Source organism: Sceloporus occidentalis, unplaced genomic scaffold (assembly GCF_023333645.1).
Source record: "Sceloporus occidentalis isolate IW3139 unplaced genomic scaffold, rSceOcc1.0.p SCAF_100, whole genome shotgun sequence".
NCBI classification, from domain to species: domain Eukaryota; kingdom Metazoa; phylum Chordata; class Lepidosauria; order Squamata; family Phrynosomatidae; genus Sceloporus; species Sceloporus occidentalis.
In genome coordinates, this window is record NW_028317080.1 from 2,872,655 (window position 1) to 3,016,833 (window position 144,179).

General features: G+C 40.7%; 3 protein-coding genes across 4 annotated transcripts in view; 1 reads left to right on the forward strand and 2 right to left on the reverse strand.

The window, feature by feature from the left end:
* Nucleotides 1–259: 259 nt before the first annotated feature.
* Nucleotides 260–39,220, reverse strand: LOC149284067 (sec1 family domain-containing protein 1-like). Its single transcript, XM_089497182.1, has 25 exons — nucleotides 39,190–39,220; nucleotides 38,157–38,227; nucleotides 37,470–37,558; nucleotides 36,500–36,590; nucleotides 36,036–36,158; nucleotides 35,624–35,711; nucleotides 34,839–34,928; nucleotides 34,328–34,383; nucleotides 33,838–33,923; nucleotides 33,563–33,662; nucleotides 31,582–31,721; nucleotides 31,151–31,241; nucleotides 30,663–30,736; nucleotides 30,133–30,214; nucleotides 18,419–18,515; nucleotides 10,600–10,670; nucleotides 8,766–8,845; nucleotides 8,596–8,658; nucleotides 7,960–8,035; nucleotides 6,913–6,966; nucleotides 4,310–4,362; nucleotides 4,165–4,198; nucleotides 3,933–3,998; nucleotides 2,916–2,984; nucleotides 260–283 (listed from the first exon to the last, which is right to left on the reverse strand). The coding sequence occupies exons 1-25, from the start codon at nucleotides 39,218–39,220 to the stop codon at nucleotides 260–262; spliced, it is 1,899 nt and encodes a 632-aa protein (XP_089353308.1).
* Nucleotides 39,221–42,752: 3,532 nt separating this feature from the next.
* LOC149284068 (G2/M phase-specific E3 ubiquitin-protein ligase-like) lies at nucleotides 42,753–69,487 on the reverse strand. The gene is made up of 14 exons (XM_089497237.1): nucleotides 69,340–69,487; nucleotides 49,785–49,882; nucleotides 48,300–48,401; nucleotides 47,832–47,956; nucleotides 47,308–47,473; nucleotides 46,970–47,076; nucleotides 46,267–46,383; nucleotides 45,991–46,115; nucleotides 45,497–45,608; nucleotides 44,991–45,304; nucleotides 44,425–44,606; nucleotides 43,807–43,979; nucleotides 43,184–43,392; nucleotides 42,753–42,979 (listed from the first exon to the last, which is right to left on the reverse strand). Exons 1-14 carry the CDS (start codon nucleotides 69,485–69,487, stop codon nucleotides 42,753–42,755), a joined length of 2,205 nt encoding a protein of 734 aa, XP_089353363.1.
* A 30,519-nt stretch (nucleotides 69,488–100,006) lies between these two features.
* Nucleotides 100,007–144,179, forward strand: part of LOC149284069 (serine/threonine-protein kinase D1-like) — a 49,849-nt gene continuing 5,676 nt past the window's right edge. Inside the window, exons 1-8 of one of the 2 annotated variants that reach the window (XM_089497179.1) lie at nucleotides 100,007–100,168; nucleotides 130,839–130,977; nucleotides 136,106–136,237; nucleotides 136,386–136,546; nucleotides 136,913–136,936; nucleotides 141,239–141,527; nucleotides 142,945–143,149; nucleotides 143,230–143,353. In XM_089497179.1, the coding sequence (XP_089353305.1) occupies nucleotides 100,007–100,168; nucleotides 130,839–130,977; nucleotides 136,106–136,237; nucleotides 136,386–136,546; nucleotides 136,913–136,936; nucleotides 141,239–141,527; nucleotides 142,945–143,149; nucleotides 143,230–143,353 (1,236 nt within the window). The remainder of the gene's footprint in view (nucleotides 100,169–130,838; nucleotides 130,978–136,105; nucleotides 136,238–136,385; nucleotides 136,547–136,912; nucleotides 136,937–141,238; nucleotides 141,528–142,944; nucleotides 143,150–143,229; nucleotides 143,354–144,179) is intronic. The other variant, XM_089497180.1, reaches the window with a different exon arrangement.

The window sequence follows — 144,179 nt, forward strand, 5'->3', positions numbered from 1 at the left end:
GTGGCACCTCCATCAAGGAAGAAGTTAGTTACGGGAGTCCTAAAAATGATGCTTCTAGAGAGGTCTGCAACCCATTGATTTGCCATTAAGGCCTCTCTGATAGTCGGTGGAGAGATGTGGAATAGCCCTCTGTGTTCACAATTGAAGGCTATTAGTACAATGCTCTGCCAGCAGACGGCCAGGCCCACTGCTCATTATACACCTCTGCCAGATCATAGCCTTTGGGCTGAAGTGGAACATGGGTAGAGGGCACTTCACCTCACTTTTGTCCAAGTTGAGACAGCTAAAAGAAGGAAAGAAACAAAAATCCATTATAACTGGGCATTAATATACAAAACCGGCTGAGGCAGTTCCAACATACATGAGATCTGTTACGGATAAAGATGCGCATTGCATGAGTGCCCTTTCCACCTGTGGTCCCATGCCCCCCAGAGCATTTTCCCATGAAGTACTGAATATTTTAAGACACATTCCTAAAAAAAGAAACTGCAGCTCCCACCTCCTCCATGGTCTGATGATTCAAGCCACCGACTGGCTGGTTGAAACAGCCAATCATTGTCAGGAAAGTGACCCCTCCTGCATAGAAAATAGGTGGGGCGAGGGGAGCGCAAATGCTAATAGGGGGGATTCTGTTGAATCCACCGTGCATTTTGTAAAAGGGACAGAATATAAATTTCGTTATTTCTTACCTACCATATGCAGGTATATAGACAGGCAGCTGTATCCCCCTGCCTGTGGTTCGATTATATACCCCCTAGTCCATATGGACAAACATGCAGATACACTGAACAGAAAGGATAGGTGCTTGAGCCTCACTTGTATTTGTATATATTAACAATGACTGCCCCTACAATGAAATATGAAATCTGATATTGTTGTATTGAGTAGCCCAAAGAAGTTTGGCCCAATAAGTGTATCTGTGACGGGAGTCGGAATCAGTCTACAGTAACGGGAGGACAGGAGCGAGTATGCTTAGCTGGGCAAGTGTGTCGCCTGGATGTCCATTAAGGGGCCACATATAATAAGTTAAACTGGGCACCCTGTGCAGGTGCCCAATGAATTATTTTGAAAGAGCAGACATCTTTCTGATTAATCGCTCTTTCCTATAAGATAAAATGGAGATGGCTGGTGCCCTTCTCGTCGGTCACTTTTACAGGCATGTTGCTTGTTGGCCCACTGCCATTCATTAATCCCTAATATATTGATCATTTTGTGTAATACCAGATTTTAACTTAACTTCCCGCCCTAGTTATCACATAGGTCTTTTAGAACATGAAATACGGAAACATGAGGCATTAGAGATTAATCACACCATTGATTCTTGTTATCCTCAGTAATGTGTCATGTCCTTGAAGTGTTCCCTGGTGTCCTCATCACAGCGGCACTTTATTTGGCTCTTCAAGTCCTGAGTACAGCTTTTACGTGGACCATAACCGTGCCTATAGGTTTCAGGATTTATTTTTTTTACACTGTACTTTTGGTTAGGGACCTAATTGTCAATGAAGGACATTTAAACCACTAGCGCCGTGAAAGGGACAGTTTATGGGAGTATGTCATGTCACTGATTGACAGTTTATACAGCCAATCAGTGTCAGGAAAGCGCTCCCATTGAAATTAATTGAAAGGCTTTGCATATGTGCACTGGGGTCTAAACAGATCCCTGCATGTAGCAGCGTTCAGCAGTCAGCGCTGGACGTGACCGAGGCGAGTACACCGTTTGCAGAGGGATGTATTCGGCCGAATGTCTCTCCTGCAGGGCATCAAGCTGGGGAGGAGGAAAAGGGCCAAATGCGTGTGGGGGGATTCATGCATTTGAATAACAGACCATATAGATTTTAAGGAGCCACGCAGCACCTATTAATATTTAGCGCTTTCCTAGTCTTCATGCTGTCTCCCTAGCTTGTCGTAAACCGGTAACATGGAGTTGGTTTGAATGTTTTTGTGTGGAGTTATCAATCTGCATGTTGACAGCTGAAGTATTTTGTAGAGAGGGAATGAACTGGGTGTCTCCTGCTCAGATAGCATCATGACCAGAGGTCTTGATGGACCAGTGATGGATGCACTATGTGCTTGATGCAAAAATACCAAACCTCAGTAGTAGCCTAGGAAACAAACTAAACAAACTAAAACCAAACCAATGCATTACATATATATATATTTCAAACCAATGATATCAGCATATCGGTCTACCAAACATTCTCATGTACAATACCAACAAGTATAACATACAAAAGCATTGTACAAGGCAAGATTCCCCAACATCTCAGTATCAGTGTTACCCTTTTCAAGGGGCCACCCAATGTTTCCTACCATCTTTTATATAATTGTTGATCCGTTTGATGTTGATATAATTAGATGAAACACACAGATAATGCATTATGTGTGGTTTGGTATTTGATTTGGTTTCATACTTTATTGGATTAAGGCTACAGTGGAAGATAACCCATTAAGCACCCCACATACTTGTTAATAACTAGCTGAGGTACCTGTCATTAAAGTAACAGTAGGTGTCCCACTGACTTTCATATCAGTGGGTTCAAAGTATACGGACAGCAAAGCCGAGTGAGATCCAGGTCTGCAAACTAACGCTGCACACCAATTGATACTGTTGATATTATATAAAAAATGTCTATGGAAACTTAAATTTTGAAAGAATAATCTGACTTCACCTCCTAACAATGCTTAATCATTATAATGAAGATTATATGATAATGGCATTGACTTATGTTTACTTAGTTGTCAACAGATTGGTAGAACTAGAAAAGCATTATGGGTTCCTGCCACCAGGGGGGGTCACTGAATTCACTGAAGAGGGTAAGAGAAAGGACATGCGAGAAGAGGGGGAACAGAATTATACAAGAGGTCTCAAACAGGATAACGGGACAAAGACCCCATTTTCAGTGCTTAAGAGTTACCTGTTTAACAAACTGTGAGGCATTAAAGAGCTCTGTGCAGCCATAGAGAATGTGTTTTCCTTGTTTGGTCTGTAAAAGGTAAAACAAAGCATATTCAGTAATATATATTTATACACACACCGAGATAATATGGAAATCTACTAAGCAAATCCGTCTGCTGTACACCCTGGGTGGATGGAAGAAAAGCACAAGGTGCAACAACCTCTCGAAAAAGTATTGGCGGGTACTTGGAACATTTGTTCTGGGACTTCATTCTTCCAGAGTCTTGTAAATTTTTTTATTTTTATTTTTTTATTAGCGTCAATAAATTGTTTCCTTTGGAAATACTTTTGTATGGGTCTTTTACCTCCCAATTTATTTGTATGTTGACGAGTCCCTTGACACAAAATAATCCACAATGACATGTAAAGGGCCTGTTGGTATTTAAACGGTTAAAGGGTGAATACGCAATAACAGCTGAGGCTGGGAAGACTTGAGGGACTGATGTGCAGAGCTGTCTGGAGTTATAAAAACAGACTCAGTGCGGTGTCGGCAGAGAAAGGACAGAGTTTGGCAACCAAGGCCAGTTGAATGCCGCAAAACTTTACTTTTATGGGAATAGTGTTTGCATTTCAATCAGCCAAGAGTTATGGAAGTGGTGTGTGGGAGACAGAGAGGAGAGCAAGCAAGAGAGGGGCAGAGGAGAGCACCTCGGCTAGACAGGGCAGAGGATAACAAAAGAGGAAGTCAACATTGGTGGACAGGAACAGAAGACAGTAAGTGAGGTAGACAGAAGCAAGGCGGACAGTGAATATGGGAGAGGAAAGACAGCGCTGTAGAAGGACACAGGAAAGAGAATTAATATGGGAAGAACAGAGGAAATCAAGAAACCTAAAGGGTCCAGGAATCTGTGAAAGCAGGCCAGGATAAAAGTAGGTTAGCAAAGATTGGAGACGAAAGTATTAGTGAGAACAATAATTATGAGAATTGAGATGTAGAGTGTTTGGATGCATGCTGATACAACGTAAATAATTATACCTTTATGTAGTCGACAAGATTTTGGTATTCAATGTAGTTCCCGCCTCCAACAACAAACACAATAGCCTGTGGCACGAAAATCAGGACGTTAAAGCGCAGGAATTGTTTGACTTCTTAACACACAGTCTAGCCTAACACATCGTTTGCATAGCATTCCTCTCTTACTGGTGCTCCCTTCAACACACAAGCCATCGCAGATAACTACACACAACATGTTCCATTGTAGTCTCACCTCTTGGAAGGGATTCTTGCTCCTTGGTACTGAGCTATATAATTTGTAAACAACAAATGGTCCACAGGTTAGACAGGGCAAGACAATTTGGATATACACAATAAAATTAAAGTGAAAAAATACAGGAAATAAACCCAAAACACACCTGTCACTTCCACGCAGCATCTTTGGGTCAAAGTATCGGTACTCGTCAGTTTCCTGTAAGGAAAAGAATATTACACAGAATTCTGGGAGAAATGTCCAAAAGCTATTTTTTCTGTTCCTGAAAACATTTGTTTTATTGCAGGGAATTAAAGCACCAAGTGTTGGTTAAGAATGTAACAAAAAAATTGTATTCTTAAATGCAGGTGGCTAGAACACAGGATTAAATAATTTATCATGCTAGCCATGAGGCTTTACATTGAAAATACTCCTAAGTGTCAAACAATAGACTATAGTACGCTTGAGCCTATGAATGATCTCATTCACAATAAAAAGTCAAAGGGAAGCAGTTTATACGATAAAGACAAGCGGCACAGGAAAAGGAGCTCTCCAAGAGTACCCCAAGAGTGTTTCAGTCACACAGAAGACTACTGCATGCAGTCTGTCATTTATAACATTAACCCCCTGGGTATGTAAAAAGTAACATTTCCAAACACCCACTACTTTTATATCCTTTTTTATTGTCGTATGGTTGTAAGGAATATGTACGGAATAGTGTAGTCACCTAACCATGGTCCTCTGCTATTTAAGAAGCTAGTTCTTGGGGGCCTCTTGGAGACCGGAACACAGCACTGATTGCGTCACATGTGACACAGGGTGCAAAGCAATCACAAAAGTCTTAAAACACCCCCTGCATTGACGCAAAAACAGCAAAAGGCTCCATTTGGGTCAGTACAGCGCCTTAGTGTACGAAGTCTGGCTAGGATACGCAACTGTAGTGAAGAATTGACATACCCCCTGCAAATTACACTCTGAAAAACAGGGACTAAAGAATACCCACACAAAAGTAAGCTTCAAGTAACCTACGTAGCACAAATCGCTGGGTGTCCTACTGACAAAATATGCAACACCAAGAACAAAAAAATGGTGCGAGTTTCTCCTTTAAGACAGCAAGAAGAGTTAACACGTGCAATTTATATGCTTTTAACTCCAGCACTCTGCAGTTTAAAGCTCCCTTCGGATACCGCCTGTACACTTAGATCACGCATGGTACACAAACACATGGCAACTGTAGCCTTCGGTTTACGAGCTTCTGGCACATGGTGAATCTTTAGGGAGGGGTCGACTTTCTTCCAAAACGCATACACAATGGTTTTGTTTTTATTTTTGGCGGCTGGCAACGAATAAAATAAAATAAATAAAAAAACATCCCCAATAACAAACAGAAACACGCAAGAGAAACAACTTGTACGAACAAACCTGAAAGGCCATCTATTCATAGAACTAGTGGAAAAGGTTCCACAACTGAAAGGCTCAGGATTGTTAAAGGAGAATCTCAGAAATATATTGAATACTAGTGCAACAGCTACAAGAGGGAAGGGACAACTATCCCCTACAAGAAGGAAAGGGCAACTATCGGCTACAAGAGGAAAGGGAAGCTACAAGAGGAAAGGGGCAACTATCAGCTACAAGAGGGAAAGGGTAACTATCCGCTACAAGAGGGAAAGCGCAACTATCCGCTACAAGAGGGAAGGGGCAACTATCGGCTACAAGAAGGAAAGGGCAACTATCGGCTACAAGAGGAAAGGGAAGCTACAAGAGGAAAAAGGTAACTATCCGCTACAAGAGGGAAAGGGCAACTAACCGCTACAAGAGGGAAGGGGCAACTATCCGCTACAAGAGGGAAGGGAAGCTACGGAAGGAAAAGGGTAACTATCCGCTACAAGAGGAAAAGGGCAACTATCCACTACAAGAGGAAAAGGGCAACTATCCGCTACAAGAGGAAAAGGGTAACTATCAGCTACAAGAGGGAAAGGGCAACTATCGGCTACAAGAGGGAAAGGGCAACTATCGGCTACAAGAGGGAAAGGGCAACTATCGGCTACAAGAGGAAAGGGCAGCTACGGAAGGAAAAGGGTAACTATCCGCTACAAGAGGAAAAGGGCAACTATCCGCTACAAGAGGAAAAGGGCAACTATCCGCTACAAGAGGAAAAGGGCAACTATTCGCTACAAGAGGAAAAGGGCAACTATCCGCTACAAGAGGAAAGGGGCAACTATCCGCTACAAGAGGAAAAGGGCAACTATCCGCTACAAGAGGAAAAGGACAACTATCCGCTACAAGAGGAAAAGGACAACTATCCGCTACAAGAGGGAAAGGGCGAGCATCATGATGCATCCCACTTATATTTGAAGCATTGCTGTCACCATTTCTACCCAGCAGTCCTGATGATGTTTAGTTTATAGACTAAGCATTTTATGGCCAAAATTACAGATAAGCTATTTCCGATCATCAATGCTGATATCATCAATCAATGGCTAATAAGTGTTCCGCTAAAATGTAGCTTTTAAAAAAAGTTGACACCTATTCTGGTTATAAGTTACTTCTCATAGAGCTGCCTAATCATGTAACACGTGTTTAAGTCCTCTTTGGCATAAAGGGTTTCTTTCTGTCACTAGTAACAAAACACCGTTGGAAAATGATAGTGATGTGTAAGGTTTCATTCATTTTGTTGCAATGTGATACAAAATATCTCAATTTCAAAGCAAAAACACCACTTAAATTGGATTCTATGGATAAAGACACGGGCATAATGAAAATTCTTACCGGATTGGATTTAACTTCCATTAGGCTGTCAACAACCCGAGTGACTGGCAGGTTCTAAAAAGAAACACACATGGATAAGAACCCATTCAGAAAAATAACGGTTGGGAGATGGTGAGGCAGGAAATCTAGCCCCCCCTTTACAAAATTGGAGTACAATAAACAGAATTTAAAGGTGGGATGGAAAAACAGCATTCCAGGGAAATACGAGTGTATTATTTCTACTTTTAAACCGGGCGTCAGCATCTGATCTTTACATTTACATGAAGCATATCAATCAGACCAAGAAAAACTGCTTTTACTGTATTTGTATTGACAATTTCTGCAGTTAAGAAAATCTACATGAATAGTTATGTATGTCACTGGTTGTGGGTGTCACCCGTGTAAGCGTGTATGCATAAGACACACATACACACGCAATTTGCAAGCGGGACCCTCTTTACCGAATATATAAATTTCTCTTAATCTGCCAGTTCTTGTTTTTTCCACACCCTTTAAATGTGTCCGTTGTAAGAAGCTCTGCGTAAATTGTTAGCGCTATATAAATTAAAGATAATAATAACCGACAGCTGAAATATTCATATGAATACTCAAATGAATGTAAAATTATTATGGGCTAACTCAGCAGGAGATGTGACCGTGAGCTCTGCGCTTTGTATCGAGTGTCTAAACACATTCACAAAGCTTCTTGTTTGGAACAGCCAAAGCAAACAGGATGGGGGACTAGGTGGAAGGGGGCAGATAAATCGGATTAACCCATTATCTGTCAGTAGCTACTGTAACATACTACAGCGAAAGGACAAAGCAGGTAAAGTGCAATGTAATATATAACTGCTCACTGCTGTGTGAGGAGAAGAAATGGGAACTACATATAAAAGAAGAAACTATTTATGAGGCTCCTCTCTATCAGGACACTGCACATATGGTATATAGGCAAAAGGAATACTTGTGGAACCTGGCATCGCTCCATGTGCTTATTGGTGTTTGCAGTTGGGAACCTTCAGGCTAAATTTACTGGACCAACAATTTATCATTCTAGGGACTGTTTACCTGCTGCTTTAGAACCAGATTTTTCACACCCTCCATGACGAACTGCGAGCCCGTATTCATGACCCTGGAGAGCAGTCTGTGGAGAGTGCACAAGAAGAGTAAAAAAGATGGGTAAAATAGATGCAAAGTAACTGCCAAAAACCCTGCTGTTACAGAGGAGGGTCGCCGTATCAGGTTCATGGTTTAAAAGGGTCCAGTTACAAAATGCCTCGTGGTGGTATACCCGAGCCCGCTATGTAGAAGGGTATAAGAAGCACTGTGGGTGAGTAGTATTGATCTGTACCACCCCTGGCAGAATATATACTTTCCTATTTAAGGGCACAGAAGCACTTTGTCCTTGCTACCAACATAATGCAAATGGTATACTATGAATGGGAAAGAAACTTAAAAATCCATCATAAACCGGTGAGGAGCTCAAAAGGCCAGATTCATGCACAGACCAAATGTTTCTTCATGAGACATCTGTGTTGCCCTTCTACTATGACACAAGACAACCCATTAGCTTCATAATGTTATGCTCACAATGTGCAGTTGACAACTTAAGAGGGCATGTCCAAGAACGGTTTTCATAACTACGGAGAAGGGACACAGTACATACTAAAAGGGATAGTGAAGGTTTAACAAACAAGTTCTTACCCTTTGGATTTAGCTGCGCCAATTCCAGAGCTGGCTGGAGTAGAGGCCATCTTGGCAAAAGCCCTTGATAAAACAAAATAAGAGAACGGCGCTACATTAGCACAGAATATATAGTTGGAATGACGGAACAGAGGTCAGCTGTTGGCATTCAGTAAATATGATTTTCTTACTTCCATTGCTTGATGTAGTTTAATGGAGCCAGATTGCAGCCTGCATCCTCCAGAGCCTTCTTGTACTGCTCAAGATCAGCCTATAACAACATGTAAATTATGCTAAAAGTGCAGAAACTACCCATAGAATTAACTTTCAATTTCCTGAATTTCCATGTTAATTTTATTCAAAGCTAAGTTTACTAAAGTATAAAGAAAATAAGACAAAACTAGCTTCATGATTCTAAACGCCTTCTAGTTTTGAGAACAAAAAGCTGCATGGAGTGTCAGGAATAAGTCCCCTTTAAGGGTAAATTGTTCCTGGAAACAATGCCTTGTGACTGATTTCACATAGTAATATATTATACACACGAAGAATGACGCCAAAGAGTGCTAAAGAGAATGTTAGACGGTAGAAAGCGGCTCATATGGCTCCCCTGAATTCCAGGCACACTTTCTGCCACCGTGCCAAACAGGAAGCCACCAACCGTTTGGGACACAACAGAGCTCGTGTCTAAGACAATAATATCTCTGCTGGGAAGAGACTGTAGAGCTTCCTCTAAAGGAGAAAAGACTGGGAAGACATTTATATTCATTCCCTTGAAATGTCGTAGCTCACAAAGGGCACTTGTTTAGTTCAAACAAACACGTTAAAGTAGTCAGCCACCTTGATATGGATACTGAACCACATTTCTTTTCTATTGACATAAAATATGGGCCAACCTGCCCAAAATTCATGATATGCATCGTGTATAACAAAACTGTACATTTTCAAAGAACATAAAAAATGAAATCACTTGTAAGTGACAGGTTTAGGCTACTGACAAAGATCGTTGAGACTAATTATTAGTGTGACACCTTATTATTGATCAATCAGGTTGCAATAAATATGTATAAAATGTTTTTGTTTTGTGTGTGTGGTTTTCTCTTTACCTTGAATGAGATCCCTCTCTCTGGGACAGCTGTCAGTTGTTGGATGGGGACGTAACAAGCAGATCACTCTTATTGGTCAGGAGTGAACTGATCATCATCAGACCACTCCTGACTAACTGACAACAATTGACCAGGAAGCAACTTTGAGCTCCAGGTCATTGCTACTGAAGACATTTTTTTACCCCTCATAGGAGCACAACACGGACTGTGATTTGGCACAGAGCTTAACCCCTAAAATGCAGTTATCGGCATGGTCGTCAGGCAGGCTGCACCTCTATTGCCCGAGGGCCTCATGTTGGATGTCCCTGCATTAAAGGGACCCAAATATGTCAAGCAAGCCCTCAGTAAATGCCACATACCAATATCTGTATTACATTTTTTGAATTAAAAAGTTTTAAAAATATTGTATTGTTTTCGATTTTAGAACAATTCCAGGTTTAACGGAATGTAATGGTTTTGGACCACTGCATAGCTGCATATTGCTGTGTATCATACTGCTTAATGTATGATTATGTATCATCATACCTAAAATGTCAGACCCACCAACTCATGAAATTCCATCTTTGGATAAACAGAACTTTTCTGCAGATGGAAAGTTAATTCATCAAACAAATAAAGCCAACTTCTCTTTAATGCAAAATTATACACTGTTAATTGTAGCCTATTAGCACTGAAGGTCCTGGGTTCGTTAGCAATGCACGTATGTTTTAATTCTCCACTGGACATATTACAAAAACCGCCTCCTTTCATATCTGTTAGTTTTTGAGAAGCGACGGTATGATTAAACTACCAAGGCTTCATAATACAGATAAAGTGAGAATTGGCCGTATGGGAAAATATAGTGGTCCCAGTAAGCCATGAAGGTCCAGAGAAGATTTGGGCCGTATTTTTTTTTTACTGCTCACTATACACAGTACAGTACCTCAGAGGGGGCCTGAGCAGACGTGATGTAATAGATCAGGAACAGCCGCATCTTGTCTTCAGGAGTCCCAGCTACAAACAAACAGCGAGAGACATGCAAACATATAAAACGGGCCATAAAAGACATTTCACGCATGACCACAAAAATAGCAAATGACGCCAGAACCGGACACACAGCTCCAATAGGTCTATGTAGAAACCCAGTCTAATTGCTGAAGTGATGTTTTTGGAGAATAATCTGACTTTTATAGTAAATAGTGTCTTTGAGATTACTCACAGCAGGTTGGCCTAACCATAGCTTTAGTTGATTGCGTTATAAGCCTCATACGACGTTTAGCCTTCTGCTTCTGTTTTATAAAATACAAGAGAACTCACTGATTTGCATTAAAAACAACCACCTGTATGAAAGTTAAAGACTCTGATGGGGTTGCCAACCCAGCAAACAGACCCCTGCCAGCAGCTTTGGCGCTAGAGCTGATCGGTGGTAAGGTCACGACGGGAAGATGGGTTTGGCCAAAATAGCCAGGGGGGGGGGGAAGCAAATACATATGAGGAGATCTTGCAGAATCCCCCCCCCCCCAATACATTTGCACATGCATTAAAGTGCATAGGATGGCTGGAAAGTCCCTCTAATGCCTAACATGTGCAGACTTATGGAGGGTGCTACTATTTAAAAAGTGTGCAGCTTGCAAGGAATGTACAGTCAATCAATATTTAACATATAAAAGTAAGGTATGATCAAACTCAAAACAGGGTACATGTGAGCCTTAAGGATTTCATTAAACTATGCAACATTGTTGACGGTAAGGGAACCATAAGATTCCTTAAAACAAAGGTTTTAAGGAGAATTAGTGGTTTCAGAGGGCTTGGCATGGTAAGAGATGATGTCTCTTAGACCAGTGGTGCCAGACCCATGTGCTTGAGGGCTGCTCATTTTAATTACTAAGCTTGAGTTACAGGCAACTCAATTAATTTGTTAAACTGCTTGTTTTCAAGCAAGGATGCAAAGAATTCCTGGCTTGTTTGCAGCCCTGGACTGGAGTTGTAGGGTCCTATTGCAGACACCAATCCACACAAAATCACACTTTTTTGTTACTTTAGGATTTTCATTCATTGAGATCCCTTCCTGTTTATTTACACTTTTTGTACAAAGGAGTCCTCACTGTGTTTGTTGTGAGTAGATGGAGCCGGTAGTCCATGTAACAGCTGGCAACATACAGTGTTGGAAAAAGTATTTGCCCCTTCCTGGTTTCTTCTATTTTTACATATGTGTCATACATAGATTTTTCAGATCAAAATAATTTAAATATCAGACAAATATAACCCAAGTAAAGACAAAATGTGACTTTTTAATAATGATTTCATGTAAAAAAAAAAAAAAAAATCTACCTAGCCCTACAAAATCGCTCCCTTAGTTACTAAATCAACCCAGGCATGATTACTGCAAGCTCTGCTGAATCTAAACATCAATTAAATAGAACCTGCAAAGTGAAGTGGGCAAAAAGGTCTCAAAAAGCAGCAGGACGGTGTGATCTAAAGGAATTCAAGAGAAGCAAAGTCATTGACATTTATCAGCGGTGAGTGACATCTACAAATGAACAAGACTTGGAAAAGAGGTGAACCTTCCCAGAAGGTCACAAAAGAACCCAGACTGACATGAAAAGAACTGCAGGCCTCGCTTGCCCCAGTTAAGGTCAGTGTTCAGGATTCCACAATAAGGACGACTGAAAAAATGGCATATAAGAGAGTTGCAAGACGAAAACCAATGCTGACCAAAAATGCACAAAGGCTCATCTCACATTTGCCAAACAACATCTTGATGAACCCAAAGACATTTGGATTAATATTATGTGACCCGTGAGCCACAATTGGAATTTTTGGACATGGGTCCTGTTACACCAGGTGTAAAGCTTACACAGCATTCCACAATAAGAACATCATACCAACCACCAAACATAGTGGTGGTAGTGTGATGGTCAGGAGCTGCTTGGTTGCTTCAGGAGCTGCTTGGTTGCTTCAGGACCTGGCCAACTTACTATAATTGATGGAACCACAAATTCTGCTCCCTACTAGAAAATCCTGAAAGAGACGGTCAGAGGCCAACAGTTTGTGACCTAAAGCTTATGCTTATGCAGCAGGATGATGATCCAAAGCACACAAGAAAGTCCACCTTGGAATGGCTCAAACCGAAGGTGGCTTAGTCAAAGTCCTGGCTTGAATATGACTGAAAAGAGGGGTAATTAACTTGACCAGAATTTTCCAAAAATTTACATATTTAACAAAGCCTCAAATAATTTAATATAAAACCTGATTCAGAGACCAATGTGACTGGCAACATCTGATTCAGAAATAAAGAAAATGCATGGAACAGAGGAACAAAAGTACAGAAAATCCAAGAGGCTTCGTGTGTGCCAAGGAGAATACGATTTATTGCTTTGGTTAAACTATAATATTAAAGTTCTAAAATTCTGTAATTTTAATTCAGAAGTGATTGTGGGAATTTGCTTTCGTCTCCCAATTCTGTCTATTGCACTTGAAGCTCTAACCACGGGCAGTGAGTCACAACCAAAGTGATAATCCCTCTCACCTAATAAAGCTTAACTTGCTCCACTGATACACTGCCAGGGAGTGATTTACAAGTAATTATCAAACATCAACCGACACTGGTTATAACTCAAATGAAGAAGAAGAAGAGGAAAAAACAGATTACGAAAAAGAGCTGAAAAGCTGAAATATAGGGGCTTGGTATAAAAGCAAATTCTGGTGCATCGGTTGAAATGTGGGCTTTATCGCCATAGCAACAAATGGAATACTCCATCATTTTTTTATTTCAGTCATCTGTTGAATTCCATGAAATAATTTCTATTGAACTCTAATACAATACATGTTTGGTTTTCAGCCCAGTAGAAAAATACACATACAGAAATGTACTTCCTACATAATAAGACACTAGAAATACAACCTGCTCTATACTGGATGTTGTACCACTGCATTCTTGGCATCAAGCATGATTCAGTGATGTCATATCTACTGACAGCACCTATGCTCCACATGTAAACTCCACTACAAATATATATATTTTTTTTTTTAACTTGGTATACACAGTAAGCATTGAATTAAACAAGGTTACGTTGACTAAGATAAGAATGTTTACATGTACTATAGTGAATGGAAACCTCCAGATCACTAGGATAAGCAGAACATAAAACTTTTTTTCTTTTAGGAAACATCTATTGTTATTGACTTTTTCTACCCTATTTTAGTGTTTGACTTTTTTAATTCACCTAAATATCTATCCTTATTTTACCAGTATTATTACATTTTGGTCTTTTTTGTTTAAATTCCTTAAAGGGACTTTCTAATACCCCTAACACCCACCAGTATAGAAGAACACTAGTACTGTGAGCACTCACCCGACACAGAATAGACAGCCCTGCTGCAGCAGCTGCCCTACTCCTCCAAGGTCCAACTAGTCTTGGACAAACTAATCCGTGGCAGGAAAGTGCTTCCACTAAACTTAATAGAATCACTTTCCACACATGGGTCTGAACATAACCCAGATCGCAGCGTTCCCCAAGCTAGCACCTGAGGGGAGTGTATCATATGCAAAGATAGAACCTTACAGGGGGGGCATAAAAAGCCAGGACCACCCGCCCCTACTTGCCCAAAGAAGAATTGAGCATGCTCATTTAATATGAAATACTGGACGAGTAGATATGTACGCTTGCACTGTTTTGTATGTATGGGGCAAATAATGTGTGATTGGACACTAAAAGCGGCACTGACCACGTGCTAATTCAACAAAGTGTCTGTGATCCTTGTAGTATAGTTGACATAGATAACTGATCTTGGTGAAAACCCAACACATCTCATCTGATGAAGACCCGTTTAATGTGACCCAATTACTTGTATAGCAAAGCAAAGTTAGAGGGTGGATTAACTGAAGCGCCTGAGATCATCTTATTTTTTGATGTTTCTCACAGTTAATGTTCTAAAATAACATTATTAAATACCCATAAAAATGCAGCTGGCAGGACAACATATTACCAATGCCGTCCCTGGTAGCCAAATGTGTGGTTACATTCTCTGCAATGGGTTAATATTTTAAAACCTAAGGGAGATGGTAGAGCCAAGATAGTGTTCATCCCCATTGGAACGGTGGTGTGGTAATGATCACCTAAACAGATACACATTCCTGGTAAATTTAGTCATCCTAACATAGCATCCTGTCTCATTACCTCCACCGCGCTCTAACAGGAAAATAACACACTACATCCCCTTTCATGTTTGTATAGAAACCAAGCCTCAAGTCAGGATATCTTTACCAAACAAATGGATTTAATTAGATTATTTTTTTTAAAACTTTGGGTGATAATGATTACATGTCCTGAGAAGGACGTAGTAGTTTCAACCTCTGTGCGAATGGAAAAAAACAGTTCCCAATGAGTTTATTTCATGGAATGGATGTCAAAGTCTACATGGATCTATAAGGGTTTGACCAAACCCAGATTGTGAGATCACACATGATTTAGGGACACTATCCTTGATGAAGTGAGTCACTATGGGAGAAAATAAGTGCCCATCGGTAAATGAATGGTCCCATAAGTACAATTCTGCCAAAGGAGGCACCAACTATTAACATGTTTTTTTCTAACCAAGAATGCCATCAGAGGAATTACATTAATATTCTGTATGTTAATATTCCTTTGGGAAAGCATTGAAGGGAATATAGACAGAAAGTTTTAAGTTTAGTAATAATAGGCACCACATGCCTCCTCCTCGCCTACCATAACTAGATTTTAGGGGGAGATCTAAGATTTTAAGACATTTGCAGAATAATATGGGCAGAATCCTTTCAAATAAAATCCTCTCTCTACTAGGGCCTTACAAGCATAATAATGAGTTTATACTAAATGCAAAATGGAAAACTGCTTTCTGATACAAAATAACCAGTGTGATAGAAAATTACTTTATTTCATGTGAAAATGCACTCCAATTAAGTCACATCTACCATCATAGGTGGAACTACAGTAACGGGTTAACTGATCTGGCCAAATGAGAGTTGATAGACATCCTTCTTCTTGTATCTATACTATCATGAATGCATATCTCTCTGAATAGGTCATTCCACATGTGTGATATATGTGCAGTTAAATTATGGAGCTTATAAAAACCAGTTGCCAATTTGTCACATGAATCGCAATATTAAAAGCACACGCATGGTAGTAAATAATCACAATATTCATTACGCAGCATATATATCATCAGTGACGGCATCAAAGGATTGTGTGCACCAAAAAGTATTTGGGGCCCCCCTAGGACCTGCCCCCACCTCTATTCACTGCATGCACTATGACTCGGAACACAAAAAACTCTGTGTTTAGCCCACAAATTATTATTTTTTTTGACTGACGGAGAGCTAAAGACATCACCCTACAGCTGGTAACTGAGCCAACAAGCTTTCCGTCGGGTGTATAGCAATATCTTGCTATGAGAGAAATCTGTTCTGAAGGAAAGTGACTTCCAAAAAGATGGGCATGACACAGCAAAATGATTAAAAAGGGTGTCAGTGAAATACACTAAAAACTACATATTGAGCAAAACAGAGGAAACCAGAGTCTCTTGTAGAGTTTCTTCTGAGCCCCATCATAAAGAAAACTTTTGTAGGAGACCCCTAAGCAACCTCCATGCTCCATAAACGGTACGGGGAACATCTTCTGCTCAACACTTTATGCTCTTCAGCGCTACAAGGAACCATTGATAGGCTGTTATGAAGCATGACGATCACACCGTTCAGAGAAAGACCTCAGAAAATATTTGTACAACCGTGGGTAACTCGAGAAGAGGACAGGAGCAAGCTGCTTTGCCGACACCAGCATGATACTTTTAGGAGTGTTGATGATCCCTTGGAACGACGATGTGTGGATTTTATGAAGCGTTGACATATGTTTTTGGACTACTCTAAGACTATACTCGAGTAAACAGAGACCACAGGGTGAAGCTCAGGTTTAGCAGCCTAATTAAACGGTGCTCAGGAACACAACATAGAATATGTCAAAAGAAGCTAACTAGCAAGATGTCCTGAAAAATAAATGAAATGAATGGAATTTTCTTATTTACTAGTGTGAAAGTCATGGATACCGGGAGTTATTAATTCTGCATTAAGTTATGGTTCATGTCAATATTTATTTATTTGAACCTTCTGCTGCCAAAATAGATGCCAAATGCATTTGTTTTGGGGGAAAACATATGTAAAGTTAAAGAAAACATGCACAGCTATCACATCATTTTCGCTCATTTTATTATAAGCATAATTTTCTCTCTTCAAGCTTTTGCTTCTCGTTGTAATCCCAAAATAATTCCTCATTTCTCGTAATGTGATTCAGTACAATAAAATGTAGATTACAGAAATAAACCATAGAGCAGAGAAAGTTTTCTTTAAGGCCAAGCATACTCAATTGGCCTTCTACTTTAACAATTCAAAGTCACGACCAAGAATAGGAGGGTACTACTGTGCTTCATTATATAGTTAGTCAGGTTAAAAGAAAAGAACAAAGTCCATAAAGTTCCACCCTTCCAGGTACCTCTAACTGTAGATCCAGCAGAAAGCAAAAAAACCCAACGAGACATTTCTCCAATTTCTAAACTAAAAAGGTTAACCATATTCTTGATGCCAGAGGCTAGAGGTTTCACCCTGTATCAATAACCCTTAATGCCCGTGTTTGCTAGATAAACACACAAACCTTTATTTATTTTACTTTATAATGGATTCTATCACAGCCACTTTAATTGGCACTGCATTCTCCATCTTGACTGTCCAGACTAACAAAGGAAAAGATTCCCAGGCAAATATTTGTATTCTCCTTGAATATAATGATATATACTAATCGCGTTTCAATGTAAGGGTCTTTTATTCAAACCAAGCAAGGTCAGTTTGGAAAGACAGTCTTCTGTAGCTGAGAATGTCAAGTTCTTTACCTACCTTAATAGGATTGTTGTTGAGTTCTATAATGTCTTTTTTTATGAAAATGTCCCAAAAGCCCCCTGGAATCTGAACCCATCAATTCATGCATGACCATGACAAGTCTAATTTGTTTTAGGGACTTCAGGTGGGGCCAATTTATATGGCAAGCTCTAACAAGCTGGGCCCTTCACACCTTTTACCTACCTTCATCATTGAATATATAGTCTCACTGAACAGTGCTTCAGAATCTGTTGGTGTTATACAGACAAAACACGCTCAGTTTGTAATGCTTCTGTCATAAATAATAAAGTTCTCACATACAAGTTACACAACAATGCTTGCATTAAGTCACTTCTACAGTCCTATCAGTGTGTGGAATATGTATATAACTACAACTATGTTAAGGATATTACTCATAGAATAACCCTTGGGATTCACAGCCATCACTTGGCCAGAGTGGCCATGTATCATAAGCATTGTAGTTCATTAACAGGAGACCAACCTGTCAGTTGCCACTTGTTTAGGGGATATAGCAAAAGGCTCACTGTGAAATATAAATTGCTCGTGTAATGATGTGTTGTCGCACAAACACACAACAGAGAATGTGCAGTCAGATTTGTGGGATTGTGCCATGTACAGAAATGTGTGGTGCCAACGGCTTCTTTAATGCATGCTGTGAGGCAGGAGACATTTGAAAATCAATGAGGTGTCGAGTGTGCTGGCTTCAAAGCCAAAACCTAAAGGGCAGAGTGAGGATTAGAAACAAAAACAGACCAGCCACGTACAACACCCACGAGCGTTCTTTGGTTAGTTAACTAGTAAGTAACCTGTAGGGTTATAAAAGGGCAAGACTTACCGTCTGGGTCAGAGATGATGTCCAGGAGAGACTTGTCCAGAGTTGACTTGCTCATCAGTTTCTCTTCGTATTCAAAGTAAACATCCAATTTCCGAGCCTAGAACGATGGGGTACAAGAGTGACTTTACTGTTAACTTAAATGTAACAGAAAAACTAAGAAACTATAAAAAAAATTTAGGAATTAAATAGAACATAGAAAAACTCTGTATTGAGGAAGTATTCTCTGGGAATTTGATTGTATGTAGGAGGGATTCTGTATTCTTTGATTGTCCCTCTGTGGATAAGTAGACAATACAGATAGGTATGAAATTGTATATCAGAGAAAACGCTCCTTAAAGTGTGAAGTGGCAAAGTCTATGTTACTCTTAATACTCTCACCTATGCTAAATAAAATTTTCAGCTTTTTACCTACTTTTTATACACTGCTCAAAGGGAACACAAACACAATGTAACTCGAAGTCAATCACACTTCTGTGAAATCACACTGTCCACTCAGGAAGCAACACTGATGGACAATCAATTTCACATGCTGTTGTGCAAATGGAACAGACAACAGGTGGTGATTATAGGCAATTACAAGACACCCCCAATAAAGGAGTGGTTCTGCAGGTGGTGACCACAGACCACTTCTCAGTTCCTATGCTTCCTGGCTGCTGTTTTGGTCACTTCTGAATGCTGGCTTTCACTCTAGTGGTAGCATGAGACGGAGTCTACAACCCACACAAGTGGCTCAGGTAGTGCAGCTCATCCAGGATGGCACATCAATGCGAGCTGTGGCAAGAAGGTTTGCTGTGTCTGTCAGCGTAGTGTCCAGAGCATGGAGGCGCTACCAGGAGACAGGCCGGTACATCAGGAGACGTGGAGGAGGCCGTAGGAGGGCAACAACCCAGCAGCAGGACCGCTACCTCCGCCTTTGTGCAAGGAGGAGCACTGCCAGAGCCCTGCAAAATGACCTCCAGCAGGCCACAAATGTGCATGTGTCCACTCAAACGGTCAGAAACAGACTCCATGAGGGTGGTATGAGGGCCGACGTCCACAGGTGGGGGTTGTGCTTACAGCCCAACACCGTGCTGGACGTTTGGCATCTGCCAGAGAACACCAGGATTGGCATGTTCGCCACTGGCGCCCTGTGCTCTTCACAGAGGAAAGCAGGTTCACACTGAGCACATGTGACAGACGTGACAGAGTCTGGAGACACCGTGGACAACGTTTTGCCGCCTGCAACATCCTCCAGCATGACCAGTTTGGCGGTGGGTCAGTAATGGTGTGGGGTGGCATTTCTTTGGGGGGCCGCACAGCCCTCCATGTGCTTGCCAGAGGTAGCCTGACTGCCATTAGGTACCGAGATGAGATGCTCAGACCCCTCGTGAGACCATATGCTGGTGCGGTTGGCCCTGGGTTCCTCCTAATGCAAGACAATGCTAGACCTCATCTGGCTGGAGTGTGTTAGCAGTTCCTACAAGAGGAAGGCATTGATGCTATGGACTGGCCCGCCCGTTCCCCAGACCTGAATCCGATTGAGCACATCTGGGACATCATGTTTAGCTCCCTCCACCAACGCCACGTTGCACCACAGACTGTCTAGGAGTTGGCGGATGCTTTAGTCCAGGTCTGGGAGGACATCCCTCAGGAGACCATCTGCAACCTCATCAGGAGCATGCCCAGCCGTTGTAGGGAGGTCATACAGGCACGTGGAGGCCACACACACACTACTGAGCCTCATTATGACTTGTTTTAAGGACAGTACATCAAGGTTGAATCAGCCTGTAGTGTGGTTTTCCATTTTGATTTTGAGTGTGACTCCATATCCAGACCTCCATGGGTTGATAAATTGGATTTCCATTGAGAATTTTTGTGTGATTTTGTTGTCAGCACATTCAACTATGAAAAGACGAAAGTATGTCATACGATTAGTTCATTCATTCAGATCTAGGATGTGTAATCTTAGTGTTCCATTTATTATTTTGAGCAGTGTACAATTTGGCTGAAGAGTGACTCATTTGAGAAAATAATTAGTGTAGATCCATCCCTCTAGATACTTCTTTGGTTCAATTAATACAGGTCTTTGAATCTAGAACTTCATGCATCAGAATTCAAGTTATTTTCATTTCAGTCCCTAACACTTAAAGCTGTAGCGAGACATTGTTGCAGATCTTCCCTCTGGGACCCCAGCTATGTGCAGCCTTTATAGACTGGTTCCGGGAGCGCCAAGGCGACAACATTTGTTCTTTAAGGCAATACTGTGCACCTCTAGGCTGTTTCCAGGAAAGAGGTCTACTATTTTTAAGCTCAGTGTTCTAATAAATATATAAAATATATACAGGTTCAACTTCTGGTCTGAGACACTCAACAACGTCAGTAGCGTAATAGGGCACGGATGATCGATTGGGGTAGCCTAACAACGCAGATCCTGAGAAGAGAAAGTTATTATAACTTCTCCCTCCGGTATACGTTATGATTTTTTTCATACATATTTAATACTTAAAGCTAACATGTACACATTATACAGATATATTTAATGCACTGAACTGTATTAAGTATTTGAAAAATATGGCAGAACACATGGCGCTAGGATGCACTACGGAAAGAAGGCAAGCTAATGGAGGCAGTTTGATGCTTTGGGCAATGTTCTGCTGGAAAACCGTGGATCTTGCCATTCGTGTGGTTGTTACTTTGACACGTACCACCTACCTAAATGGTCTCATTGTTACAGACCATGTACACCCTTTCATGTACACGGTATTTCCTGATGGCATTGGCCTCTTCCAGCAGGATAATGCACCCTGCTGCAACAGCAAAAATGGCTCAGGATTGGTTTGAGGAACATAACCACCAGTTCAAGGTGTTGGTCTCTAAATTCCAAGTTGGATCCATGGAGGCCCTACCTTGCAACTCACAGAACTTAAAGGATTTGCTGCTAATGACTTGGTGCCAGATACCACAGCACACACCCAGAGGTCAAGTGGGGTCCATGCCTTGACAGGTCAGGGCTGTTTAGGTTGAAGAAGAAAAAAAAAAAGGGGACCTACACAATACTAGGCAGGTGGTCATAATGTTGATTGGTGTAAATATACATAAATATATATATATTATATATACACATACACACTCCCACCAGGAAGCTAGCAACACTCGATATTAAAATTACTGATCAAGAATACTAATAACTGGTGCTACAGATATAAATTGGACCAACCCACTCTCCAGTGAAATGCATTAGATTCCCTGATTCCATATTTTACAGAAGAATTGTTCTTGGACAGCTCTCAATAAGCACCTACTAGCTGCTCTCAAATCCATTCTCTTCCTCCTGTTTGTTGCATGCAGAAAACAGCCTGACTGGGAACACTTTACTGAACATTTAATGGGAGCAGAAATAATAATCCCAGTAATAAAGGAAAAACAAAGCAAATGGCTTAACTGAATACAGGGATACACAAAGCTTAATAACAAACACATGAGCTCTGGCCTTTCATAGCCCATAAATACTTTAGTTGCATGTATTAACCCCCCCCCCCCAAAAAAACAACAGAAGCCTGAATATATAAATAGGCACCTTTAACCATTTTGTTACGCAGGACGTTTCCAATCGCAGACACATGTTCTAGGTGCCGTATATGCAGCAGAAATTACAAGCAATTTTTTGCTTTGTTTTGTTGATAGGAGAATAGCTTGCCACTGTCTGGAATGGTCAACGACTATTATGCAAAGGATTTAACACAAAAAAAAATGATCTTATCACTTGGTGTGCTTTATTATTTTCAAAACATCTGCTCTAAAACGTTCTCAGGAAAGGTGGGCAAGCAAATCTGATGAGGCGGGAAGAGCAGAGTCAAAGCCTTCTTGTGCCAGACATAGCCCCCTCTCACACCACTGCACAAGTCTCTACAGACACATGGGGATCACAACACTATTGTGGGGTAGGAGTCAACACAACATTGACTTGCACTCCCTCACTCTTCAAGGTCGACTTGAACCACTCTCAAGCCTACTCAACTCCTTACACACTGGAACGGAAAGGTTTTTTTCCTTCCTGAGCTACCACCAGACATACTATGACTACACCAACAACAGGAGACAGAAGACACCTGGCGTTTTGCATAAAGCTCCTTCTTTCCTTTGTAACCTGGTACTAGCCAATTTAAAATGTAGGAATCCTAAGGCGAGTCTGTGTGATAGACACAAACACTAAAAGCCTTTTATTTATAGAAGGAAGATTAATTAGCACCAGATCTGTGTTTTGAAGCATTCATTTTCTGGCCCATATGCGGACATCTTAGCCTACTTATAAAAGCACAATCTTTCCTGAAGAAGGACCGGCCAAGTTCTGTGTTTTTCTGGTGGAAAAGATTCTTGCGGACAAACAGTGGTACAAGCCAAGGAAAAAAAAAGACAGGGGACTGTTTGTTGAAATCTTTCAACCTGCTGGGGTGTTATGAGACACAAATCTGGTATCCAGGCCCTGACTTAATCGTCATATGTGCCAGGGAGCTGCCATCAGACCCAGGAGAAGCTGATTGATGGTTAGCTTCCTTGGGTCGATGCTAAATTCAGATGGAATCTGAGCATCAGATCACAAACCATAAGCTGCAAAAGCGTTCAACCCTACATACATGTGAAATGTGACAGTATATAGAAACTATTTTTGTCCCATATATTAGAAATATATGGCCATAAAGTGTAACAGAATCCCCAATAATTATGCCTTAGATAGGTGGTTTTAAAAAATACTTGCGCTGATTTCTTGCTTTGTTGTATGTACATGTTGGTAATTTCAGCAGCACCCCTGAAAGTGTATATGCTTTTTAAGGGTGTGCATCTCTTGTGCCTATAAGTTGAGTCTATATATAATAAACCCCATAGATAACAGCATCATATCCTTTAAAGATTGGAACACTGCCCAAGACTAATCATTGTATCCAAGATGTTGACAAAAAAAAAAAAAACTGTACATCAGGAACCAGATGTATCAATTGACACCCATTCTGCAAGGCATCAAACTGAAATGCAAATAACGCTATATAACGCTATCTACATATCTCACATTCCTTTGCGTTGACCGCATTTTTCATTTTATTCAATAAGGTGGCCTGCAGGCCCCTACGTTATGTTTTCCAACTTGAATCAAGCCCATTTGCTAATAATCTTCATATTATCGGATAAGGGGACACTGCCACATCCAAGGCTTTCTCTTCCTTAATATAGTTTCTGACATTATTAATGACCCCCAAAGCAAACACTCTTGGAGGTTACTTCCCAGATGTAACTTTTTTTGAGACTTCTGAGCCACAGCTCTTAGTTACCTTATTTAGAATGGATGTATTAAAATACTTAACAAAATAACAAGAAAATCGGATTTCTGTTAAAACAAGGAAACATGTCTTAGGTCATACAGCTTTAGGTATTTGAATTATACTGGAGAATCACCAAAAATAATAATCAAGAATCACCAATGGCTACTTTATTGTATTTGATTACAAAACCTGGAATGGCGCCCAACATTTCAATGGCTTTCTAAAACACCTGGACTTAATTAAACAGAGTTGACTTATCTGGAGGCACTGTTCCACTTATCCACAACACTAATTGCTCTCTGTAGCATCTTGTCTAAATAAACCTTCCATAGTGTCATTGCATTCTTTCCTCTGAAGGTTTACTGAAACACAAACAACCCTTAAAAATCAATCACAATTTCTATGACATTTGGTGACAATCCATTGACAATTAAGTGTCCCTATTAAAAATTAAGAATGAGGCAAAATTATTCACAATGAAATATTTAATAGTACTAGGAATTACGTATTGGAGGACATATTTAGTTATAAAAAGGTAGAATACCATCTCTAGGAATCTCCTGGTTTCTCTTGCCACTATACATATTGAAAGATTTAACAGTACTAGGAATTACATACTGAATAATGTATTGAATAATGTATTGAGCTATAAAAGTGTTATAAGGCAGAACACCAACTCTGGTTTGTCTTGCTAGTTTAACTGTTTATCGAGAATATTAAGCACAAAGATACGTTCACCTCAGATAGACCATATAACGAAATCACAGTAATACAATTCCCTTAACATAAAAGAAAAATGGATAACATAACAGAGAACAACTGTCACCATCTGGAGAAAATAACATTGAAGAATGCAACCTCCACTTTTCCATCTGTAAAACAATAATATTAACCCCCCTCGGTATCTCTTAGGTCATGAGGTATGTCATCACTAACTTCTAAATATAGCTATAGGTCCAGACATTGCCCATGTCTCCGATATCACAAACTTCCATGTAAAGTCATTGGTGGTTTGCCCACCACTATTTGTCTACAGTACCAAGTCTTCAATTCAAATGTGTTTTTAATTTTACTTTGTATGTCAGTGTCCAGAGTTGCAATAAAAGTTTTCCACACCTCAAATAATTTCTGAGATTTTTATTCTCTTTGTCAAGGGAGGTATCCAACCAGTCCATACGAAAGAGGTATAGTAGTGTAACTTTGAACAGTGCTAGAGACGGTCTTGTCTTGCAAGTTTAATATCTCGCCAATCATTTAGCTTCCTCATACTTTCTCAATGCTAAAAAATATATAAGATATAGAATTTTCTGTAGAAACAGTAAATTCTTATTTTCCTTGCCGCTTCCCAGTGCAGAAGCTCTGCCTATTCAGGTAGGGGAGGAAATTCTAAAATCTCTAGAACATCCCCCTTACCCTCAGTGAATACAATAGACTAGTTAAGCAAAAAAGGGGAGACAAAAATTGCTACTGGGATGTGACAAGGAGAAGAGATTGTTAGGTAAGAATTTACTGTTTCCAAATCATTCCCGGTAGCATAGGATATTAAAAAAAAGCCAAAGAGAGGACTAAGAAATAACAGCCTCCAACACGCTTCTGCATCTTCTGTTGATAATGTTTCACAAAGGTGTGCACAGTCTTCCAGACTGCCACTCTGACAATCTGGTGCATGGAGACTCCAGCTGCCCCTGCCCAAGATGCTGAGACAGCACAAGTGGAATGAGCTCAAAGTGACTGGAAGTTCTTTGCTGGCGGCCTTGTAAGTCTCTCAAATCACCAGTAAAAGTCACTCTGCTTTTGAATTCCTAGAAAGTCCTTTCCAAGCTTAAATTAACAGGTTAGATGATCTTCAAGAAACCGTTCTCTACAGATAGATCTTCGGACACCTGAGTAGGCCCAGACAGCGAAGCTGGCACTCCTTGTCATTCTCGGGTCTGGGGCAAAAAAACAAAACAAAAAAAACCAAAACAGGCTAAACAATGTCCTGCTGATGGTGGAAAAGGAGATAATACCTTGGGTATAAACTCTGCAGGAATAGGCAGAACTCTGTCTATAAATAATTATAGATAAGGCTTTAATGTAGAGAATCTCTGTCATTCTTCTGGCTGATGTCAGAGCCACTAGCAGAATAGCCTTCAAAGTAAGCATCTTGAGAAAGACTTCATCCAAAGGCACCAAAGGCGATTGAATTAGACAGGAGCAACAAGAGTTCTCTTGAAAAGGTGGAATCCTGCTTACGGCCTGCATGAAAACACCTGATCAAAGGGTGAAGAGACTTATGAAGGTGCTTAGAGCTACAATATGGATCTTCAAGGTAACTGGAGAGAGTATATGATCTGTCCTATAGAGATGTAAAATAGTGCAGATTGGTCACCTATTTCCTGCTTCATAGTGTCTGCAACCTCTTCAGATAGGATTAATCTTTTCCTTTCAAAAACCATGGCATCAACTTCAACTATGTTGGATTCGGATGGAAGACAGGCCCATACAGTAATAAGCCTAGAGGATGGCCCTCTGCTGACTAGAATATATTGACTGTTTGCTGAAACCATTCTTACCCCATTCTTCTTTAATCTTCAGAAATCTAGCCAAGGCTGGTGTTACAGACACACCGCTGGAGTGATGTTTTCCTTCCCTGTGATGTAAACAGCTGAAAGATCTCAATAGGTTCTCCCAGCTGGAAACTACTTGTGCCACTACTTGTACAATGTACGATTATCTGAGTATCTATATAGCTTTTCCATGGAGCTTTTTCTCCCAGGACTGTAGGTCTTTCCGAACAGCTATAAATTCCAGCAGATTGACATGGAGACAACTCTCTTTGGGCTGACTAGAGGCCTTGCAGAAAACACACAACTCCTCTCCAGAGAGGGGATAGACCGATCCCACACACTCGTGATAAAATGCTGGAGAGGCCGCATATACAGTAGTGCCCAAGTCATCACCTGCCTTGTCGAAGTCATAAGTTCCAGAAGCAGTCTCAGGTCGCACTTGCGCATCCGTATAAGTGAACGGATGACCATGGTCAGATTCTGGATCTTATCCTCTGGTAAAAAAAAAAATCCTCTAGGGTCTATTATAACCCTAGGAAGAACGCTACTCTGGCAGGCTGGAGACAGGATTTATGAAAATGCATTATGCAGCCTAGAATGTGAAGAGCCAGGAGGATCTGAGTCAATCTAAATAAGATATAACATTGTTTCCCCTCCTTTCCCAAAAAGACTGGGAGCTTGGTAAAGATCCTTGGAGCAGAGGCAAGTCTGAAAGGAAAGGCCTTGAACTTGAGATGTAACGTCCCTTCTGAAGTAGGCACTGCCACATGCAGATATGAATCCTGGAGATCCACAAGTAGCTAGAAAAACAGAGATAATCTCTATGGTGGACTTGATGGATTTAGTAGGAAATTACACGGCTCAGGAATCTGAAATCTTTAACTGGACACCAACTGAAGTCTGGTCTGGGGTACTGGATTCAAAACTTGTTTCACTTCTTGTGAGTGGATGCAAAGAAATAGTTATGGGGAGTCGTGTTGAGCTCCAGACCACACCCTCTGGAAATGATCCTAGGAGTCCAACTGTCTGAAGTGACTTGGGGCCCACTCATGCCTCAGCCTGTCTCCTACCGGAGTGCTTCTATTGTCATGCTTTCGTGTAGAGTCTCCCTGCTTCTGAGTAAGCTTACCTCTTCCTCTGGTGGGGCGAATCCTAGAGGAAAAAAAAGGTACGCCTAGAAAACGGGAAGATGGGGTAAGACCAAAACAAAGCAAATGTTTTCTCCTTGGTTAGAAGCGCTGGTCTCCAGTAGTACTTTCCCTAGTTTTTCCCAAACAATTCTTTACACAAGAAAAGAATATTGCATAATTGATGTTTAGAGGCATTGTCTGCTGATCGAGACTTTAGCTCATAAGGCTCTTCTAGCCACAAAAAGCGTGCATAACAAAGATGATCTGTGGCCCCCTTGAGTTGCCTCTTCTCCAGCACCTCCTATGATATATTCTTCCAGTTGCTGCAGCCACAATACATGGTTTAAAGACAGTGGAGGACGCTTCAAATGCTCTCTTGGCTGCACCTTCCATTCTTCTGTCCATAGGATCACAGAAATTAGGTCTTCCAGAGGGATAGCTGATCTCCTAGTGGCTCTAGCGTAGAGAGAGTCTAGAGACCCTCCTGGACATTATCAACCTTTTTCTCTGGTGCATTCCAGTGATCTGTAATAATAGCTTGTAGAGCTTCATACACCAGGAAGGTCTTTGGATTGTTTAAAGGCCACTGGAAAAATGATCAGCCTTGTTCTGAGCCTTATCTTCCTCCAGCTCCCACAGGGAAGATAAAGGTTACTTCAGAAATGTCTCCTTCCAAAGACTCAGGATCTTCTAACTGCCACTGTTTCTCAGAACCTGAGGCACTGTTGGAGCCTCAATTGATTCACTGTGATGCCAACTCCAACATTTCTAAGCTTTTGTTGCTTTAATGCCATTTTTCAGCACTTTTTTGTAATCCTTAACGTTGACTAATTTCTATTATATACACATGCACGCACGCATGCACACACAGGTAGTACAGACCTACAGTATTTGGACTGTCAGAAAAAAATAAATTAAAAAAAGTGTGTTCGTTTGAGGCTTAGTGAGGTATTTGGAGAAATTAATCAAAATGTAAAACATCTGGAAAGAAGTTTATAAACAGATTAAGCTTTTTTTATTCGCTCTGTCTTTTAAAAGACTGTTTATATAAACACACCCAATTAAATATGTTTTGTAATTTACTCCACTACAGATAGTTCCATGATGCTGAAATTCTACGTTTGATATGGTTATAAACAGAATAATTTGGTTAACAAACTAAACACTAATTTCCAGAATTGCCATATAAATGTAGAAGTTTAAATCTGGAATAAGAGTCCTAAGGCCCTCAATCACTTTGAAAAGGTAGCACGTGGCACCTACTAGATTGCATAATACAGAAAACAGACTAAGGTAAAACAACCCCTTAATGTTAAATCAAATCATAACCTGTTAGAGTTACTAATACAGACACATGGACGGTATATCAACCCAGAGACCAACTGGTACGTGGGAAAAGCCAATGTCTAGGATTGACCTACAACAGTCAGTGATACTCGCTCTCAGTTCTGGCCATTATATGGCTTGCACTCTTCTCAATGAACACTTGAAAATGGACGCCACTGGTGTGCAAGGTGTATAAGGCTTTGTTTGACAAGTTCAAAGCCCGTGGCTTAGACTTCAATTTGTCTGATGAACACTAATATCTTAACCTTAATCCTACCGTCTTTAAGACTCCCAAACTCATAACACCTATTTTAGGCATAATAACCATATGGTCTTAGGACAGTTGGATATTTTAGGCTGGAAATGAGTATATAATAGTTTGTTTATTACTCTCACACAAATACAAAATGGAGTCAGATCCAATATCCACATAAATATTTTTTTTTCCTGTTTCTCCCTATATTGAGAACAAAAGTCTTCATGAAGCTTCCTCAGTAAGAATGCCCTTATTAAATGTATTGCCCAGCTACAAAAGTATGGGAAATAATATGGAGAAGAACTCCTTATCTGAATAAATGCAGTAGGTACCACAGGTGTGCTACACTGCTAGACATCTGGAACATTATATTTTAAAGCAAGTTATAATCTTTGCTTTTCCTATTATATAAAGTTTAGTAAGACAAATTTTACATTTTTTTTTATATAAGATTACATTATTATGATTTTATTTATTTTTACTGTACCTTATCATATATATATATATACACACACACTTTATTACCTTGAATGCAATATGGGACAGATTTCAGATAACACTAAGTTTAAGGATCTTAAACTCATTTAATGCCCAATAAACATATATATAAAAATTTAATTGAAACAAATTTGGCAAGATGGTTTATTAAAATTATTCTTTAGATCAGAGCGCCTGTTAGTGGTAAATCATGGGAACAATGCTGGCTTCTCTCGACAGGAGAGAGTCTACGCTGTTGCCGCCGTCGTAACAAAGTCTGGACGTACCAGTACGTCTTAACGGCTTCTCGGCACAGGTTTTAAAGGATGTACTGGTATGCCCTAAGGGGACTGAGCAGGTTAAGGTGACTGCTACCACCGCATACACATATTGGGGTTCTAATACATAGCTGCATAGAGCATGTTGCTTGTTTTTTACCTGTAAACTCTATACTTTAGAAAAGAGATGTGCATTGAAATCTTTTTGCTAGGAGGTCCAAATGTAATCCAAAACACAGATATGTACACAGTTCAGGTAGGGTATAAAACATGAAAATACTAGCCTGGAACATATTGCAATAGTTTCATAAATGATTTAACTTTATAAATAGCAACCTCTTCATACAACAGACAGATTATTCATATTCAGGACGGTGAAGGGCTGCAAGTTTTCTTCTACTCACTTTGATGTGTTCCAGCACTGCAGTTGCCACATTGGTGTGAAGATCTATAAGCCTCTTCTTCTCCAGGAGTTCGGGAAGGGAGCTGGAAAGAGAAAAACCGGCTTAGAATTACACCCTCGGGGGAATGTAGTTGTCTTGTTAACATGTATTGGTATAATCTGTAGCATTAAACTAGATGTTCTCCCTACTACGTTTTGCATTTCAAGAGGGTATATGTAAACCAATGGAAAGCCCCATGGGAGCCCCATGACTAAAACCTCCTCTTCTCAGGATCTGTATCTTCATTCCTCCCAATTAAAGGTGCCGTAATGATCCCCTGTAGGGGTGCCCAAAGGTTAGGTTTGTTCTTCACAATAAATTAAAGTGTGATTTTTTTTTCTAAATGGGAATAAGTGCCCAGCTGTCTTTTTAATAGTTAAAGACTTGCCTCCTCCTTATTTTGTTATAGAACAGTGGGAAAAAATAAATGAATAAAAGGAAGAAAAAAGGAAAGGAAAGGATGTGTCCTATTCCATAAAGTCAGAACTCACCTAACCGCGGAGGTTAGCTTGGCAGTGTTGTCCGAGAGCATGCTTATGGCGCCTTCATCCTCTCCTTCCAGGCCCTTAGAAAAACATAAGAGATCAGAAATGATGGTTGCGGAATCATGGTTCTGCATACTTCTTAAATTTCTCTTTATCAAACTACGTTATTTTCCTGCGAATGCCAAATAATGGTTAAAAATACTGTGATAAACAGTAAGGGGGAAACTAGAAAAAATAAATAAAAATCAAATGCTAAGAATAGTAAACTCAAATAGTGGTTCTTCAGATCCTCTAGGACTGAATCTATGCATTGAGAAAATAATGTATAATTATGACTTATCTTCCTTAACATAGTTTAGCCTTTTTTGGCTGCAAGAATCACTGGTATGTCACAAGGTTGTCCGCTTAGGAAAGACTAACTTGTCTTCTCTCAAGCCAGGAATTAATTCCCAATGGTGTGGCTGTCTTAGGTAGAGTTTGGAAAAGCACTTTACCATTATGGTTTTAAGGCGTTTGACTTCATCCTCCTGAGCGCGGTAAGATTCAAGCTCTTGCTGCACGGACTCAGCTACCTCTGGGAAAGGGCTGAAGAGGGAGAAGGAGAAGTTAATCATATACTACCAGCTTAAATAATGCCAGGAGGAGCCGAAGATCTCTGGGACATACAGGCAAATACTTGCAGTCTCTTCGCTGAGAGAATGGTGGATAAAGTAGAACAGTCACCCAGAAGAAATAGTAGAAGTTTATATAGTGAGAAAGTCTATAGCAGGAAAGCGGACAGATTACATGATAGATGTAATAGATTTTAATTAGTTTGATTAATATAAAAAATGATCTGTTTAGTCCTAGAGCTTAGTTCTGATCTAACACTGCTGTTATCTGCCAAACCCTCATCCAGAAAGAAAGGGGTTATACGTCCACCAACCTGCCCTTGTACTTCTGCCAGAACTTATCTGCCACTGTCAGGTCATAGGATTTCTTATTCTTCTTCTTGGGTCGGGTCCCAGATGGGCTGCCTTCCAACGGTGCTGACTCTTCTAAATTCACGCGATTCAGGTGAAAATCCTGCAATAGTGAAGAATTTCAAGCTATTTGTGCTCCTGTATATACAGGCTCTCCAACTTAAGCTCTTCTTGCATCAAGATGAACTTTGGTGTGCAACTAACACAAAGTAGAAACTAAAGAACAGAACTCAGTGGTTGGAAGTGCCTTGAACGAAAGTAGCAGAGCCTGCGATCCATAAGAGTCAATTGCAGCGGAGCGTAGGACATGTCTAGAAAGGGGTTTAGCTGGCCTTCTTGTAATAACACGTGTGTATATATATATATATATATATATATATATATATATATACATACACACACATACTGTACAGACTCCCAGGGAGGGTGTTTGTTTTGTTTTTAGATCTAGCGCAAGTTATATGTATGGGTCCCTGGGGTGAAGCATTTGGAGAGCAGGGTGTGCCAAAGCTCCAAAGCCCAGTATTGCAGCAGCCTGGACAGTCCGGACTGTGGATAGAAGAGGTTACGAAGTTACCCTGTGCTCCCAGGGCAAGGAGATGCCCTGAAGATAACCCCTGAGCCAAGTGTGGCATCACCTGCCTGGGGTAGGGTTTCCAGAGCCTGGCTTAGCTGGGTCTGGCAGGGAGGTATAGTTAGTGGATCAATCTGGGCCAGCAAAGTAGAACGAGAGATTGCTCCAATGGGAGCTAGGCTTTATTTTTATGCTTTTTTTTTTTTTTTGAGGATATGTTGTGATTTGGTTGCTGGTACACAAAATCCCCAAAACAAAATTGTGTATATATGCAACTGCAGAGCCCATTAAGAGAATTGTTTGCATTACAATTAGCATACTGCAAAGCTCTTATAAAAACTTTAACACACGGTTCTTTCAAACGATGGCCTAAATTTGCAGCTGACTTAGCCCCATCTAATTATTTAGACATAAGTTGTCTTGGAAGTTTATTTGGTTACTGTATACACGTTTAGTAACATTTGTAGCCCCCTATCTATTAAATGCTCAATTCGAATATATTCCATACGGTTCTGCTTATACTGGGATACTGAGCGCGGAGCAAATACATTCAAGGTGCTGCTGCCCACTGGAAGTTGGAAGCATATCACTGTCCAAAATGAGCATCTTGGACAAAGCTGCAAGGTGGTGGACCAACTACATATTCATACTTAGATCACAGGGAAAGCAATACACAAACATGCACATCGGTGAATGAGCACTGGAGGACAGGTACTACACAATTCAGTGCCTTATTAATCCAGATACGGCGGTTTTACGGCATAACGCTAAACTTTCCCTTTAAAAAAAATACTCTAACAATCCCTACTTCCTTCTTAGGAGACATAAAAACATTAGGCTCTCCTGAACCATCAAGCATGAGATCCGACACTCAAGGTTACTTATACTATTAGCATTTGAGGCACTTGAGTTTATTAGATCTTATTTATAATTATTTTTCATTGATCCCCAAAAACTGTAGGAAAAATTGCAGGGGACGTTGTTTAAATATTCAAGTATAGTTTATGGGCAGGTGCAACAAACATTACGTATCTACTAGATTGGTTAGTATTAGCTGTGTTAGACTGGACAACTAAACTGGTTCCCACTTAAAGACACAAAATTGGACACACACACACACACACACACACACACACACACACGTAAAATGGAGATATTGATTAAAAAAAATCTGATTAAGGCTCGAAACGTTGATTTGCTTCATATCCTAAGTATTTGTTTTATACTTAAGTGAAGTCCCGTGAGTACTATCTACATTGGACCAGGACAACTGACCCGACAAATGGAGTGCACACATATAATATATAATATACAGGTGTAATAACTGCCTATCATTTGGGACACTTATGAAAACAAAGTTTAAATCTCACCAGAACATCATGCACTAGGGCTTGGTAGGTCCATGTATGGTGGAGAGGAGTTGCCAAATCTATGTTTCTGTCCACAAGGACCAACAACGGCCTTTGGAAGCTGCATACAAAATTAAGGAAGATTATTACATTTTGGTAGAACAAAACCACAATCAAAGCAGGTAAAGATACAGTATGCCACTTGTTTACATGCATTTTGGCTTCCTCTTATTATACGGAAATTTTGAAAAGGCCATTAGCAGCGTATCCAATTTTCCCACCATTATAGAACGTACCTAAACTGCCCGGTCCCGAGGGTGTCCCCTGTAAACAAGCTGTTCCGGGCATCTCGCAGGTTTTCACGCAATTTTTTGTCTAGTTTCTGGAGGGTAAAGGAATGAAAAGTGATACAAGGGAAGAAAGAACATTTTTGCCAGTGTAAACAGACACAAATGAAAGACTACACGGCTGAATTAAAATAGCACTGAACTGGTCACACAATGGCCTCAGACTTTCATGCAGAGATGGTGACATCATAAGTAGCCCAATATGTGGAATACAAGGCCACCATCTATACAGAAGGCAACATCTAAAGCAGTAGCCATAACTTTCTATTACATTAATGTCCAAAAAGCCCTCAGCGCGTTTCTGCAGTTGGTTTCTATAAAAAATACAGATGGGAAATGCAAAATACTGTTGGGGCAGCTAAAATAACATTTTACTTTAGGGGTTCCTAGGGAGAAAAAAAAACAGTGGCATGTCTATATGCAGAGGAAGCATTCTCACCACAGCCACCATCTCTGCAGCATTCCCTCTGGGGCATCGTATGATGGGAACAGCACCTATAGATGAAAAAGTAAAAGCTGATGATGTACCTTAGGCATTTTGGAGATATAGATATAGATATATTATAAGCACACCAAGGATTTTTACGCAAAGCAATTGCTTGTTGTATTCCGATACAGTACTATAAACAGAAAAAGCCTATCTGGCACACTGGGCAAATGCCGGTGGGCTGCTGGCCGATCGCTCCATGCCCGATCTGCTGCTCAAGTGCTACTGCGTTCAGCCACTTGGAGCATAAAAATGTAGCGTGCGGCCACCCATTTCCAGCCGCGCTGATGTCATTAGACAACCGCGGGTCAGTCTGTCCCTGGTCCCACAGAGGGGCTGAAATGTTGAGCTAGAATAAAACAGAATCCTTTCTGCATCACTAAGGTTCATACAGCAATAGCAAGGCTAACAGGTAACATTTAGCCAAAACTAGATCGGCACAGGAATAAAAGAATGCACTTACCCAGTGTGACAAAGAAGCAGAACAGACTTTCTACAATGGTATCCATCACCGTTTCCATCTCAGTGTCCGTGATATCAGGTCTGTTTAGCGCTGTAAAATTAAACTGTTTTAATTTCCGATTACAAGTAGACGTGAACGTGTACGAGAACAGAACGTACAGAAAAGCATTCATCTAAAAGACCTCATTATTTCCGAGCGCAGAACTATTTTCTTAGCCCACAACTTTTGTGATTTTTGAAAAAAAATATTTTTAACTTTAACCAGTTATCTGCGATATTGTTAGGTATTCCTTTTTCTATCCTCTCAAACGTTTGGGATAAGGATTAACTAGCTCTGGGTGACGAATCTGGGAGTGGAAATCTAAATCAAATATATTTATACAAAACCTGACCAACTACACCAGACTAACAAACTAAGTTTGTGCTAAATTCTTGGGTTTTAGTGTTTTCTCATAACATGCGTAGCTTGTGTTCTCTGTATTGAGCACATACATTATATTACAGGGCAGGATAACAGGTACAAGACCACCTAACCCAGCTTCTGATAATGAATTATTTCTGCAGCCCAGCGATATTTACATATGGCCCTTGTATGCTTTTAGGACAGGCTATGTAACTTGATTTACAACACTACCAAGGTACAGCACTTGTCTAAATCATCAGTGCCTGTCCCAAACACCACGGTAAAACATTTTTATAGCCACCCTTTCTAGCAGTGTATATAAACATTCCTACCTTCCACAACCAGTGACTAATAGCCAAACTATACATCTCAGAGCCACCTACTTCTGTAAGACACCAGTTCCTTGTTTTGATTGCACAACACAATCATATCATCTTCTAATGTGATGAAATTGAGATACTGGTCAAAAACCTGGAGAAAATGAGAGAAGGAGGGATCTATGATTACCAGTTTGTTCCTATCACACATTTGGGGAGTAAATACTAGAAAATTGTGCTAAAAAAATACAACATGAGCACAAACTATACAATATGAGCAAGAGAATAGCTAAATCATTCTGTGATTTCCTTTTGGTAACTCTAGCAGGGAGACAATTTGCAAAAAAGACTTATCTGATTCTCATGCTTATCTCCAGATATGCTGTGCATTTACAAATCCCTTCTGGGTTACCAATTCCAGGGAAGGTCCAATTCCCCCCCCCCCCCCCCCGTATTAAAATGCAGGATCTTCCTTCACCTTGGAGACATGAGACACAGTGTTGGCTGTGAGGGCTGCACTAGCGATGTCCTCTAGTTTGCTGCGGGAAATGGCGGAGATGAAGTTTAAATAATAAGATTCATAAAGCTGTGTCCTCAGGTCCTGCAAAACAACAACAAAAGTTCAAGTGAAAGTCTAATAGTGTACAGGAAATATAGTGCTATGCCGTATTAATTTATACGATATTGGTGTAATTCAGTTTGTACCCCAGGAACTGTGTGACCCTTCCCTGATGTGGATGAATGAGTTGCACATTTTTACACCTTTGCACATATTTATGAGACTACGTGGTATGAGGATAATAATAATAGGTAAAAAACAAACAAACAACTTAAACAATAAAGCAAAGCAATAAATAGCCGGTGGACGTGGGAAGCTGGTTAACACAGGGTCGCTGCCGTACTTCGGACCACCTGCTCTGTAATAGTGAATGACCGGCTCACCTGGCAAATCCTGTCCACATTTTCTTCTGTGGGCATCACAAAATACACAGCAGGAACGTCTGGAATGGCATCGCGGTCTGAGTGCAAAAGCCTAGTGAGGACATACAGTTAAACATTATAAGAGCGCTGATGAGATATACAGTAATAACAATAGCAATCAACAAGCTTAACGGGTTTTGCTGAAACGTTTGGTCCTTTACATTTAACAGGGATTTATTTTTTTACGCTTATGATGAAATAATTGAATCCAGTACTAGAAACTATCTTTATTTATAATAACTTACCTAAACTCATTATCCAGCCCTGATCATCCAATGATACCTGCGCAGAGATCTTGCGGCTATCCAAGTTGTTATACATTCCCTTAATTCTACCTGCATTTTTAGGGTCAACTTTGATGTGGATGTAGAAGGAGTACTGAAGCGCCCTGCAGAGCGCTTTTATAGGACACCAAAGGCATGTCAATTCGAAAGCACTTTTAATTATATATATATATATATATAATGTAAAAGGGTGAAGCCGTATTTGTCCAGTAGACACGATGTCAAAAAATAGAGTATTGCGGAGTATGCGGTGATACCTTTTTATACCTTTTATAAAAAGGTATCACCGCATACTCTGCAATACTCTATTTTTTGACATCGTATATATATATTATATATAGTTATATTTAATGTTAATTTTAAGCTGTAAACAAAGTTCTGTAGGTTTATTTATTCTATGGGGCATATTGCGTTCATGTGAAGGATCTGTCCCATCTAATCTGTTGAATCTAACGAAATACAGAATTTCCAGAATGTGTCATTTATACAATGACAGTACTGGGGTCCCCTGCCCCACTATATAAGCCATTGCTGAACGAAGGACGTGGTGCTACCGTCCTCTTTGATGTCAGGTGGCAAGAAATTCAAGGTCATTTTGATGCCATTGCGGCCAAAGAGAAGCATATGGGTTTTTGTGGTGAACTCACAAGTGTAAAGTGACTCCCATGTCTCTGAGTTCTTTCACGGAAAGTAGGGGAGAGATGATATCCTGGCCGAATCGATCGTATATAAGGACCTGAAATTGAGATAAAATAGGCTGAATATTTTGGGGGAAAAACATTTGTAAATCACGTTTTTTGGGTTTTTTTTAGAAAATGTTATCTTCTATATTGTTGCAGCTTAGATTTCGGTAAAGAACAAATGCCACAAAAAAAGAAAAATACATCTTAAAAAGCCACTTATTCCACGCACAATTAAGAGCAAGTAAAATAAATGAAAAACCAGTAAATTAAGTACATTTGGTAAAGATGGCAGCTTTATTGGCGTATAATGGATTGCAAGCTTTGAAGACTATCTAGGTCTCTTCCTTAGGCATTTTGAAGAAGAGACTTAGATGGTCTCAAAAGCTTGCAATTTATTATAAGCCAGTTACCCAATAAAGGTACCATCTTTACCGAATTTGCTTTCTTTCTATGGCTTACACAAACACCGTACAACTCACAACCTTAACCAACAGGTTAAAATAAACACAAGCAAACGCCATCCTCAGGAGTAGATTTTTCCGTTTAGCATCATAACAAATGCTGCATTGTAGGGTTAAATCATCCTAAAGTTTAAGTTTTACTCGAAAGCCTTGTTCTATTATCACACAAGAAATAACCGGCGGCTTTTACCTTCCATACTGGCTCTCCTGCGTTGCTCTTTATAACGGGGACATTGAAATTCAACATACGCTTCAAAGCAACTGCAAAGACATCCATAATACAGGTTATTTAACAACAAACCTGCTTGTTTATCAGCAACCAGGATAGATCTCTTAAACACAAGGTATTGTGAGCACTCCTGTAATCGGTCTGTATTCCATAATGAACCCGCGCTGTGTTATTCTGCTAATTGAGTCACACGCCATGGGGGTTTATAGATAAAAAGTTATTCTGATGTGTGTCCTTCTTCCAGTCCCCAATACCCCCATCCTGTCTGTCTGTCTGTCACTCTCCATCTCCAGTCCCCATATCACCATCCTGTCTGTCACTCTCCATCTCCAGTCCCCAATACCCCCATCCTGTCTGTCTGTCACTCTCCATCTCCAGTCCCCAATACCCCCATCCTGTCTGTCTGTCTGTCACTCTCCATCTCCAGTCCCCAATACCCCCATCCTGTCTGTCTGTCTGTCACTCTCCATCTCCAGTCCCCAATACCCCCATCCTGTCTGTCTGTCTGTCACTCTCCATCTCCAGTCCCCAATACCCCCATCCTGTCTGTCTGTCTGTCACTCTCCATCTCCAGTCCCCAATACCCCCATCCTGTCTGTCTGTCTGTCACTCTCCATCTCCAGTCCCCATATCACCATCCTGTCTGTCTGTCTGTCACTCTCCATCTCCAGTCCCCAGTACCATTCCTTATGTTAATTATCCTGTCACGGAATCTTCTGTTATTTAATATTATCTCTCCAATGTTTATCTTCACCTGTCATTCTCTCCCCCTGCGTTACTTTACGTTGCACATGCTGTTATTCTTGTTAATCTTCTTTGCATCTATCCCAGATGATTCAGATTTAGATGTTTCCACCATCTGTCTGTCTTGGCTTTGAAACACTTTTACTCGATACTCCGAACGCTCTCTCCCACCTCTACCTACATGTAACCCTTTAACTGCCTTCCCATTTCCCTGACCTACGTCACATTTTATCCGTTGCCCGGTACTCACCGGCCTGCTTCTCCCGGATAGAGGCCGCCATGTTTCTCGTACAGTCTCCACCTCTCGCCGTGACGCCGACAGCGGTGACGTGGCAACCGCTAGAAAATCAGCTGACAATTCTCAGTGCGATCAGTTGACTTAGGTTGCTAAGAGGCGTGTCTTGGGAGAACCCCTCCTCCAGCATTAAAGTACCAAACCTCGAGGTGAAGAAGTGCCTGCGTTCCACGGATCACTTCCGCATTCATAACAATGAATAATCCAAGTCTCTGTCCCTCCCTCTCTCCTCTTTACTAGGAGCTTAGAATGGTTGCTGGGTATGAGTGCATCGCAGTGTTCTACAGCCATAAAAGTAACAAGAATGTTCACAAATTGTGAATTGTTTTTACTATATATTATATATACCGAAACCCACTTTTGCTACCGAAGGTCCTATTTACTTTATGTGTAAAAGGTGAGCACTTCAGACTCTACTAGCTATTAGTTTTTATAATTATAAAAACAGTAAATTATATATATAATGCTTTAGAACTAAAGTTCAGATGTGTTTGGCTGAACCCATCTTCTGCTTGGCAAACTAGTAGTGTGAAAACGAGCCTATGGAGGGGGGAGCTAAATATTACACACTAAAGTCCTTATAAAGTATTGATGTGCATTGTTCGGGGGGGGGGGGGCTGCATGACAAACTGGAGTGTCCCTTTAAGTAGAAAACTAGCAATTTTGATCACCAGCCCAAGTCATGCACTACATAATTGTCTTTTCACGGCCAACATACACAGTAATGAAGCATACAAATGATCCAGTAATGTTATGAAGTGCTGGAGCTAGCAGAGATCTCCTGCCAGGGGCTAATGCATATTGGAGGGTGCTGCAGACACCCCCCCCCCCATTTACACGGGAGACACTACAAAATTTAAAGGGATGACTCAGGTATCGTATGAGGGCCGTAGAGTCCCTTTAAATAACATGTGTCAAAGACATGCCTATGCTGTCCCCTTCAGAGCCTGATGAAATAAAAGGGTTTGTCACTTATATTAAAGTCCTTTACAATGCTCCAAATTACAGATCGCTGATAGCATAGCAAATTAAAGGATATTTACGTAAATGTAACAATATTCCTTGAGCTGCCAAGTGTGATTTATGTATTCCCTGTTCTAAAGTCACCTACAAGATAACTTATCAACTTTGTCTTTATTATTAAAATTATAATTAGCTTTTTATCGCAGGCCTGTAAATGTTTAGTGTCACATATCTATAAACTAACACATGGAATGATGTCTATGAATAAGATTTTTAAAACCCTTAAACCCATCAAGCTCCTCTGTCTCCCTCCCTCGTAAATAAACCCCAAGTATCAAAGGTTTCAGGAAATAGTTTAGATATTTTTTTTTTTTTAATATAGTTAGAAAAAAAATGTGACACAGAAAGAAATGCAAAAAAGCATTTGAAAGCAAGAAAAGAAAAAATTCCAAACATTTACAAAATAATACAAATTACAACATGACACAATCAAGTACTGCTTTTCATTTCAAAGTGAATATGCCCCCCACTGAATAAAGTGCCAGAGCACAGAAATGACACAATAACGATACAGTAACATTAATACTGTATTATTACACAAACACAACGTTCAGAAACCAAAATAAACATAGAAATATATTACAAAGCCCATCTGTTAGATCGGCATCTTCAACCTACAGCGTCCGTCTCTAGTAATTAATGTGGAAAAGCAGGAGTCGGAGCGTAAGTTATTTAAATGGTACACTTTTTAACCTCTAATATTACAATGTAAGCTTATGATGCAGCGAAAAAGACTATACATTTTTCTTAAGAAGTTTGAGAAAGGCTTGAATTAAAAACTAAGACAATAAACTTTTTTTTTTGTTATGTGTCCACATAACTGTACATATTAAACAGAGGATCTGCCCATCTCCATCAAATGATTATTTAAGTTCCAAACACCGTCTGATACTAATGTTACTCGGTATACAACACTGCATCTTGTGAGAGGTTAAGGTACCCATTTACCTATACATTGCACCCGCGCACACACACATCTAGTGCTACAAGTTTAAAGACCTGCTCTAAGCACTGTGTGCAATTCATTTTTAAATGCACACGTAAATCAAACTTACGATTATCCCCCCCCCCCACCTAATTGTTAATTACAATAATTCTACCCCATATGCGATAGATGACAAAAAAAGTTCACTTTCGAGCAGCGGGAGGTATGACTCAAGATAGAATCTACCTTCTGAAATTAGCTGCCGGCTGATTTAGAAGCACAGTACTGTTCTCCTATGTGTGGCTAATATACAATATACACACCTGTATTGCTTGTGAAAGCCTCATAACATTTCATCTGTTATTAAAAATATATTCTTTTTAAAAAAAAAAAAAAGCAATTTCCAGTCGGTCACAAAACTATGAATTAATATTAATCCCGCTTTGAGTCAATCACAAGGGTTTCCAGGAAAACTACACTGCAGCCCTTGTCTTTGGCGTTGCCAAACTAATCAAATATGCATGATTTGGAAGGGAAAAAAAATGTAAGGATTTGCCAATTTGTGTTAATTAATCATAACGCGATAAACGCATGTGTAGCATACTGATAACTATTATTTATCTGCATAATACATTTTGGGGGGATTTTTCTTTTCGGGGTGTGGGGACAGCTTTTGGACAACAAGAATTAAAATACTGTGTTAAAAGGGAATCCATATCCTATTAATCAGAACAAGGTCAGTTACCATGGGATCTCTTTGCAATTATTCATACGTTTTTATATTTCCGGCTACAGAATAAAACCTAGTATATAAATAATTAAAAAGGGTACCATTTGTGAATCTTGTTAATGAAACTGCGTGTCTGTTTTATATACACACACACACACACACACACACACACACACAAGGCCTTCCACGTGGTCAATATGACTAGGAGGTAGCATTTCATTATTAAGACAAGGCGCTCTTTTTTTTTTTTTTTTTTTCCTTGTACGTGAGAAAGATAAAAAAATCTGGAGATCTGTAGATTTTCTGTTTTAAATTGATTTTTGTAACGGGAGTTGATTTGGTTGCGTTGATCTCAATCGAAACCCACCCCGCTCCATGAATGAATTATAAAAAAAATATCTAAAATACATTATTCTTTTTAAAAAAAATTTAAATACAAAAATGGCAATACTAATTACCATTTACAAATGTCAAAAACATGTCATTCCTACTAAACAGGACTGAAGGCCACAATATATTGCAGGAAGAACCCCAATTAGTTATCTGGTTAATAAATGCATGTAGACGGAAAGCAGCCACCTTGGACAACCAGAATGAAGTAGTTACATGACAGAATGAGTCTCCTTTACAAGTGCTTGCACCAGCCACCTTTCTACAGCGAGAGGATACAACTGCAAACAAATTGCACATTTTTTTATTTTAGTAGTCCTCCATTAACCTCCAATGGTCTGGCAGAAGCTGGAAAGCAAAACAGCAGCATTTGTGGTGGTGGTGGGGGGGGTTGTAACGTTGCCTCTGAGTTTGAGAAACCCAATGAGAATCGCAGAGAAGGCGGTCAAGCTACGCGCTTTTTGAGGAGTCGTATATCGCCGTGTCCAACAATTGTCTAAATTCCCTGTAGCTGGAAGTCATCGGAAGTTTCATACTATTACGGTTTCTGTTTGCCATGGGAATAACATTGTGATGGAACTGAATAGAAGGCGGAGGATCGAAACCAGCTGGTGGGATGGAGTCTACACCGGTTGCAAATCGAAGAATGTTCTCCAGGGAAACGGCAGTTGATCCTTCTACAAGCAAACCATATAAAAACAGCATCATTGTAGAGGCTATAGTGTAAGACAATCTGACCCATGTACGTTGGCTGCTACACAATGCATGTCAAAATACACTTTTCACAGGACAAATAAGATAGCAAGGCTTTTCTATAAATGTCATAAAGGAAGAAAACAGGAAAATAGAGCTAAACAATGCAGAAAGGGAGTCTTACTGACCTTCCGTGTCTTCCAGGTATTCAGCCCAGAAGCTAGCGGTGTCACATTGCTGACCGGCCTGGGAGTTTGCACGATACGTAACCGTGAATAGTTCAGCCATCGCTTTGGCCGTCAGCTTCTCTGGCTTTAAACACAGAATGCTCCAAAATGTGGCAGGATGGGCCTGTATTTTCTCCAGAACCCCTAGGGTCTTTAGGCCTTCTTTGAAGCTACAAAAAAAAGAATGTTATAAACAGTGTGTCAGATAGCAGGAACATCATGGTAGGAACACCGTGTTAAACCTACTCCTTATCTCTTAAGTGTATGCAACACCATCACCTAACAGAGCTGACATTCAGAGGTTGTGTTGTATGAAATAACTTTGCATACAGGAGGATATTTTATTCATGCCATGCAATAACATTCATCTAAAAACATCATGCAGTCCAGGACAAAACACTTTTCTTCGCTTTTATAGCCACGAGAGAACAAGTTGAAGAGCAGCGATTGCGGAAGATAATGGCTTATGCATTTCTCAAATTCAAACATTTTTATGCATGTACAATTTCACCGATACAAATCCCCATGGTGGAGATCACGGGCAATAGGAATTAAGAATACAGCCAAGAACGTCAGCCACTCACCTTTGCAGGGGTTTCAGCACTCTACGTATTACATGATAAGACAACATGTCCTTGACCAGCAAGAGCTTGTCGCTCAGAGTCTGCACAAGGCACAGGCTTCCGGTTTTTTCAAGGTAATCTAAGTAATGGTTGACTGTAGATTTCAGCGTTTGGATCTTATGACAAGACTGGATCTGTAAGGGAGAACAGATTTCATTATTCAAATAGGATCAGATCAGTTCTCCACAAAAGTGGGTCTATTACCCCTCCTAATAGAGTTTAAATGTTTTAATCAGACATACAGAAACACTGGCAGTAGAATGGGTCATAGTGAAGAGCTTGGTGACCGTCCTAGAATGCCACCTTTGTCGTACGTCAGTTTGAGACATTTCTCAGTGCTACTATTGTGACGTGGAAGCATCTCGGAGTACCACATCCAGCTTAGCCCTGAAGCGGTAGACCACGTACCCTCACAGAGCAGGCCCCCAAAAAGTTGTTACCCACAAAGTCACTTTGCGGACAGGTACAACAAACGCAGATATTCTTTCAGAAAGCCTCTTATTAGAGCTGCTGGTGTAAATGACTGATCCATTAACAGACAAAGCTTGTAAGATGTTACCCTGGATTCCCTTTACATACCATTCGTATTGCCTGCAACACATTGGAGTCTGCCACGTCTTCTAACACCGGCTGCACGTGCAGAGGATCATAAACGAGGCAGTAGAAGAGTGTCGGGGAGAAAAACCCAGGGGCTGGTCCACCGTGAACCAGCGCAACCGCCACCATTCGACCAGCCTCGTAGTAGAAGTTTTCATTTAGGGCTGTTAAGGAAAGAAGAGATCCGCCAGCGGGATAGAATACAACATTACTCCATGGCACAAGTGTGTGTATGCATGAGAGGTGAGAGATAGCTATGAAAGTCATGCGCTTTATATATATATATAAGTTAGCTAATCCATTAGAGCAGTGGCACTTAACACTTCTGTAACAAGAAGTGCCTCTATCAATTGGCTAGTACAATGTATTGATCAAAACAGTCAAGTGGCAAACAGACATCTTTACTCTGATCTTGTATAAAACATATTTTAATGTTGTAAAAGACAGTGTTTCTAAATAGAACTCAAGTCTGAACTGTAACCAAACTAAATACTGGGGATAATGTAGAGCGGATGCAGTTAGTAATCTGAGATGTGTGCGTGACTAACCATCCAGATCCATGGAAATGGTTTTTCGGTCAGATCCCTCAAAGAGCGGAGAGTTCTGCATTGCATCAAGTAACAGCCCGAAATACTCCGATAGGGAGATGTTGGCCTGGTTGCTCGCTTTTCTCAGACTGTACTCTGTGAATTTTACACGCAGGGTACTGGAAGGGGAGAAGTTGTTCTTGACAAAGCACTTGAGAGAACTGTTCCACAGGGACTTCCTTTGCACGAGCAGCGAACAGACAGAATTCTTGTTAACCTGGAGTCTTAACTCCTGCAGGATGTCAGAGATGGGTCTGTCGCGCTGAAGGATTTGCCTGGGATATAAAAAATAAATAAATATATATATATATATATATATCAAATTAGATGGCTCCTTTGGGTACTCCATTGACACCCGAGTCTTTGTGAAGTGCTTAACAGACTAAGTAGTAACTCATCGTGATCACACATTATTTGTAGTATAGCAGCTACTATACACTTTACAATCCATGTGTTTCGGTACATACTTTGGTATCCGTTTGCTCCTGGGGGTCGTGGACAGCCTGGGGCATTTTGGAGACTGTTCCATTGCAATACCAAGACAGTCTGAAGCGGTCAGAGACGGACGTGATCGTTTCCCTGTTTGTTAAAAAAAAGTTCATTCATCAGTATTACATCCACCAAAAGATACAACACCCTCCGCATCGCAGGCATCCTCTATCTCTACATATTACATAAGCAACAGCAGACCTGCGAAGAAAATGGCTGTTGTATTCGGCCTCCAATGCCAAGATTCAGCCAGATTTTGCCAAATGATTTTTTGGAGCTGTGGTAGGCTTACCATAAAGCACTGTTGGTATTAACCCCCCCCCCCCCCCCGGGATACGGAAAAGTCTCAATCTTTTGGAAGTGGATTCTCGTTGTCCTCTACACCAGTGTCCGTGGGTTTAATGGAAGTACAAGCAGACACATTGGGGATGTCGTTCCCAGAAGGGAACCAGGCAGGGCGGTGAATGCTTACCAGGAGTGCAGACGATGTTCTGGCATTCGGAGCATTCCCAGGTTTGGTTGAGCTGCTGCAGAGAGGAGCAGGCCTTGTGCGTACCACTGGACCCACACGACTGGCACCGCACAATTTCCCACTTGCTGCAGGGAGACAAATTCAGCTGAGACGAGAAATTGCAATTGTACAGCTAATGGTCACGAGAACAGGCAGAAGACCCACCAGAATGCATCACTTCACCACGGATATTCTTACCACTAGATACCGTATAGACAGGACACAAATGGAGCTCACCTGTCTGGTTTGTTATAATCCCGTCCACTCTGACAAATACACCTTTTCACGTCACAACGCTGATATCGCTCCAAGAGCTCCTGGAACGCATTTTCCTCCAACTCCCACGATGCATCTCTGCAGAGACACAATGACTAATGATACAACAGAGCATTCACAAAGTTTCCCGAGCGGAGTTTGAGCTCTGGAAACATGGTACATTAGGTGGTAGCAGCTAAATGCGGATTCCAGCAACATACCGTATAAGAAACGTTTCTGCTTAGTTAGCTCCATTTTGTTCTACTATGAAGCCATCATCCAGTTTACACACACTAATATATATATACACACACACACACACACACACACCAACCAATTTATTTCCTAGTGAACCATGTATTGTCACCTCACAGCCTGTCATATTGTGCTCTGGTACAAATAGGATATGACTGCGGAAGAGAACGGACCATGACTTATTGTAATTATGTTGATTTTTAACAGTGAAAGTGATCCATATAGGTAAAGTGATAACATTCTGTATATTCTACATTAACAGTAACAGGCATTTGAAGGCAATATATTTTTAAAATACATTTTTGCACCATCCCTGTGCCAGGTATACAGGAATCACAAGACACAGAGTAGGAAACACCCAGTTCGAACAAGAAAGCCTAAAATGGGAAAACAGCGATGATGCCAATCTTGCCAAGTGCGATAAGAATACCTTTCAGGAATATGGATACCCATCCGCAGCATTTCACTCTGAAACTTCTCTCTATTGTTACACACAGTGCAGCGAAAGAAATACAATCCAGCGCTCAGCGCCTGGTACTACAGAAAGAGAAGAAGGAATCCGGGTTAAAGTTAATGTCTACAGACACAACAAAACAGATTATGAAGGCGAGAAATATTCTTCCAATAAATATTAGGGAAACATGGGCAGAGGGAGGTATGTATAAAAGGAGCCCAAAGCAATCAAATGGAATGGCTATAGCGAAGAGACCGCTTTAAAATCTTTGCAAGCACTGTACGGATGCGTCAGCCTCCCATCCGGAATCATACCTGCAGGCAATCTCTGTGAAACCATGAGGTTTTGCAGCATGGTCCACGCAAGACATAATATGAAGGAACGTGGTCAACATTTTCCAGGCATATGGTGCAAGTTGAGGACCCAACCATTTCAGAAGGAAGGGTTTTTTGAACAGGCCGATGGTCCCAACAGTATGACCTGTTCAGGGTAAAGAAATATGAGAGAAAAAAAAAAAATACATTGTCAGTATAGGTATACAAATCAATTCAACAACCTAGCCTCTTAACGCCAACTAATAAATAATCAGGCTAGGGTGTGGGTGAAAAAGGCATAAAAAAACCCCAAAATAACAAGAAGACTGTTTCTTGTTCTGCCACAGAATCCATAAAGTAGATCAACCCCCTACTGTTAATGTCAATATCTCCAGAATGATAGAATTAACTGAGAATAACACTGACTACAGCTTGTGTTTAGGCCACCCCTTTTTTTAATATTATTTAATAAAACAAAAACTCTCGACGCCACTCTGTTCCCGTTATGAATTAGGACTTTTTACCTGAAGCTATCAGTGAACTGGAAGATGCACTCTTTCTCCATCCCGCAAGGGTAGTGATAGCTGCGTTTACATCGGGGAATCACGCAGCCAATGGAAGCTCCCCGGTACTTACATATGGCGCATCTCTAAAGGGGGGGGGAAAAAAACATATACTACTTTGGCGCTAGTAGTATTCTGATGACGTGCTTGCTGACGAATCATCAGACATGAATCCAAAGTTGCCGGAATGCGGCAATTTTTTTGTATGTGTGTATGTGTATTAATAGGTAGATGATTTGTCACATCACGTGTGAAAGCTTGCATTGAAGCAAGACTGGTTAAATGAAACTTATCCTGGCAAACTGTAATGTCGACTGCCTATGTTGTAAAAGAAAGAATGATTTAGCGGACTGGGGCACATTATAAGCGCTCACATTTTAAAGGTGTGAAAATGCCTTGGTATAAATCTTAAAGCCTGATAATCCTTACCAACTTCCTGGATCTCTGTACTTCTTTGTTAATGTCGTCAACCAGAAATCCATTTATCCCTTCATTCTCTTCTCCTCTTTGCCATATACCACTGGATAGCAGCTGGGGAGGAAAAAAAGGGTCTTGTTACAAACAAACCACTCCACTAACAGCAAAACTATATAAAACTTCATAAAAATATAACAGTGAAAATTTGCCCTTCGTGATATGTTTTATTGTTTAAAACATCTACATAAATGAATTAGTCTAAATAGGTTGGTATTTATGCATATGCAACACTATAATGAGCATCTGTTAAAGATGACACAACGGAGCTGCAGGTTAAAGGGAACCTACCAATATACCGTATTGGCTCGGATATAGGCCGCCCCCTAAAAGTTTGGTGCTTTTTTAAAGAAAACGTTTTTCTTCTTTAAAAAAAAAAGCACCAAAAAAAACATGCTGCCACTCTGTCTCCCCCCCCCCGAGATATGCTGCCACTGTCCCCCCCCACGAGATATGCTAACACTGTCCCCCCCCCCCCCCAAGATATGCTGCCACTGCCCCCCCCGAGATATGCTGCCACTGCCGCCCCCCCCCCCTGAGATATGCTGCCACTGTGTGTCCCCCCCCGACTTACCAGAGCAGACTCCCGGGTGTCTTGCAGGGCCGGTGGGGGACATCTACGCAATACGCGTATACAAGTTCCAGTGCCGGCACTCAGCGGATGCGCCGGCACTGGAAGTTGTATACGCGTATTGCGTAGATGTCCCCCGCCGGCCCCGCAAGACACCCGGGAGTCTGCTCTGGTAAGTCTTGGGGGCAGAGGTAAAACGCATCGTGTGGACGGTCCCCGGCTGCGGCGATCCGCCTAACCAACCTCCGCTGCCGGCACGTCTGCACGATGTGCTTTAACAAACATCAGATTGGTAAAGCACATCGTGCAGACATGCCAGCAGCAGAGGCTGTTTACCCGCATCGCAGCAGCCGGTGACCGTCCGCACGATGCGCTTAGACAACCTCCCGTGCTGGCACCCCCCCCCCTGTGGAAAGTGCCGGCAGGGGAGGCTGTCTGAGCGCATCAGAGAGTAGGATACAGGTCCCCTGCACCGCTGCGGGGGATCTGTATCCTAACCCCGCTGCCTGCCCCCGAATATAGGCCGCACCCCCACTTTAAAGACTTAAAGTGGGGGGAAAAAGTGCGGCCTATACTCGAGCAATTACGGTAGTTTTGTTTTCAATAGTATCACATTTGAAGAATGTTTTTTTTTTTTAATGAAAAAAGAAAAAAATGTTCTGACTCCTTTTATACTGCCAGTTCTAAATATTAGTATGTCTCCGTCTTAATCGCCCAGCGAGACAATCTGACTAAAGCAGGCACGTACTTAATTAGCATTAGCATAGAGAATCAGCTCAATGTGGTGTCACCCTACATTACCGTAAACAGCCTCGGGTTTTATGCGCAAGGAGAAGAATATGATTTTGTCCCCATTAAAGTATACTTACTAGACAGTTGTAATGCAAAGTCAGGCCGTGTTCAGGGTAAGTCTTTTTGTCACCATACTTTTCGGGACAGTCATCCTTCCGGCCGCATAGCATGCAGGCTAAGAGAAAGCATACACCACAAAGTGTGACACAATACAAAGACTAACAACTACACGGTGTGATGACAAACAATTATAAGCAAGGATGCACTATTTGTGGTCCAACCAAAGTTTATGGATCACGGCCAGTTGGGTGCAGAGAGGAGATTCTATTAAGTTGATGGACAACATCTCATGGAACTCCAGCTGGTGCCTAAATGGCTGGTTATTGCCCTCAAGGATTTATTAGCAGGACACAAAAATGGTAGATAAAAGAAACAGCCTCCCAGTAGAAGCCGTAGAGGTTAATACAGAAAGGGAATTTAAACAAGCATGGGATGTTCATAAAGCTATTCCAAATTTAAGACAAGGCTTTACAGCAGAAAAAAAAAAACGGCTAGACTGTGTTGGTTGAATGGTTCTCATCTTCCATCGAATTCTCTTTCCATTTATTTTAGCAATATATGTACAGGGATATAAATTAACTGGAGAAGAATCTCGCCATTAAAGGGCAGCTAAGACACTCACGCAAGCTCTCAAAGGGCAACTGGCCGGCGTGACTCATTCTGAAAGCTCAAATCATGCAAACCTGAAAAAAAGTAATAAAAAAAAAAAAGGGTTAAAACCTACATTATTTGAGGGGCCATCAATTAAATGCTATGTATCACAAACCAAGAGTGTGAAACGTCCCCCCCCCCCCCATGTATTGCTTTGTTTCTGCGTAACCAATGCCTGCACTGGCGTTAGGAAAGGAAAAAACTTGAAATAAAAAATGTACAGTTGTCATGCAGCTTCCAGTTGCTGTGTTGCACCTTATTGACAGTTCACAGCACTCATATATCTCATTTATACAGAACATACATTTCTCAATAGTACAGCGCAGCAGAATATGACGGCGCTATATAAAACAATAAATAATAATAATTCTTAATAAGAAGAGAGAGAGAGAGTGAGAGTGAATATGAGGAGACTATTCTCCTTGTCATATAAAGACTATCCCCGCAGACACACACACATATGTTGCAACCAAAACATACCAAGACACAATGCACACATGCATGATTATTTAGGAGAAAATAAATATTTATACATAGTTACCAGTATGGATATATATATATATATATATATATATATATATATATATATATATTTCTTGTACTAGATCAGTAATCCAGCATTTAGAGGGAATTATTACATATGGATGCACAGATGCCACTCAAGGCAGAGACAAGGTTTGGATTTTTTTTCACCCAAAAATTGTAAATATTGTGATAAGACAGCATTTAGGGGAATCACATACAGAGCTGCAAAGCAAGGTCTAAATACTCTGAAACAATTTAAGCCTGACCGACTTCCACATTGTACCCGGACGAGGCTTTTTTTAATGAAATAAAAAGCAGTTTTCTGTTTTGTTTTTTTTTAATATACGATGTACCTGACTTCCGGTTCTATAGACGGGGTAGAAATATCCCTGAGCGTTCACTGCCCACTCTTATGGATCGCTCCCGTTTCCGTACTTCCAAAGACCCCTTTCTCCGTCGAATTCTCTATTCAAACTGCCTTAAAAATTCAAACCCTAACATCCGACTCCATTCCGGAAACCGTGAAAACTAGGAGTGATGATTGGACGTGCGTCGCCACACGTCATCATTGCGATTCAAGCCTCCCTTTGGGAATTACGTTCGTCTTTTTGTTTCTCCCTATGATTCTAACTTCCGGCTGTTCCGTGTAGTAAATTGTTCCGTGTGGTAAAGCGGTCCGTGTAGTAAAGCGTTCCATATCCTAATGGTACGTTGTTTGAATGGTTGGTTATGCTTTTAGGGCCCAATACTGTCTTTTTTTCTGCCATGAAACCTATTCAAAGTCAGGCACTCAGAATTAATTTTAGTTGATACGCTAAAAAAATATAAATGTGATAAAATGAATATAATAATAGTAATATAATATATCGTCATGGTATCGTGACACGCTGTACAATGGACAAGCAGGGCATAACTAATAATACAATCAATAATAGAATATACAACAATTTGGTTTTCATAAACAAAATGATGAAAGAGAGACCTAGCCTCCCTTTTTTCCCTCCCCTGGTGTCTCACTTGTCAAAATGTCTGCTGGGTTTCACAGTGTTATTTCACCCCAAAAACAAATAATAATAACAACGACTATTATTATTATTATTATTATATACAAACTAATACATTGTATTGTGGAGCCAGCATCACTCGGTTTCAGCTGAAGACTCCATATTCTCCTGGGAGATAGATAATTGCTTCCAGGAATATATGTATATGCAGAAAAAAGGAAACAATATATTCACATAGCTCAACCTGTTTATATTGAATATAGGTCCAGTACAACTAAGCACATTAAAGTGCAAATTACATCCAAATTAGAGCCTTCCAAGGCACTCAGATATCAGATCCAACACTCTTTTTTAGGGATAGATCTTATATTACTAAATATAAAAATGAGTGAGTCTGTCTCCAGTCAGTAACAAATAGGGGTTTGTATATCCCGCATCAAGATCTCACATCAGCCTAGGATTGATTAGAGTCCTAGTATGGTGAAGTTTCAAGGAATATCCAGTGTTTTTTCGCTTCCAAGTGGCCTTGCAGCAAATGACTACTCAGGCAAGAAAAAAATAAACACATTATTAATAAAATAAAAATAAATAAATATAAAATTTACATGCAATTTAAAGCCTTTTCTGCACACCACAAATCAGGCACCGTTGTGGCAGGAGGGGCTGCTCAACCCTAAGATTTGGTCAGAAGCACTTTGTACAGCGCTATGGAATATGATGGTGCTCTATAAAACAATAAATAATAACAGTAACCTGCGAATATGCACAGCACAAAAATATACAGAAAGGGGAGCGTACAACCTAAAAATCATGAAAAGCAGACACGTTCAGATTCCCAGGTTGCTGCTAGAATAATAATAGCCAATACAGCAAATACTATTAAAAAAATAGGCATAAATCTAAAAGTGTGAGGGATCTTAAAAGAATTTGCTGGAGCTGGCTGGTGTTAAGTATCCAGGCATGCAGGAACTGTGCCTGGTCAATCTTTTTTTTTGCTTTGTTTCCTTGCTCCCAGTTATAGATCAAAACTATCTTGTGATCAACAATGTGCCGGCTCACATAATTATTCCTGGTGGTCTTAAAAGCCCACCGTTGCACAAGTACAATTGGCACTCGTGTTGATTTCAATGGGAGCAATTTCCTGCCAGTGATTGGCGGTTTCCAAAATGGTGGGGGATCACGGAGATCGGAGGGGGTAATGCACTGAGATTCCGGGGTAAGTACTTTGAAATGCATGCTCACTAGCCAGGGTGATTATATTGTATTGAGCAAAGAAAGAGTTAGACTGAAGCCCCACCTGCCACGACTATTGTACTGAGGCTGACTTTAGTAAATCAGGGAATGTAAATATCAGCTGAAAGTTATTTTTTGCTGACGTGATGTGTTCGGCTCGCTAAAAGCGGGTATGATACGTTCATTAATTCCTTTCACTGCATTTATAGTCCAGCCTTGTCCTGCCAACAATTATTCCACAAACCTGGAATGAATTATCTGTTAATCAGCTCATGTCGTGGGCCAGGGGCTAAAATGTGTAAGTGGTAATTGGTGCTATGAGAGGGGGGGCTTGTCTGCTTGAGCAATACCCCCCCCCCCCACGTACCAGAACAGATGGCTGCTCTGTAATATTGCTCTTCTCTCCTGCTAGGTGAAAAAAAGCAAATGAAACAAAACTAAATTATTTTGTTATCACGAATAGAAGATTAACAAAGGAAGCCCTTGTGTATAATCCTTTCTTCAAGGAGACAAGGCGGCATTAAACTTACAAAGTACTTTAATATCTATTCTTGGTGGGTGAGGCTGCATGGCGCATTATACGACTTGATTTAATCATATTTATCAGGCACACAAATATGTAAAAGCAGCCTAATAAGGAACAAATAGAATAAAAGCGAAAGAGTCCGTATAAAGAATTGAGACATTTTCAAGTGCTTTTAAAAGATGAATGTCTTAGCTGTTTGTCAAAAGGGCTAATGAGGATAGGAACGCACCTCACCCCGAGTCAATAAACTGATGAATTTAAAATTCATGGCAAATGGCGAGCTATCCTTCCTGTCTGTATAATAATAAACAGGTTGTATCGGTTGTATGGAAGGAAAATGGCAGATGCTAAAATGCTAATTCTTTTTTTGGTATAAATATTACGTGGATATTCCTTATAAATAAAGTACAGTGTGAGTTCCTCTTTATAATTCCATTTCTAGGCAGATATCAGGAAAAGGTGAGGCAATTCATGTCGTACATAGATTTGCCACTAAGTGTCAGCCCACCCTAGTTGAAGAAACTGGCAAGGCTTGAAAAGAATGAGACTGTGCATTGAAGAATCTTATCAATGAGTTGTAACAGAGACTAAAGAATACTTTTAAATAATGCATCGTTCAGCACATTTAAGATCTTATTAAATAATTGTAACCGTTGTACAGATAATCCTATCTGTCCCCTCTTGTAGCTTTCCTGAAACACCCCAAGCCCTCTGCAAACCACCATCTAAAGAGAGGTCTTCGCAAGAATCAAAAAAATATTCTACATCATTTGGACTTTGCCAGATAAAGCAAATATTTTGTTATGCATGTTTTTCCCGTATATGTATCAAATATGTATTTTGGGGATATTGTTTATTTTTTGACCGAATGTTGTGTACCTTGGGAAAGTACATTCCTTTGTCTTGACCTTCCTGGCTTTCTAAAGCCATAACTTCATCTCTAAATGAAATATATGTAGATATGTATATCTACAAACATGGAGGTGTTTTGGCCACTAAGTTGTCCCGTAAGTCTATGATGGTGAATTTCTAATAACATTTTCAGTCATGTCACCCACCATTTTTGAAAGCAACTATACCTGAGGGTCATTTTAAGAGACTTGTGAATGTATGCACAGATCCTGGTGTCTGCGAATTACAACTAAGGGAACTAACTACTCATTTTCAACAGCGTTACCCCACAGATCTACTAGTAAGAACACTGTCTTAGAAATAATACGATCAGAAAACAGAGAGGCAAGAAAGATAGATTTTCTCGTTAGCCAAACAGATAGAGCGCATATTTTAGAAACAATTGCAAACGTATATACCTGATAGACCTAGTTTAACCTAGAGGTTACCTAACCTAACAAATGTTAGTTCCTAGTGACATAATTCAGGACATAGAAATACTACCCTTAATGGTCAACTGTAAATGTGGGGTATATACAGTATCTATTTTAGTTTATAATATATGGAATTATGTAATTGCATATTGTTATCTATATAATCAGTGATTTAATATTTAAGGGCCGGAGTGTGTCCATTGTTGGTAATTATAAAAGGTCATGTGACCAGGAGTTTCACCATAATGCCTTAAGAATGGCGGAGACCATACCTTTTAAGATCAAGTCCTGGTTGAAGATCCTGAACGGTGTTCACCTGGTTTGACACGGATTTATTAATTGGATCGTTTGATGTGGCTGTGATATATGGTGCATGATTATGAAGAGGAATGGATAAACTATGCTAAATGTGAGACTTGGGTAACATCGGACTACACGTGCGGATAGTGGTATCTCTTTTATCCATCTGTTACGTTGGAAGGCCCTTGTTACGATTCATCATTTGGATACTAATTGCGTTTGGTGTTGCAAATATAAGAATCCAGCTACAGTGTGAGTAAAGTGTTTATATGTCTCCTATTGAGACATTCTATGAAAAGATTCCTGCCATATATTATCTACCTCATAGAAACAAGTGTTTATTAAAGAGAGTTATCATTCTCCCAGTATTCTCCTTGTAAGGAAATTGATTCATTCTTTCCTAATCACACAAGTTATGAGATGGTTTACCAAGTGCAGAAACTATTCTTCCCCCGAATAGGTAGCGACTAAAATTCAAAAACACCTATCTAAGGCATAAATAGTGTGGATTCCGTCACGCTATATGAGCATATATTGCTTAGGCCCCCACTATGTCAAAGTACCCCAAGCTTGGCGAGTCCTGACACACAGGTCCCTTATTAATGGTGTCCAGAGAAAGCTTTGAAGTGCTTGAGAGTCTCTTTTTGGGTTAAAATGGAGAGCAATCCCACTGATTCAGCTCCTTGGTAAGCAATATAGTAATAAAATATCCATCCCCTATTTTTTTTGCTTTACCATGATTTTTATTGACTTACACTTCTCATGTATTGGCTAATGCTGCCTGATGGGTGCTCCAGTGCCTGCGGCACACTCCCTCCTGTGCCGCGCCATGCTGGAGCATGGAGCTAGGCACCGGGTCTAGCCTTCCAGATCATCCTGACGAAGGACACTGTCAGGCCTTGGCTTCACTGCATCATGCTGTCTCAACGCGTCCATTTGTTTTTGCTGTATGTCATTGATTTCATGGGCCCCCTATAATTTTTTTTTCTCATTGAGTTTATTTATATTTCATGAAAAGATCAATTTTTTTATTATTATTTTTTGTAAGAAGGAAAAACTTTGTTTGTCCCTCTTCTCCCTCTGATCCTCCCTGTACTGATCACACTGTGATCAGCAAGCATGGCACTATAGCCCTCAGGGGAACAATCAGAGATGCCAGCATGAACACACTCTCCCTGGTCTCTTCCCTCCTTCCTGAGGTAGTGTAATTGGGAATTTAAATAGTAATGGTCTACTGCTGGATCTGTTAGCAGGAAGCCTTCAGATGACAGAGGAGGCTCCGGGCTTTCTATAGGATTCTAAAATAAATCTAATGTTTTACCAACAATGCTCAAATGAATGAAGGTACAATTTATTTACCCTTTATCGCAATATACAAAAACATCTTTTGCTTTCTTCTCATGGGCAGGTTTCATTAGCTGCTCTTTCTCCAGAGAGCTATTCGTTAGTGAAGCCACCAGTTACCGTGTAACGATTCTGATTTTGAGCTCAGACACCGTCTCCCTTGCGAATCATCTACCTGGTTATACGAGAGGCAGCAAATATCTGTTTTATTTCCACCTCACTCCACCACCGCCAGAATGATGTCTACAAAGGTTTCTCGTAAGCAGGCAGGGGAGATCTGCTTCGTTAGCACTCCTTTTTTCCCAGGTGTCACTCCTCATTTGGAAATAAAAATAAGAATATCAGAAAGTGATTATCGAGCCCAGAGGGAGCTGTGAACAAGTGTGAGGACCTGGAGAATGTCTCCTCCTTTGCTCTATAGGCAAATTAAAGCAGGTCTCTTAGTTAAGGAGAATTTTCAATATCCATTGTTCCCCAGGAGAGGAACCGCCAGCCCAGCGTTCGGCTGCTTTTCATATTCTGCAGCTGGGATTTTATCGGCTCATGCAGCTTAGGGAAATTGCTGCCAGCATACTGCAAATCTTTTCCTACCCCCTCTGGGCTGCAGGAAGACCTCAGGATGGGATGGGATTCATTATCATTTTGTCTTTTCTTCTGCACCTTGGTATCTTTTCTCCGACGAGGTTCCAATCTACATTTGCCATCACATTTTCATGCTTGCCCTAAAATAACCCCTTGCTGTACCTGATGAACCTTTACCGTTTCACGTATCAGAATTTTTGATCTATACATGAGAGGTTGAACACGAATACGTTGGTATTTTGGAATATCAATTTTTTGTGTATAATGTTGGGTGGGCTACTTAATGTTACAAGAGCATTTTAAGTCACCAGATTTTTTTTCTGGTGTTTCAATCAGAAAGGTTTTTTTTAAAAAATACTGCAATTTTGAAAAAACAATTATCATTTTCACATAGTACAGTATTTTCGGCACCTGTATATTAGCTATGTTTTAGCTCTGACATTACAAAAAAAATTACAAAATCCTTTTCAGACTGCTTTTTTTGTAAACAATAGAATGTCTCAGTCTTAGTCACCCAGGGGGACCCAAATGTATGGGTAAAAAGACACAAACAAAACCTTATTAGCTCCGTAGTTTAAAAAAGCATAATGTAGAGTTTTGGTGTTAAGTCACTGCCTATAAAGGCTACCTCCAGGTCTGAAGGTAAAGATATCTTATCTGATCACAATGAAAAATACTCTACTATCATACTACATTACTGTAGCACTATGTATGTATGAATTTATATCTATATATATATATATATATATATATATATATATATATATACACACATCTACTACGATTTAAAAGTTTGGGGTCACTTACAAATGTCCTTATTTGTGAAAGAAAAACAAATTCTGTCCATTAAAATATCATGAAATGGATCAGAAATACAGCGCAGACGGTGTTAATGTTGTAAATGACTATTCCTGATATTTAATGGAATCTCTTCATAGGCGTACAGAGACCCTTTATCACTCCCATCACTCCTGTGTTCCAATTACATATTTTGTTCCCTAATACAAGTTTATGTTTAAAAGGCTTATTGATCATTAGAAAACCTTATGCAATTACGTTAGCACAATTTTCTTGTTTTCCATGAAAACAGCTAAGTAAGCCTTAGTGACCCTAACTTTTGAATGGTAGTGTATGTGTGTATATATATATATATATGTGTGTATATATATATATACCGTATTTGCTCGATTATAAGACGACCCTGATTATAAGACGACCCCCCAAATCTTAATATTAATTTAGGAAAAAAAGAAAAAGCCTGAATATAAGACGACCCTATAGGAAAAAAGTTTTACCAGTAAATGTTAATTCATTTAAACACTTTTTTTAATAAAAGCTATGCTTGAGAAAAATATTTTGGTTTTATTTCCTTCTATTTTCCAACCTGTCCCCCAGTTATGCACATCTGCCCCAGAAGTGCCTTATACCCCCTATATGCCACTGTGCCCCAAGATATGCCTTTTAACCCTCTAAATGCCACAGTGCCCCATAATATGCCTTTTAACCCTATATGCCACTGTGCCCCATGATATGCCTTTTAACCCTATATGCCACTCTGGCACTTAGAGGGTTAAAAGGCATATTATGGGGAAGAGTGGCATATAGGGAGGTTTAAGGCATTTCAGGAGGCAGAGTGGCATTAAAGGGGTTAAAAGGCATTTCACAGAGCACTCTGCCTCCAGAAATGCCTCAAACCCACATTTAACACTCCCCCTCCCTCCTCCAAACTTACCGGTGCTTCTGAGTTGGGGGGGGCGCATAACACAGGAGGGTCCAGGTCCCCTGCATCTGAGCCCCAGGTGCTTAGTCCGGGCAGCATGTAGAGCTCCACGCGAATCGCGTAGAGCTCTACGCACCGGGGACTCAGAAGCACCGGTACGTTGGAGGGGGCATAACACAGGAGGATGCAGGTCCCCTGCATCCTCCTGTGTTATGCCCCCCCCCTCCAACTTACCGGTGCTTCTGAGTCCCCGGTGCTTAGTCCGGGCAGCGTTTAGAGCTCTACGCGATTGTATCGTGTAGAGCGTAGAGCTCTACACGATACAATCGCGTAGAGCTCTACACGCAGCCCGGACTAAGCACCGGGGACTCAGATGCACCGGTAAGTTGGGTCGGGGGTTAACACAGGAGGATCCAGGTCCCCTGCATCTGGGTCCCCAGTGCTTAGTCCGGGAAGCGTGTAGAGCTCTACGCGATTGTATCGCGTAGAGCTCTACACGCAGCCCGGACTAAGCACCGGGGACTCAGAAGCACCGGTAAATTGGGGGGGGGGGGGGGGGGATTAACACAGGAGGATCCAGGTCCTCTGCATCGCTGCGGGGGATCTGGATCTTAGTCTCATAATCAGACCTATTTGAGGTCTGATTATAAGACGACCCTGATTATAAGACGAGGGGTATTTTTCAGAGCATTTGCTCTGGAAAAAACCTCGTCTTATAATCGAGCAAATACGGTATATATATATATTTACAGTATGAGTACACCCCTCACATTTTTGTAAATATTTTATTATATTTTTTCATGTGACAACACTGAAGAAATGACACTCTGCTACAATGTAAAGTAGTGAGTGTACAGCCTGTATAACAGTGTAAATTTGCCCTCACAATAACTCAACACACTGCCATTAATGTCTAAACCTTGGCAACAAAAGTGAGTACACCCCTAAGTGGAAATGTCCAAATTGGACCCAATTAGCCATTTCCCTTCCCCGGTGTCATGTGACCCATTGGTGTTACAAGGTCTGTAAATGGGAATGGGGAGCAGGTGTGTTACATTTGGTGTTATCGCTCTCACGCTCTCTCATACTGGTCACTGGAAGTCCTACATGGCAAAGAACTCTCTGAGGATCTGAAAAAAAGAATTGTTGCTCTACATAAAGATGGCCTAGGCCATAAGAAGATTGCCAAGACCCTGAAACTGAGCTGCAGCACGGTGGGCAAGACCATACAGCGGTTGCACAGGACAGGTTCCACTCAGGACAGGCCTCGCCACAGTCAACCAAAGAAGTTGAGTGCACGTGCTCAGCATCATATCCAGACGTACTGAAGGAGTGGAGAGCCCTGCACTTGAGATCTTAAAATTATATTAGGACTCAACTGAAGACAAAGGTACAAATCTTGAAGTCCTGAGGAACATCAGGAACGCTAGCTGCTATAGTCTCATGCTTGAAAGACGCTTAAGACAAAACAGAGCTACTAAGATATGAATGTGAAAATGTCGAGTTCTGTCCTAGTGCAGAAAACATGCTCAGACGAACTTTACACAAACGGCCCACATGTTTTTGACGAATCTTAATCTATAATCTTCAAAAAAAAGTCATTAATTTGGAATCCTCAAAAAGTTTTAGCTATTCTAGGAAAATGCCTCCTACACACAGTGGTTAATTCTGACACCTCAAAATCATGCATAGTCTTTTTTATGTGCACAAGTTAATACCTTGATTATTACTTTCCATCCATTACAAAGCTCCAATTTATGTCTCTGCGCAGCATGGAACAATAAATCCATAGGATGGAAAGATTATAGATCTGTATTAACCATGCAGAAGTATACAATATCCTCAAATCAACAGTAAAAAGGTGACTGAAAAGTGAACCTGTGGCATCTATGAATGACACGTTCAGAGAGAAAATTGATATAAAGATATATGGGTCCAGGATAGGATGGAGATTAAGATGATACCTTTTATTGTGCCAAAATAAAAATATGCTTTTGGAACCTCAGAATATTCTTCAGCTGGAATGAAGAATAGCTGTTCTTAAAAGTTTATGTGACACATTTCTTATCGATACTAGATAAGATAAAAAGTATCAACTGTGCTGCGCAAGCAGGCTTTTGCTCAAGCCCAGGTTTAAGCCTGACTTATGAAGAGTGGAGAAGTGTGAGCCACAGCCGAACCACTTCAAACTCCTACTGTTGCTAAGTATTTTGGTCCTCATGGGCAACCGTACGCGGTGGAGCAAGATTTGGCTATCGCTTAGCTTGAGGAACCAATCTAAGGCCATGCCCGGTTGGCTACGCTTGTGCCATGGAACTGGCTGGCTTACTCACCTCTAACAATCAATAAACACAGCTACTGATAAAGTATCCATAAATAAAATGTAATGCAGATTGACAACAACTACATAATGGAGAAAATGTAATTGTGGTACAGTACACAGACAGATCAAGAGCCCATTTTGACCTTCAAAGTAGGTCTGTAACATAGCCTTCTGGGGTTTGAACACATACTAGATTAACTCCTAATATATTGTACATGATTGTAATCATCAGCCATTGTAAACATTGTTTGTCTTTCTGGTGTATGCTCTAGTTCTAAATTAAGTCATTCAGAACTTAAAACTATAGGGAACCCCAATGATTATCATTATCACCACTGGGTATTTTCTTAAAGTGTATGTCTTTAATTGTTAAAATTATTATTACTTTTATTTTATTGCTTTTTTTAAAATGATGATTACTATTTAAGAGAGATCGATGCCATTGAGTACTAAGCATCTTCTGTCACCTTTGGCCACAGATCTCCACGGCTGTCTCCACAGGGAGGATGTAAAGAATCAGGACAGGAACATTTTATGTTAATTCTACCCTGTTTAGCCATATTTTACTTTTCAAGCAAACAGAGGGAAAAACAAAACCCCCCAATCCATAGATAGTTTCAGTGAATTAATATTATGTTAAAAGTGGTTACGGTCAGGGCCGACCCTATCATAGAAGGAGACATATGTCACCTATGGGGCTACAGACCCTACGTCTGGCCCTGTCATTCAGTTCACTGTTTGCTTGCTGGTGTGAAACAATCTAGAAAGCAAATCTCTGATGACTGCCTTAATCAGCATGTGTTATGTTCTAATATCAAATTAACATTGCAATCTCCTCTGTGGTAGTTCATCCTCTGTATTTAAACTCATCTAGGGAGGTCTCACTTAATTAATTGATTAATGACATCCCATTATCCACTCTATAAAGTGTTCTTCTTGGAAGGTTTCTTGAGTTGGTGAAGAGAGCGGGGGAAATGAAGGATAGGAAGTTAAGAATAATGCACGCAGAGCTGGCATTTACCTATATCCCAAGCAACAACCTCTGTGATTAATGAAGGTTATGAGCTGTTGGGGTCTACGAAGCAAAGTGTGATTAAGAATTAAGATGCTACAATACCACGCGGTGGCAGGTAGTAAATGTGTCCATCATAGAGGACATGATAGAAAGATACAAACTTTAATATAAATTAGGAAATATATCTCAGGGTATAAAAATTAAAAACTGTCCCATAATCAAAATTTTGGAGGACACACTAAAGAGACGCAAAGGCATGCTCAAAAGATTAACAGCAGAAAACATGAAGGGGCTGAATGGGTTTCAAGGTGTCATAAAAGTGGACGACATATTGGTTTGTACATGATTCTAGTGCTTAAACAATAATTTAGGTCTGTTTATCTCGTTTAATAAATACCGTAGAATCCAAAATGAATATTGGGGTCCAGGGAATCCCATCGCCAGTCTAAAAACTGAAACAAAAAAGTATAGTTTCTTAATGATTTTGAGCCAATTGTAAAAAAAGTCACCATAGGAAGGTGTATATTGATTATAGCTTATGAGATGCTACCATCTACCACGGCCTGGTACCATATAGCTGCAGCCATGACCCCTTTTTCTGGCGCATCTCTCTCAAATTTGTTTTCCTCCTATGCATAGTTGGATTTCTTAAGGAATTTGTCCTTTTTGAGAAATAGCTGTAGAAACGCTGTTTACATATCTTTTGTAACTTAATTGTCATCTCATATTTTCCAAATTATTGGTGCCGCTCTAGCTCTGTAGACTTGAGAGCCAAGTTCTACTTGGGTAATATGAATTTAAAGCTCAATCTCATATCCCAACTCAATCGTTAAATGTTATGTTTTGTCCAGAGGTAAGATTATGTTACAAACTAAAATAGAAAACAATAATTATTAATAAAAAAGAGCCCGAATGAGATATATCAAATATCTGGCTAATTAGATCCAACCTGTCACATATCCATTTTCTTTTGAGCTTGCAAGGCTTTGATTGCCTTTCCATAATGGTCATTTAAGACCAGGGGACTTGGAGCTCTCCATTTTATTCTGTAAGACTGAAACATAGAATTTGACAACAAGTAATAACCAGCCTGACAATGTTTCCTTATGTAAAGAAGCAGATTTCAGTTAGTCCTTGATCTTGCCTTCAGGAAAGCTCTTTGTTTAGGTTCTCTCTACTACTTCTGATGGTGGACTTATCTACCATACTCTAACTTCTATTACGGTGTCTGGTAAAGCTCTCTGATTTTTTACTCCAAGAACTGTAGTTTTATATACAGAGGGCTACATAGCCTTGATATAAATATATTTGTGTAATACCGTACATATTATGTATTATATAAATATATTTATGATGTCTAAAGGTGCTCCCATTTCTAAGTGACAATAGTGCGTAATTCACTAACATAGCAGCAAGTGACCATTTTGCATCCCAAGAGGTTCTGCAACACTTAAGGTTGCACAGGTAATCTGTGATATAATTTTCCTGTATGGAAATACAATCACGCACACAAGTCCTTCTTGTGTACACAGTGAAAGTGAGCATCCAGCTGCTTGCGGTCCAGTAAAAATCATTTGCCCTAGCCAAAAAGCTTTCAGCTAGCCACTGTACAGTACTGATCAGTGCTCAAAACTCCCCCTCTTCAATATTCTTTTGTGGTGGAAGTTCCGAGGTGCACGGAATAAGAGGCTTATATAAAAAGCCCCAGCATCTAATCAGCAGTATTTAGGTTGTAATAGGCAGCTCGCCGCGAGCTGCTTTCAGTGGAGAAGGGGAAAATTGAGAGAGAACAGAGACATCTGTGAATAGGTGAAACAGCTCTGAATTGGAGATTTGGGGGTTGGAAAGGGAACCTGCGGGTTGGAAATTGAACTTGCTATTTTTGTAGAGATGGATGCATTGTCCCAGATGCTTTAAAACTTACAAGAGATAGAACATTAAAAAATGTATATATATATATCAGAGAAAGAGAAAGGCCAGCATGCAGAGAGAAAGTGGTAATGGAAAAGAGGAGAAGTGAAAACAGCAGGAAAAGCTTTACTTTTACTGCTTTTTCAGAAAATAAAATGAGTTTTTATGTTTTGATCTGTTTTTGCGATGAGGCACTTCTAGTGTATACGGCACTGTATAGGGATTTGCCACACAGACAACTTTAAGAAGCCGGGGGGTGGCAGCTCCAGTTTAAGCTGCCCTAGGTGTTGGTGGAAATATAACATTATACAGCTTGAGGAATAGGTGATAGACACGTGGGGTTACGTCTGTAAGGGAGCAGCCAACTAGAGGTCAATGCAGTAAGAGGTTTCAAGGCTTTTGTCTAGGCCGGTGTGTAGAACGATATTTTTGGAAATGATGGGGCTAATCAGATTCTTGAAATACCCCACACTTGTATTATGGCCGGTTAAGTGCCAAGGCCAGTTTCAAGGTTTCTCTCACTTCCCCCCTGAATAAGTCATCATGTGAAGGAGACAGTAATTTGGATTCTTTCTCCCAACTTGGTGCTTCATACACCTGGGTTTGTCACAACCGAAGAAGCGGTCTTGATAGCTTATGTGTCTCTATATCTTTCTCTGGGAACATTGGTTCATTAAAATGTATTTTCTCTGGGATCAATGCTGCAAAATATTAATTGTTATTAATATAAGCTAGAAAAGGGGATTTACAAGAATATTATTGAAGGAAAGTGTAATAATTATTTGTGTATTATGAAATGAACTTGGTTTCCGGAGGTTATCTTCGCAGAGTTTCCATACAGCTTATGTCCTGTTCAATATGGCATCTACATGTTCAGCAGAACGTGCTATGAACTTATCGCTAGTAAAAAGCCATTTCAGTGAAAGTTTACCTGAAATCCAATGTCCCCCTAAGTGAACTAAGCTAAACAGAATTTCAGATCTTACTGAAAAAAGTTGTGGGAAAGAAGGATGGCTGTCGCCCCCAACCATATACTGATCCTCGACCTGACCAGCAACATCCCAATGTAATATATGATGACAGTCATCCTCAGACACAGGTTTGGGTCCTGCCACAATAGCATGCTCCAAACCAATATGTGTGCACAAACTCGACAATTGATGTCGGCCTCTACGTCCATCAGGTGGATCCAATAAGGCAATAAGTACGTGCTGATGACAATAGCTTGCATCATGATACCTGGACTTCCCAAAACTTCCTCCAAGTAGGACCAAACTTTGCCCAGCTGTTCTAGTGCCCTGAGACATCCAACTCTGCGGTTTCTTGTGATACTGTTTTGTACCTACCCCACCATCTCTTCTATCCCTTGTTTGCTTCTTTGAGATTATTGACCTTTGTATTCTTCAACATCTTTTGAATCTTTGTTGTCGGCCTCAACCTCTAGACCATGTTTGACTTTGCTCATGGCACCTTGTTTTGTGTCTGTGATGGTGTCTGCTACCTGAGAGGTTGTCATTTATTGACCTCTCTTGCAGTGGAATATTGTAAAGGTGTACACAATGTACCTGTGTGTTTCACACAAATACAGGTCATTGAAAGTAGCGTAGGTAGCACACATGTGAAAGACACATAGTACCTCATACGATGTGGCAACAACATGATAAGCCTCTCTTGTAGCTTTTAAACAAACGCATGTAAAATGATTTAGGCAGCACGAGATTGCACCCATGTATCAAGTATGCAGGTGTCAAAAGTGTCTGCTGAGTCTTATGGACATGTTAATGAGGTAAAGTGATGTGCATATTATTTGCAGGTAGACCTCTTGAATGCAGGAAAAACTTAGGCATGTCACAATGTGGCAAAATGTATCCCCCCGCATTTTTGATTAGGGGGAAACTTGTTTTTTTTTTTAAACCACTGACGTTGTCGTAAACTAATCATGGAATTGTCAAGATAACTGCACAATGTTAACTACCAGTAAGATTCAGCATACCTTCAGCATTTATCCTTCTTATATATATATATATATATACATTGAGGCTAGAAATCAAATTGGAGAAGTTCTATAACATTTAGTTAACAGGACAAGATGGACAAAAACAAAAAAAAGTTGATTTGATGGAAAATAAAGGAGATGTTAGATATAGATAGTAAAAGAAATGTAAGTATGTTTCATAAATATACTGTTTTGAACAAGTGCAAACATTATTAATATTAATAACAATGTGTAGTTTAAATTAATATTATCTCTGTAGCCTGTACACACTTCTTTAGCAATGAGACCAGGGAAGGGCAGGAATTAATTTTTACTTCACTGACATATTTCTAAATTGGCCTCATTTTTTTGGACTGGAATTTTAATGGTCATATTGCTTGCATAGCTGTCTGCATTTGAGTCCTATAGGTTACTATACTGAGACTTCTCCAGCACAACCTTATTAATCCTTCTTAACCCCTTCGCGACCTTTGCCGGTTCAGGACCGTCATAACAAGAAGGTCACTAAATGACCTTTGACGGTCCTGAACCGTCAAAAAATTAAATAAGCTTAGAAAGTGATCAAGGATCACTTTCTTCGCTTAAACGGCCTTGCTGCAATGCCTCGATGTCGAGGCATTCAGCAAGGCCGAGATCGGCATCGGGGGCCATGTCTGGCCCCTCCCCGGGGCGTCAACAGCCGCCATACATTGTATGGCGGCGGACGCCCGTTTTAAAAGCGTTTAGGAGGCGATCAACGATCGCCTCCTAAACTTAAATGGTGTCGCTGGAATGCCTCGATCAGGAGGCATCCAGCGACACCAAACACTTACCTCTAGGTGGGCTGTGACCGCTCCGGAGAGCGGTCACAGCCGCCGCTGCCGGTGATCTTCGCCATCAAGCAAGATGGCGGCGGCCCGGGAAATAAAACAATAGAGACGAAAAAGTTCGCTAGAGGGTCTCCAGACCCTCTAGAGAACTGGCTCCACTTGCTGGTTGAATACAGGTACTGCATTCAACCATGCAAGTCAATGGAGCCCAGCTTTCTAATCACTATGTGATTAGTAAAATATTCAAAAAAAAAAAAAATATGGAAAAAAAAAATAAAAAAAAATGTGCTAACATTTAAAAATAATTATGCAGTGATGTCACTAGATGAACCATCCAGTACCAGCAAAATGTGTAAAAAAAAAATATAAAAAAAGTAATAAAAAAATAAAATAAAATTAAAAAATAAAGTTTATTATTTTGAGCAAGTGCTAAAATTTCTCAAAAATCTCAACAAAGAGTTAAAATAAAAGCACTTCAAATACCCAAGGGGTGTCTAATATATAAAAAAATGGCTGATGGGGTAAATTGGAGTGGCCTAGCTCAAAGATAGGGCATAGGTACAGACTGACCAAAATGGAGAAAAAAAGCGCACTTCCCAAATGTGGCATTTTAAATCTGAAACAACCCGACAAACTCATGCATGTCGGGTATCACTGCACTCAGGAGATGTTCCTGAACACACATTGGGGGGGTGTTTGACAGTGGCATATACCAGAACCTGTATATCTATACCTAAAGTACAATTTGTGTGAAAAAAAAAATAAAAAAATTACTATTACAAAGTTTGACAAAGTGTAGTTCTATAATTGGTGCATGGAAAGGGTTAAAATAACAGCATTTGGAATACCCTGGGGTGTCTAGTTTTCAAAAATATATGGTTTGAATGGGTTAAATTGAGTTAACCGGCTTCAAAGATATTCCAAAGAGGAGAGGGAGGCACAATGACCAAATGACCACCTGAATTACGCATGCCCCAAAAGTAGCCTTTTACCAGCCAAACAATCTGACAAACCCATGCATGTGGGGTATCGCTGTACTCAGGAGATGTTCCTGAACACACATTGGGGTGTTGTTTGACAGTGACATATACCAGAACCTGTATATCTATAACTAAAATACAATTTGTGTGGAAAAAAAAATAAAAAAATTTACTATTACAAAGTTTGACAAAGTGTAGTTGTATAATTGGTGCATGGAAAGGGTTAAAATAACAGCATTTGGAATACCCTGGGGTGTCTAGTTTTCAAAAATATATGGTTTGAGGGGGTTAAATTGAGTTAACCGGCTTCAAAGATGTTCCAAAGAGGAGATGGAGGCAGACTGAGCAGATTTGTTAAAAAAGATTTGGAAATCATAAAACGCTGCTTGTACTTATTGCCCTATAACTTACAAAAAACAGCAAAAAAACATAAAAACATTGGGTATTTCTAAACTCAGGACAAGTAGTAGAATCTATTTAGCTAGTTTTTTTACTTGCTTTTTTAGGTGAGTAAAAGATTTTTCAAATAAAAGTCATAAAATGTGTTTTTTTTCAATTTTTCACCATGTTTTTTTAATTTTTTTTATAGTAAATAAGATGATACGATCAAAATAATGGTATCTGAAGAAAGCCCATCTTGTCCTGAAAAAAACAATATATAACTTATGTGGGTACACTAAATGGGTGAGGAGAAAATTACAGCTGAACACAAGCACCACAAAAGTGTCAAAACAGCCTCGGTCCCACAGGGTACAAAACGAAAAATGAGCCCGGTCCTTAAGGGGTTAAAGTGGCTTTGACATGGGATCAATAATTTATGTAAGCCCACAGATTGCTTCTTAACATAGAACGGTGCCATAGTTCAACCTTACTATGCTAGTTGGCCTGACTGTTTAAAGAAGCTCAAGACTCTATGGCTGAGAAAACCTGTCCATTCTCACCCCTTACGGTAAATTTCGGACTATTTCCACATAGGACATATCTAAAATACTGAATTCATGGGTGACTGCCCAAGGCATCAAGAGGTCGTTATACAGCGTGACAGCTGTGTCGCTCACCCAAGTATGAAGCTGTTCTCAGGCTTCATTGGCTTCCTTTCTATTGGATTAAATATGTTTGATATTATTATTGTTTATTTATATCTGCTTCATTGGATAGGCGACCACAAAAGCCGCACAAGCTTTCATTGATTACAGAGCTACTGGGAACTTTATCGATCATAAAATGTGGGCATCCCTTTACCTCCGTGTTCACTAACTGTGACTATCACCAATTTGCATGGATCACCCCAGGGTTCTGGTAATATCCCCATTCTACTATTTCCATACAACTCATCATTGGGTGTTCTACGTAAAGAAGTTCTTCAAAGTCCCCACATTCTTCTGATACAAGGACTTCTTTGGTTACACGTGCATAATTGTCAATCCTCATGTCTCCTGAGCTGTAAGTCTGCCAATAACATCCTCGAACTTCCATCGGAAGATCCCCATGTCACTGTTCCTTCACTTTATTGGGATTTCTTAGGTGTCAAAATGTAAATAGCCGCGATGTCACTCCGCTTCAGCCTTACGTTCACTGCTATCTTGATTGTGGCTGCGTGTGAGGCCACAGTCAGCCACTTTAGTGAGCAGATGTCGGAGAGAAGTCCTTGGAGGAAGCAAGATCTTGCTGATCCTTCGCCCAGCATGGGGCAAAGTAGCGTGGACGTCCCTGTTGGTGGATTGAGAGAATGAAGCTTGAAAGTCTGCTGGGAGGCCTCCTCGACGGACCTTGTGGCAACAGCGGGAAGCCTCCTTCGCCGGCGGATGGATGGGTGAGTAGCAGTATTGGCTTTATACAGTTATACAGTAGGTAAAAAGTGGGGGTTAGTGAACAAACCTCAGTCTAGATCCGCAAGTAAGAATAGAAAACATAGAATTTGACTGCAGACCATCTGGTCTTCCCATTTTTCCTGATGTAAAGACTCCATCCTTGAAAGAAAGCTCCAGTCTTCATATGCACTTTTATTTTGTAGTGACCCCCCCTTGCAAATGCATGAGGCGATTTTGCTTAATGCTTCCATACGCAGTTACCCCATTCTCTACCCCCAGTTAAATGTCTTGCAAGATATGTGTTCAGCCAAACACGTGATATACTCACCTCCAGTGCCGGTTTGGGCCAGACCTCTGGGCTATGTGTAGAACGCATTCCCATTGGTTTTAATGGCAGCATTTACCTGCCCCTGATTGGCTGTTTTAAGCAATAAATATCAGACCATGGAGGAGGAGGCTGGTTGCTGCAGCAGGACTGCAGCCTTTGTGTCACATAAGAGATTTTTTTTTGAAGAATGCATATTTAAGTACTTAGAATGGGCTAGAGTTACTCACAGATCACTTTAATATGCATTTTTCTATAGTGGGATACCAGGGACACTAAAATGTCCCTTTTATTAGTCATTGGGTTAAATTTACATCTGGGATATTCTTAGACAATTAAATAGCGTACAGACGACCCAAGCTTACTTGGCTCCTACACACATAGATCCGGACTTACCTAAAACTTTTTTGACATGTGCAAACAATGTACAGAATTTACAGAACAAACGGTAACCTAAGGCACAGTATGTAATAAAACATCTTTCCGAGTTACATAAAACTCAACATATGCATAGTTGCGGAACAATCCACTTACATGAATTGGGGCTTTCTATATTTCCTTTTCTATTTCTTATACGTTTGACAGAAGTATCCACTGTTTTTTTCACATTTATACAGCAATTTTGCATTAACCTTTGCTAGCCAAATGACTACGTATAATTTACTAATGGTTAATGCACAACCTTCAAGGCGCTCATATAACAGCGTGCTTAGATATATATTCAAATTATTATTATATTTAATCATGTTATAATATGTACATATTCATACATGCCAAGTGTCCCTTTTTGGGACCCAGATCCTTCTGTCTCTCTTTCTTGCTCTGATACTCTCTTTTCTAGGAACATCGTTTGGTTGCTAGGTATGAGTGTATTGCACTGTTCCCAATAATGGTCCCAATAATGTATCAAAACCACAAAAAATGAGGTTATAAATTAAATTGTGCTAATAAAAATACATGAATCTTTTTTTATGTACCCTACCCAGTTAAACTGGTTAATAGAGTTCATGAAAATGAAAATTCTCAGTAGTTCCCTGCCCCACTAGTCATACCTCTAACCACACTCCCTAAAATAAAAGTGTCCTTCGGCCAGTTGAGATGTTGGGAGGGATGCATATCTCAGCATCATCACTAGTGCAGACGATAATTATTATTTGAATACAGGTTCTAACCCAATTGTAATCCCACCTATGGTTCTGCCGTGTTACATCAATGATTTCATATGATCCCACCCCAGTACAAACCGAATGCAAGTTGTACAGGAAAGGGCGAGTGAAAGGTGAAATTATATATCTACGCTCACCCCGCCGCCAACGCTGATTCCTAATAGCATCATATTGCGTCCTCAAACGGTTAACTTGTGTTGGTGAAGTGACAACGCACCATGCACAGGGTAGACAAGAAAAGAATCCACGGTTGTTCTCCTGCAATACTCACTGGGGCTTAATTCACTTCATAAACTCATCTGTCTGTTTACATAGCAGCCAATGATACATCTCTTAGATACACTTAGGCTTTCAAATTCAGCAGACGCGCACACACACACATACTGACACACATACTAACACACAGCCCCCAAAGAAGATAGCTGCAGGTGGGGAGAGCGGGTTGGGCGCCTTAGGCTGTCTGAGCACTAACCACCCTCCCCACACACTGCACACAGCCCCTCATAAATAAAGCATGCCCAGGGTTCGAAGCCAGAAGGGAGAGGACCGCATTGCGTGCAAATCCATCTGACTGCCCTCGCCTCTCACTGCAGCTCCTAATCCGAGATGACATGTTACAGTAAAAGTACTTTAGGAAATCAATATTAAATTCACAGCCTCTGACATCCCGGGACATGAAAGATAAAAGGGGAAATAAGGCATGAGGTAAACAGAGGAAAGGGAGCTGCTGGGGGGTAGAGTAAGACAGAGAGAAAGGGAAACAGACAGAGCCGTGTAAAGGAGGGAGTGGAGGGGACCATGGGGGAAACGAGTACAACAGATAGGCATGTTTTTATACCAAGGTCTCGACATCAATGAAAACATTAAGGGAACGGCACGCAAAGTCTTACACACAACAAACAGAAAGAATAAATAAATCAATAGGCAGGGAAGGGAGGGGGTTCTGTGTGGGTGAGTCTATTGTAACCTAATTTTCTGCAACAACTGACCGGAAAGGGTGAAGGAGGATCACAGATTCCACGGTGGATTTTTAGTAAAAAGAGAAATATTGACATTGTTCTGTACACACATACAGCCGCGATATATTTATATTTATGTACAAAGCCTTGTAGCCTGGGATACATTATTAACACGCCCGGAGTTTGCAATTCCTCGTGTGTGTGTGCGGACAGAGCTTTAAATGCTTCTAGGTGTATTTATCTACAATAAGCTAGATCAGATTCTTCAAATGTAAATCCAGGGAGGTCTTTTAATGCTTTATTTATGATTCCAACAAGGAAGTATACATTGCGTTTGGTAGAATGAAAAAGAAATGTAGCAATAATAAACCATCGTGAGAAGTAAACTTTTTTGTTTGAGATATAAACGGAACGTGAATCTTTTTTTTAAATCCTATTCAATATAACTGATATTATTTTTAATAAATTAAAATAAAATTGGTTGGGATTTAATGCCATTGATTATGGCAAAAAATATCTTTTAGCGTCAATTGAAGCAGGAAACCAACAACTTACCCTTAGATTTTTGAGGGATTTAGGGGATAAAAGTCAAAGGTCATTGTCCCATCAAAACATGAACAGCTGGTCCCTTGGAACACCTGATCATTACACCAACAGGGACTTTTATGACATTGCATTCTTAATACATAGACATTGATATGAAGGTGATGCCACCTTTGCAGCTTGCACAAGATTTTGGGGCGTTCCTGTGGGAGTTTTTGCCCATTCATCCAGTAGAGCGTTTGTGAGGTCAGACTCTGATGTTGGATGAGAAGGTCTGGCTCACAATCTCCGTTCCAGTTCATCCCAAAAGTGTTCTATGGGGTTGAGGTCAGGGCTCTGCACGGCCGACAAGTTCTTCCACACCAAATCCATCCAACCATGTCTTTATGGACCTTGCTTTCTTCACTGGGGCCCAGTCATGCTGGAATACAAAAGCGTCTTCCCCAAAAGTTTGAAGCAAGCATTGTCCAAAATGTCTTGATATGCTGAAGGGGACCCTACTGGATGAATGGGCAAAAAATGCCCACAGATACTCTCCAAAATCTTGTGGAAAGCCTTCCTAGAAGAATGGAAGCTGTTATAGCTGCAAAGGGGGGACCAACTACATATTAATGTCTATTTAGAATGCGATGTCATCAAAGACATAAATGCAAACATGGAAATTGACAGGCATGGAGTTGACTGACAGATGTTATAAATATAAATATACATGAATAGCGCTACATGTATTAACACATATAGTGTATGTGCATGCTTTCATTTAAATATTTATGTTTTGAAGTGTCTATTTTTAGTGAATTTGCTTATATAGCTCTTGCATAGGTTTGGGATTTTGTTTGGCTCTGCGGATTATTGAAAACATTCTATGTAATTAAACTTTCCATACCTTGTGCATTTTTGAACTTCGAGAGAAATATTGTTTACCGACTGGAAATGTGCAAATAGGAAAATTTGAGAAAAACATCAGAAAACACAGAAAGATGTATCAAGGATAAGTATGTGTTTCTATGCAATAGTAATTCTCCAGTCATGCATTATTCTGTCTTAAGCACATACTCTTTTTAACTTTCTGAATGAAATGCAAGCTTTTAAGCTGTGCTCTACAAGTGGTTAATATGATAAAAAGGAACAGATACTCTGTAGTCATAGAGTAAGGTAAGACAGCTGATTATGAGATATATATGTATGTATGTATATATATATATATATATATATATATATATATATATATATATATAGTGTTTGAATGGCTCGTATTCAGCCTTGTGAATTTACAAAAGAAAACAGAAACAAAAAAGAACCCCTGTAAATTAAAGTACACAAAAATACAATACTTCCCTATGAATAGTTTATCAACTGTTAAGGCATTCTCTTAATATCCCCCTTATTCATACTTCAACCATAGACAAGCCAGCAGAATCGATAAAGATTTCTGTGGGCTCCGTGCATGTAAAAGAAAAGGATTGGTATAATGTACAACACTGTTTCCAAAGTTTAAAAAGAACTTTTGGTGATTCCACGTGGCTAAAATAAATAAATACATAAATAATAATACTAAAAAAAATATTTTGACTTTATGTTTCTTAACCCTCCCCATTAATATTATTGCTTCAATTCTCAGACAAAACATAAACCCATAGTTTATGCTGGGTGAATTAATGAAAATGTAAAAAAATTATAAAAATTGAGAAATTATTTTTGCACTTTTGGAAAAATGCTTAAATTCATTTTGGTATTTAAGACACAAGTGTTGTATACACTCATACGGTTATATGTATAACTGCAGAAAGGATGCATTTAAGGACCAAACTTATAGAGGGTAATAGATGTTTCAACTGCCTCCCATTTAGATGAGCCAGGCAGAGTAGGGGGGTTCAGTTTGAACCTAACTATAGTGTTTTACACACATTATATATATATATATATATATATATATATACCGGTATATAGAAAAAAAATGTAAAATAATGTATATAATGTATACAGAAATTGTATGTGTATGTGTATTATATATATATTATTATTATTTATTGTTTTAAATAGCGCCATCAAATTCTGTAGTGCTGTACAATGGGTGGACAGGACATAACAAGTAGTATGTAACATAACGAATTGACTTACAGAAACAACAGGTGAGGAGGGCCCTGCTCAAACGATATATATATATATATATATATATATATATATATATATATATATATATATATATATTGTATACATAAATTCTATGTATATATATATATATATATATATACACCTTTTTTATATATATTGTTAAATCACTTTCAGACTTCTGTTTAGGAAAACTAGGCAGGCAGTTTTTAACAGACGGTATGGACAATAAATATTGCATATGTATTATATAAACAAGCACAGTTTTAATACCTCTACCCCCCAGACCACACCACGCACAGAAACGTATTCCACATCAACACTCACAGTTAAAGAGTGTGTTAAATAGGCCAGAGGGTATAGCAAGAGCATTCTAATCACCCCCTTTAAAAAATTTGCTCAATTAACACATTTGCTCACACGAAAATGAGCTATCAGAATGAGTTACAAATACCCGAATGGATGACTGCAGACAGGTTAAAAATGCACGTGTCAAAGCAATAATTGGAATAATTGGAACACTGGAGACCAATTGTTGGTGGCAGAATTAGTGCTGATTACACATATCCCAGAAGGAGAGGCAACAGCTTTCAGAGGTGGCGAAACTCCTAAAATTTATTAGGACACAGATGCAATTTGCACTGAACGCTATGAATGGGAAGTGAGAGCAAGAAATCAAGGAGTGATTTTTTTAAAGTAATAAGGGACATAGCCATGAGGTTGTGTTTAATGAGTCTCTTTGCACTAAGAAAACCAAAATTGGGAGTTTGCTTTTAAACAGAAATATATAGTATGGCACACTGAAAAATGTGTTTTAATGGAATCTTTTCCCTTAATACATTTTATAATAGTCGTTCTTGTTCAAGTGCATATAGTTTTACCAGTCTATATTAATTTTACTCCATCCAACAATTCCTGCTAGCTGGTTTAGAGCAGTGGTTCAGTTTCGATTCCCCAGGCCACCTGGGGCTGGGTAAAGACGTTTGCCCATATCCAAAAAAAAACCCCAAAATGGTGGAAAGTAGAACAGTCCCATACAAAACGATCTGAGAACAATTTGACAGCCACTCAGTAGACTGCCCTACAGTGTGTCCCTGCTCAGCTTCAGTCTCATTCGTGCTGAACCAAAATGCAAGGCAAGTTTCCTCTACATGAGGGAACCAACAACCCCAGGCCTTGTCAACGGTAGTTGGCCTCGCTCGAGTCATCAGGATGTCCACATCTGGACTCATCTTTACACTTGGGGTCAACCCAAAGACAAAATGGTTTGAGAGAAAGAAACCTTTTTGTATGTAAGTGGAACAGTCTTCGCCATGAAAATTCTCAATTTTTGCATCACATACGTTGTGTTACTGATTCCACCAGTTTTTGTTCCTGAGAGTTTTGTGTTGTGTGTTCCCAAGAAAAATGTGTGTTAAGAAAATGGTTTCTTAAATAGAATTTTAAGATTTGTATTAGCTTTCGTACCATACCTGTAGGTCTGTCAGCTGTGGAAGTTGGCTTGTTAAAGATTCTTTATCTGTAAAAAGGATTGGGCATAGACTGGCACTTTAAGGTCGCTACAGGTTTAGCCTCTTCTCCTTCACAAGTAAAGATCAATATACTATTTAAGAGACAATGACCTAGTATGTAATGCAGATTATGGGCTTCCCTCAAGTCTACCTTGAAGATGTGGGATGCTCTGTGGTTTACTTTATTAATTTTACTTTTAATTTTAAATAGTTATTTATTAAAAATGAACAATAACATTAATACACTTTAAGGTTTACTAGAACAGAATGAGAAGAAGGCCCTGCCCTTGTGAGATTACAATCTATTGTTGTACCACTTGGCTATGTATTCTTCATTCCGTGAAATGATTAATCTTTGTGCCAATGATGTCCTATACGTCCAATGTATTTGTTATCATGGTATGCTGGTGACACTTAGATATTAATCAAATTATGACAACCAGTAATAAAAGGAAAGCAAGTCCAAGAGTACTCACTTGTCTTCCTGGATTCATGGAATAATACAATGTACATTAATTCTATATATATATGTACCATAAGCATCACATGTGGTTATCTTCACACTATATCACGCACCCAAATTTTCGTACACAGCATTCACATTTTCTCCTTTGATTCCCTGTCTTTTACACTTTTTTTTGTTGTTCATACACACTGTATTGAGTGCTAAACCTTACATTTGTACACAAATGTTCTTGGTAGGTCTTGTTAAAATAGTTGCTTGATGGGAGAACGCTGGGGCTCTGAATTACTTGAAAGGGATTAGTGTTGTTTCCTTACTTTCCTCAAGACTCATTTAATCTATAGAGTCAATATATTGTAGACAGCTACAGCTTATTATTTTCTCTGCAGTTTTGAGTGTTAATCATTAATAGCTAATTATTAATAGCATGCACAGAAGAGCTGATTTCCAGCAGGGTCCTGTCGGGTGGACAACCCAAGTTCTTTTTAGTGAGAACAGGCGAGGGGTGCAGTTGAAGGACCTCAGTGTCTTTACGTGGAACTAAGTTCATATTTTGTATTTTCCTCAGCTTGTATTATGCTTCATTATGCTTGGGGCATCGGCAAGTAAGCAGAGTGCTAAACCAACACAATCAGGTGATCACGTACTTTATGTTTTGTGTAATGAATTCTGGTGAATAGCTAATAATGCTAATAATGCTTTTACTTATGCATACCTATGTTATTTTTTTTAAAGAGGAGTGATCATGATAAAAGGGGATAATGAATAAGGGGGGAGATAGTAAGATAGAGGAGAAATTATGAGAAAGGGAAATGGAAGGGGAGAAAGGGTAATTTAGAGATAATTAGAAAGGGTGGGTGTATGTATTTGTATGTTAGAGCAAGTATGTCTTAGGGCAATTAAGTTCATGGACGCAAGGGCAAGTGTGAGCTAGGATGTTTATGTGTAGAGGCAAGCAGGAATGTGCATGTGTGTATGTGTGTGTATGGGCAGGCATTTGAAAGGGCAGTGTATATGTGTGTATTTTTACAGTCTATACCTTAATGTTACTGTTTGGGGTCTAAAGGGTATATAATGTTTCACTCTAATGCATTTTAACCCGAGGAACTATTTAGTATGGTTTTCAATTAAAAAAATATAGTGTACTTTGCTGAGTTCAGCAACTGTCCCAATGTCTACCAATGTCTGCTCTTATGCTATTGCACAAAATAAAAAAGGCACAAACCCCAAGCCATGTCCTCCCCTCTTGCCCCCCCCATTCCATTCCTGGTGGGATAGGAGGGTTAAAGTTGACAAAATCAACTGCCCCCACTCGCTATCCACTGGTATAAGGGGATTAAATAACAATAAACAGCACAGATCCCCATCCTTTCCTATGGGATGGAGGGGGTTAGGTTAACAAATATAAAACAAAAATACAAAAATCCTACCTAGGTAGGGAGAAGGATGAGATCCAGCTAAGCACCCTTTGGATGTCATGGCATTGTAGGAAAAAATTAACACTTTTTTAGGGCCCATCCAACAATGATTCAGCGTTACAAAAATGTCGAAAGAGAAACCCTGTCCCAAAAATGAATACATCAAATAAAATCAATCAATCTTTGCCAGATGATTAAAAAATGTATGTATTCTGTTTATATACTATTATGCACCAGTTCCCTGCAGTGTTACCCTCGATATAAGAAGTCTGTTTTGCATCCTCCGTTGGTTTTACTGGGCTTAATAGACTCGTGTGGGGCCCATTGAAGTCAATGGAGGATGCTATACAATTTTATGTGACCCAAGACCTGTGTGCTTAGAAGTAATATGCCGCTCTCCGGTTTATTCTTGGGCTCATTTCCTCAGTGTATTACACATGACCAGATCAGGAGAAACTTAATGAGATGGCCCTTCATAGATCATTGCTCTGTGGGGATCATATCATCATCACCTCCAGGACTCCTTGTTCTTCTTTACGACGAAGATAGTTCTTATTGCCTTTTGGCTGTATGTTTGGGGTCGTTGTCATGCTGCAGAATACACTTGGGGCCAGTCAGATGCCTCTATGATGGTATTGCATTATGGATAGGTATCTGTCTGTACATATCGGTATGGAAGAGACCAAATCCCCGACTTTATTTGCAGAAATGCATCCCCAAACTTGGAAGTAAAGATGATATGAACATTGGCTGTTTATTTGCACTTGTTCAAAACTCTTTGGAAAGAACATCTGGAAACCCCTGCCTGTCTGGACGTGACCTTGCTGATGCAGTCTAACTACCCTGTGTCTTGTTACTGTGCTGAGTCTTGCCGTGCTGCATGACTCTTCACATTAAACTGTCATCAGCAACCTCAATCTCAAGCTGTTTCTGTTTCAGTGTTTCAACCTACATATTAAACTGATGATCATTAGCACATGTTTGTTGGAATTGTCTAATCATACACTTAACTATATGCCCACAAAATTCCTGACTTTATACAAATGCTGTTTTTAAGGCAAAGGGTGGTCCCACCAAATATAGAATATAGATTGTTCTGTTCACTCACTTTGCATTTACTTAAATGGTAAAAATAAACTATTAACATATATATATATATATATAGTACAGAAATATACATTTAACTCTGTATTGTTGATGCAGTATTACCCTGACACGGGCTGCGGCAGAGGAAATGAAGGGGGGGCTGAGCAAGGTTGGAGGTGGGTGCAGCTGTGAGGTTTGCGTGCCAAGGACTAGATGAGCTGGCAGCTGGGGTGGTCATGGAGGGAGATGAGGCACTTGCCCACAAGGTGGGGAGGAGCAGATCTACTGGGTGAGTGACAGGGGTGTCTCCGCAGAGATGCTGGGAAGACACGTTCCATCGTCCCGGTCACAGCGCTTTACTGTCAATGGAGCAGATAAAGTCAGAGCCTCTCGTCTCTGCTTCGTTGAACATCAGTGAGACTATAGGAGGCAGAACTGCAAGAGAAAAAGGTAGCGAGGGGGCAAACACAGAGACCGAAGCAACAAAGCAAGAGTTTCTATAAGAAAGACAGAGACAGAGGAAAAGCAAGCTTAAGATAAAAGGGAAATAATTGCAGGTGTTCCAGAAGTGTAAGAAAAGGAATGAGGGAGGATAATTCAAAAGTTATAGCAGAAGTGTTCAAAACGTGTTTGGATGAGTGGCAGATGGGGTAAAAACAGCAAAATGAAAAAGAGCTGAAGCGGGTAGAGAGAAAAAGAAGGATAGATGAATCATTTGGGAGGGGTGATAAGGACAGACAGACTTTCATTGAGGGGCTTTCAGGGAGAAGAGTTTGGAAAAATGTTGGTGTTATACAGAGAGTTTCAGAGAGGGGAAAAATAGAGAATTCAGATGCTGTAATATGGTGGGGAGGACAAAAATATGTGAGAGAAAGGAGTAGGCTGAGTTTAGTGGGGCACAATCCAAAAAAATAATAATAAAATGGGAATCTAAAAATTCATTGCTGATACAGACCTCAAATTCAAAGCAAGATGCGAACGGGAAGCCTATGGATGGATATAGGAGATCAGCGTTACAAAGGCACCACCCGGAGATTTCCAGCACATTTTGCTCAATTTGATCATCACTGTTAATTTTCTAATTGCTCAGCGGAAAGGTTAATGATAACTGCCTTGCACTACGTGATAGCGGGCAAGGACCACGTTCTTTTTTTTTTTTTCCTGGAAGGCGGATACAATTTCAACAAGAAGAAAAACTTTTAATTCAACATATGGATGTGAAAGAAATGGAAATCATTTGGGAAGGAAAAAAATGATGACCTACAGTAGCTAAAAGTCTCAAATCAAGGAGAATAAATCTCTTATCTATAGGTAACTTGTTCATGTTCAAAAGGAAATGAAGGCGTCTTACGGAGTTTCATGGGACCCTCTGACCTCTCTTTTACACGCTAAATGATTTGGCCTCACAGGCATCCAAAGAACACTGTTTTGATCTAAATTACGTCTGCCTAGAGCTACATGCAATTACAGACTAATGAGCACATGCGCTACAGGAGTCCTGTAATGTACATTCTGCAAGGAAAAGGCAATGCCACCATGTGCCCACAAGGAGGCAGTATAACCTAAGGATTAGCATCCATACAAAATCATTGCGCGCCCTCAGGGCAAGTTTTGACACTGTTGAAATGTTACCTGCGGTTTTGTGTGTAAACCTTACTGTAACTGTTTGTACATATAGAAAAAAAAATGTAACAATAAATTCAAAAAGGGAGGAAATGCTAATCCAAACCGTGGCATTGTGACAGAGCTGAGCTTTTAGCAGTTAGGCAGAGTAATGACGGGCGATAAGATGGGAAATGGCCATACGATATACGTTTTATTAAGGGACACATAGGCATTTGACGATCAGAGATCATGTTAACCCTCTGAGTGCCGTCGGCTCCAATGTAATCATGATCAATTATGTTCTGCTTTAAGCTACAGGGCACTGTTGGGGAGAGAGTTACTTTCTTAAAGGGGAACTCCCACAATTGTTTAGTTACTAGTATCAGTAAAAAAAAACAGTTGTAGTTTTGCATAGTTTAATGTTTAAGGGAAGCTAGATATGAGCTATTTGTATGTTCTAGCTCTTGGCCCAATCGACTAGGCAAACTCTTTATCATACTAACTTTTGGTAAGGAAAAGAATTGCTCAGTCTTAATAACCAGCCGGGCACTTTGACAAATGAACGTCCATGTTTTAATGGACTTTATTAGTATTCCCATAAGGATTGAGAAAGTCACGTAAAATACTGCAGCGTCCATGTCTGAACATAAAGGAGGTCAATAAAATAAGATAAAACCAGGTTTAACCTACATTACCGTATACAGCACTATATATAAAGGATATGCGCAAGGATACAAATAATTCCACGGGACTTCCCCTTGGTGGTGGTTTAGCAGCATGTCTTCTTTGAAGAAGGCTTTACAGGGGAACATTCTTAATTATCTACTGTAAACATGGAGTAACCTTTAGAATACACAGTTACTGATTATCACGAACTTGCAATGTTTTCTTCTAGGACTAACAGGTTTAAAGGAGAGTTGTCCCCATTCATGGATTTTTATTATTTTTTTTAAACTAGGTATGGCTTTTACTTTTTGACATTTATTCTAAAGTTTGCTTCTAGGAATTATTGCTTTCAGCCACGATTTTGTTTGTTTTTTTATAAGATACCATGAACATATGACTTTTGATTTGTCCTTAAACCTGGCATATAATTGAAAAAAGACATATCACAAAAATGGACATTGCTGTATTGGTCCAAGACATCAGAGGTCCTTTCTTCTGATGTAATAACCTTAAGAAGATATTTTTAATTAGTAGAATAGACTTGTTAGGTATTGACTGCTTATGTGGCTCTTCATCTTATTCTACAAGCATTAGCCCACTAAATGTAAAAACCTATCTTCCTATTCCTCCCCATTCTTTCACCTCTAAAAATCACTGGTAGTATTAGAAGCTTTACAACGATTTCTACTTTAAAATGGGTCTTATGTTTAATATGTGTCACAAAATTCATAATTGTACAACAGATTTATGTTACCTAATCATAATGTCATTGTATACAGTATATATCTCGCTTTACATTACCTCTGGTCCTTTAAAGAAATTAATTTTAACTTAGAATTAACAACATAGAGCATTTAGAAAGAAGACAAAAAAAAAAAAAGAAGAAGAAGCTATTGAACCACATTTTATTTGAATATCAGCATTATATTCTGATGTCACACCTTGCTTTCAGATCCTAATCTTTTCATCCATTCCTGTTCATTAGCCCTTGTTCTGTCTGAAGAAAGAAGAAAATACTTTATTTTTTCAGATATGCAGAGAAAAGTTTGTTAGATTTATGTAGCAGACTATGAGAAGACTACAGCTCAATACACAAATATAGCAGGAAGACCCTTAAATCCAGAAGATCCCAGGATAGCTGAGGTACCCTGCCACGTGTCGGGTCATATACTGATAAGACCTACCATGTGAAATTTGTGTAGCCAACAGTATAAAAGTTGTGACATATTGGTGTAAGAGGAGACATTTATTTGAGCAAAGCGTCTCTCTTAACATAGGCTAGACATAACTGGTAGGAGAGGTTCATCCGTGATAGAAGCTCATGAGCAAAGATCCATAGGACACTGTGTGAGGATTGTGGGAGAACGAAGCTGAATACTGACTCGTCACACATTGGAATCCTTCACTAAATAATCGTGGCAGCATGTCCCACTTTATAGTATGATAGCACATGGGAAATCGTTTAATAATAGGTTCTTGGACTGAAGTGGAGATGTTTTCATGGTGTGTGGCTTCTTATGCCAAATAAAGTCTAAGCTACCCAACTGGAACATCTCTCGTTCCACTTTTCTTTCATCTGCCTTTGAAATGATGACAATACAAATATCTCTGCCCCCTTGCGACACACATATGCCACAATTATCCCTGACTAAAATGGAAATTATAGCCTATAATTATAGCCGATAGAGGATATAAGAATGGCAAAAAATACATCACCTTTTGCGATATGACCGACACCTTTTGCGATATGACCTTTTTAAATAAGCTTGGTGCTGGGTCATTCACCCTTTAGAGCTGTAAATCCCTCATCACCTAATGAGAAGCCCTACTTAGTGCCTCTGATACAATATCTACAGCTATACGAGGCTGATACGTTGAAGATCATATACAGTAAGCCACCATAATCTTCACCTTCGAGATCTCAATCAGAAGTACAGGAAATATATTTTTATATATATATATATATTTATATATATATATATATATTTTTTTTTTAAATAAGTCAAACAGTAAAAACAAATGCAGGAGCTAACAACCGCCTCCTCCTGCTGTTGCTAAACCTATTTCAAGCTTTAATAGTTCTCCAATTAACTGCCTCAATATGTTTATGAAACTCCTAACCTGATAATACCGGCAATGGAGGCATCCAAGTAGCTGGGAGCCGAGCTGGTGGTGGTAATACAGCCATAATTGTCAGCTCATTTACAGGATATTTAGCTGAGCAGTGAGCCAGATGAGAGGAGTTAATGAGCACAGCTTCTGCTGTAATTAGGTGAGCACAAGCATGGCTCAGGAGAAGAAGCCGATATGCTGCTTTCTTGCCTTCCTAACCCTGCCTTTACGCCAGAGATAGATGGAAACCATCAATTCGGAATCTACATCCAAGGTATGCTGGCAGTGCTGTTACTTGGGCCCTTGCAGTGGCATTGTTATGTCAATAGGACTCCTTATGTTGTTGGAACCAATCTAATCAATTCTTAGATTTAATTCCACGTGAACGTTCAAGAAGATTTCCCATTTTATTGGGTGTATCCAAAGTGTCTAAGTTTTATATATGCAACATTTTATATCTGACTCACAAATAGGCCTCTTTAGGAGAGACGATTTCAGTTTGCATGACTTACGTTGCACCCTAAGAACTTATCATTGCACCCCAAGAACAAGCAATTTCGTTAAATAAAATAACACAGTTATGCGGCAGCAACATCAACTTACAGACACGGATAAACTACAGATTCTACTACAGGGTATTGAAGGCACCATCTAATCTGCCTGACATGTCAAGCTTGTGATCACAAGACATTAGGTGATGGCATTGCGGACAGGGGCTGATCCAAAACCTGACCTTGTGAGGGGCAATCACTTAAACACTCACACTACCACACACACCCATATCCAATCATTAACACACACAAACACACTTACGCCAAAACACATTAACATACCCAGTCACACAAACACTAACAAACCTAGTCACACATGTACACACATAATCATATGCCCAGATAAACACTAAGATACCCAGAAAACCACATGTCCACAATAACATACAGAGACACAATAACATACAGAGACACATACGCTATCATACCCAGGTACACAGTCAAACACGCTCATGCCACTCACTTACCCTGCCTCAGCCTATTCTTCATTAAAGCTGTTTCAACTCGGTTTTAGTGGCCTTAGTTTTAGTGGCGCCCAGGGCCCGTCCTAGACCAAGTGGCATATAAGGCAAGAATATTCTCTTGCACCTCGCATTCCTTTACATAGATAGGAATATTTTTAAAGCCTAGCAGGATCGCGCTGTGAATACGTTATACAGAGTATGGCAGCTGAGCCAGGTACACGTGATGCATGACACCCAGGCACAGGAAATAATTGTGTACAGCTGATTCACTGCTCAGTGCTCCGCTCTCCACACCACCTCCCTGACATATACACCCTAAACTCTATATGCAAACACACACTCTAACACCATACACTGGCATAGTTTTCGTGGACACTCCACCAAGTCTAATACTGTGTACCCACACATACTTCCTTACACACACAGTACCATACTTACACATACCAACACACACATGACACTAAAATATTTACACACACAGTAACATACTGGCATACTTTCACACACATACAGTAACATACCTATGTACACAGTAACATACTTACATACCCATAGTAACACACCCACAGTAATGTACTTACATGCACATACTAACATACACATATACTTACACAGACTAACATCCTTACTTATACACACAGATGGACATACACACATAACAACATACTTACACAAAATAACGTACTTTAAAACATACAACCTACTTTTGTTGGCTCAGGGGGGGGGGTAGGCTGGTGCTAGCTATGTTGGGCTTAAGGAAGGTCGGCCTAGCGGTACACCCGGGGGGAGAGGGTTGGGGACTTGAGAGGGCTAACTTTACGTCAGTGTCTCTACTAGCGAAGGGTCACGTGACCTCGCAGCCGTGGCTGCTCAGGTGGGAGCAGGGAGGACAGGTCCCCCTGCCCGGCCGGGCTCAGTACACCAGTACCCGATGTAACCCCCCTGATAGCGGCCCTGTGTCTGCGTATGTTGAAGAACTAATTTCACGCAGTCCGCACGATTAGCCATTTTTCTTTGTTTCGCTTTGCCTCATTAACCATGAAGCGTCAAGTTTACCTTTCACACAAGGGAAACTAACTAGGGCCTGAGTGTCATTGAAGGTCACTTAAGATGTCTGGTCAGGGAATGTGCAGTGGTGCTTACGTAAAATATTTACTGCAGGCCACCATTAAAGCAGACCAGCGACTTTTGTTAAAATCCTACATTTCACACTTTAGTACACTAACTAAACCCATGTAATGGTGCTTACATGTTATAATAGGCCATATTTATTTCTCTAGTACGTTATATCTCCCCTGTTGCTAAGTTGCTGATTGCTGTTGATTGGTTCAGGTAGTCTTTGTAGAAGGGAGAGAACATCAGGACACAAAATTGATTAGATTTACTAGTTGACAAGTTGTAGCACGATTCAGTCTCGGTTTTCTTAAGTCGGCCTTTCAACCAAATATCTCCAAAGCAAAGAGAGTGATCCATCTTGTTTATAGTACTAGTTCAATTATAAAGAGTCTAAATATATGTGAAAAATAAAATATCTGTGTGGTATAAACGACCCACTCATGCTGGGGGTGCAGAGACGATACCTTGCTTTGTTAATGTGTTTTAATTGCAGTCGAAGAACATCATAGTGCATCAGTCACTGTTTATAAGTATTCCATTTTGCCGTTCACTAAATAAATGTATGCAATGATATTTATTGATTAAAATGTGAGTAAGAAACACACCAGCGTTTAGCACTTTTGAAGCTGAATGCAGCATTTAGAAGCCTTGTTGTTGCTAAAAACCCAAACCCTTCCCAGAAATAATTTCAAATTCAAGTAAAATTTAATAATAACAAAATCGGCACTGATAGGTTGTTTCCATAGAACATTATTTATTTTTGTGTTATTTTCATATGATTAAACCTCCAGAGAAAAGGAATGAAGTAATAGATCTACCAAAGTTCATTTAATTATTAATGTTCTACAGAATGCAGTTAACGTTTTGCCAAAGTGGAATGGCACCTTTCAGTACCCACGTCACCCACAAAAATAACCTACTATATGCATATATAATAAATAAATAATAAAACTTTTATATGAATTTAATAAGAGTTCATTATATATGATGCATTTAATATAATTATTGAAAGTAAATGAAGTACAGAATATTAAGATTGATGCACTTACATTTGTCTTTTGACATAAATGAAGCAAATTACACAATTTTATTCTGAATTGAAGATCTCTGTGCCTCGTTCCCTTGTGATACAGACGGTACAGATAAAAAAAGAGATGTTGTAAAGCTGTAGGTACAGCCACGAGCCCAGCAAAAACCCATTAAAAAGTGTTAATAAAAGCTTAACACTGCAGTTTTCCTCTCCACGGCTGCTTATTTTTAATTTCACGTATTACGCTGTAATTGTTAAATTCCATTATCTTCTAACGCTGGTAATTAATCTTTGTACATTTCTCAGAGGGAAGCTCTCTCCAGTGCCAATTAGACTGTGGGAAAAAAATTGCAATTGTTCTTCAAATCCCGTGTTTTATGAGGGACCTGAGGACTTATACTGCTGTTCAGTGTCATACTTTCAGGCTTAGGAGCAAAGCAATTACAACTATTTCCTTATTACCTGATTGGATTTGGAAATGAAGCTTAGGAAATGTTACGCGCCTCTCTTTTCTGGCTGATTGTACGTGGATAATGGATTACAAATATAACCTGTATTGGCAGTAAAATGGTTTTGGACGTCTTGTCAATCTTTTTCAATGCCTAAATATAACAACCGTCCCTCTTTATGGATCCAAATCCCTCTGTCTCTCTTTATAGATCCAAATCCCTCTGTCCCTCTTTATAGATCCAAATCCCTCTGTCTCTCTTTATAGATCCAAATCCCTCTGTCCCTCTTAATAGATCCAAATCCCTCTGTCCCTCTTTCCTCTACTGATGTTTCCTCTTTTCTAGGAGCTCAGAACTTTTACTTGTTATGATTATATCAAAGTGCTTATTAAAAGTAACAATAATATGTATGTGTACAAACATAATTTTATAAATTTGTGACCTTTTTATTTTAGATTTGTGCAGTTTGTCTAAAATACATTTGTAATTTGACTAAAAGCAAGCACAACTAGAATTAGTTAAATTTAAATTACATGTAGAAGATTCACCCTCTACAAAAAAAAATGGCAGTCTTTGTCTTTCACAGGTATTTGCTGTAAGTTGTCCAATCATAAGCCTTCTTTGAAGACCTACTTGTGCCAGCGGTTAAGTTAGGTGTATAGTGATTACCCTACCTGCTCCCAGTTTTACCCTGCTATGTCTGTGCTGCTCCTCAAAAAAACCAGTTTTTGTATTTTAAGGTGTGGTTTTGATTAAATGCTAAGAATATAAAACATTTAAGAAGCTCTACCTATCCATGTCTGCTTTTCTGTCGCATGACAATTATCACCTGGAGACTCGCCTGCATTTGTTACCTGCTATTCTCCCCTTTAACCTCAGTGGAGGTAACTTTGTTTTGTAGTAGGGAGCAAAGAAGGTGCAAATGAGTTTCTGTAGAGGAGACTTAGCCAGTATCTACATGATCTCCAGCCACCTAGGCACACTGTCGTTTCACCTGTGCTCCATCACCAACTAGTCACTAGAGGGCTGTCTATATAACGTTGTTGCTCCTGGCATTCAGTGCTGGAGCTTTACAGCCTGTTTCCCTGTAGTTGTGTTTTTTTGGTGAATTCAGTGTTTCTGACACAGCTTGTCTGTGACGTGCCTTTCTTGTTTCTGACCCGGCTTGCTTCTGACCCTGCCTTTCTTGGGGATTCTACATTAGTGACCTGGTATTTCTCTGGCCCTGAGGATCTGTCCCTACACCTGGATTCCCACCTAATCTCACGCCAATTAAGTGTTCCTGGCAAAATTTACGTTGACTCATGAACAAATAATTGTTTCTGCAAAGGATTCGGGCTTTAATGGTACTGTCCGCTGTCCCACCCATTACTCCACCCATCACTCCACCTTGAGATCCTCCTATAAGCACACCTTTTGAGAACAGGGGCAAACCTTGGGTTAGTGGAGTCTGTGTACAGTATTTCTTGAAGGCCCCCTATAACTAAAATGCATACATACTAACACGCAAACTCACTCCACCACCATACACTTACATACACACACATTCTTCCTCCTGCTACTCCACTCCCACGCACCACTAATCCTAGGCTCACTCTTGACACTCCAACACCATACGCTGACACATACACTCACAACACATACACTCACGCTAACACCATACAATTGCATACTATATAACACCATACTGTAACATACACACACATGCTAACTTTGTATGCTGACAAACATTAACACCTTGAAGTAACACATAAACACATGGTAACACCATACACTCATGCACAGGCATGCTAATACGCTTCATGCGGGCATACACACTCATGCTAGTTAGTGTGCATATGTACAGTATGTATGTATGTTAGAGTCAGTGTGTGTATTGTAACACTTTATATACATACTGACTGTAACACGACAGTACAGTCCACATACATACACATACTCAGTGGTGTAACAGAAAATGCCGGGGGCCCTCCTGCAAGACGTACAGTTGGGTCCCCCAAGCTCTTTCTACACACACAGTAGCATACTTATACATACCCATGAAAATACTTATACACACAAACTAACATATGTACTCACACACACAGTAACATGCTAACATACTTACACACATGCAGTAACATATTTTCACACACCAACATACCCACACAAACCTACTTACACACACATTGACATCGCCGTCCTATCGGTTGTCCAGGGGTTGTGGAGCTGGTGCAGCTGGTTCTAGGAGCCCACATTACATGATCCCGTGGGCGCTTCCTGACAGAAAAAGCAGGGGCTCCCAGCCTCCCTGTTCTCTCAGGGGCCTAGCTGGGCCCGGTACACCAGTACTGGTCATACCCCCCCTGATAGTGGCCCTAATCTGAACTCCACTGAAGTGGAGGAAGACTTTGAGCCAACTTGGCTTTAGTTCCCACTCCTCTACTGTTCACAAGCTGAGACACTCCCATCTTGGACTTCCTGCTAACTTGCCGAGCTAAATCTAGCATTGAACCAAAATAGCCCATAGATTTTTAGCAGTGTAAATGACACATTCTGCGAGGCTGACAATAAAAATATGATCATTTGCAGATCTCCGGAGGTGAATGAGTTAAATAATGGTACTATTCAAGCTCGACAAATTAAGTGTCCTTTGACTCTCCGTAGGACTTAATGCCGCAGAGGAAAAACTCTGGCAAATATTTGTACAAAGTAAACTTGCCGCTTGTACATTATCCCAGGTGAAAATTACAAGGTATTGCAGTGCTGTGTTTATGAATACAATACATGCACATTTTTTTACATGGCAATTTTCATTTTGCTCTTTGCTTGCCTTGCTGCTCCCACAAAGAATTGCAGACCTGCACTGCCATTATGCCTAGAACTTTACTGAAGGAACCACTGTGTTTCCAGAGAGACTGAGTATAAGCGAAAATGAGGTTGGCTAAAAGTGCTATCTAGCACAGGCAGAAATCCAAAATACCTGCATGTTTTGGATATGAGCATGCCTTTTTAGTTATTTATTTAGGAATAAAAATTTTTTTATTCTTTCCTTGTCTTTTTTTAACAGGGGAAAACAGTGATATTGTGATATTGTATTGTTATATTATTTAATACCTGTGTGACAAATAACGATGTCATATATTCATTATTCAAGGCACAACTTACTGTTACTTTTACCCATCATTTGACAATTTTGGCATACTCCACAACTTTTAGGTGTTCAAATTGGGACACCTATGTTGGGGTATGTGGCAAAAGTGAGAGAGGGGTAGAGCTAACTCAGAAGTGGATGGGGCAGTAGACATGGTCGCTAATGTTACGAAGAAGCTTCATATAAGCTGCATTGGAGGTCAGTGTTGCAACAGCACAGATCCTCATTACTTTTTTACCTTACTGGGCCAGTCAGAGACGTTCAGAGGGTCTTCCCAACTGGCCCATGCTCCCCACTGCCTGTAAAAGCAGAACAGCATAGCATCTACCTGGGACAGTGCCCGAAAAACCATGGCAATAACCGGGACTGTTGGGAGCAGGGGAGGGCTGGCAGCCTAAGGCCTGGGGGGCAAGTCTAGTCAACTGGCCCGTTGCACCATCAAAGCGGCTGCGAGCGACATTGAAAGCGGCCGTCGTGCGGCAGTCACTCCACCAGCGCCTAATGAAATTAAAGTGGCCGGCGTGCACGCACCGCATGCCTCAGCTCTTCATCCCACCACTTTTAAGACGTGGGAAGAGGAGCTGAGGCATGGCCATTGGGTCTGACAGCCGCATGATGCAGGGGGGTACCTAGAGTATTTGGCACCTGTGGCAGACCCTGTATGTGGCACCCCCCCCCCACACACACACACTTTAAAACTGCATAGTTTCTATGGTTAGGCAAACATTGACAGGGGTACAGCATATTTGTTATCATTATATGCTTAGGGATTATGCGGTACCACCGTCAATGTGTGCCTATACATTGAGCCAGACACTGACAACCCCTATCACTATATACTAAGCCAAACATTGATGTGGTGTAGGCTTACCACTTTAGTGACTGGCAAAGTATATAGTAGGGATGCAACGAAATGAAAATTCTGGACTGAAACTAAAAATTCAGCATTCACTTGGCCAAAACTGAAAAAAAAAACAAAAAAAAAACTTTAAAATACTTTATTAAAAGTAACACCAAAATTAGACAAAAAAATCAACAACAATATTAACATATATATACACACAAACACACATATATATAACAACAATCACAATCCTATCATGCCCAGGTTCTAGCATGTGCTGGCTGACTTAGCATGATAGGAGTGTGATTGCTGTTTGCAATTATATATATATATATATATATATATATTAATACTGTCATTGAATTATTCTGTCCAATAAAAGTGTTAACACACCGAAGTTGGACCAAAAAATAATTTATAACAGCAATCACACTCCTATCATGCCTAGGCAGCCACTATATGCTGGAATCTGGGCATGAAAGGAATGTGATTACGGACTCCCTATGCCAAGCTATCCCCCAACACTTACACATCCATGCTATCTGAAACCCTCATTCACAAACATTCAGCATAACACCCATCACTCTCACACACTTACATTCAGCATAACACCCATCACTCTCACACACTTACATTCAGCATAACACCCATAACTCTCACACACTTACATTCAGCATAACACCCATCACTCTCACACACTTACATTCAGCATAACACCCATAACTCTCACACACTTACATTCAGCATAACACCCATCACTCTCACACACTTACATTCAGCATAACACCCATCACTCTCACACACTTACATTCAGCATAACACCCATCACTCTCACACACTTACTAATCCACTCTTTCCTACCTTTTCTTCTTTCACTCTCACTTTTCCTCCTCCTCCTCTTCTTCTTCTTCCTGTCCTTCCGGTGCACTGAGCGCGGAAGACGGTGGGCGTGGCTTCAATGTTGTGCCGCGCGCATCGTTTCTGGAGGCGTGCCGGCATGGTGGCACCCCTCAGATGAGCGGCAGCCGGGGCGGACCGCTACCCTCCCCCCCACGCCAGGTACGCATGACGGCCGCATTCAATCCTGCTCGCGGCCGCTTAGTTTTTAACTTTGCGGCCGCAGCCGCATTGAATGCTCGTCAGTCCGGCCCACCGGCCCGGATTTAGGGCGGCCTGGGGGGCAATTGCCCCCCTGCCCCCCGGCCCAGTCCGCCCCTGGTTGGGAGGTATGTCCTAGGGCAGGGGCGTCCAACATGCGGAACCTCGAGGTGCGGCCGCGTGAGATCGGCAGCCAGGATCGCAAGAGCCCTGCTGCTTACTTGTGGGAGGGTCTATTCTCTGCTCCAGTCCTGCCTCCTCTGTGGGGAGAACGAGGGAGGCCGCGCCCCCTGCTGAAGTCTGTGAGCGGCATCGAGAGCTGTAGAGCAGGTAAGGGGATGGGGTAGGTTGTGTGAATGAGTATGTCTGATTGAGGGAATGATTCTGTGAATGAATGAATTTGTGTGTGTGATAGCATGGATGTGTAAGTGCTGGAACCTAGGCATGATGGGACTATGATTGCTGTTAGCAATCACACTCCTATCATGCCAAGTCAGCTAGTACATGCTGAAACCTGGCTAGCTGCCCCCCTTGTGTATTGATGCTGCCAGTAGTATGTGGTCTGCACTTACAGACACCCTGTACCAGCACGTATTGGCTGACTTGGGATGATAGGAGTGTGATTGCTAACAGCTAACAGCAATCTGCTAACAGCAATCACAGTCCCATCATGCCTAGGTTCCAGCATTTACTGGTTGCCTGGGTATAAAAAGAGTGTGTTTGCTGTTAGCAATCACACTCCTATCATGCCAAGTCAGCCAGTACATGCTGAAACCTGGCTAGCTGCCCCCCTTGTGTATTGAGGCTGCCAGCAGTATGGGGTCTGCACTCACAGCCACCCTGTACCAGCATGTATTGGCTGACTTGGGATGATAGGAGTGTGATTGCTAACAGCAATCTGCTAACAGCAATCACAGTCCCATCATGCCTAGGTTCCAGCATTCACTGGTTGCCTGGGTATTAAAAGAGTGTGTTTGCTGTTAGCAATCACACTCCTATCATGCCAAGTCATATTGTTGATTTTTTTTTGTCCAATTTTGGTGTGTTACTTTTAATAAAAGTGTGGTTACACACTAAAATTGGACAAAAAATACAATGCCCAGCCAACCAGTACATGCTGGAATCTGGGTATGCCTGAGATTGCTGTTAACAATCATAATATATAATTTTTTTTTACAATTTTGGTGTGTAACTTACTTTTATTAAAAGTGTGTGTGGGGGGTCATTTTCAGTTTCGGCTAAGTGAACCCTGAATTTTTGGTTTTGGTCCAGAATTTTCATTTTAGTGCATCCCTAAAATAAATAGAACTTTCATTTTAACTTATCCAGAATTCTGAATTTGTAGGCCCAGAAATCCCAGAAATCAGTGAGAGAAAAGTAAAGGTTTTGTGTCATTTACTTTATTTTAATCTGCATATCTTATTAAAGGCCATATTTTCTCTCAGTGAAAAATGTGTAGCCCTCGCACGTATACAATTCTGATGAAGTGGCCCACTGCAGAAATAACTTGGACACCCCTGTTCTAAAGTGTTGCTCTTCTTAAACACAGTTAGTCGCTTAAACAACGAACCCTCAGCATATTTGTCATTTAATGTTTTCCACTGATGCTTTAGTCAAAAAAACAACACAAAAAACTTTTAAGAACATTTTCAGTTTCTATGGGAACAATCTCTCGGTGTCTTTTGTGTTCAACAATAAGCTTTGGGTGAAGAATTATGAATGAGTTAAAATTTTTTGTGGGAAAGGGCATCCAAGATGATGCATGGTGTTTTTCGAAGGTTTTACAATCTCCACTGAACATTCAAGCAGGATATTCCAACAGAGGATAATAGAAATAATAAAAAAGACAAGAGAGAGAAGCCATTATCCATGAAGTTGAGGTACATCTCCTACACAGTTTATCATATTATAACAGTATCAATAAACTTGGTAATTATAAAAATCATGCTTCATACTCTATATTGTTGCCTCACCTTGGATAACATACATAAGATCTAGCAATGGACATCAAAGTCTTCAAAGCAATAAGGAGTTTAAACTCTCTTAGGCTGAATCCCCAATGTTCCCTTTGGTAAAACAAATCAAAAACTGTTTCAAAGTCTTCAATTATATTAAAAAATTAAAAATGAGTTACAGATAGTAACAGATATACCAAACCTCCTCTTTCCTCCAGTCATAAGATCAACCGGTTCCCTTGCTGGCTGTAATATTGCCACACTTCTAACTGTAGATCTTAAGGGGGCTGAAATACATTGTTCCATCTACCCATTCCACAGTAGCTGAAAAGACCCGGATGATAAGGACCCTATGGGTTTCATAGAGCAGATTCCACAAGTTATGATAAACTGCAAGCTTTCAACTTTTATTTCAAAAGGTGAGATGTTTTTTATTAAATGTTCTGTAGCTCTCAATTTCACCATATAGGCCATTGCGCAACAAATATTATGGTCCCAGAAATCTGGTCTGGTGGTCCCAAGCTATGTGTCCTTTCCATTCAAATAGGAGAGTCTTCTTCAGTTGCAAGGCCAACAGTAACCAAGACTGCAACGTGGAGATTAAAATAGACTCAACAACTCAGGAATTCCCACGAATATTTAATTGTTCCTTTTGCTCCTGTTCTCCGGGTCATCTAAGTTTTTCACTCAAGCAATGTTTTCAACTGTTGTTGAGAGGCCATTGTAGTTTATAATGTGTGAAGAATGTCTTGAAGGCACTGTTGTTCTAGCAGCCTATGTTAACCTATGTTTCACTTGCTGAGAAATTTGTTCATATGTGACCATCGGGCAAACTAGGCAAATGTCTGGTGCGGCCGCCAGCTGAATAGATACCTTTTACATAGCTGCAAAGTAAAAATACTAATGACATGCAATAAAGGCTTCTATTTAAACTCATGATTAGAACTTTGCATCTTAAACAAATCACCCGTTTTCTTTTTATTCTACCTGATGACCAGTCAGTGAATTGCAATACTAAGTATTCTACCCTAGTGTTCTAGTGTTCAATTCTTTTTTATTTTTTTTCCCCCCACACAAACTCCTTGGGTTCTTCTCCTTCGTGTCACATATTCAATACTCATCATCATCTTCTCAATGTATTATAACTTGCTGGTGCTTTTTTATGGATTTCTAAATACCGTATTGTGCATATTGTGCTCCTTTGCTTCTGTTACGTGCTATGGTATTATTGTTCATACACCCATACTTATTTTGATTTTATGGTACTTGCATTGACTTTGTCTCACCACTTGTGAACCAATGCTGCCCTATCATACTCTGCCTTCTTGAAGACTGTTCTGCTAGTTTTGATCCCTGACTTCATCTTGACTAGGTTCTTAACTGATGACTCTGCTCTTGAGTGGTTGACACACAGGCGCATCCACTGACACATGGGAAGCTGAACTAATCTAAGGGCTTAAGTTGTTGCAAATCCTCACCTACTCCACACCATGTACCTTGATCTGTTATACTCTCTGTGCATTGAAGATGTTGGATTGATTTTTTCTGCTTCACAAACTCCCTCAAATTAGACACAAAATACACACCGAAGTTCATTCTGCATGGAGCCTGGAGCTTTTTTTTTTTTTTAACATATGCAACGGTACAGGTGTTCTTGTTTTGTAGGAATAAGCATTGTCCTCCTGCCTTAGGTTGCCTGAGCATGCACAGTAGAACCTCAACTCACATGCATACCAAAGTAATTCCACTGATTGTAAAAGAAAAGCAACCTCTGGTTATGATGAATTAATATAATGATGGTAAATCTGGTTAGGGGACAGTTCTTCTTTAGCTCTGTATAAGGGTTACATTTAATAAATGCCTGTTAATTCAATGGGATTTTTTTAACAGTGACCCCTCTATTCTGTCATCACAGAGGCCATCTTTAGATTAAGTAACCTTTTGTCATTCGGCGACTATTAAAAAAAAAGATTTCAAATTGTTTATAGAAAACGACAGTGATTTCTTATGGTTATTATATATAGTCTTGTAACATAATATGAATGTTTTTTTTTCAGAACATTAAACACCACTTGTGTTAATCAATGTCTGTCAACTCCCTCGCATATGCTTTACAATTACAGGTCTGTGAGCAGAGAAAGAGAAGAGAGGGGAACGGAGCAGCCAATAACTCAGCCAGTTTGGGAAGGAGCATGAAGCCAACACTTAAGGTGAGAGTCAGAATGGAGGAGAGAAAGAGAGCGTGTGGGAGCCCAGTCTGTGATCAGATTACGGGAGAAAGAGGAGAGTGAGTGTAAAGGTGATTGCTTGAGAACGTGTTGGGAGAAAAGAGAACAAGAAAAAAACAATCTCATCAAAATATTAAATAGTTCTGAGTAATATTAATGAATGAATTCATTTAGGTCTTCAGTTGACCTATTGGAGGCTGTAAGGGAAATTGAGACTTGTAGTCTTATCAAAACATGTATACACATAAACTGTGTGTCTGTATTGAATAGTGCTGTACCGTAGTTTTAAAAGGGCAGTAATACATATTTCAACAGGGTAAACCTGTGTCTAAATTTGCACAACATTACAAAAAATGGTGTTACTTTATTATTGCTGTCCCTTACAGATGTATAGACTACATAATAAGCAGTGAGATGAACAAAAACTCTTTAAAATGCAAGGAGGATATTTTACATTCTTGAAATGTAATACAGTTTCTTACTACTTTTCATGCTGGCTTACTCCAAGTAGCATCTGCACACTTCTGGCCCATGTGGAAATCCTCCCCCAAGCAGCCCTGTAATAAATCACCCCCCAAACAACAATTTGTCATATAACATGCTTACAACACAGCATCCATATCTGTCCAAAAGATATTTTCCAAGGAAATAGAAGGACAATTAAAGTGCATGGATGTTCCTATGAATTATAGCAATTGCACCATCACCTGCTTTGCCAGACCCACTCCTCTGTTTCAATAAACTGTCTAAAGTAGCAGGAGAGGGCTGCCATTTAAATTAGCTCTGACACTTTAAGGCCCCTCTGAGAAATGATACGCTTTTTAAAAGGTTTTGCCAGATGTATCCTGCATTACTGCCTCCTCAAGGGTGGCAGTAATGGGAGATGCAATGGCAGTAGTGGTACATAGGAGATACAACGGGCCAGCGTCCCATTGGACACTTGCTTGGTTTGCTTGATGGCCAGTCTGGGTCTAGAAGGTTGCGTGAAGAATCCAGGATGTCTTTTCTCACATGAGTAGTCTTGGAACTATCTGATAAGAAATAACACAGGGTAGTTTGGTATAAGTGAAACAAATGAAAAGCAAGTCAATTGCGTGGTGTGTGAGAGGATTTACTTTGCATGGCAGATGTGACGTGAGAGCGCAGAAGGACTAGTGGAGTGGGAAAAAAGGTTTGAAGAGTCTGAATGCAGTGCCTAAGAGGAACGTTGACGTTTTTAAGTGTGTTCATTTACTTGACTTGTGTGTGCATAACACTGTCCAACATATGTTTCTGCATTACATAACTGTGTTGAGACACAATGTATCCAGGACCAGAACAAAAAACACATATTTCTACCCCATACATGCTTTATGTTCAGCCCTCCTGTTTCAGATTATCAAACTAATATTAATATTAGACAAAGATACAGCTAAAAGGACATGGTGCCGCAATCTAAAGAAACAAAGTTGTTGACTGGGTTACAAAAATCAAGGACTCATCCAGGAGGTCACAAAAGAACCCAGACTAACTTGTAAAGAACTGCTGGCCTCACTTGCATCAGTTAAGATCAGTGCTCACGATTCCACAATAATACAAAAATTGCTAGACAAAAATCACTGCTGACCAACAAGAACACAAGGGCTTGTCAAAAGATATCTTGATGACCTCAAGCGCATTTGGGTTATGCAGCAGGACAATCGCCCGAAGTGCACAAGCAGGTCCACCTCAGAATGGCTCAAAAGAAACAAAATGAAGGAGTGGGCCTGATTGAGATGCTGTGGTATGACCTTAAAAAGGCAGTTCATGCTCGGAAACGTCGAGTCTCCTGCACAATGTGCGATGGATCAGTGTGCATGCGGGTACACTGCAACCCTATGACACAGCGATCAGAGCGCTCCCCATAATATATCACTGCTGTAGAGGGGGGGGGGACACCCCATGGGGACCCCATACTGCGCAGGGCACCATATAGGTGAACCCCCTGTGCTAACAGAGATCTCTAGGGTCAGTAAAGACCCCAAAGTGGATCTTTATAGAAATCCGTAAGGGTTAAAAGTTGCATTCTGTTTTTATTATTAGTCTTGTGACAATTAGTTGGATGATCTGAAACATAGTGAGAGTATGAAGAATTCTCACCGTGATTGGCTTTTTCAGAAAAACTGACATACTTTATCCCGCACTAAATACGGGTCGGGAGAGATATATTGCAAACTTATTTAAAGTCTGACCCTGGCTTTTGTTTCTGTTCGTTGCAAAACTGAAACGTACTGGCCAAATCGACACAGTATTCATACTACTGTAAATAGCGTCCCCGGCCACAGGTTCTGTATCATTTATATTACCAGACATAATACCAGTAAAATTGACTCTAATTGAGGGCAAAATGCCAGTAAATTGCCTCTAGGGCATGACACAGGTTATCAATAATTTATATTAAATGGTGTATTTTACTTTGGAGATAAGTGGCTGTATTGCCGGTAATTTAGCTTTAAAAAGCCATTAGCAGTTAATGAGCTCATGTGATGACATACTGCGGTACACGCTTAGTTGCCCAAGTCTGTCTTATTATAGAGATATTTAATAGTAAATTGCCCCCCCACCACCAATCATCACAACTTGTATGACGAAGACAGGCTGCCATTTTGTATGTGGCATGTTGGTTGGTGTATCCCCTGTGCGTCTGCCTCCGCATGCCCTGCTCCTGAATACTGTGTGTCGGCGTAGTGTTGTGAGTCCAGCAGGGGGCGATCGTGTTCACATAGTCATGGGTACCAAGGGGCCATTGCGTTGCAATGTCGCTGTGTGTCCAGTAGGGGGCTGCCGCTTTATCATGACGATTTACATTCCCGCGCATGTCACAGCGCTATGTTTCCGGCACGGAGCCCCCGCGCCTGTCAGGGCTCTCTGTATCCAGCAGGGGGCGCTTGCGGCGTCGGGTTGTGTGGGCGCCGCTTGGACTTGTTGTTGGTTAAAGTTTTGCTGAGAGGGAAGAGGCGGCTGTGACACGGTGTGAGGGGGTTGTGAGTCCGGGGGGAGTGCACCGAGCGCTTTCTGTGAGTCCGGAAGCTGCTTGTGATGTGACGGCGGCTCCGGTAAAGGGTGCTCCGTGAGCCCGAGAGGGCTGGCATGTCGGTAGAAGTTGTGTATCCACCCTGCTCTTGTGTGTTGTGTAGTTTCGGAGTCCCGCCGTGTGTGTAGTTCCCCCGGAGAGCGCTTCCTGTAGTGCCTGCTTCTGTATGTGTGCCGCCTCCGGTGTGTAGTTGTGTGGAGTGCTGCTTCGCTTGTCCCCCCCCCCCCCTCCACGGGGTGCGGTTGTGTAGCTGACCCGTGTCCCCCCGGTCTCTCCCGGTGGCGGGCCCCAGTTGTCTATGAGCGCCCCCCCGGTGATCCGGCCGCCCAGCCCCGCGGGCCCCGGCCTTTCTCTGCACATCCAGATCGGCCTGAGCCGGGAGCCCGTCCTGCTGCCCGAGCCTGGGGAGCTCAGCCTCGGAGCCGTCAGGGAGATGGCCTGCTCCATCGTGGACCAGAAGGTGAGGCCCGGCATACACACACACACACACACACACGTCTACACACAACACCCTGCCAGAGACACACAGCAGCAGCAACAAGTCAGCGCAGCAGACATTACTGTTCCGCAACTGTTAAGCAACAAGTACACACTGACTGCCACACAACTTTTACACACTTACAGCACAACACTAACAGCACAACTGATGCCACTGTCACAGCTAGCCGCATTTATCACATGTTGGGATGCTTCTTAAAACCGTGAATGCTGATGAAATAATTATTTTTGCCCTCCCTACTTATCAATCTCTAGTTATTAAACGAGCGTGTGGAAATCAAGGCTGCCGAAATGTGTGTTTATCGCAGTGGACGAGCCGGATTCGTTATTTAATTTCTCCGTTCTATGTTGTGCTATAAGTGTATGCGAAGCATAGAAGAAATGTCACATACACACACACATACACACATACACACACACAGACACTCACACACACCTCTCCTATGTTTAAATGAGTAACTGTATGACATGGCACATCTATGCTAATTGACATAAAGAACAGCTAAATCTGCCGATATTGCTTATTAATGATGTCATAAACTACGTTTAATGGTTAAGTCCGGCTGTGCGTATTACTGGATATATTTGGTCTTGGTATGTAGCGCCTGTTGCTCTCCGGCAGGGTGAGAATCGCCCGTTTTTATGTATAGGGCGTGCTGTCGGATTGAAGTCCCGTTTGGTCATAGAGTTTTTCACTGGAGGGGAAAACGTTAAGAGGAAAGCGAGGCGATTGTACGCTGAGAGCGGAGGGGGAGTAACAGGTAGAAGACTGAACTGTGTGCGTAAAACTTAGAAGCGACGTTTGCAAGGTTTACACTTATTATGCAACTTGTAGAAAGCACCGCTTTTGTGTGAAGAGGAAGGGAGGAAATGTATCGTGTAGGAGGTATCCTTCTGCCAAGGAGCTAGAAAACAAACAAAATAAGGTGTCAAGGAAATGGGCTCAGAGAAAGTAAAAAGAAAAAAAAAGTCTATTATATAGCAATACATAGACCAATATTTTATTATATATATATATATATTTATATAAAAAGTCCATTATATAGCAATACATAGACGAATATTTTATTATATAACTATTTATATAGCAATGCATAGGCTGATTATATATATATATATATATATATATATATATATATATATATATATATATATATTGTAGGGGACAGCTCACGCATGGGGCGGCAATGACAGTTTCACACAGGTTTCCAACGTAAAAGCGTGTTTATTTAGATGTTGTAATCACAGAGCACCTTGTAAACAAAACAAACTATAAGCCTGTCCGGCTCTAACTAAACAGCAGGATACCTCTCTAGCAGCCTAAGGTCTGACGCAAAGCAAAGTAACCAGTTTTGTATGGGGTAAAGCTTCATACCTGGTGGGCTGCAGCGCTGGCTGTAGCTGCTCCTTCATTCAGTGTCTCCCTCCCTCTGAAAACCTAACAGCCCTTTCTTTTAAGGCCTCCTCCCCAGTAACGAGCTTAGGAAGCCTCACCTGAGAGCACCTGGGTTTGCTACCAGGCCTGGCTGAGGTAACCAGGTGAGACATATATCCCATCAACCACTCTCCCATACACTTTACCACAATATATATATATAATCTATCCGCGGGCACACACTTTAGCTGTGTATGTGGAAGGACTTCGGTTATGTTTTCTTCTGTATGCAATGTTTTACAGAAATAAACTGATGTAATAGTTTGTGCTAAATGTAGTGTGAACCGTTTCAGCTGTCAGATGGAGCATCGGTACGCTGCGGTTGAACACGTGCGCTGATCAATACTCGGATACATTGTTGATAGTTGACTGAAGTGATGTGTTTGTATGTAAATAATGATATACAAAACACTACAAATAAACGATATATAAAGAACATTTATGAATAACTATTCTAATGCAATGTTAAACGTGTGGTCCAGTCTGTAAGGGCATTTGCTTGGTTGCTATGGTAATAAGACCACGTTTCATATATTGCACTAGAAGTTCTCTTTATAAATAATCCCCATTGTTGTGTGTGTTAGGGTACATGATAATAGTCATTAGATGGGTGTCTGATTTTATACCTTTCCTACCAAGCGTGCGAGATAATGTGGTGGTGATTAATTGAACGCTGGTCGACATTTAGGTAAAAATGAGTATTTAGAGTGCAGTTTGGTCGGTTTTCTAAATGAGTTTTCTTTTAGAAAGTGCGTCGTCTAAGCTGGTTGGCCTAACCCGATAACATCCTCTTTTTGATACTTAACCTAAGCATGACTTTTGTCCCTGGAAAATTTGAAACGATGGGGCGCTTGATCTAGATGCACTTGGAGAAAGTAGATCTCGGTCATAAATATTCAAATCCAACCAGCTTTTGAAGCCATCCCACACTGAGAGCATGATTTGTACCTGCATGAGAAGGATCAGAATCTCTGTTTTGACTTAACATTGTCTTCTGTCGGGAATTAACTGGTCCTCAAGGCGCTTTAGGGTGGTTTGGATGATGGTACACTGTGAATTAGAGGGCGATGGAGTTCCAGTGCATGTCTAAGTGGAGCAAATAAAGCACAGATCTTGCTATGCTGCTCAAGAGCGTCATTAGTGATTTGAAGCATAGGAAAAGAGTTGTAAATGGGTAAAAAGTTAGGAAAATGGTTATCGCCATCTTGGTCCAAGATAGGATGGAGCCTTTAGTCCAATTTGGTACTATGTATTGGGACAACATAGAAAGAGCTTTCAGGGCTCCAATGATCTCCTCTCTTTTCTGAAGAAGATACCTCTGAGGCCCGAAACATTTTGTCTTAACTTTGATTGGGGCATTAACCCAGTATATCGCCATGCTTTCAATTAATACCCAGCACAAGGACTTAAAAAAACCCCAAAACCTAATTTCCCCTCCACTGAGTTTCATTTGTAAACATATATTTTGGGGATCAGAGATTCAACTTCCTTTTTTTTCTTCTTGGGAATATTTGGATAAACATGGTTCTTCTGTTGTTCTGTAACTCAGACTGTCAACCTCATTGACTTAATTATGTCTTATGTTGGGCAATCCCTAAAGAGTATCTCTGAGATGCGTGGATTTGGGGCGAGGTGGACGTCACACTACTGTAACTATACATTGCACAGGGCCTCCTTGGCGTTTATTCTAGGGCTGGCTCATAATAAGGTATGCATAGTGAAGGCAGACTCAGTTTAGAGAATAAAAGTGTATATATGCTTATATATGTGCCTGTTGCCCCCCTTTCCTCTTAGTATTTGCAATATTTTCCAATATGTATTATACGCTCCAAGCCACGAAATCCCTCTGCTGTGTTTAATTACACAAATGACTGTTAGCCGTAGACAGTGGGGTGGCTAGCAGAGCGAGTAAACACAGAAAGTACAAAATCTGGACAACTGATTGTCTGCCAAGTGAAATGTAATTAAATGCATTATGCCAAGATCCAATGCGTGTGTCAGCGAGCAATGTCGTCGTCGTCGTATATGTAAGCATGCCCCAAAATATTTTCCAACGGTCTCTAACAGGGCTTTTGCATTCACTTATTAAAAGAACCTACATCTTTGTAATTGTTTGAGATATATTTGGGTTTGTCACTTAGTGCTGAAATATGTGGCAAAAGGTGGCATAGCTGGTGTACCAATCTTATCCTTACAATGGCTGAATTCAAAGGGACCACAGAGTAACATAAATAATCCAGGGTTATAATCCTAGGGACAACCGCAAATTAGCAGATCTCACTCATAAAAATGGTTTATTAACTATAAATATCGTTTAATCATACACATGCGTTGTAAGAATTTAGGATGTTCTAACCCCTGGGTAATCTGACAGCTTTGCCATAGTTTTTAAAAGCATTTAGGAATAAAAATAATTCTCCGGTTCTTTGGTTGTATGTGAAATAAAAGTTTTGAGGGTGGTGATTTTTGATTTTGTGTTTTCTCTCCCCTTTAAAAGGCAGATCTTGTTTAACTGAAGACGTATAAATGTTTTTTTCAGATTTTCGTTTTTTGGTTGAAGAATTTGCCCGTGAAATTCTGCATTCTCAAGATATTCGTGTTTTGTATCATTTCAGACATGATTCCTAGCTGTTTGTTTACTTAAATTGTATAAATACAAGAAAATACATACAAAGTATAATGTTGGTTGCAATCTGATTGTCTCTGCCTTCCTTCCATTAAATCCTCACGCCATGCATTGTATTTATACTTGCAGTTTCAGCGTCAACACGAGGTGACACAAACAGTCTTTCAAAGTAATTCTTGAGAGAAGGGACTGAGTTTATATTTGATCTGTATATAAGTATGGTTCTTACAACAGGTCTCGGGTTCCAGATACTGGAATCCACACTGATGACTGCTGAGTGCCCACGTAAGACCTGTACTTGAGATTTCTGATTTAATGGGAAGCAAAGTGTCTGGGAAAGCAAGCAGGCTGCCGGGTTGTATAGCGAGACGGCATTAGTAGCAGGAAGAGGTAGGTGGTTCTGCCACTTTACAGATCTCTGGTCAGACCTCGCCTAGAATATCGTGTATAATCCTCGAGACCCCATCTCCTCTAAGATGTTGACATATTGAAGGGAGGGCTACTAAAATGGTGAATGCTTTGCAGGATAATACCTTTCTGGAAAGGCTCAACATGTATAGTTTGGAGGAAAGAAGAGGGATATACGTTGGACACCAATATTTATTTCGAAGGAGGATAAATGTTAGAAGATGATTTCATAATCTAAAACTAGATGGTTAGAAGCTTAGATGCAGTGTAAGGGAGTTCTAGTTTACCAGTAAGGTGGTAGATAACTGGAAAAGTCTCCCACCAGAAGTAGACGTTAATACGAGGGGCTTAAACATGTATGGGATAGACATAGCGCAATCCTGCAGTTGATGAGACCAAGGACTGATTGCGGTCCGAGTCTTTATTTATAGCCGTAAACGAGGGCCGACTAGATGGGCTGAACGCCTTTAATTCAGCAGTCAGATGGTTGTGTGTTTTGTAAATAGGCAGAGATGAAGCAGGGCGTTCCTTGTCCCCACACAGCCCATGAGTTGGGTGTAGCCTGATAAGACGTTACTCCATTGCCCCTGTATTGTGGGAGTGGATCCATACATGTAATCCAACCTGACTGTGTAGAAAGCGTGTAACTATGCACACCGGCCTGCAGACCTTACTGAGAAGACAGATCCAGTCTCTGGCTTGACATCGCATCTAATGTTTCTGGGTTAATGAACGTCTGATAGTAGAAAACGACTGGTTTTGTCCACCAAATAAACCATTGATGGCAAATCCTGTGAGCCGTTTTTCTTGCTGGTGTTTTCTGTCAACCTGACGGCTGGTAGTACAGAAGCAGAATTTACCATGCATGCAATTTTTTTTGGTCTGTCACCCACAGCAGTTTCTCCGAATAATGCGCTATAATACGATGCCGTAGGTTATAACTGACATAAATGGTGACAATGTCATATTCCACTGGCATTCCAGTGTAATAAAGAAAACGTTATCCTTGGAAATGCATTTTTGTGAGCAATGGTGTCGTTTATCTTGGATAATGTAGTTGATTAACACACAGATGAGTCGAATAATTCCATCCCTATGATAGATGTGTGTGTATGTATGGATATGTTATTTTTTTTCTTGAGCCTGTACTGTTTCTATTCAATGCATTTATTACGTTTTCCCGTTATACATTTTCCCAACCGTTTACAGTAAGATATGATAAAATCAGTGTCTACACGTGGATCATCGCTATGTGCAGGTATGAGAGCAGGTTCTACAGATCCACACTTTGTGCCTTAACAGGTTTTTAACCATGTTGAACTTTTCTCTTAAAATGTTATCATTATTTTAAGCGTCGTAAAGGTTGTATCTTCAGATATCATCATTTAACGACTCCAAAAAAGCCCACACATTACAGTATATGCCAACAGAAGCATTTTAAGAGCTGTAGGTAACTGCTGTTAATGCTTTGGACGCCTTGCAGGTAGATATCATACTTGTCCCAGAAATGGTGACCAGAAACACGTTGGTCAACAAGAGTAAGAGAACTTCAGATGCTTTCTTTTTTGTAACACGAACATCTGTTGTTTTTCATTGGTGTTTGAACACATAGTAAACTTCAAAAGCCCACCCAAAGGCATGGACGCTCGCGCACGCCGTAGGAGGCTGAAGCACCCTTGGTCAAATGCTTCTATGAATACATGTTGTTATAGATACCTTTTTATAAGGCTAGATGTTGGGGAGGGAGTTCCTTGGAGAATTAGCGATTTATACTTTACATGGGAGGACACATTAGTACAGTAGTGTACGGTGTCCTCCTGTGTCCAAATGCGTGCAAAAAGTCTGGGTTCCCCCCTCTTAGCATTATGAAATAGCAGTCACCCCTCAGCGACCAGTGGATGGCTTAACGTTTAACTCTTTGTAAGTCTTGGTCATGCGTCTCAAGAGCCTGTTGTTGCCGCAGCGGTTTTATTACAAATCCAGGGTTCAGTCAGCTTGACTCTTTCATTTGAAAAAAGTAGGGGGTAGGGCTGCAACTAACTATTATTTTAATAATCGATTAGTTGGCCGATTTATTTTTTCGATTAATCGGATAAAAAATGCAATTTTTTTTCAATTTAAAATAATGTAATAAAAAACGTACAATTTACACTTTCATCTCTTTATCACAATGGCCTCTCTCTATTCACCTTCTTATTTTACTGACAATAATAAAAGCTACAAGAACCCAAACACAGTGTTTCTCAAACTAGGTTTTAATACAAAGTTATTAGTAAATATTAATTCATGTTAACTATTTTTCATATTTAATAAAAACTATGAGAAAAAAGCCTCGTTTAAATTCTTTTTATTTACCAAACTGCCCCCGGTTATGCACCTCTGACCCCCAGCTTGCCACTCTGCCCCCATATATGCCTTATACCTCTTATATGCCAGTGATATGCAACTGAGCCCCCTGATATACCTTTTACCCTCAGATATGTTTTATGCCCCCCTGATATGCCTAATATCGATATGCCTTATACCCCTATATGCCACTGAAATTCATAATACCCCCCATACACCACTCTGGCTCCCCCCCCTCCCATACACCACTCTGGCTCCTCCCCCCTCCCATACACCACTCTGGCTCCTCCCCCCTCCCATACACCACTCTGGCTCCTCCCCCCTCCCATACACCAATCTGGCTCCTCCCCCTCCCATACACCACTCTGGCTCCTCCCCCCTCCCATACACCACTCTGGCCCCTCCCCTCTCCCATACACCACTCTGGCTCCTGCCCCTCCCATTCACCACTCTGGCTCCTCCCCCCTCCCATACACCACTGGCTCCTCCCCCTACCATACACCACTCTGGCTCCTCCCCCCTCCCATACACCACTCTGCCTCCTCCCCCTCCCATACTCCACTCTGCCTCCTCCCCCTCCCATACACCACTTTGCCTCCTCCCCCTCCCATACATCACTTTGCCTCCTCCCCCCTCCCATACTTCACTCTGCCTCCTCCCCCCTCCCATACTCCACTCTGCCTCCTGTCAGCCACGGAGGTTCACAAGACACCAGGCAGCCGGGTAGAGAGGCAGAGTGCCATATGGGAGGGGGCGGAGCCAGAGTGGTGTATGGGAGGGTGGCTCCCATACACCCCTGACTCCTCCCCCCTCCCATACACCGCTCTGCCTCTCTACCCGGCTCCGTTACTGACAGGAACTTTCACTGTAGCTTCATAGAAGTAACGGAGGCTGTCTGTGCGATGCAGACCCCCACCGGCTGACAGAGAGGATGATCCTCTGTCAGCCGGTGGGGGTCTAAACGATGCGCACAGACAGCCTCCGTTACTGCCATTCACTTACGCTGAGGCTTCTATGAAGTCAGTAATGGAGCCGGGTAGAGAGGCAGAGTGATGTATGGGAGGGGGGAGGAGTCAGAGGGGTGTATGGGAGGGGGGAGAGAGACGGAAGTGAGAGACCGGCCGACAGTGAGGGGAATCCAGGTCCCCTGCAGCGTTGCGGGGGATCTGGATTCTAGTGTTATAATCCGATCTCTGTTTGAGGTCGGATTATAATTTTTATAATTGATTCGATTAATCGATAATGAAAATCGTTGACAACGATTTTCATTATCGATTTTATCGATTAGTTGTTTCAGCCCTAGTAGGGGGTATGTTGCTCATCAGCCGACTGTTGGTGGAATGTGTAAATTATATGGACTATGCAACCCTCTCATGCAGAGATTGTAATAACTACCTGCCGCTATACATTACATACATGTCGCCATGAAGATAGGCTTTATTTTTATTTTAAATATCTAATTTTAGTACTTGTTCGGAAATCTCTTTCCAACTTTAAGACTTCATTGTTGAAGTCACTTCAGTTTTTGTTTTCTTTTCAAAGGTCAGCTTACTCTTACTCGGGGACTCTCATCCCAGACGGCGGTCTGTTACCGGATCTCGCAAGATGGTGACAGGGCTGCATTTCAAGCCTATTTCCTGCTTGTCTGGATGTTTATGGGGCAAACAGAAATGATGATTTTTGATTCTACACCCTTGAGAAATAACAGTGGAAATAAAGAACAAATTAAAAATTCCAGTAAACCCCAAAAAGTGTCATTTTTCGAAGAGCAGTGTTTTTGGACTTAGACACGGCTTTCTCACAGAGACGGGCACTGCCAGCCTGCAGACAGTAGTCAAGTATGACACCAGGACAGTGGACCTGGTTTGTTGGGTGTATGGAGGCATTATCCACACTGATGCCGATAACGGGAAGCTCAGTGGTAGAGATGCTGTACTTCAGTTTGTGGGAGGCTGTTCAAGACCCGTTTTCAGCAGAAATGTTTTGTTTCCGTCACTTTTTTTGGTGCATGTAAGACTGGGCTGCGTACTAAAGTTTCTGCTTTCCATTCTATAACACCATCGCGTACATACGATACTGTTGAAGTAGCACCACTTCATTCATGGCTTCTGGTAAGATGCCATCGCTCAGCATGGTCAGGTTAGTAAGCCCAAGGTTTTCCATTAGCTGAGAACACGCCTTCTCACAGAGCCAAAGCAACGTTTTTCTTATTCATACTGTAGCCTGTAGGGGAGGAAACATTTCCATTCAGACAAAACCACTTTTCTGTCCCTGGTCATGATGGTGTATAAGGTGAGAGGTTGAACTGTTAAGTAGATCGAGTCCGATGAATGCTCAGTCCGATGCCCAGGGGCACGTGAAAGAGAAATCAGGCGCTGCCTAATATAGGTTATTTTATTTCTTACGTCTTGTTTAATCTTGGTTTATTATATGGCACGCAGCAGTGGACTGTGTTCTGGTAACTGCAGAGTTAAACAGACCATGGAAATTGTGGTCTGCGAGCCAGGAAACCGACACAAAGGCAGAGGCTGCCGGACTTGGCAATGTGTCTTTTTCGCTGGGAATTTGACATTTTTACTACAGGAGACCTTACAGGCTTATGTAATTTCAAATTGCGGCCTTTATTTTCTTTGATTTTTTTTATTTTATTTTTCCGCAACACATTGTTTGCGGAATAAAAGTGTGATTTCTGTCCGCGTTGAGGATTACCTTGCCTGCCAGCTCAAAGGAAGGCAGGAACAAATTGTGGAACCAAGTATCTTTTGTTCGGTTTACTTTCTAGCAAATTGGTTAGCGCGTTTTGCAAGGACTCCTCTTTGCCAATCAATGCTGAAAATGTGTGGTTTTCTTTTTAATGCCTCTTTAAATGCGGCTCGTTGCCACAGCACATGTAAGGTCTGTGTTTAAATATTTTTGTTACTCGCCCGTGCATTTTCAGTGGGTCACCCAACATACTCTCCAGTAATATCAAGTGAAATTGTTGGAACAAAGTTGTTTGCAGTTTAATACGTTTTCCCTTGCGATGCCTATGTAGGAGCTGCCGGTTTAGAGAGCACTGTTCACCAGTGATTTCAGTCTCCTGTGGCTTCGCCATACATTGTGCAGGTCTAACCTTTGGGAGCTTCTGCAGCATGCACAGCCGGACTGGCCCTGTGTCATGTATAGTTAAACCAGTGAGATTTGTGGCCTGTCTCCTCGGCCATTGAATTGCGGTTTTCACTGGGCCGGCTCGGCCCTTCTAGTTTGAGAAGCCTGCAGTTGTTGGCCCTTCGTAATGATTTGTAAAGTGAGTGCTTTGATAGCGAAACTCTTCCGTCAATGTTTCCATTTGCGTGAAGACCCTTAAACTTTCAAATACTGAATATAACTGTCAAAACAAATGATTTCATATGAAACAAAGTTGCACTACATCACATGTATCCAAAATAATCATGTAGCTTGATGATACACATTGGTGTTACAGTCACGTCCTCAAGGCCAGTACTTGGTGCGTAGTTTGATGTAGGTGTAGTCAATGAATAGCTTCTTGGATGTCGTGTAACTATAATTCATATGATGCCGTCCAAGTTGCAGGTTATTAGACTTGTGATAATTGTAGTTCCAAAACATTCCGGGAGCTACCAGTTTGATTTCTTTGGGATGGGACTCTTCGGGGCTCTTTCTGATTGGACCGATGAATTCTGAAGGTTAAAACAAATCTTTCATAGCCGAATAAGCTCAGCTACCCTCTTCTTCAGTAGAGTTGCCAGAGACAGGTCTCTGTGAGGTGCGATGCAAAGGGAGTGGGAGTAGTGTATGGATGTGTTTGTGTATGCCTTGCTGTCAGTATGTATTTGTGTGTGTGTGTACTGTAGTGTCTGTGTGTAAATTTGTAGTGCCATAGTTGGCGTGTCTATTGTATTGTTAAGTGTTTATAGTTTGGGTAGTGTAAATATATAGTGTTAGTCTGTGAGTGTAATATTGTTTGATAGTGTATGTTAGTGTGTGTGGTGTGTGTTACCATATGGCATTAGTACGTATGTATGTCAACATATAGTGTTAGCGTTTGTATTAGTGTATGTGCTAATGTGCGTACATGAGTATGGTGTTAGCGTGTTACTGTAAGATTGAGTTAGTGCTTGTGACCATATGTAGGCGTGTGTTTGTTACTGTATGGTGTTAGTGTGTAAAGTAAGTGTATGTTTGTGTATGGTGTTAGCATGAGTGTGTGTTATTTGGTGTTGGCATAACATGCTATTGTGTGTGTTTCAGTGCTGTGTGTGGGTCAGACTAGGGTTAGTGGCACCTGGGGGAAGGAGAGGAGGAGAATAGACTGGCGGATATGCGATGCACGGGGTCTCGCAGCGTCACATGACCTGTGCAGAATACACAGAAGTGACAGGCACAGTGAGCTCTGTTCCTGGTAGGTTCATATTGCATCATTTATGTTTAATGTACTAATGAATTTATCATTTTTAATGAACATTGAATTGATTTTTCTCCAATTTATTATTATTATTCAGAAATGTAACCTTTACCAATTGCCTTCATTCCCCAAAAATTGTATTTATCACCTTATTAAATGGATGAATGTTTTTACTAATTTATCAGTCCTTTCCTAAATGGATTACCGTTAATATATATTTGCCAAGTCTTTAATGTATTGATCAATACTTTATTAAAAACATTATTCTATTTATTACTTCGTTACAGCTACTAATTTTTTTTAGAATAGGACATATTTCTTAATTGAGACACTATATGGACAAAAGTATTGGGACACCTGACCATTCCATCATCAGGATGACTTTGATGCCTCCCTTTGCATCTATAAGAGCCTCCGCTCCTGGGAAGGCTTTCCACAAGATTGGAGTGTTTCTGTGGGAATTTTTGCCCATTTATCCAGTAGAGCTTTTGTGAGGTCAGACACTGATGTTGGGCGAGAAGGCCCGGCTCACAATCTCCATTCCAGTTCATCCTAAAGGTGTTCGATGGGGTTGAGGTTGGGGCTCCGTGCGGGCCGGTCAAGTTGTTCCACACAAAGCTCCAACCATGTCTTTATGGCCCTTGCTTTGTGCTTTGGAGCCCAGTCAATCTGGGACATTGTGCAAAATATCTTGCCCCCCGTCATAAACATGATTGGAAAATAAGCTGACTCCCACGTTTTTTGGCTAGTTCCACCGATTGGCTGCTTAAGCTGAATCTCCCCTCCCCCCACGGCTTTGCAAATCAAACCACACAAAATTTTCAAATGGCCGTGCACCTTTCATATGCATTCGATGGCCGGAATGTCCCTCTAATCATTGGATTATTACATTTTAAGATGTATTCTGTTTTAAGTTTAAATCGAGCAAATTGAGCAAGCGCAGCGTCGATCAGAGTGAACCCAAGTCTTACATAAAACACACGTCTGAAACGCTATACGAACAGCAACGTGATCTTTCTAATGCTTTTATTAGTAAATCTGTATGTCCTGCCTGACTGAAAATAGTGTACGTTCTGATGCAGAACGACGGAGGGTTTGTTTTGTTCTTGTCTGGTCATAGACTTGAGGTTATATATTAAAAGTATGGCAATCGTTAGGAAATTTTCATCACTTGTTACGGTGATGACATCGCTTTCTGCGTCGTCTGTCCGGGATCCTAGTTTGCTAACTTTTCTACTTGCGGAGCATCCTGCGGCTTCCAGATGCTGCCCACCCCTCCTTCTCCCGAATCTCCGCCAGTTTAGGAGGGGTGGAAGATGGCTCGGTTTACACTCCTCCCCCTCCATCCTGGGCAGTTTAATCCTTTTGCTGCCAGAGAGGTTTGGATCGCGTCGCTGTCGATTAAGCCGCAAAATCTACGGATTACAAACTACTCCTTAAAGGAGAATCGTATAGCTGAACGAGGAGACAAACCTTAGACATTTTCTCTTTACTCAGTGGGAATAATCTGTAAGCTTTCCTTAACTGCTTGCCCGTCTATGGAATGAATTAGCCGTTTTTGGCAGTTGGGAGTTAAAAGATGACAAAATATTTGTTCACGAATTTCTTCGAGAGAGAGCGGCAGTAATAGTGTTGTATCTTTTTTTTATGAAAGATGTTTTATGGAATTTTTTCTGGGATCTATCAGATTTTGAAAGAACGCAGTTGTCGGTTATACGCAGAGGGCTGTTATTTTGGGGTCCACTATGACCTTAGGGCCTGCTTCCATCACCCGTTGTGCAAAAACCAGATATCTCCCAACAACCCGTCCTCTGTCATCATTGACCATTCTACTCTGCTTATGCCCTTGCTCCAGTCCTCTATCTCTTTGCCCTTGGTCAATTATTCTCCCCTTTTTTTTTTTTGTTATCTTCCTTCGTAAAAAGGGGGCTTGCAGGCATTGTAAAGGACCCTCTAACCCTGGCTACACCCCTTTTATTGAATGAATGTGCTTAACATTTCTTACAAACTGAATGTTTTCACTTTACTCTTTATAACCGTACTGCATCTCTACCGGCAATGACATTCCAAAGGGAGGTAAAACAAAAATGGCCCAGATGGTCAATGCATTGCTGTATTTTCCATATAGCCATATAAACGGGCCGTGCCTCACAGAGACAGTGTCTCTTTAATCGCAATTCTGTAATGTAGCTATCGGGAGATTATCTCGCGGACGTATTTCTCTAATTCTGCTGTTACTTTTTGGAGGTGATGGGTTATTTTCCAGATTTCTAGCACTTTGATGTCATTAAATATATAGAAAGTTTCATATACATGAGTGGTTTGTTGTGTACCTTTCAATAGGCCTCGTTTCTTTTCTCCTATTTTCCCAAGCTTTGGCTTTTTGCCATCTCTTTCCACGTATACAGTGTAATAACCATTGGCCGGGATCCTCCATTCCCTTGCTTGACTCCCTTTTATTACTCTTCCTATTACTCCATTAACCCTTTCCCAGTCGATCTCTCATCACCAGTTTGTCGACACGCTTTACTCTGTTTAGAGTTTTAAATAATAATAAATGGTTTTTTACTGTACACTGTAGTAAAGTATGGCAACCAGAGGGTTAAGAGGCCAGAAAACCTAAGAATATTTGTACATCGCTGTTTTATTTCAGGTACGACATCTGAAGCTCGCCTTTGTCGTTTTGACCTTACAAGTGCATTTCCGTGGATTATCTAATTTCATTATAATTCGTAGCAGTGAAGGGGTTAGCCGGCACACGCAGTGTTAAACCAAACACTTTTCAGGCAACAGAAAGTTTCCATTCCCGCATCCTGAAAAAAAAAAGTCCTGTAAAGCAAAGAGCCGTCAAGTTCAGGCTTCCCGCTTCCCTCTGGCCTGGGATATGCTAAGAATATGTGACATCGAGAGGAAGAGGCAGTCGCATTTCAAAGACAGATAAGCCAAAGGGGGAAACGTTTGGTTTTTATAGAAGCGTTTCTCAGACATATTTGGAAGTACATTTATTTTGGAATGGTATTTAATTAGAATACAGATTTTAGAATTTTTCTTCAGAAACGTTGGGCTGGAAGTCAGATCTGATGAGATCCATGGTCAAACATGTTGGGTTTACCCACCAAACAGGGAGTGTATGTGCGCGCCATCTTCACTATGTGGGGCCAAAGGAATTCCTTGTTGGCTACATCAAGACCGCATCTCGTAGCTGCCACCAACTGATGATCAGCTCTGTCTCCTCACAGTTCCTCCCTAGACCAGGGTAAATCAGTGGAAATGATGTGTTTAAGGTGATGGCAGATGGAAGATAAAACCTCAGTTGTCTTAGACATGTAGAAATATAAATCCTCATATATTTTTATTTACCATTTTATTGTACAGCCATACTATATAAATAGGGATATGAGTGCTTTATTCCCCCCCCCCTATTTTTTCTATCGTATATCAACTATTTAGACTCAATTGACCAATTCACATAGGAAGGGCTACGAGTTACTCTTTTTAGTGGTGCACATTATGTTACTTTTGTTTGTAATAAGCCTCTAAAATAAAAGCGCTCCAAATGAGGCCAGGTGAGCCCGGTGAAGGGCGTTTCTGAGGCCAGTTTGAGAGTGCCTTGTGCTCTGGCAGATTAGGAGCTCCGTAAAAGAGGATCAGGTGTAAGTCTATAGAGTAGCAGAATCGAGCATCCTTTGTAAGCAGAGTATTGTGTAGCGATTGTGTGATGTGTTGTTAGAAACGCCATTCTATACCCTCTGCACGGAGAATGCGTTCCATGCAGGCTTCAGTGGGTGCTCAGCATCGCCCATCTCCTCTGGAGGTCATGCCCTCGCCTGATGTCTTGTTAATAAGCTGTCATCGCTGTTCTTATTCAAAATATTTGTTGATAAAGTCTTTGGTTTCACTTGGGAGCACAGCTTGATTATCTGTCTAGCTTAACCTCTTGGGTTCTGTAGTGTTTGGCCAGAAACATTTTACCGCATTCGCTTCTCTCCATCTTGCCTGCTGTCGTCTGTTATAAAACAGGGATGGTGTTACCTGCACAAGAAGGGTAAATTGCTAACGAGTTATAGGTCGTTGTCATGATCCCGAATTGGCTTTAAAGCTATTGTGACGGCTCTTGGTTGCATGTAAACATGTAATTATTCGACTAGTAGAGCCAGGGATTATCTGTTAGTTTGATCTGTGGAATAACTGGCCTTTAGTTAGTATTTAAAAAGTAAAGACATATAAACGAATCTAGACGTGTGTTGTGTGCGTGAGTTATATGGATGTAGATTAAATGGGATGTTATACATGCTATAAAATGAAAGAATCAAATGTTCTGTCAGCTCTCAGACAAGCTGCTTTATCTATTGAGTTTTCGTACAGTCATACACTACTATCATGTAATTATCATTTTCAAGATAACATAGTCAGGTCTGGCGCAGATTTTTTATTTTTTTTGCAGTTACTGCTCGCCTATTTCCCTAATGCGTTTCTGCCAAGGAGCTTTAGCATACGATTCTCCCTGACCCTATGCTGAAAGCCAACTTGGGCCCCCTATGGCTGCCGCTTAACAGCTGATGCTGTGCCTTGATGGGCCTTGATGCTGGCTTTAATCTCCCTGAAACCTCCCTATATTTCAGTTAAACCATACATTAAAACTCTTCCTCCTGGTTATCTACAAGCTGTCTATATATGGCTCCTAATGCTTACAAAAAGGATACAGTGCCCTATACAGTATTGGAGGCTAGCATTGACGCTCCTTTTGTTCCAGTAAACTTTCTGGACACTGCCATTGTTGTTGGTCATGTGATATATTTTGAGGGACTTAGCAAGTGTGGTCCTCGTAACAATGGATTTTTTTTTTTACTTTTTAGAAATCTGTGAAAAATATAGGAATTAAAACTTTTCTAAATCATTAGCCTTAAAATACACCAAGCCGTCAAAGTTCTTCGGTTGTCATATGCCCTTTCTAGCTTTCCATTAAGCTAAAGTTTGCTTAATTTGGTGAATTAAATGGTGGTTGTAAAATAGATCATGCTAATAGGTTGCGCTTGTTCTTCACCTCAACATAAAGATGTCCATGAGCAGTTTGTATGACGAGTGCTGAGTAGAGGAAGCCTTTGGCTTGGCTTACCACCTGGGTTGAACGCTACCAGCCTTCCAATGTTGCCGAGTAGTGATTGTATTAGGCAATTAAACAATTTGAGCTCCTTTAAGAGCAGAAAGCCATGTTTTTGGCATTGAATGATTAGCTCACAGATATATGTACAGCCTCTGTTGGGTATTTCCAGTATATCGACACATTGCTATAAAATATACATTATTTTCCCATAACTTGTTTTAAGCATATGGAGAATCTCCTGGCAAAAGCATTAAGAGAACAAAAAAAACAACTACTCTTGGAAAATTAAATGTTATCCCTGATTTTGACCTCTCAGTACCGAGTGAATACCTTACCATTTATTTTGACTTCCCTCTATTTTCCGGCACCTCTCCAAACTTGAAGCAATTTGTCATTATTTCCTTATAGGAGAGATAGCTAAGATAGCAGTAGACGAATACACAGAGAGTAGGTGTAGGCTCAAGAACAGTAAAGACTGAGCAAGAATAAGGCTGTGATTTAATACTCATGGCTCATGTAGATGGACCGGAAGGGCTTGAGGATATATAAACAAAGTATACATTAAGTCAGAGCCCCGTGCTATTTAGATATATACATAAAGATTATGTAGTATGATGTGAGTGGCCTGGGGTGACCCTAGATGGGCCCGAATTCCTTCATTGCCTCTTGCTTTCAGGGGTTCCACCTTTACCAAATAATATATTTTACAGTTCTGTACACTAAATAAACCTACGAGCGTGTTAACAGTTTACCATACGGAAAGGTATATGCCTATTCTCTGGTTTGGCATCATTACTCCCCCTGTTTAAGGTAATACTCCTCTGTTGTTGAGTTGCTGGTTTAAGAAGAAAGAAGAGAACTTTGTTGTGGGAAACGAATCGCACACCTCTGCTTCCATGAGGCCAAAATAAAGATCTATTAGTACATTTACAATATCAAGCAAAGCTCAGCCTGTGGGAGGTTTGTTAGTGGATTTAGTAATGCTAGTATCTGTGGTGTCGACTGTCCTTCCTTCAAAGTTGAAGTCTGTGACCTTGGACAACATCATTGTTCTGACATGGCCTGTGCGTCACCGCAGCTCTGGGTGGTGTTCTGCTAATAACTGACCTGCCAGCCTTCCAAACAGGGAGTGTCATCACCATGGAATGAATCACACCGATCCAGGTGTGTCTGCCGTGTGATCAATGCCACGGTGCCAGCTCGACGGCCGGGCTTAGAGGTTCTGTTCCACTGATTGTTTCTAATCGGTGATTACAGATGCATAGGAACAACATGTCTAAGAAAATGTTCTCCTCAAAGGTGTGAGTGTTAGATGTTTTCATAATGGAAACTATTTCTTGGATAGTCCACTAGATTTTATCATAAATGTCATCGACGTATGTGGATAGACCAATTTGGAGACTATAAAAACCAGACCTAATGGGAAAACCGTGTGGTTACGCGAGACTGGTGGCAATACCTGAATTCTGTTCTGTTTCACGTGTTTTTCGCTGCAGTAGGTATCACAACTCCGCAGCAGGAAAAAACCCGGAAAAAGCTGGTTTAATAACACTATTCTTTGCCGTAATATTGTGTTGTTCAGATGGAAGGAAGAAAAATACCTTGCGTTGTTTTTCTGTTTGTTTTTTTTTTTTTTTTGCTCAGGATAATAGATGCAGAGAAAGTTCATGGTTATGTAGTAAAGCGCGAGAGGAGTGCTTTGCTAGACTGGAGTCTTTGACCTTGGTTGGTATAAAAAAAAACAAAAAACGAAACATAAAAACAGAATTCAGAGGCAGCTGAGAGAGAGAGAAAAAAAAAAGTCGGACCCTGTTGGCCGATCCCGCTCAGATTAAAAAGGTTTTATCTCTTCCCAGCTCTTACTTTTTAATGTTATAATCACTAAATAACCATAATGCTGTTTACATATTAATATAAGCAATATGTTTGTATTAGGAAACCCATGTTATGTGTATAACAGGGAAAGTTGCATGATTATTATTTAACTCATAATTTTAAGATGCTGCTTGATCCTGATTGGTGCAGACAGGCTTTGTTAGCTTCGGCAAGGTAATGATGGGTAACATCAGGACAGGAGCTGAATTGGCTCATACTTTATTCTGCCACGTGCGGCCACACACCAACGCAACACAATTATTCTACCGGTAACCTGTGTGTATTTGGCTAAACAGCTGTGATGTCATGTAGAGCAGTTCCATGAGCCTCCCTTGCCATAGTTTTGCATCAACTTGCACAGTCGCTACCTTATCGATGTATCTGTTGAACACTTTACGTATATCCTGTTCCAACATTTGTAGTAAAAAGCCTACGGAAGAAATGCCAACTGTACTAGACGACACCTCGTGGCAGATTAGTTGGCTTGTTGGAGGACCTGTATGCTCTTCATGTTTTCATCTATGTGCCTGTCAGCCAGCTGGTGCAGTGGTTTGGGTCTTCTGTATCATTATGATCATTGTTCGAGCCGCCATACGAGTAATAACTTTATCTAAATGATCAGTGAATCTGTCCACTTGGCTATGAAGATGTTAATTTCCTTAGAGCAAATAACTGGTAATATAATACATATTGTTAAAAACCGTCTCTCCAGTGCAGAATATAAAAAGAATTGTGAGTAATAATGGAGACCTTTTTAAATATTTACAATGGTGCGCATTCGGAGGAGGAATGGAAAACTTTTCACGGAGTTCTCCTTTTTTCTGAAACAAAATGATCACAGGAGGAATTCTACAACCATATGCGATGGAAATGAGAAAGGTAAACAGCGGTGGTTATTGAGAAGTGCTGTGAGGCAGGGTACTTCATAGTCTGTTCTCCGCTAATGTTAAATATGAGACGTTTGAAGAAAAATAGAATTTCCCAGTTTAAACAAAAGGGCTTCAGCGCTCCTGGTCAAGTACAATGAACGGCTGAACGCTGCGGGATCGGTTACATAAAGCATTAAAATGCGCCCATCACGCACAGTAAATCGGCATGTGGAGAACAATGCACGATATGGTGGTCAGAATTTTGTTCTAGTAGTAGGCTGACTCAAATTCCAGAATGGTTTTAAACGTGTGCTGCTCCCTCTACTCTTCTGACATATATAAACACATTATTAAAAACATGATTTTTAGTCAAGATAAGCTGGGAACGCTTCATTGTCATGTGACAGAAAAGCATCTTTGAGTACATTTTAGGTGGACACATGCATTTTAATGCTTGCACACTGTAGGATGCGTTTTTTTATTTATTTCGGTTCCCGCCGATAGAAAGTGAAAATGAAATACGTCTTATTTTACTCCATTTGCACTCTGTGCTGCATAAAGGAAGTGTACACAGGAAGTATACTCAAGTACACATCCTGCACATGCTCTGTAACACTTCATTGAAGTCCGTCCTTCAGCTGAAGTTAGTGTGAGTAGCAGTTACATGTTACATGCATGCTAACATTAGTGTTCAGCTAAATTATATGATTGGCTGTTTTGCGCTCTTAAGCTGGGGTGCTACTTTAAATTATATTTCTAAACACCCAGCAGAATCTGTGGTGTTATTACAATGAAAGAGTACAAATGTAACAATATTATAAACTAATATGATGTACAGAAGGAGGAGACAACTCTTCACATGGAAGCTTACAATTTACCGTATTTGCTCGATTATAAGACGAGGTTTTTTCCAGAGCAAATGCTCTGAAAAATACCCCTCGTCTTCTAATCGGGGTCGTCTTCTAATCAGACCTCAAATAGAGGTCTGATTATGAGGCTAAGATCCAGATCCCCCGCGCCGCTGCAGGGGACCTGGATCCTCCTGCCCCCCCCACTTACCGGTGCTTCCTGCTGTATTGCCGGGGCAGCGGGTTGACGTCTACGCGATCCGCGTAGACAACGTCTGCTGCAGCCGGAAGGAGGTGTTTCTAGCAGCGGGGGTTGTCTGCGTCCGTCGCGGATACCTTCCCCGACTGTCAGAGATCAGAGTTCCCCGCACCGGTGACGGACGGACGCATACAAACCCCCGCTGCCAACTCCACCTCCTTCCGGCTGCAGCGGAAGGAGACGTCAACCCGCTGCCTCGGCAATACAGCAGGAAATTGGAAGCACCGGTAAGTGTGTGTGTGTGTGTGTGTGTGTGTTAAATGGGGGCATAGGGCATTTCTGGAATGCTTTATACCCCTATATGCCACTCTGGCACTTAGGGGGTTAAAAGGCATATTATGGGGCAGAGTGGCATATAGGGAGGTATAAGGCATTTCAGGAGGCAGAGTGGCGTTAAGGGGGCATTTAACAGAGCACTCTGCCTCCTGAAATGCCTTATACCTCCCTATATGCCACTCTGGCATTTAGGGGGTTAAAAGGCATATTATGGGGCAGAGTGGCATATAGGGGTATAAGGCATTTCTGGAGGCAGAGTGCTCTATACAATGCCTTTTAACTCCCTTAATGCCACTCTGCCTCCTGGAATGCCTTATACCTCCCTATCTGCCACTCTGCCCCATAATATGCATTTTAACCCCCTAAATGCCAGAATGGGATATAGGGGTATAAGGCATTTCTGAAGGCAGAGAGGCACATAGGGGGTCAAAAGGCATACCATGGGGCACAGTGGCATATAGAGGGTTAAAAGGCATATCATGGGACACAGTGCCATATTGGTGTGGCAAGCCTGGGGGCAGACGTGCGTAACTGGGGGACAGGTTGGAAAATACAAGGAAATAAAAACAAGAAAAATATTTTTCTCAATCATAGCCTTTATTTGAAAAAATAGTTTACATGAATTAACATTTACTGGTAAAACTTTTTTCCTTTAGGGTCGTCTTATATTCAGGCTTTTTCTGCTTTTCCTAAGTTAATATTCAGATTTTGGGGGGTTGTCTTATAATCAGGGTCACCTTATAATCGAGCAAATACGGTATTAGGAGGGTCAACATCATTGCAACGTTTTCTAACTGCAGTGAGCTTGCTGATGGGGAGAGATGAGCAGCGAGAGAAAGGGAAGAGTAGCAGACCAAAGTAATAAGGCAAGAGTCATGATAAAGTACTGAGCATCTAGAGCAGGGGTGGGCAATTAATTTTCCCATGGGGCCACATGAGAAATTGGAATGGTTTTAGAGGGCCAGACCTCTACAAACTACAAACTCCGAAGCCTTGTCCATTTTGTTAACTTATGTGCTGTTTAATAAAGTTATTCAAGCCTACGTCATTGGTAGAGGTGCTTGAATAAGTAAGGCCTGAATAACTATTAGCACAGCACAGAAGTGAACAAAATGAACAAGGCTTCGGAGTGCATACCGTATTTTTCGCTCTATAAGACGCACCTGCTGATAAGACGCACCTAGATTTTAGAGGAGAAAAAAAAGGAAAAAATATTTTGAGCTAAAAAATGGGCTAAAATATTTATTACAATAACTGAATAAGCTATGAACACAGTAAGACACACGCAGTAAGACACACACAGACACAGTAAGACACACACAGACACAGTAAGACACACACAGACACAGTGAGACACACACAGACACAGTGAGACACACACAGACACAGTGAGACACACACAGACACAGTAAGATACACACAGACACAGTGAGACACACACAGACACAGTAAGACACACACAGACACAGTAAGACACACAGACACAGTGAGACACACACAGACACAGTAAGACACACACAGACACAGTGAGACACACACAGACACAGTGAGACACACACAGACACAGTGAGACACACACAGACACAGTGAGACACACACAGACACAGTGAGATACACACACACACAGTAAGACACACACACACAAACACAGTAAGACACACACACACAGTAAGACCTCCCTCCCTAACCCCCCTTCTCAGTATCTCCCCTCTAACTCCCTAACCCCCCCTTCTCAGTATCTCCCCTCTAACTCCCTAACCCCCCCTTCTCAGGATCTCCCCCCCCGCCCCGCCCCGGTCACTTACCTTAAACTCCTGTGTTGGAAGCGTGAGGCGTTTGTCTCGGGTGCCGGCGCTTCACTGCTGATCGCCGGCGTCTGACGTCATATGCCGGCGCCCAGCGTAAAGCGCCGGCACCCGAGACAAACGCTTCCAACACAGGAGTTTAAGGTAAGTGACCGGGGCGGGGGGGGACACCGGACTCATTGGTGAGTCACCAGGACACTCTTTGCGGGCCGGTCCGAGCTATTCAGCGGGCCGGATGTGGCCCGCGGGCCGTGCTTTGCCCAGGTCTGATCTAGAGGAAACAAACTTAAGTATGTTTTGGTGGAGACAGGAATATATATCAGAAATTATCTTCTAACTCTACTAGCTTAAAGAATGTGGGCACCTATTTGAATGCAGTAAAATGTACTAGTGTCCGTGCAAAATGGGCTCCAGTGTGCATGGGTTGGCGTGCGCCTCTAAATCATACAATAATGGTGTTTTGCTCAGAAAGCTGGGGTGGAATATTCATTGTACATCAAAGATCCTTTTGACTTTGATCTTGTTTCTGAAAGACCCTCTGTTTTTCAGTCTGTTATTTTTCCATTACCCAACGCCCTATGAACGCCACTTGTGCTGGGTGTTAGTTTGTGGCAGGTTACAGGGAATTCTTTGCTTTTGCCCCAGAGTTTCCATTCACGGCTTCAGCCGCTGTAGCCTCCCACATAGTGATGCCCCTGCGTAGCGCTATTGCAGAGATGAGAGGTACCAATAACATCAACAAAATGAACATTGATTTGGAAAAACCCAGGACATTGGTACGGATGTAGAAGAGAGCTCTGCTCTTGCCATCTAAGTCCTCCCTAACTGAGTATTTTGAACAGTTTTTTTTTGAGTGCTCTCTAAAATACGTCTGTTACAGTAATCGCTGTTATTATTAGTATAGACTAGCAGGTACATCCCTCCGGCCTTCACCTTTTCTTTGGTTTTTCCCTTTTATTTCACTTTGTCCCGTGTGTGCTGCCTGGTCTGTAGGAGGCTACAGTAACATAGTCTTTAACCTTCTTGGTTAGGCCTGGCTTACTATATCGAGTGAAATCTCCGACCTTTGGAAGTTACACAAAATGCTCAAGACTAACAGATCTTCCTCGGCATGTAATTTATCCTAGGTAATTGTTTCACTGACCATCAAACAGCACTCACCGTGAGTTTCAGGGTCTCTCTAACTTCCCCTGGAGATACTGAGACATTACTCCAGCTTTATGACATTTAAAATACAATGCAGCCATTCTGAGCTCTTTGAAAAGAAGAACAATGCAGGAGAAAGGAGGAAAGGTCCTTAAAGGCGGGCAATTTGGCGACCTCTTTATGTGCCATTCTGGTGTCCTGCCAGGGGGTTCTTCACTTTCCCAACGTTCACGTTTTATAGTCCTAAATGCTTACCAAGCTCATGTAATGGTGTTTTAGGTTTATTGTAGCAGCTCTGTGCATATGTATTAATAATTCTGCTTTTCTTTGTCCCTGAGAATATCCAATTCATGTTCTTGACTGCTTGTCACTGTATTTCCTTGATTATTCCTCCTCCTCATGCAGCTGTGCCTCCACTTTGATGCAGGTTGATTGATTTAGACAGCGTTTATAAGAGAAATGAAGGTAACAGAGGTGTCTTCTGGAAAACATTTGGTTGTGCGTGTTATTTTGTTTTATTATTTGTTAATGTACTCGGGTATTCTGAATTAATATAACCCCTGATTATAATTTCTTAACCCCTGATTATAATTTCTTAACATCTGGCACATTTTCTCTTACTGACTTTTACGATATGTTCCATTGGCCGGGGCAATGCCTCTGACCATCTCCTGTCACAGAAAAGGCTGTTTCCTTTTTTTTTCTTATTTAAACCTATTCTGTTAGCAATCAGGTAAGTAAATGGACTGTGTCAGCGTATTGGATCACTCTTTTCATCTATTATCTTCCAATTACACTGAGTGCTTACTTTTCACAGAAATATTTCCCTTGGTTGCCTTTCATGTTAAATTTACAGTTACCAAGAAACAGGGCCTCGCAATACGCTGCAAATACGCAACTGCCAAATGTCCGTCTTTAGGAAGGACGGCTCAGCCTTTAGGCACCGAATATCCTGGTGTTTGTGCATGACTGAGTAGGTCATGTAAAGTCTTAATAAAAACAGATGGCCCTCTTTGGCCGCTTGTTATGTTGGGGAATATCTTTTGTGGCACGATGTTGTCGCTATAGTTATAGCTGTGTACGTTGAACGTGCCACTTTTCGCTTATTTCGTGCATTCCGTAAGCTGCTGATCCTTTGACTTCATTCTCTATTACTTTTACATTTGATTTGTTCTGTTTTGTCTCCTTTAATCTTTGATTTCATGATCCTTTTGTTCCTTTTCTCTTCGTTGTCGTCATTAGTTTTTTCTATTCACTCGTTTCACTTTGCTTTTATGTATGTCACTTTTACATTTCCTAATAGGCACCTATTCTACCCATTGATCTTTTTCAACTCCTATCCTACTTCCCCTCTAAATCGGATCTGTCGCTTTTCCCGACTCCTCCATCTGGCAGTTCTATAGTCTAAATTTTTTTTAATAGTGTTACCGGCTGAGGAGCATTTCTATGTTCCACGGGATCAGCCATCTTCCAGTTGGAATTTATCTCTCCCTTTCTGTTTCTCTCTTACCTACACGGGGAGATGGCCATCGCCAGATAACTCAAGACGATGATCTGTCTCTGGTTCTGCACACCACAAAAATCAAACTGCGCTGGTAATACTGTTTTATGATCACCCCTCATTGTTTTCTCAGCAGTCACCCCCCCCTCCTTTATTTTTCCCGAATGGTGGTGGTGGGCGATGTATATGTACCTCATGCTTTGAACACTGTTGCTATAGCACCTGTTCTATTGTCCTTGCTGCTTGAGTGATCCATAAACGGACAACTCTTTGCTCCCCGCCGTCTTCTCTATGGAACCTGGCTGAGTGTTCCTGCTTTTTATGCTGTCATATAAAGTGCCTTCACACATGGCAGGGTGGCTTCCATCCTCTGCTTCACTGAGCAGTCGCCATATCCTAGCATATCGCTGTCAGCTAACCTATGACTTTCTATAACTTGTTACATTCAAATTCTGTCTGTGCGATCGAGATCACTGTCGTTTAAGTGTGTGTATGTATATATATATATATATGTATGTATATATAATATATATATATATACACACGCGCACACACACACACACACACACCTATTGCTTTAATCCGCATCCAACGGGACCCCCACATACTCAAAATCTATCTCCAACAAAGCATAGAAATTATTGAGTCCCTTCAATTGGAATAAATACAAAGATAAAGTACAAGGTTCCTCTTGCCCATTATATGCATACAATGGCTAGTGTGTAACTCTAGAGGCATCATATGTGTGCCGTGTGACCACATCTTTTTCCAGGACCCACCTCAAGATTCTAAGCTTAGTGTATCAGTTTGTTTTAGTCTGTCGATTCTCGTCCTGTCATTCCCCTTGAATATATGTATTGTAAGAAGCCATGTGAAAATTGTTGGCACTATATAAATAATATATACTAATTTTTATATATATATATATATATATATATATATATATATATATATATATACACTAAGTTGTATATGGGACGTATCACAGAAGGAAATCAGTTACTTGGTTATATATGCCACATAATGCAGGGGGCAGCAACACCTGAACTGTATATTTGCCCCCCCCCAAAAAAAACAACAAATAAAACCAGGCAATTGAGGACAAAATATCATGATCTAATAGTAAAGTAAAGAGCTCATAGGCCTAAATGTTAGGTAAGGAGGTGCATGCAGTGGGTGAATGTAAGCATGCATGAAATAGGCTTTAAGACCTATCCTGAACTTAAGACAAGGCAATGTACGCTTTGACGTTTTTACAGCGTGGGCAGAGTAGATGGGCTGACTGGTTCTTATCTATATGAAAGCGTACGCTCTGTGAAGCCAAATGCTACATATAGAATAATCGGCAGGAAAGTTCTGTTGGTTGCTTATAAAAAGACGGCATCAGATGAATCTCGACATCCGCTGTAGGTCGATGCAGTTCCGGACTCGCTACCTTGAATGTTTTGTGTATATTGATTAAAAATAGGAGGTTCGGTAGTTCATACTTGCTAGAATGTTATTTTAGTGACCTTTTTTTCAAATTTCTATGGAAACAGTGTCCACATCAGTGGTCTCTTTTATTATTATTTTTTTATTTTAGGTTTTTCTTACAAATGGAAACGGAGCTATCAGTACTACTGGCATAGTTGCCTTTCAGAGGGTAGTAATGGATACATTTTTACTTTTTATTTGGTTGTATTGCACACATCGACAGATGTTAGAATGCTCTTCATAGCTGCGAGTTATGTTACAGAATAGCTGCAAATTAGATTTCTTTCACCTAAATATTGGTGGAACCTGCACTCTACCTTTCACTTTTTACACGGATGTGCCATTTTATTTATTTATTTATTTATTTATTTTTTTACCTTCCACATAGCCTTGGGCAAGCAGCGTAGTAGAACAGTTTCAAGAAATGCCCTTCGATATAATTGAAATTCAGATCTCTGGAATTCTGCTTGAGGTACCTCACGGTACAATAAATCGTATATATATACCGCGGTATTCAAGCATCGCTAACTCAAAAGGGGGTGATGCTTTTCCCAACAAGTCCTCAAGGCCCACCAACGGTCCTGGTTTTTCAATCTCCCCGTTGGAATGGTATTTGGTGGTTACTGGATTCTGCCCCGGACGAGGACTCACACTCCAGGGAGTTGTGGTTTACCAGCCTTTGTCGAATTATTCCTGTGCTTACAGCATAAGCCATCGAGTATTTGTGAGGAGTCTGAATGGAAAGAGGCATAATTCAAACCCACTGCCATCCCGCTGACACAGTGCCACAAAATTGTAATCCCTTTAGTTACAAATTGAGTATTGTAATGGAACTTTCCGTAGGACGGAATGGGTAGTGAGACGTAAGGACGTTGCAGAGTTCACCTTTTGAAGAAGAAGAATGGCACACTTGTAGCATGTGTGATCAGGGACTCTGGGTTTGTGGGGTTCTGTGTGTGCTTTGTAAATCTGGGTATATTTCGAAGCCCTTCTTTGGATGCTGTCTACATCAACATGCCATTTAGGCAAACTGGTGCTTCACGTTTGCAGCACATCATGGCGAACGCTGCTTTTTACTCCAGCCCCTTTATGCCGCTCTGCATTTGCTGTCGTGTGTTTCTTCTTATAATACACCCATAAATATGTAGCATTCTGTGCCCACGTCGTTTGCTGTATTATGTAATAAGAGCCGGGGATTCTCTTTCACAGGCACCAAATGGGAACACAGCGTTATTCTTGCCGTCATAAAAGACCCCACTTGAACTACGTACTGAGAGCACCCACCTGCTCCAGCGAAGCATACATCTGCCGTCAACACATTTTCCATAGGTTCTCTTTTGTTAGCTATCCTTTGCCTTTTAAAGGGGAAATCTCGTGGAAATATATTTGAGAATAAAGTATGGTGCTACATAGAGTAATTTAGGCTGGAAAAACTGTTTTTTATCTAAACATGTTCCATTAAACGCCCTTCTCTGTAGACACGGGGGTTGCCATTGTTACTTGTGATGGTCTGGGTGACCTGCACACTCAATGAGCGGCTAATTCTTGACGGCAATCCTATCAAGTCTGTTCCTACACTCACTTTCAATAACCATAATGCCTGGATAAGCGGTTAGGATTGGGCTAAGGTAACAGAGCTAGATCATGACAACAACATATATTAAAAGAAAATAGAATGGCTTACTAAAAAAAAAAAAGCACTATTTTTTTATATTTTGACTCTGATATTAATAATGAATAATAAAAAGTGGGGTATCCAGTTCCGTTAGTTGCACGTCTGCACTATTGAGGGTGGATTCCATCATTTTGAACAGTTAAATTATTTCCCCTTTGCCAAGTCCCATTTTATATACATTTCTATCTGTAGGTTTTAGAAAAACTTAGTAGTAGCATTAAATTGATTATGTAGAGGTGTTTTTCACGTTGACGATTTCATCTGATCAGATTTGGTCTAGTATTCCTCTTTCTAAAGACTGGGGCTAACTCTCTGCATAAATCCTGTGGTAATGATGATGGTGGCCCCTGGTTTTAGGTGAAAAAAAAAATGTTTGACCCCCATGGAGTATCGGAGAGGAAGAAAAGTGTCTTCATAAAGTAGAGTTTGCATGTTTAGCACAGGGATTTATTGTCATACTGGAGAGAATGGGTTAATTGCTAATGATTGTCCCCCTTTGTTTTGTTTGCATCACCGGTATTCTGTACCCGCGACCGTGTAATAAATTATGCACATTGTAAACGCTTCCTCACATCCGTTCTCTGAAGAGGTGATTACCCCCAAACATACCTTGCTGTTGTAACCATGGTAACGTACGCACGATGCCACTCGGCTGTCATGGAGACCCTTTTTTGTCCAAATGATGCAGCTCAAGGGGCTATTAATTGCAAGAGAAGCCCTTGAAAGGGCAGACAGCCGCATTACCCCTATGGCTTAAATAAACGAGAATATGCTTTGTGTAAATGTTAAAATAAAACTCCTAGAGATTACAAGCCATGACTCGATGGCAGTCTCAGGTGCCACAGTGTAGGCACACAGCCCATTATCTGCAGTAACAGCAAATACAGGTTTTACGATGGGTACACAGGGTACACTTTTAGCTATTATGTTACTGCATATGAATTAGATCATAAGAGGCCTAATGTTTCCATGGGATTGACCCTCTCATTCAGCGGATGAGTTATTGCAGAGATAATCCACAGGACTTCACTGCGGTGGGTTTCTTGCTGCAATTAGCAGGATATTAGTTTGTAACTGAAGGCTTTATATTAATATATATTATCTCAGGCCAATGGCGGAGCGAAGTAAGCTTCAGCAATGATGTCGTTTACATAAAACATCAATATATATTATGTTTTGGTCCGTAAAGCTACTTGCTTTACATCAATTGTGTGCATTTTATAAATTGCACAAAAAGATGTATGCATCTACGTCCTTGCTTACCTTCACAGAAAGAAGTCTCTGCTACAATATAAAACAAACAAAAGATAAAAGGTTTTTGCGTAAAGGTGTCTTTCTTTTGTTTATTGACACATTCACCAAATACTAAAAGGTGCAAAATCACACCGTAAAATGTGCAATGCATTACGCATAAATATTGTTAAAGATTAAATTAAGCACCGCATCATATATACATGAAACGTCTGTTTTTTGGCACTTAATGTGCGTTTGTACAAAAGCTTTACGCATTATGATACTTTTTGTCATCGTGTGTATATGTATTTGGACACCTGACCATCACACCTATATGAGCTTGCAGACATCCTATTCCAATACTATTAATGTTAATATGTAGTTAGTCCCCCTTTGCAGCTATAACAGCTTCTGGGGAGGATTTCCACAAGATTTTGGGGCGTTCCTGTGGGAATTTTTGCCCAATCATCCAGTAGAGCATTTGTGAGGTCAGGCACAATGCTGGATGAGGAGGTCTGGCTCCCAATCTCTGTTCCAGTTCATCCCAAGGGTCTTCGATGGGGTTGAGGTCAGGGCTCTGCAGTCTGGTCAAGTTCTTCCACACCAAATCCATCCAACCATGTCTTTATGAACCTTGCTTTGTGTGCTGGGCCAGAGCCTTCCCCAAACTAGTGCCAGAAGGTTTGAAACGTTTAATGTAGCATCTCTTGTGTGCATTCCCAGGGATCAGTCACCTGCATATATCAAACACAGGAGTAGTTAAAGCAGCCTCAATTAGTATCTGACTGAGGCTGCCAACAGCATTCTGCACTGTTAAATTTTAGTATTTAAAAAGACAAATGATTTGTCGGCGCAGCGTATGTATGCAGATAAATTCACAGGAGAGCCGAGGAAGTAAAAATATTAATCTTGAACAAACACAACAAAAACCAATAAAATCAATTCAGCTTGATTTTCTCCTGCTTAGTAGGAAGGATGTCCACAGTGAATACAATGGTGATTTAGTCGGGTTTTGTATCAATACTCATAACTTAAGGCACCTTTCTATATTGTGAGTAGTTGAGTTGATACTTTGATTTGATACAATTATTATATTGTTTGGTTTTTCTTTTAAATGTGAAACGAGTTGGTCTGTACCAGGTAATATAATTTTTGTGATACTTTTTATTGCATTTTCAAGTTTCCCCCTACATGAACGTGCAGCTTTTCTGAATTTTGCCAACATCATTGTAATTTTTATCTGCAGACACCCTTTAATTTTACTTATGTATTCCTATTATCTGCTCTCACTTGTTAGAAAAGACCTTATACTTACATATTTTAACCTCTATATCCATGTTGTTTACAGTTCCCAGAGTGCGGATTCTACGGGATGTACGACAAGATCCTCTTGTTCCGACATGACCCTAACTCCGAGAACATCCTGCAGCTGGTAAAGTCCGAGTCTGACATTCAAGAAGGAGATCTTATTGAAGTGGTGCTTTCAGGTACATCCCCATGATAACCATGATTTTTATTTTTAAAGCATTTAAGAAAACTTTTTTTTATTTTGTTTTGCTCCAATGAACCTTTATCTGCTGGCCTGTGGGGGACCATTATAGGCCACACTATTAGGTATACCTGTTCAATTGCTTGTTAACACAAATGGCTAATCAGCCAATCACATGGCAGCAACTCAATGCATTTAGGCATGTAGATATGGTCAAGACAACTTGCTGAAGTTCAAACCAAGCATCAGAATGGGGAAAAAAATCGGATTTAAGTGACTTTGAACGTGGCATGGTTGTTGGTGCCAGACAGGCTGGTCTGAGTATTTCAGAAACTGCTCATCTACTGGGATTTTCACGCACAACCATCTCTAGGGTTTACAGAGAACAGTCCGAAAAAGAGAAAATAGCCAGTGAGCAGCAGTTGTGTGGATGAAAATGCCTTGTTGTATTTGTGTGTGTAAATGTGTGTGTGTGTGTGTATGTATGTGTATATGTATGTATATATATGTATGTATATATATGTATGTATGTATATATATATATATACATATATATATATATATATATATATATATATATATATATATATATATATATATTTCAGATTATTGTTACTTTGCTATTAGCCATGTTTATACAATGTGTATGTATGTTCAGACATTTGAATTGTTGGCACGGGTCCTTTTTAGGTAAAACTGTTTTGGGCAATTAGTGGTTCCATCATGATATTGATCCTTTTCCATTCAGATAGTGTTACATTATTTCTGGGAGAGATGGTAACATGCACACACGCTGTGTGATAATTTTCTTTTTTAATTCACAGTGCATTGTTACTCAAGGGTCTGATTGTCCTGGATGCTAGCTTATTTTTGAATTGCGAAATAGTAGTCAGCTTGTGGCTGGACTCTTGGAATAGAATGGAAATATGTCTAAGACTTTGGAGTTATTCATAAAAATAAGATTCTGGATCAATGGTAGTGATGGACTTATAACCATAGCAACTGCTGGAATAGTCCCCCTCATGAGTGTTCCATTGTTTGCTATGGTGATGGCTGTACAACCTTTGCAGTAGGGTCATATATATATATGTATGTATATGCGAGAAAATGAGCTTTGTTTACAGAATGGTAGTGTGCTTGTGGCCCTTTTATTGTGTATTACCCTGTTTGTGTGGAATAAGCAGGGCAGCTAATAGGTTCATGTTTTTAATCTCTCCGTGCGCAGAGGGAGGGTGTGCATGGCTGCAACACTTTAAGCGTGTGCGTAATATGTATCGTGAATGGGCTTGCAGCTCTAGTTACATAAACAGGCTGAAAATGCAGCTTGATTATTCAAAGAGAAATGGGGTCACAGCATAATATACAGAATTAACAATGTTTTCACTAAGCGTTGCTTAGATGTTTCTGTTTGTACTGCAGCACTAAGAATAAATGATGGTTTTTAAGAACTATAAATTAATTCTGGTTTCATCCTGATAGTTTATAGGTTCAGATACTATAACATTACGTCAACAATATATTCCACCAAAGTGAACAAAGGCGTTGGATGGGGTTGAGGTCAGCGCTCTGTGCAGCCAGTCAAGTTCTTCCACACCAAACTCATCCAACCATGTCTTTATGGAGCTTGCTTTAGGCGCTGGGGCACAAAGACGCTGGAATAGAAAATAACTTTCCCCATACGGTTCCCGCATAGATAGAAGCAGAGCATTGTCCTAGAAGAGCGAAAGCCGTTATAGTTGCAAAGTGGGGACCAAATACATATTAATGTCTTTGTATTTAGAATGCAATGTCATAAAAGTCCCTGTAGGTTTAATGATCAGCTGTCCCAATACTTTTGTCCATATAGTGTAGAGGGAGAAGTCCCTTTCTCATGGGCTTGACCATCCGTTTCTTTGCTGACATGTTAACCATTTTGCCCCACACGAAGTAGCCACCAGGGAAACAAGAGCTCAGGTTCTCAATGAAAAGCTTCACCTTTAGGCATTAAATGGAAGGAACAAAAAGTAATCTGGCTTGGCTGTGTTAAATTGTATCTTGTTAAGAATGCAGTATTCTAGTGACTGTTCTTTGGTCTTCAAGTCATGGGTTAATTTCTTCCTAGAGGTAGTTGTCTAATTCTCTGCATAGTTTTGTATCCAACAGACTTAAGTCACTACTGTGTGCAACTTAATATGACAGATTAAGACGACCGCTTCCAAACTGCACTGGCCTCGAACTGTGGGTTACTGCAGGCTACCCGTACCTGGCTTTGAGTCCACTTACCAGGAACTATCTGTTTCCACGCTAAAGTAACCAGAATCGGTACTTCAATAATATATCCTTTAATCTCCTAAATGACAGCATTCCTTATTACACAGCAGAGTATAAATTATGAACACACCCTCACCTCCTTCATCTTAAACTAGGCAGAAGATTAGGGCACGTTAAAGGAACTCTCTAGCCATCACATGTACATAAATGTATATGATAGCTGAGAGTTGCCTTTACATGTACATGGTGCCCCCTCCGCCAAATGCACGGAGGATTCTGCAGAATTACCCCACACGCGTTTGCCTTTTTGCCTGCCCTCAGCTATTTTCAGGAGATCTGCATCTCCTGGCTCCCGATATACTTACCACCAGTCAACTCCAGAACCAGCTCGGTGAATGTTGTGGAGACGCGCATGGAAAGCAAGTAGCCGATCAGTGGTGAGAACATTTGGACTATCGAGGAGGGCAGCTGCAGCTTCTGCTTAATGCTTTTTATGAATGCATATTAAAGAGCCCACAAAGTGCTCTAATATGCATTTTGTTTCTTTGTTGATACTGTTAGGGACATACAATATGTTGTTTAGCTAAGGAATGCTCATTGGTTTTAATGTAGTGTGCTCCTTCTAGCCAATCAAAATGTTGAGGATACCGTGTGTTGTGTCTACTGTTTTATTAAAATTCTATACAAACCAATAATGCTTGTCTCATCAAGAACAGTAGAGTTTGCCTCCTCTGCGCAATAGGAGTGTGTGTCCGTGTGTCCATGTCCGTGTCCTAAAAGGGCTTTTATTGGGACTGCATCCTGGGTAACACCATTGCATAATGTCAAGTTCCTTATACCCCATAGGGTCTTCTTGTTGAGTCCCAGGGAGGGTCAATATATTGTGGTGTTATGTGTCTCTACACTGGAATGCATGGACATCATTATTATAATTATTATCTTTATTTTATATAGCACCAATAATTTAGCGCTTCTTCCAGTCCATAAATTCAGGCTATATAACAAGCCTAGAACTGACAGACTAAGACAAATCTTTTTCTATTTAAAGCTAAAGAACCCACCAGATTGTAATTATTGTGTTGGTGGTAAAGTTCATACCTACAACCAATAAAACAGAAGAATTTCCCTGCCAAGGGCACGTTCTCCTCCGCGTTGTAATGACCCGTTTCTATGGAACCTGCAACGTAATGCATTTTTTTGTCCTGCCTCTATTATAATACACGTATATGGGACAAGTGTCATGCAACCCCCCCCCCCCGTAGTGTCTCTGAAGTGATAACTTATTGATTTTGTCCATATAAAAGTCTGAATCTTCTGTACAGCAAGGCATCAACACAACGCTTTCCATACGCTGTCATTTTTTTTTTGTAGTACAGCAGCTTTAACAATTGTGTTTATTGTTCTACTTGTTTATAATCATATATGATATATTTTGAGAAACAAGAAGCAAGTTAGTAAACTAATACTGTATGTTTCTCGCTGGTATTAGAAACATGTTTAATTAAGATATATTGCCCTTTGCATCATTTGGCGGTATGTTGTATTTTAGTTAGAACACTGTAGGTAGTCACGGAAATTGCAGCCAAAGCTCTGGTGGGTGCCTTATTTCCTCCTTAAAAGCTGTAATACCAGAATATAGCTTTCGCTAAATTTTACCTAATAAATTGCGTGTTCTTTGCGTGCTGCGTCGGTGCTCTACAACCCATGATGAGCCAGATCGCTTCACATTCACATGCTGTTAGTTTACTCGGTTATTACAGTATTCCGAAAGACCGAAGATCATCAAAGCAAATCTTTAGATGGACCTGCTCTTCTCGTGAGTGATGCATCTACTATATTGCAAAGGCGTGGTTGGTATCAAGCTGGGGCCCATAGGCTGGAACAGACTAACCATCTTTTTAATGGAGCCCTTTGGAAAAAAAAAAAAAGTGCTTGAAAATGAAACCCTTTCTGCGCTGGGTCATTGCTTCCTATATGTGTTTTGGTTTAAATGCCTAAATGCAGCTTGACCTGGTCTTTTTTAATCTGGTGATCGGATTATACGTCACAGATGACTCCCAGTGAAGACCATCATGGGCGTCCAGGTTGGCCATTGACCAGCACAGTGCCTAGGGGCTACATTTCAACGTGGCACAGCTGTGACGCCCTTCAGTGATGTAAAATAATTCATGCATTCTTTAGTTATTAGAGGTAAGAAGGGGCAGTTCTCTCTCACGGTTCTCCTTCTCAGGCTGTTTCTTCTGAAACCAGGAAATATGAATGTCTCTACTCTTTTTCAGATTGAGTAGCACTCCCATTGAAGTTGTTGAATTGCACGTACGCCCACATTGGTGTTCCCATAGCGTGCAAGCGATTGACTAGAATAGGCCTTCTACTGGAAGCGTACGGAGACCGTAGAGTCAACTGGGAGAAGAGTTCAATGAAACAAGTCCTATTTTCTAACCCCAGTAACTGTGGAGTGCCTGTGCCAATGTGCATGCAGTGAAATGCATTAAAGTCCATGCAAAATGAACATTATGTGTATGAGAAAATAGGACTGGGGTAGAACTTTAACGGGGATTACTGCAAAGGGAATCTTTCAACAGGCTTATAAACCTAATGACATTGAAGCAATAATCATTGTGTAAGTTTGTTGTAACCTAATGGCCTGAAAGCTATTAGTGCCACTTATTTTCCTGGTGCTTTAATACCCCTAGTTATCTGTCATGGGATTGGATCATCCCCGTGTTATAATATCTGACTGTAAATCACGTATGGCATGTAAACAAAATACTACATCAATACTACATCATTTTGATCTCATCTAGTGGGTAGAAAGTCAGTTAGGATGTAATATGGGGTCTAAACATAATTTCTTTTGCTTGCTTTATTTTCAGCTTCAGCCACTTTTGAAGACTTCCAGATCCGCCCGCACTCTCTGTACGTTCATTCGTACCGGGCGCCGGCGTTCTGTGACCATTGTGGAGAGATGCTGTGGGGACTTGTGAGGCAAGGGCTTAAGTGTGAGGGTGAGTGTCAACTCAACTGTATTCAGATTTAACCCAACGGACATGAATGTACCATCAACCACCTATTTGTCAGAATAATTTTTCAGGATATTGTTACTATTAAATTTAGCAAAAGCTGAGTACGTGTGCGCATGTTCTTTCTCTTTAGGCTGTGGTCTTAACTACCACAAGAGATGCGCCTTCAAAATACCGAACAATTGCAGTGGCGTCCGTAAGCGAAGGCTGTCCAACGTCTCGCTCCCAGGCCTATCAAGCATCCGCACGGTGTCATCGGAGACCTTCTCATCATACTCTGAGGAGCCGTTACTGGTATGGCGATGGTGGGATACATGAAATGTTTTAGTGGTACTTTGCCCATATGCACCAAAAACTATGGATCATACCATTCCTGTCCTGTAGTTCGACAATCCGAGTGTTGCAGTGACTTAGGAGCAGACTGAGGACCTAAATTAAGTCAAAATGTCACAGTGACTCGCAAATGGCAAAAACACTTTTTTAGATGCAGAAGGTCATTAGAGCTTAGGAAAGCGTCAGATGAGCTGGTACCTTCGTAACTATGTATACACTTTAGCTACACTGTCTTTTCTCAATCCTGACTTTACAGTAGGCTCGCTTCTTTACTTGTTTTCAAAACACTAAACATTTTTCTCTCCCCTCACGCTGCGTTGTTCTCAGTCTCCGCTCAGTCCCAGCTACGAGGTATGTGATGTGCATGCATGTGGTTTTCCAGCCCCTGCTAATCTTCCTTACATGCTTCTTTACTGGTGCCTCTGCCAGGGTTTAAACCTATAGCTAGTTAATGCGCTTAGAATAGTGAACGGCTGCATGAGCTAGACTTAAGGCCATGTACAAGTTGGTACATTCTCCAAATCATAATAATAATAAAAAGATCCTTCAGAGGTTTGTATTAATACCTTCTGTCTGTGCAGGCTGCAGTGTTAGCCCTGGTTAGCTGCAGTTGACATAATGTTGTTAATACTTCATGCTAGTAGATTTTATAAAGCATTGAGTGCTGTAGCCTGTAGCCTTTTCCATCACTTGTACTGTTTGGTTTGAATTAGGGAAATTAGGGGAAAATATGTTACAGGTTTTTAGGAGGTTTAGCACTATATATTAAGTGATAACACGGTTTGTCCTAATCTAGGCATCTATGAATAGGTTATTCTATTCTATTCTATTGTTTTAGGATATACCTTATCCTAAAACATGTATAGGTTTCCCTATCTTAAGTGTGAGCTGTTACTAAGGCTGTCACCTAAATGTAACTAGAGCAAAATACAGCATAGGACCAGCCTCTCGAGGGGGGAATGTTTCCTGTCCCCGGCACTCGACGGGTTAAAAAATAACACACGTCTTTCCCTTGGGCCTCCAGATGGCTACAGTGGCTTATTATACATATTATTATATGTATGAAATCCCCCCCACTAACAAAATATATGCAGTGTCTCATTCTTCCCCTAAAGCACACTCTTTAAAATAGAGGTCAATGAGTTCATTCATGCTGCTCGTCTTACCAGAGATGTTTACTGGTTTTAAAAAGATCCACCCCTGGACTGTTTCATTATTCAAAACCATGCTTCCAAAATCTCTTGATATTGAGTCCCTCAGCGGGAAAGATGATGTGGCATGCATGGCACACTCCATTTTTTTGACGTTTTTAGTAATAGGGAAACCATGCATGTGAATCTAAGACGAGACAAACGACTAATGAGTAGTAAGGATTAAGGTCTGAGTCTCACGAGCAATGGGCGACTGGATGGGCCGAATGGGTCTCTTCTGCTGGCAAATTTCGTTTCAGCGGTGAGAGAAGAGCCATCGGCCTTTCTGAGTTGAGCGGCTGACTTCTTCTCAGTTACACAGTGACAGCATTAGGAGTGTTTTCCTAGAAATCCTGGCATCTGAAACAAAGCTTGCTTCTGGTTACAAATTATGTTTGAGGATTCATGGATGGGCTGCGTAAAGACACCATGTCTAGCCACATGGTGAACATTGAATGCACCTGTAGAAATATAGGGGATTTTTAAATAGTTTACTATGTTCAACAAGGACAAAGTGATGCATCTATAAAGTGGGTTTATTGTTTAAAATGCTTAATATAAAAAGTGAAATATTTGGTTTGTGATTTTTTATTTATTTATTTATTTTTTTTGTGCTGCGGGTACAGGATATTTTAGTAACATTTGTGTAAATCAAATATAGAATATTAAATTCTAATATTTTTAGGTTAGTGTTACAAAAACACACATGGAGAGCTAAGATCATTTTGCCGCAATATTCTTAATATTTTTATGTAATGAATAGCCAAGCCCCCTGGTATTGCAGCGTGATTTAAATAAAGCCTTTTAGTGCTCTTAGCTGGAGGAAAATGAAAGCGGTCCTTTTTCGGCTGGCAGATTTAAAGTAAGGCAGGCTCGGGCTATCAGTTTAATTAATCGTTGGTTCTATTAGCTTTCAGCACCTGCCCCTAGGTAAGTTTTTGTCTACAACCTGAATCGGGATGCATCATGTGAAGAAGGCTTACTTGAATATGCATCGTGTTTGCAGAGACCTTTATATTGCCACCGGATTTGATGTATCTCTGGAAACACTTTGCATCCTCCATCAATGTCATTACCTTCACACAGGCTCAGCGTGCTCCACCAATATGAGTTTCTTTTCACAAAGCCAGCTCGCTCTCATAATCTGCTTGTATCTGCACTCACCACATTATCCATCATAGATTGTGTGCTTTCCTTCGTATCCTGTGTCATTGTGTCTTCTGGACAGTGCTCATTGCCACGGCACACTCCATGCACTTTGTGCTAACCTTAATCATGCGCTAACCTTTGAGTAGCTCCACACTGTCTTGCACCCTATACTAAGTTTACTGTGTGTCTATAATGTTGCTTTCCTGTGCTAACCTTAGAGTGCCTGCACGTTCTCTGCTTCCCATACTAAACATTGTATTCATCCTGTGCTAACCTTAGAGTGCCTGCACGTTCTCTGCTTCCCATACTAAACATTGTATTCATCCTGTGCTAACCTTAGAGTGCCTGCACGTTCTCTGCTTCCCATACTAAACATTGTATTCATCCTGTGCTAACCTTAGAGTGCCTGCACGTTCTCTGCTTCCCATAGTGTCCTGTGCTAACCTCTCTCTACATTCTGTTCACCCGGTGCTAACCTCAGTGTGAACTTTCTCTGCCTACCGTACTGCACATTCTATTCATCTTGTACACATTCTATTCATACTAACTTTAGTGTCTCTGCAGACTCCATTCATTGTGTGTTAATGTTAGTGTGTCTTTACACTTGTTTGTGTCCTATATTAAACTGTAGATCTACACTTTCTCCATCAATGTTCTAACCTTAGTGTCTCTGCTGCTCTATTCACCCCATGCTAACCTTAATGTCCCTGCACACTCTATTCTGTACCTACATAGAGTGCCTGCGTTTTCTGTCTCCCTTATTCCTGATAACGTGTGCACCCTTTGCTTCTCTTTCGCGTGTCCGCGCACGCTCAATGCATGATGCGTGTCCATAGTCCGCTAACTTTGTGACTTGCTTGCTTGCTTTTCACAGCTCCGCTGCTGGCGTGTTCTGTACTGCTGTCGTCTTCTGTATATAGCTGCGCACGTTCAGTTTTCCCGTGTATGCAGACTGACAAAGATTAGTGCAGGATAATGTGTGTCCAGAAACCCGGAGATTAGTGCCAGGGGGGCTCTGTGTAAAGAAGAGAAGGTCAGGCTCTTTCCGGCACACATTGCTGTTTGATTTGGCTCATGTTTAGTTCCTCTCGCTGGCTGAGCTCCAGGCTTCACCTCACGCATCGCAACACCGCATCCTTTCTGGGTTTCCTGGATGCACAAAAGTCTTTTAATCCTTTGCTGCCAGACAGATTGCTGCCCCCCCTACCCATCCTGTGTTGTATTATCTCTCTTAACCCATTATCTGCAGCATTGCATGACATCAGTTGGTAACAGGTGAGTGACAGCATAGCTCAAGATGTGACCTTAAACAGATGAAATCACGTTACGTTCTTTAACTCATTCTGGGTTTTTTCTCTAAATTCAGTTGCATGTAAACTTCATTGATCTCTGTATGCACTATTTCTCATTAATAAGTGCTCATAATAAACTGGCAGCAGTGAAGGGGTTATGACATCTCATTGAGCTCTCCATCAGCTGCGGTTTCCATCATGTAATCTGGTTTTAGCAATCATTTCCTGGAGCGGTTCCAACCAGGGCTCCGTCTGGAACAGAAATCCTTTGGAAATAGCCCACAGCCCAGCCTTTACAGCGAGATGGACAGACTCTGGTTCTCTTTCCACCAGGCAGATCCACACGGAAGATGTCCTGTCTGTCTCAGCGCATTGGTTTTATCCAACACAAGTTTATTCATTTCATTTTATTGTTAAAAGTTAGCTTTCTGATGTTACAAATATTTTGTGCTGGATGAATGCACTGCTCCACACAGGGGAAATCCTTCACTGAATGATGTGTGGTATTTAAAAGAAAAGACAGCTATTGTGATAGAATATGTAATATCATCACTCAAATAGGCTTTATAATCTCAACTGCAGAATACTCACAAAAAAAACCCTATGCATTTTGCTGTCTGGTACAAGCAAACACGTGAACAGCCAGAGAGACCGTTAATCTTGCCTTATTTTTGATGATCATGTGGCACTTTAATCAGATCTATTCTCCGTTGTAGTACATTTATATATAGTGCCACATGGTGATCTGTGAAGAACTGTACAAAGGGAATAAAACAACCTCTGATACATTTATCAGTCTTTTTGGTAATCTTTAATCTGTGAACTTTCATTGGATAATCTTTTGAAAGATTAACCCTCTCCTGCCACGAGTAACCTGTTGTCATTGAATGAAGAGTGGCCAGTGTCCACAACCATTATCTACAAATATGGGTGCCATTGGTCTGGGTACCAAGCTTTGATACCAGATGTGTCTCCAACCTCACATGATTAAAGGGATTTAATGTGCTTTATTAAACTTTCAGCAAAAGTCTCCATCAGAGGCCTGCGTGGGACGGGAGAAAAGATTCAGCACCACTTCATACTCTGGCCGACCCATACAGCTGGACAAGATCCTCATGTCCAAAGTGAAAGTGCCTCACACGTTTGTCATCCACTCCTACACCCGGCCGACCATGTGCCAGTACTGCAAGAAGCTGCTGAAAGGGCTATTCCGACAAGGCCTTCAGTGCAAGGACTGCAAATTCAACTGCCACAAGCGATGTGCCCCCAAGGTTCCTCACAACTGCCTGGGAGAGGTTGCAGCCAACGGAGGTATTATTATCCTTTATTATTATCCTTTATTTATATAGCGCCAACAGCTTACGCAGCGCTTAATACAATACATAAATTCAAGGGATAAGACAAGAATTGACAGACTAAGACAAACCAATACATTTGGTGGAGAGAGCCCGGCTCGCAAGCTTACAATCTAGAGGGAAATGGGGTGACAAACATAAGGCACAGAGAAAGGATGAGGGGTATTGTGGGGGTTGTATCGATGACAAGGAAGTTCTAGCAGCTAAGATGATGAGGCTTCTCTGAAGAAGTGAGTTTTTAGATGTTTCTTGAATGTTGGGAGGGAGGGAGGGAGAATGCTGAAGGTTCCTTGGGAGAAGATTCCAGAGATATGGGGCAGCTCGAGTGAAATCTTGTAGACGGGAAAAGGAAGAGGTGATGAGTGAGGAGGAGAGCCTTAGCCCATGGGAGGAACGTAGGGATCGAGTAGGAGAGTATTTGCTAATGAGGTCAGAAATGTACGGAGGAGCAGTGTTATGGATGTCAGTACCAGGATCTTAAATTTAATTCTAAAGGTAATTGGAAGCCAGTGGAGGGTTTCACAGAGGGGGGAAGCAGAAGAGGAGCGACGTGCAAGGAAGATAAGCCTAGCAGCGGCATTTAGGATAGACTGTAGAGGAGAGAGTCGAGACAGTGGAGTGCCAACCAGAAGAGCGTTGCAGTAGTCAAGACGGGAAATGATAAGGGAATGAATCAGGGTTTTTGTGGATTCTTGGGTGAAGAATGGGCGGATACGAGAGATGTTTTTTAGGTGCAAGCGGCAGGATCTGGCGAGGGACTGAATGTGAGGGATGAAGGAGAGGTTTGAGTCAAGGATGACCCCAAGGCATCGGGCCTGGTTAGTAGGAGAGATAGTCGTGTTGTTAATGGTGACAGAGATTTCAGGTAGTGGAGTGGAGATGGAGGGAGGGAAGATAATGAGTTCAGTTTTAGAAAGATTAAGTTTCAGGTAGTGTTGTGACATCCATGAAGAAATAGCAGACAAGCAATTGGTAATACGGGACAGGAGAGATGGAGAGAGATCAGGAGAAGACAGGTAGATTTGGGTATCATCTGCATATAGGTGATACTGGAGGCCAAATGAGTTGAGGTATGAGCGTCCATGAACGTGGTCCATCATCCTGCTTCTGTAGCTAGATCAATATGGAGCTTTAGTGCACATACATGTCATGAATTAAATGACGCCAGTTTGTCTATACACAATCCGTTTAATTACCCAGAGTATGGGTAATCCTAGTTTGTTACTGAGGGTTAAGAAGTCTAGAATGGTCTGCTATAAGAATAAAATAGCACCACATCACACACATTGTACGTAACCAAAAGTACCGCTCACCTAGAATGTTGAGTAAAATGTATCAATTTTCTTCTAATTGACCTTGAACTCCCTTCACAGATTTATTGAGTCCCGGAGCAGAGTCTGATGTGGTGATGGAGGAAGGAAGTGATGACAATGAGAGCGACCGGAGCAGTAGGTTAATGGAAGACATGGAAGAGTCTCTTACCCCAGACCCTGATAACTCCTTGACCGGATGCCGTGCGGAGAATGGGGACATGCAAGACGCTGACCAGGATCAGGACACGTCCGACCGCATGATCAGGTGTGATCATGTTAGCCGTCACTCAGGGAGTGTATTTAGAAAGAGAGAGCTGCTCTTAATTATCATGTTTTCCCTTTCAGTCCTTCGGCTAGTAACAACATTCCCTTGATGAGAGTGGTTCAATCTGTCAAACACACAAAAAGGAAAAGCAGTAGTGTCATGAAAGAAGGCTGGATGGTGCATTACACTAGCAAAGATACCATGGTAAGAAGGAAGGGCCACTCCTGCTTTGTACGTTGTATGCCATGAGCCTCTGGAGTCACCGGTGATTCTTGTCATTAATCTATTAACATGCTAACATTAACTCACACACCTAATTATCTTTTATTGGAACATGTTTTTCTATAAGTTAAACTGTTAAGAATCATCTTTTGAAGGATGGCACACAGAATTCGTAAATGAAACCCCAATTACATTTTGAAAATGGAATAAACCCAAGAGTAAATGGAGTGCTTACTTGAAGCCGATACTTTTTGTTTGACCATCTTTCCTTCCAAAGTTTTTTTTAATTGCGGTGCACCCAGTGAGCTTTTTCTGTTCTCTGTGCATGCCGTCATTTTTCTAGCTCATGGCCCCTGCACAATACTATTCCCAGAGTGCATTTCTTTTTGATGAATTTAGCAATGATTTAGTGCTGTGTTGGTATATTTAAGAATTCACGCATGTTATATCTACTAGCTACACATCATTGGTACAGCTGATGGGCTGTGAGCTGAGGCCAGGTGGTGACAGGATTTTCCTCTCAATGTCCTTGCAAAAGGATAAGTTGCTTCCACTCGCAAATGCATAGATGGGATTTATTTAAGATCGCTCATTGTGATCTTGGTAAAAATGTCATAATTCTGTGCAGGGTTGACCGGATCACTTTAAACAGGCAGGGCCTGAAAACAGCTGTTGAATGCCATTTGGGGCAATAAAAATAACAATGACTTCTACTGACAAAGCCAGTCACTAGGCAAGTGGCCACACAAAAAATGTAATACCAAATATTTTTATCCTATATCGCAACTAGCTGGAGAGTGTTTCTGAC

What these genes read in the sequence shown, in the direction of transcription:
- LOC149284067 (XM_089497182.1), bottom strand. Translation starts at nt 39,220, where the DNA reads ATGGCGGCCTCTATCCGGGAGAAGCAGGCCG. An exon ending in CTCGGGACCGGGCAGTTTAG is followed by an intron (nt 33,663 to 33,837) that starts GTACGTTCTATA and finishes TTTTGTATGCAG; the next exon opens with CTTCCAAAGGCCGTTGTTGG. An exon ending in TGGAAGTTAAATCCAATCCG is followed by an intron (nt 4,363 to 6,912) that starts GTAAGAATTTTC and finishes TTTTCCTTACAG; the next exon opens with GAAACTGACGAGTACCGATA.
- LOC149284068 (XM_089497237.1), bottom strand. Translation starts at nt 69,487, where the DNA reads ATGGAAGTTCGAGGATGTTATTGGCAGACTTACAGCTCAGGAGACATG. An exon ending in CTTTGCATTACAACTGTCTA is followed by an intron (nt 48,402 to 49,784) that starts GTAAGTATACTT and finishes TTTCCTCCCCAG; the next exon opens with CTGCTATCCAGTGGTATATG. An exon ending in TTCACAGAGATTGCCTGCAG is followed by an intron (nt 47,077 to 47,307) that starts GTATGATTCCGG and finishes CTCTTTCTGTAG; the next exon opens with TACCAGGCGCTGAGCGCTGG.